Here is a 103,671-nt window from a genome sequence, read left to right on the forward strand (position 1 = left end):
GAACCACATACTACGTAAGCATTGGCGTGCATCACATGTATATCCACACTTTTTTTGGTGAAATCACATGTATATCCACACACTACGATACTCTAACCACCTTTGGGTACTCTTCTATAATATTGGATTTTAAAAGCTCTATTTTGCCCAACCCTGATTCATACTCTCAGGATCAGTATTAGCCGAGGCCGATCCCAAATATTGACCGATCCAATACCAATCCACTGATACGACCAAAAGGTTAAAAAAAAAAAATTAATAATAATAAAACCAATTTTTATTTGAAAGCAGGGCAATTCCATCCAATTTCGGGCAATCTGAATCGATATCGGCCAAGACCAATCCTGATCCAATTTCCAATACCTTAAACCATGTACCCAACTGGAAAAGTCTACTTGGGCTGAAAAAAAAAATTAATGAGACAGACTAATGGGTTAGTTCCATTCAGACATGCCATATAACAGTTTTGAGCCAACAAGATGCCAGATACTTCCCTCATTTTAAACTTGGCATTTCATCGGTCTAACAAGGAAAGCATCCAATGGTCTGAAATTGCCAAAAAGAATGATGACGTCAGTTGCTTTAAGTTAAAGGTAAAAAGTTTTTAATTATTTTAGAGGATAAAATTAGAAAGAAAATCAACCCAGAAGAGATTCTTGATGATTTGGAAACGAGAAGTACAAATAGAACAAAATACAAGTGACATCAAATAATGAAATCCAGGTCCATGGCCACTATCCACCTCTAAGTACAAGCTGTTGCAGACTAAAAATAGAAGCAATACAGAAAATGTTAAAATGGCAACTAAAACCACAGAAGGCTAAACACAAAACAATAGGAACTTGAATGGACAACTTTTAATAAATAACCCGCTTTGACTAATCAGTGGATTACATATTAAAAGCTATCCACTGACATGGTATAAACATCAACTATGACTGGAAAACAATGAAACAACTGGACTCAGATATATGATCTCATTAATACAAACAACTGAACTAGACCAAATACATATCTTCAGAAGCACTTTTAAAGCCACACATTTGATCTTTGTACCCGCTTCGCCAGTCTGTTCAATTCAGCTTCTTCTGTTTCCTGCATTTATTAAATAAATGCTGTTTCGACGAGGCCAGTCTTCAGCTTCAGACTTGCTCGAGGACCTTGGGTTCAAATTTCATCTTTACTCCAAAACTGTAGCACTCTCCTCAAATATTTTGCCCTAACCTATCATTGGATCAAGAGCTCCATCCCAAGATGCAGAAAAGATAACATCAAAGAAAATAGGTGTAGAGATCTGAAGAAGCAGCCTGGAAACTATCACTAGCAGAAAAATATGCCATTCTCCGACTGATTACCATTATACAAGATACTTTGACAACCGATCCTTCACCGGAGGCTCCAAAGCAGACATGCACTGTTCCCACCCTCCATTGCCAAGCATCTGTTAAATATTGGTAAAAATAATGTTGCATCACTTACTATAATCACCACTCAGATTTTTTGCAGCAAGTTGGAAGAGGGGGGGGGGGGGATTAAAATCAAATAATAACTAGCAACAAATTTTCTGAGATCTTTGAGAAGGACAGCAAGGTAGATAATAAGAAGAGGGTGAGGATAAGTCTCCAGCCCAGGCAGCCCATGCTTACCAATTCAGCAAGCATCCTCTAGCTGAGTACTCTTCCCCCTAGGTGATCCCTGACTAGTGTTTGCCCATTTTCGACAGGCTGCCACAAACCATGAATTCTGGCCAAATATTTTGGCCTCGGTTTAGGCTAACCTTGGCCCAGACTAGAAGGTTTGCTATCTGATAAGCATTCTCCATCACCCACATCATGCCTCTACACAATTGATGGATTTACTTATTACATCAACAAAAATCTTAATTAATTTTTAATATAATTTCCTTGCTGACGCAATGTCAACCACCCATACACATACTGTTTATCAAAGTCCTCACTCATTACAATCAGCTGAAATTTCCAACCTCATACACAATCCAAGACAAAACAGTTCAATCTGGCCTAGCCCACTTGATGTCAGTTACACATAGATGAGGGTAGGTTTGAGTTCAAAGGCTTAGGCAGAGATCAAGGTAAGCCTCCAGGGTAGTTGGGCTGAGCCCATGATCATCTTAGCCCAGCCAAACCGAACTAAGAAATCAAGTCGATTTTGATTTTTCGGTCCTAAAATTGAAATATTTTTTTTATGATTTGTGCAGACTTTATCAAATTATGATTCTGTTGGATCTAGCCCAGTTACAACCTATTCAAGAAGAAGCAAAAATGAGTGGCAGCCACACAAGCAGGATGGCAGTCAGCACACAACATTTGTTTTTTTGGGAATTTGCAAGTTTCTCATTCATAGCTCTCAATATCTGCCAATGTCACTGGTTTGCTGGTCAACAAAATTTATGGAAATGTTGCCCACACCAGCCTAGAAGGAATGCTGATCAACAAAAATTTTAGGTCAATTTAGATTGGACCAAAAGAGTAATAAATCAGTCTTGTAATATGGGTATAAGGGTAGAATTGTCCTTAGGGTTTCTTTGGTGTTGCTCTAGGGGCATTATTGTCTTGTACCTCATACCTCATTTATTATAAATAAAGGTGGGCTCGTGTCTCAGAGACACAAGTCACATTTCCCCAAAACTCTTCATGGTATCAGAGCGAGGATCCACCTTGGGATCCAAACCCTAATGCCAAAGTGGAGTCGAAATAACCCTAGGGCCACCACCATCACAACCGATCTACCCTTTCATCTCACTGCCACTCGCCTAGCAGCACCATCGTCGCCATCATTCACCACCAGCCTTCACCGTCGCCCTGCACCGCCACTCGCCATCATCAACCTTCACCGCCTCCTTTTCTCTCAACCCTTCTCCTATTGGGTCGCCACCACTTACCGCCCTCGGGGATGACTCTCTTCCCACCGAGGGTTCCCTCCTTTACCTGGCTGCTTCATCTGGCCTTGAGTTTATGGTCGGAGTGTGACTTATGGTTCATTGCTACCACATATTCTAAAGAGTTCCTTTTTTCTCGTGATTTTCTCTGGGATCAGCAGCCATGTTTGACAAATCTACTACATCAACTAGAACTGATGGAGTGAGTCATGGGACTCATAGTGATTTCCCTTCGTTCCCTATTAGCTCCATCAAGTTGGATGGTGATGTGGTCTCGTTCATGTTTCATGTCTATCAATTCCAATTCCCAAGGATTTGCAGGGTACCTTACAGGTGAAACAGAGAAACCTACTGTTGTTGGTCTGCCTTAGAGGAAATGGAGTTCAGAAAACTCCCTGGTAATGTCTTTCCTTCTCAACGCTTTGCAACCCAATTTTGCAAGAGGGTACTTGTAGATGGACACTGCTGCCAAGATCTGGAAGCGCCAAAGATACATATTCCCAGATGGGGAATGATGCTCAAGTGTATGAGTTGAAGAAGAGAGTCCATGAGACTAAATAGAAAGAAATATCTCATCAAAAAAAAGAAAGAAAGAAAGAAATATCTCTCTCTCAATATTATTCAGAGTTGCGTGGGTTATGGCAGGAGTTGGACTTCTATGAGGATTTTCAGGCCACTTGCTCTACGGATGCCACCAACTTCAAGAAGAGAGAAGATAAACTTAGAGTTTATAATTCCTTCGCAGGCCTAAATGTGAAGTTTGATCAGATACACGCCCATGTACTCAGCCGTGATCTTTTTTCCACCTTGGAGTAGTCATATTCCATGGTTCAGCTGGAAGATAGCCGTCGTTCTGCGATGTTACAGCCCATATCTCAGGAGAGGCTGCTCTCAAGATAGGTCCCGAACCGTCGTTTTGCGATGTTAGAGCCCATATCTCACTCAAAATAGTCGTGGTTCCCAAACCCAAGCTCTTACTCATTTTGGTAACCGTCCTACTACTGATAGGGAACTGGTCAAGTTTGATTATTGTGGGAAGGAACGTCACCCCAGGGAGACATTTGGAAACTCCATGGTCGTCCCACTGCATCTAGAAGTTGTGGTCGTGGTCGTGGTCGTGGTCGTGATCGCTTCAACACTACCCGTTCTGGTTCTGCCCATCACACTGAGACAACTGATCCTACACCTACGGAGTCTTCTTTATCCAAGGATGAGCTTCTACTTCTCCGACGACTTATGACAAAACTGGAGCCCTCTACATCTTCACCATCTGCTGCCTCTGCTACCACAGGTTCCTGCATCTACCCCTGAGGTATCCCATTTGGTGGCCACTGTGCTTCCGTTGCTTCTATTTTTTGGATAATAGACACAGGGACCATCGATCACATGATAGGGTCTCCTAACCTTTTTTTTCAATATTCTTCAGGTTCAGATAAAGATAGAGTTAGAATTATGGATGGTTCCCTCTCCACAGTTTCAGGGAAGGGTTCTATCCAATGCTCTCCTCTATTATCCCTTTCCTCTGTCTTACATGTTCCCACCTTCATTGCTAATCTTCTTTCAATTAGTAGTATTACCACAGATTTGAACTGTAAAGTTAACTTTTTCCCTCTCACTGTGTTTTTTCGGACTTGGTAACGAGGAAGATGATTGGCAGTGGTAGAGTGCATGGTGGTCTATATTTGCTTGATCATGGACAGTCCCCTTCAGCTCCAATCTCATCTCAAGCTCATCACATGGGTTCTCCTCCCTTCGCTTTACCTGACTTGCATTGTTGGCATAGACGTTTGGGTCATCCACCCCTTAGTACTTTATCTAGAGTTTTTCCTATTTTTCAGCATTGTAATTCCATATTTCCAGTGACTTTTTTTGTGATGCTTGTGTTTTAGCCAAGCAAACCCGCACTGTTTACCCTATTTCTAATCATATTAGTAAAACTCTTTTTCATTTGATACATTATGATGTCTAGGGCCCTACCCGTTGCATTCCTATTATGGGGTTTTGCTGATTTGTTACCTTCATTGACTGTCATTATCGTACCACTTGGGTATATTTATTAAGACAAAAAAAAAAATGAGGTCTTTCAATGTTTCCAATGGTTTCATAAAATGGTCAAAACTCAATTTGATGTCAAAATAAAAATTCTTCGCACCGATAGTGGGACTGAATACACGGAGGGTGACTTCCAATCTTATTTGGCTGATCAAGGTATCCTACACCAGACTAGCTGTGTTGACACTTCTGCTCAAAATGGTGTGGCAGAATGAAAGAACCGTCACCTTCTGGAAGTTGCTCGTTCCCTCATGATTGAGATGCATGTTCCCGCTTGTTTTTGGAGTGAAGCCATTTTAATTGTTGCGTACCTCATTGACCACATTGCCACTCGTGTCTTGGATTTTTGGTCTCCTCTTTCTATCCTCATGCTCTTCTTCTTTTACTGTTTCTCCAAAAATATTTAAATGTATTTGCTTTGCTCGAAAGCACTATCTTCATGGTAAATTTGATCCCCGGGGTCTTAAATGAATATTTATTGGCCATTTTGCTACCCAGAAGGGATACAAATGTTACCATCCTCCTTCCTGCCGTGTCTTTGTTCCCATGGATGTGATCTTTCATGACTCTGAAGCTTATTGATGCAGGTTCAGCATAGAAATTGGCTTATTTCTTTAGAAATTGGCCTAGGGTTGGGTTATATACATGTTGGGCCTTTGTTCCCAAGGGTTTTCTATGTATTAGGCCACTTTAATGAGCCTAAACTAGGGGTGCATAGGTTGCATACGGGATTAGCCCAATACTTAGTGTATTTTTATGTTTTTTAATTGAACCAGTTCAAATTGGTTGCATCCAATTGATTCAATTTAAGTAATCATGTGACTTGGTTAAGTGGTCATGTGATGTAAGTTGGGCTGGATTAGGACTCTAAGTCCAGCCATGTTTTGAGTCTATTTCCTTTAGTATTCCAGTTTCCTAGTCAGTTTAAGTTACCTAATAGGTTAGGGATAGGGTAAGGCTTTTCCTTTTTTTAGTGTCTAAGTCTATTTTTGAGCCTTCTATATAAATTTGTAAGGGAGGCCAGCATTGAATACGAATTTGATTAATAAAAAATATTGTTTTGCTGCTGTCTTTGCTGCTACTGCTTCTCTCTTCAGAGACTGTCTTGTGTGTCATATCAAGACCCCCCCTTGTGAGTAATATCAAGGTTGAAGGACTGGAATCCCTGACTCTGCATCTTGTGATCGAGGTCCTCTCTAGCTTTTCTTCAACTGCATGTTGGAGATCTGTTAATTAAGTAAGTAGTTTTATAATTCTGCAATTTCATTCTCTTCTTAATCCTCCACTTAACCCTAATTGATTCCCAAAACCCTAGCCTCACTCTAAAATCTGTCCAGCCTTATCCCTCAGATCCTGCAGCCAATCTGTCCATCAAAACCCTAAATCCATTGCAGAATAACTCATCAAACCTAACTTCTTTATACCAAAATAACCCCTAGACCTGCCCATTTACCCTATAAACCCCTTTCCAAAATCCACCCCTAAACCCTAGATCCTGAAAACACTCCATTTTTACAAGGCCTCTAACTCGAAACCCTAGATTTCCAACTTCATCCAAATCAATCCAAACCTACACCAATAGACTCCTAAAAACCTGCACATCATTACCAAATAAAACCCTAGCTCGAAACCCTAATCCTAACCCTAATTCTGCCCTAATTAGCCTAAGCTGTCCCAATCGGCCAGCGTTGTTAGGTGATCCTATTACCCTGGTTCCTAGTGGGACTACTCCTACCTAGGACTACATTAAATTGGTATCAGAGCTATAGCGGAGGAAAGCTCCAACCAAGCCTCGTAAGACCCACCTCCATTCGTTTTTAAGACTCGAGTTCGTCTACCCAATGGGAGCACAGCCATATTAATTGTTGATGAGAGGCGACGTAACAACATTATTTCACAATCCGTTAGATTGAACCCGAAAACAACTCGTGTGTCCTACCTGATTGACACCGTCTATACCATTTGTTTACTCTAAAAGGGTTACAACCAAAGGTGACACATCAACTGTACAGCCACAGGGACTGCCGAACATGTCAACTCAAACGCAAGTGGCATCGATTGTGTTTGAAGTTTCACTAATGGCGGATGTACCAACAGAAGATTCTACTAAGGCAGTTTGTGTTGAAGAGATTCAATAACCGATAGCTAAACAAATTCAAGTAGACCAAGCTGCACCAGTAGTTGAGATCATAATTGAGAAGCTCGGCCATCAAATTGATGTGGAGGGCCAATACACAATTGTAGAAGATTCTACTGAAGAGGTATACATTAAAGAGAACAAAGTAGACACAGCTGAAACAGTAGAAGATGAAAAGTTGATTGAGAGCATTCCAAAGGAAAACAATGACCTTCAAGATGCTGTTCTTGAACAGGTGGAGTTTGTGTCTCATGCATTAGATGAGCATGTTGCTAACACTGAAGGCTCTACGGACGAGACATTGATAGTTGCTGTTGATTCAAAGAAAGAACACATAGAGTTTGTTATGCCACCATGGTTCTTCGAAGAGCAAGCTCCACGCATTGAAGACTTTATCCCCAATGTTCCTGCCTCATCGGAATTTTGTTTGGGGATGGTCAAAGGTGCTGATCACATGTTGATTCCCCCCCATCACTACAAAATTCGAGGACAAATTTTTTCAAGTTGGGGAAAGTTGATGCAGGTTCATCATAGAAATTGGCTTATTTCTTTAGAAATAGGCCTAGGGTTGGGTTATATACATGTTGGGCCTTTGTTCTCAAGGGTTTTCTATGTATTAGACCATTTTAATGAGCCTAAACTAAGGGTGCATAGGTTGCATACGGGATTAGCCCAATACTTAGTTTATTTTTATGTTTTTTAATTGAATCGGTTCAAATTGGTTGCATCCAATTGGTTCAATTTAAGTGATCATGTGACTTGGTTAAGTGGTCATATGATGTAAGTTGGGCTGGATTAGGACTCTATAAGTCCAGCTATATTTTGAGTCTATTTCCTTTAGTATTCTAGTTTCCTAGTTAGTTTAAATTACCTAATAGGTTAGGGATAGGGTTAGGCCTTTCCTTTTTAGTGTCTAAGTCTATTTTTGAGTCTTCTATATAAGTTTGTAAAGGAGGCTAGCATTGAATACGAATTTGATTAATAAAAAATATTATTTTGCTGCTGTCTTTGCTGCTGCTGCTTCTCTCTTCAGAGACTGTCTTGTGTGTCATATCAAGACCCCCCTTGTGAGTAATATCAAGGTTGAAGGACTAGAATCCCCAGTGACTCCTTGCATCTTGTAGATCGGGAGGTCCTCTCTTAGCTTTTCTTCAATCTGCTACTATTGGAGATCAGTGTTAATTCAAGTAAGTAGTTTTATAATTCTGCAATTTCATTCCTCTTCTTAATCCTCCACTTAACCCTAATCGATTCCCATAACCCTAGCCTCACTCTAAAATCTGTCCAGCCTTATCCCTCTACTCGATCTCAGTTGCAGCCCAATCTGTCCATCAAAACCCTAAATCCAATTCTGCCCTAAATTGCAGAATTTCGTAACTCATCCAAACCCCAACTTCTTTATACTAAAACAACCCCCTAGACCTGCCCATTAATACCCTATAAACCCGTTTCCCAAAATCCACCCCTAAACCCTAGATCCTGAAAACACTCAATTTTTACAAGGCCTCTAACCCAAAACCCTAGATTTCCAACTTCATCCAAATCAATCCAAACCTACACCAATAGACTCCTATAAACCTACACATCATTACCAAATAAAACCCTAGCTCGAAACCCAAACCCTAACCCTAACCCTAATTCTGCCCTAATTAGCCTAAGCTGTCCCAATCGGCCAGCGTTGTTAGGTGATCCTATTACCCTGGTTCCTAGTGGGACTACTCCTACCTAGGACTACATTACTTATTATCCTTCCCCATCGACACCTTTTAAGGGGGAGAGTAATAGTAGGGAAGATGTGTCGATAGTTTCCCCTCTTGATGGCCCAATGTTTCAAGGAGAAAAACAAGAAAATGTACCTATTCAAGGGGATCCTACACACTCACAAAGTCAACTTCAGGGGGAGTCTATGTCATCTCCTAAACCTCTACATGTTTATGGGCGTGCTCGGAACAAGCAAGTTGAGACCACCATTACAACTGTGCCCAACCAGCCACCATCTTCAGATCTAGGATCCATGGTCCCAATCATCCCATCAGGTGAGTCTTTCTTCCTCAATGATCATGTTGATCCGTCCCTTAATTTGCCTATAGTTGTTAGAAAGGGTAAAAGAACCTACACTCAGCATCCCATTTCTCATGTTGTGTCTTATGACTCACTTTCCCCATCCTATCGTACTTTTGTTTCTTCTCTATCCTTTGTTTCTCTTCCTTAGAATTGGCAGGAGCTTTGGCAGACTCACGATGGAAAGAAGCCATGAATGAAGAAATGAGGGCTCTTGGGAAAAAAGACACATGAGAACTAGTTTCTCTTCCTCGGGATAAGAAAGTTGTAGGTTGCAAGTGGGTTTTCACAGTGAAACAGAAAATATATGGTATGTGGATCATTACAAGGCCAGGCTTGTTGCAAAGGGCTTTACCCAGACATATGGGCTAGATTGTCAGGAAACCTTCGCTCTAGTAGCCAAGATGAACAGAATTCGAGTTATCTTGTCATGTGTTATTAACCAAGGTTTGGAAACTACAACAACGCGATGTTAAGAATGCATTTCTGCATGGTGAGATTGAGGAGGATGTGTATATGGAAATTCCTCCAGGGTTCTTTGACCATAACACTCAAGGTAAAGTCTGCAAATTGAAATGGGCGCTCTATGGATTGAAGCAATCATCCAGGGCTTGGTTTGGTCGGTTTCATAAGGCAATGGTTTCAGTTGGGTAAAAACAGAGCAATGCAGATCACACATTATTCATCAAGAAGTCAGGTGATCACATCACTGTGCTTATTGTTTATGTGGATGACATTGTCATCACTGGGAGTGACCCTATAGAAATAGCAAACCATAAATCCTACTTGGGAAAAAAGTTCGAAATTAAAGATTTGGATCTCTTATGGTATTTCCTTAGAATTGAGGTTGCCTGCTCATCAAGAGGTCTATTTCTCTCTCAAAGAAAATATATTCTTGGTTAATTATCTGAGACAGGGGTGCTTGGGTGCAAGCCTGTAGACACTCCACTTGAGGCTAATGGTCATCTCAAGAGTAAAGAGGGAGAACCAGTTGACAAAGGAAGATACCAAAGAATGGTAGGCAAGCTAATTTATCTCTCCCATACTCGCCCTGACATAACCTATGTTGGTAGTTTGGTTACTCTGCTCTCCTCATGATCACATGCGTATTGAAGGATTTATAGATGCAGATTGGGTTGGATCCCCTGATGATAGAAGATCAACTTCAGGCTATTGTACTGGTGTTGGTAGGAATCTGGTTACTTGCCGTAGCAAGAAACATGCTATGGTTGCCAGATCAAATGCTGAAGTAGAATTCCATTGTATGGCCCAGGGTATATGTGAGTAGTTATGACTTCAGGGTCTACTTCAAGATTGCAGTGTCTCTGTCCAACTTCCCATGATCCTTTATTGTGACAGTAATCGGCTATTAGTATTGCCCATAATCCTGTCCACCATGATAGGACAAAGCAAGTGGAGATTGATTGCCACTTCATCAAAGAGAAACTTGAACAGGGTCTCATCTGTATTCCGTTTGTTAAGTCCAATGATCAGTTAGCTGATGTGTTTCCTAAGGGCTTAGTAGTGAAGTTTTTCATCCTATTGTATGCAAGTTGGGCATGTATGATATTTAAGCACCAACTTGAGGGGGAGTGTTATAATATGGGTATAAGGGTAGAATTGCCCTAGGGGCATTATTGTCTTGTACCTCCATATCTCACTTATTATAAATAAAGGTGTGTTGGTGTCTCAAGTCACGTTTCCCCAAAACTCTTTGATCAGATTTTTTACACAAATTCTCCCTCCTCGCAAAAAACACTTTTTTAATTTCTAAATCCAAATTATTGTTGTTATTGCATCCCATGTCTTATGAAGAAACTGCAATAACCTACATGTTAAAGGAAACTTTCTATCAGTGATCTTAATAGTTTACATGCCCATCGAATTTCTGACAGGATGTATTGGAAATTTCAAAATACGATATCATTACTTATCCAATTGAAAGGAGTCGGTTCCTGCCATTTTCTATAAACTACTTGAAGCTATGCGGCACCTCTAACTGCTTTAAATTTGTAAATTGATAACAGAGAGGCCTACAATAAGAACCCCAACTTTTTCAGCATTTGCAATTTCACCACTCATTCAGGAATTTCCAGGTAGCCAGTAAAGAAGTTTCCATAAATGAAACATAAAGGTATTTTATAAAAAGCACAAGTAATACAATTAAAAACATGTAAAAAATTCAGGAGCTAAACTATAAAAATGTTTACTTCTATGATCATATGTATGAGTAAGTCTTTTCAAAGTTCCTTGTGAAAATAAAATATAAGAACGGCAATTCACAAACTCTCACTAAAACAAAAGTAATAATAACGATTAAGTTTCAGAGAATTAAGAGTTCCCTACTGGAGAATATTCTTATTGAGGTTGTAATATAGGAAGAACTTTCAAAATTTCCTAATGCAGAAAAGAAAACCACATCCACATGCTGCACAAAGAACACAGCTAACCTGTTTATACCCATTTAGCACCTGGCAAACTCCATTGTGTAGATCCTCACTCCTTATTTCCTGAAATATAAAACATAAAAATAAAAAGGGGAAAGGAAGAGGGAAGAGAATCATTTTATAAAGAGAGAAGGTTTTTGTTATTCATACATGCCAACTGGCGATAGCTTTGCACATACAAACAAGTGAATTCAAAGCCCCAGATGGATTTGCTCTAACCTGTGAAAGTGTGAAATAAACATGTAAGAGATATGCAGATATTGACTGTCATCTACCTAACAAGCAAGGCACATGCATACCATCGCACATAGACCTCTGAAAGCATCCTCTTTCTCAATATCATCACGTATCCTGCGACATTTGATTCTTTATGAGAAGATGTTTAGAGCATTTAGCCCTTCATTTCCAATATCAAACCCACATGTGGAATAAAAAAAGCAAACCAAAGGAGAAACAGAGCAAAAAGGAGCACATATATAGACACATTAGCATATGCCCAAAAGACACAAGAAGGTGTAAGCATTACTGCACTGGTGCTAAGCACAAGGTTATGAGGCAAATGAGGTAAGCTCCATGAGTTAGAATATAGGTTTAGGAAATAAGAAGAGAGAAGGAAGAGGTTGGAGGAAGAAGAAGATAGCAAGAGAGAAGAGAGAAGAGAGAAGAGAGAAGAGTGTATTGGGCTGTAACGATTGTGAATGGAGAGACTTCTCCATTCACCATATATTCATTTAATCATCACTAATAGGAATTACATCCACCTCCCTAGGGAGGTATAAGGGAAATAAAGAAGAAATAGAAGAATTACATAATAAGGCAACTAGTGATAGACTAGTTCCTAAACTACCCCTAGTACATGACTTCTAACACTCCCCCTCAAGCTGGAGAATATATAACATGCATTCCCAGCTTGCTTAGGAAGGAACTAAACTGAGGAGAGCCAAGAGCTTTGGTGAAGATATTTGCCAACTGATCCCCAGTCTTCACAAAAGGAGTACAAATACAGCCAGAGTCTATCTTCTCCTTGATGAAATGCTTATCAACCTCAATGTGCTTAGTCCGGTCATGTTGCACAGGGTTGTGGGCAATACTAATGGCAGCCTTGTTGTCACAGTACAGTCTCATGGGCCCTTCAGTGTCAAATCCCGGTTCTTGAACAAGTCTTTTCAGCCAGATGAGCTCACACACTCCATGTGTCATAGCTCTAAATTCTGCCTCGGCACTAGATCTGGCCACAACATGCTGTTTCTTGCTCCTCCATGTGACTAAGTTACCTCCCACAAAGGTACAATAGCTGGAGGTAGATCTCCTGTCTGTAATGGAACCAGCCCAATCGGCATCTGTGAAGCCTTCCACTCTCAAGTGGTTGTGCCTTGCATACAACAATCCTTTCCCTGGAGAGGACTTCAAATACCTTAGAATGCGATACACAGCATCCAAATGGCCACTCTTGGGAGCATGCATGAATTGACTGACAACTCCCACTGCATAAGAGATATCTGGCCGAGTCATAGAGAGATAGATAAGTTTCCCCACTAGCCTTTGATACTTCCCTGCATCAACAAGAGAGGGACCACAATCCTCTCCTAGTTTGTGATTCTGCTCAATAGGAGAGCTAGCTGGTTTGCAGCCTAACATCCCTGTCTCTGTCAACAGGTCAAGAATAAACATCCTCTAACATATGTTGATCCCTTTCTTGGTCCTTGATACTTCTATGCCTAAGAAGTACTTCAAGGGACCCAGATCTTTGATCTCAAATTGCTGTGCCAGGTAGCTCTTCAATTTACTTATCTCAGCTGTATCATCTCCTGTGACCACGATATCATCAACATAGACAATGAGAGCTGTGATAGTACCATTACTCCGCTTGGTAAAGAGAGTATGATCAGCTTGGCTCTGGGAATATCCATTCTTCAGAATGGCCTGTCGGAAGCGCTCAAACCATGCCTTTGGTGACTATTTGAGACCATATAGAGCCTTCTTAATGAGACACACTTTCCCTTCAGCTGAGGGCATCTTGAAGCCTGGTGGAGTTTGCATGTACACTTCCTCTTCCAAATTACCATGAAGGAAGGCATTCTTCACATCCAACTGATATAAGGGCCAATCTTTGTTGGCAGCTAAGGATAAAAGAACTCTTATTGAATTATGCTTGCCATAGGGGCAAATGTCTCCTGGTAGTCAATTCCATAGACTTGACTATACTCCTTGGCCACCAACCTTGCTTTGTATCTCTCAATACTGCCATCAGATTTATACTTGATTGTGTAGACCCATCTGCATCCAACTGGGACACGCCCCTTGGGAAGGTCAACAAGTTGCCAAGTACCATTCTTCTCAAGTGCCATCATCTCCTCAGACATGGCTTGTCTCCACTTTGGGTCAGACATAGCATCAATGACATTCTTGGGAATGGAAGCAGTAGAAAGAGCATAAATAAAGGCAAGTCCTGTAAGAGAAATTGCATCATAGGAAACAAACTGGGATATAGGATTAGTACAAGTTCTTTTCCCTTTCCTAATAGCAATAGGAAGGTCCAAATCAGATGGAGGAGAAGAAATGTCACCGATTGAGGAGGATGAATCTCAGTCGTGGATCCGGATCTCAAGAGGACTCTTGGTAGATCATCTTTCTCGTATTATGCAAGCTTTCACCTTTTTTGTATGTAAGGTGGTAATCCTTCTCCTTACGTAACCACTTTCAACAACCAAATCTGTACTCCCCTGGTTGATCATTAATCTCAACCACATCTAGATCTGTGTTTTCCAATGTCAAGCAGAAAAGGAGATGTAGGTAGAGGAGAAAGGAAGAAATCATCAGTAGTCTGTTCACTCCCACAATTCTCCCCCTGAAGAGGATGCTGAGAAGGAACAAAGAAAGGGACAAATTCAAGGAAGGTAACATCCTTGGAAATGAAACTTCGGCGGGAAGAAGGATGATAACACCTGTACCCCTTGGTAGTAGAAGAGTACCCAAGAAAGAGACACTTAAGAGCTTTGGGATCAAGTTTAGTGCGAGCAGATTTGTTAACATGCACATAACAAACACAACCAAAGACTCTAGGAGGAAGAGAAAACATAGAGGCCTTGGGAGATAAGATGTCCAAGGGAGATTTGTAGTTAAGAAGCTTGGTAGGCATACGATTGATGAGAAAGGAGGAGGTTAGAAGAGCCGCAGACCAGAAGGTCTTGGGGACATGCATGCCCAGCAAGAGACTACGGGTGACCTCTAGGAGATGGCGATTTTTCCTCTCAGCAACCCCATTTTGTTGGGGCGTGTCAACACACGTAGCTGATGGATAATGCCATGAGTAGTAAAGAAGGCTTGAAGGCCACCAAACATATACTCTCCTCCTTTATCAGAATGCACAATTTTGATGCGGGTCTCAAATTGGGTAAGAATCATTTAGTAAAAATTCTGAAAGGCATCACAAACATCACTCTTATGCTTCAGAAGAACAGTCCATGTGGCACGTGAAAAATCATCAACAAATGACACAAAGTAACGATAGCCAAATAAAGAAGTAGTAGGGGGAGGACCCCACACATCAGTATGCATAATATGAAAAGGAGCAATAGTTCTATTACCATGATAAGGATATGAAGACCTACAATGTTTGGCAAACATACAGGTTTCACATTGAAAAACATTAGAAGAGGCAATAGATGAAAATAAGTGAGGCAACTGTTTCCTCATTACAACAAAAGATGGATGGCCAAGACGGCGATGCCATAACATAACAGAATCCACAGAACTATTATCGTTTCGGCCACACACATAGGAATGAGCTGTGGGTAAAAACGGATCAAAAAAGTAGAGGCCTTTCTCCTCACGTCCACTACCAATAATCCTCTTCGTCACCAAATCCTGAAAAAGACAGTGAGAAAGAAAAAATGTGACACAGCAGTTGAGAGATTTAGTCAGATGACTCTTCAAGATTCAGAGTAAGGTTAGGGACATGAAGAACAGAAGAAAGTGAAATAGATGATGTCATAGGGATATTACCCTTACTAGATATGGACGAAAGGGAGCCGTCAGCTACCCTAACCTTGTCCTTATCAGAGCAAATGGTATAGGAATCATAATAATGAAACGTACTAGTCATGTGGTCCGTGGCATCCGAGTCAATGACCCAAGACTGGGCGGCAGTAGAAGCTGAGGTGGAGACCTGCAAAGCTGAGGATAATGAGGATCCAGCCATACTAGATGTGCTCAACTGTGACACAACCCTGCGAACCACTACATCCATAAAGGTGGAGTCATCCTGTGGGGCATCAGCATCAGTCGCCGCTGCGGAATGAGCCCGAGCTCCCCCTCGACGGCTACCACGACCACGCATACCAGGAGGACGACCATAGAGAGACCAACACCTATCCTTGGTGTGTCCAATGCGACCACAATGATCACATTTAAATCTGTCTCGCCCAACTCCACTGGCACCAACTGTCTCCACAGTACTAGCTTCCTCACGGTTAGGCCTTGGGCCTCTACCACCTCCACGGGTGTCTCGAACAGAACTAGAATTGAGGGCTGACCTCTCAGATGGTGCTGGTGGTGATGCCATAGTAAGTCGCCTGGTCTCTTCACTCTGTAAATAACTATAGACTTCACTAAGAGAGGGAAGGGGAGACCGGCCAAATAGCTGGAGTCTAACTGGCTCATAGTCAGAGTTCAAACCACCAAGCAAAGAGAAGGCATGCTCTTTTTCAAGAGTCAGATACACCTTGGCTTCATCCTCTGGGTTGGTCAAATGAAGGTCTCTGTAATGATCATACTCTTCCACAAGATTAAGGAGCACACTGTAGTACTCAAAAATAGTGCTATCACCCTATTTCAATGAGTGGATTCGTTGATGGAGCTGATAGACCTTGGCAGTGCCACCTCCTCTGTCAAAGGCCACAGAGACACTGTCCCAAATAGCTTTGGCAGTTTCCTTGCTTATAAATCTTCTCCCAATCTCGGGCTTCATGGAGAAAATCAACCAGGTCATAACAATAGAATTTTCGGTCTCCCATTTATCAAAGGCCGGTGAACCAACCGTGGGGGCCTTGATAGCACTTGTTATATATCCAAGCTTTCCCTTACTCCTGAGGGGAAGTCTCACAGAGTGTGACCAATCCAGGTAATTAGTACCATCAAGCTTCACAAAAGAAATCGCCTGATGAGTACTCTCATAAGCCAACCGAGGGACAAAGTGGGAGGCCGAGAATCAGCATAGCCAAGCACGATGTATCCGAACCAGCCATGATGGATACCAACAATAAACAATATCACCAAAGGCAAGTGGGGAGTACACACTCAACCCAAACAAGCAAGAAGTCCTATAAGCAGCCTAGGATAGCACACTGCCGAAGCAGTCCTAGCAGTAAATGTCTAAGAGGACTTAAATCAAACACTTCACGGGCAATATAATAGCAGCCCAGCAGGTCAGTCCCTAAAAAGGCCTCACAAAGGCTTGCAAGTAGTAATAAAAGCTTCAAACAAGTGATAAAACTGCTCAAAGTCTATGCATATCCAATCCTCAACTAAGAGAGCATCAACCTTCAACTCGAAGCACGAAAAAAAGGAAGAAAATTACTCTCGGCGTTACCTGGGCAGAACAGAGGAACCATGAGATTGAGTTTTATCAAAGAGAAGCACTCATCCAGCCATAAGGAGCACAAAAGACAGGAAAAAGGATCCTTCTACGATCCTAATAAGCTGCTCCACCATCAAATCCATGCCGAAATGAGAAAGACATAAGGGAATGAAGTCTGCAACATCAGAAATCTAGGCAGAAACTGGTGCCCACGAAAAAGAGTTGTGCTCAGATGTAGTCTTCAATCAGCAAGAAGCAGTACATGGCCCTTGAACACCATCCTTCCACTTCTAATGACCCATTCCAATCCACAAAACCAGGCCAATCGAAGGAGATATAGGAACTGCAGTGGAGGGCGGGCAGTAACTCCAAACAGTAGCTATTTGAACTTTAAATCACAAAATGAGCTGCATCCAAGCTCGAATAGCAGTAGGAATCACTAGAATAGGTTATTCCAACCCTATTTCATAGTTTTCTCACAGATTTGTTTACATAGGAGGCTTCTCCTTGAAATAAATGATTTCAAAGAGAAGCAAAAAATGAGAACAGGAAGCTGGATTCGACTCTCAAACCCTAGGTCTCTGATACCAAGTTAGAATATAGGTTTAGGAAATAAGAAGAGAGAAGGAAGAGGTTGGAGGAAGAAGAAGATAGCAAGAGAGAAGAGTGTATTGGGCTGTAACGATTGTGAATGGAGAGACTTCTCCATTCACCATATATTCATTTAATCATCACTAATAGGAATTACATCCACCTCCCTAGGGAGGTATAAGGGCAATAAAGAAGAAATAGAAGAATTACATAATAAGGCAACTAGTGATAGACTAGTTCCTAAACTACCCCTAGTACATGACTTCTAACACCATGACCCCCCCCCCCCCCAAAAAAAAGGCAAAAGCCACATACCTAAGCAGAGAACATTCATGGAGTTTCTGCTAAGGTACTCCCAGCAGTTGACATTTATATATTTCTTAGGAGCAGATTCGGCCAAAATCAGTGTCACGACCCAAACCGGATAAAGGTACGGGTTTAGCCCTCACGGGCGCTGATCAAACAATCGCTAAAATCTTGTGGAATCATTCAAAACAAATCATCAAATTCAAGTCTCAAACATAAAATATTCAAACAATAGCCTTAAATCTCATAAAAACTTCTACTGGTGGCAGTCTAATGTTTGTCCAAACTAAAATCTCAAATTCCAATCTATCAGAGTTTAGCTATCAAACTACTCCCTATTACATCCATCTAATGAAGTAAAATAATGTGTAATGAAAACAAATCTTTGAGTCACCCTCGAACTCTCCACCAAAAGCATACCTCCATCTCAATCCTCTGTGATGTAAAAAAATGGGGTTTATGGGATCTAACTCCTATGTGACTGTAGATTGAATATTAATCCATTTTGGGATCATCAGATCTCGTTCCATGTAAGTTTCTTTAACCTGCTGTTTCTGTGACTTGCCCATATCTGAAGATTTATACATCAGATCATGCTATAGTTTTACAGAGCCATTCTACATGGTTATTCTGACCTTCGACCATAGTTTCAGCAAGATCAAAAGTTGGTTTAAGTCTGATCTTAATTTTCTCTTGAAATATAGTTTACTTTCTTCTCTGCGGCTGGAATTTTTTGAAGTCCTCTTCTTGCGGTATGAAATCTGTATTTGCCAGTGATAAATATGCTGCTGATGGTGCAGCTTTGCCTATAACATTTGTTGCTGCTTCGTGAGGCTTGGTTTGATGAATTCTCCTACTTCTTCTCGGTTTTGTGGATTTAGTAAATAAATGAGCATCTAGCCTAGTGGCAGAGACACTAATTTATTAAGAGGTCCTAGGTTCAAGTCTTATAAGCATTAAAAAGGGGGAGTATTTTATTTCTATTCTTTTATTATTGGGTCCAAGTCAATGGTGGGCCCCACCCTATCCAATACAGAGACAGAGAGAGAGAGAGTGGAATGAAGACAAGCAGTATTTTCCCATTCCTTTGGCTTATTTGGTTGGACTTTACCCTTGGGACAGGATAAAATTTAATAGGACAAAGATACCCCAACTTTTTTCTTCAACTTTCCAAATGTGCCCTTAATTTGCTTTAAAATTTTTTAAAAAATGCCATAGTCTTCTCCACAAAGAACAGAACAAAAGGGGGCTCTACAGTTACAAAAGCCATACTCTCTCTCTCTCTCTCGCTCGTGCTTTTAGCCGCATGCTTTTCCGAGTTTCAGGGGAGCCCGAGTTGCAACACTCTGATTTTGAATAGAAATTATTTTCCGGGGTCTGATTTGCAGCAGCAGCTTCACTTTCTTAAGATTTTTTTATTATTATCTTTTTGTTTTAGCCTTTCCCTCCCAAGGCATCCAAATAGCCCAACTTTTCAAATCCCCAGGAATGTTGTTGGACTTTCCTTCACTGTTCATTCCCACCCTGCTAACTCTCAGCCAACCAAACGAGACCTAAAAGAAATAAAACAGTAGATCATTGGCCAAAAGATCTCAAAGGTAGGATAAATCATATTGTAAGGACAATCTTTCAACCAAGCACCTCTTGTACCACTAGCTGCTGGTAAAGTGATAAATTTTCTGCATCTGTGGTAATTTATAACATCGAACTGAACTCCTTCAGATCTCAACATTGAAGACATTAGAAACCCATTTTTTGGTGATGGAAAGAGGAAAAAGGAAATCTTACATGGATAAAGCAATACACCATGATTGCATAAAATGCTCCATATGGGGTGACACAAGCTCTGGACAAACCCAGGCAAGTCTTCCAAGAGTGATAGCACTATTTTCAATGAGTGACTTGTTGAGCCCCTAAGCAGAATCAAGAATAAATGATAAAAATTAAAATTAAAAATAAAAAATAAAAAAAAAAAAAACCAGAAAAGAAAGGAACAAGAATTAGATTAACTAATGCAGGAGGTTACCTCTGCATGTTGGAGAATTGGGACCAAGCATGAAACGACAGTCATCACAATGGGAGATACTTCTTTCTGAACCTGAGATGAGGCCAACCACAGTCGCATGTTTCAATCATGAAATTAAAAAACTACCATTTCTATGCGTAGACAAAAAGGACGTGAGAAGATCTACAAATGATTACAGCTACAGACACTATGCTAAAATTGCAAATACATTTTGAGAATTACATAATCCAAGGTCTTTAGTCCATTGATATGAAGCCAGATGACTATTCCGTCTTTCCAGTAGTTACTCGAATCATCCAATTCACTAGGTCTGTTATCGCACACCTTTTTCATTTTTTATTTCTTAGATGAGCAACATTTTATTACCAAAAGTGAAAGGGATGATATACAAACAAGGAAAACACCAAAAACAAAAGAAATAAAAAAAAAAAACTCAGGGACGGGAAAATCCCAAATGTACACAGAAACGTTTCTAGCCCCAGCCTCAGAAGGCTTTCAACATGTGTGTTGCAAGACATTGGAGCCACATGATCGAGACACTCAACGTGTTGGCTGAGTATCTAGCACAACTGATTGAACACTGATGACACACAGCCTATAGCATTAGATGAATCATGCAGATAAAAACTCTTTGTTACCTTAAATAACCAATGTATCATTCTAAACAACAGTAGAAAAAGTGGAGGCAGCAAGAAAGGAGAAGAGAGAATGGTTCAGGAGAACAGGCTTCATTGAGTAATTGATCTCACTTCAGCTAGCACATGTTTCCCAAAGTAATACATACAGTGCCAATTATATAAGTATTCCCCATAGGACAGCAATACACATATTTTCAAAAGTACTCTTATTCCAATACTCCCCATCAGGCTAGGGAATAGATATCATACAGTCCTAGCTTGCTTAAAAAGGGTTATGAAATAGTGATGAATTGATTTCTTTTGTTAACACATCAGCTAATTGATTTTTTGTCTTCAAAAAAGTGTGCACATACTCCCAGAGTCAATCTTCTACTTTATGAAGTGTCGGTCAATCTCAATGAGCTTCATGCAATCATGATGCACAAGATTATGGGCTATGCTAATAGCAGACTTGCTGTCACAATATAATCTTATGGATCCATCAATGTCAAATCCCAATTCCTGAACCAACAATTTTAACCATGAAGTTCACAAACTCCGTGTACCATTGCTCTAATCTCTGCTCTGCAGTCTGCACTAGACCTGGCAATAATAGACTATTTCTTTCTCCTAAAAGTAACCAAGTCACCACCTACAAAGTTGTAGTAACCTGATCTAGATCTCCTGTCTATTACAGACTCCGCCCTGTCTGCGTCAGTGCAGGCCTCAATCCTTAAGTGATTATGTTTAGTATAAAATAATCCCTTTCCCGGGCTTGATTTCAAATACTTAAGGATATGATATACAGCTTTCAAAAGATCAGACCTTTAAGCATACATGAACGAGATCACCACTCCAACAACATATGCAATGTCTGGACAAGTGAGGGAAAGATAGATCAACCTTCCCACCAGTTTATGATACCTCCATGCATCTATTAACAGATGACCACTGTGATCACCTAGTTTGTGATTTTGGACAATGGGAGGCTGAATAGGTTTCCCACCAGTTTATGACACCTCCATGCATCGATTAACGGATGTCCCAATGCTGATGCCTAAGCATCACACTCCCCATTAAACTTCTACTCTAACTACTATTATTAAAACATAATACAGTGTATATTTATTGTCAGATGGCTTGAGGTTGTGCAGGCACAGTCCTTTCTCTTCCCATCCACTACCAATAATCTTCCTCGTCACCAACTCTTGAAACAAGCAATAAGAAGATAAAAGAATTCAAGGATTTGGTTATATAACTAACGGAAAGAAGGTTAGTTGCAAACTGTGGGATATGAACAGAATCAAGTGATCTAGAGGGTGTAATATGAACACTACCATTTCCAGAAATAGAGAGGGAGCCATCAGCAATCATAACTTTATCTCTACCTGGACAACTGAGCAGGAGACAAAACAATGGAACATACCAGTCATGCGGTCTGTAGCACCAGAATCAATGACCCAAGGAGAGGTACGAGAAGTAGATGCATGGAGGGCGGAAGCACCTGACTGAACAAATGAAGATGTAATGGTGGATGTAGAGATGATGAAAAGGAGGTGATCCGACAACACCTTCCAGTATGGCTTAGTTGCAAACTATGTGACATGAAAAGAATCAAGAAAAATAGAGGGTGTAATATGAACACTACCCTTTCCAGAAATAAATAAGAGGGAGCCATCAGCAATCCTAACCTTAACTCTACCTGAACAAACTGAGTAGGAATCAAAACAATGGGGCATACCAGTCATGCGGTCTGTAGCACCAGAATCGATGACCCATGAAGGAGAGGTACGAGAAGTAGATGCATGGAGGGCAGAAGAACCTGACTGAGCAAATGAAGATGTAGTGGTGGATGAAGAGCTTTCTAACTAAGCCATAAAAAGATGAAACTCTATAGGCTTCAAACACAAGATCTGGCAAAAACTAGAGAAGGCTCTTAACAGCTGCCATGTTGGCACCTTCCACCACCTGGTTGTTTCAGAAGTTTAAAGAAGTTGATAACCAGTTGGTATGAAAATCTAGGGTAAAGATGCAGTTAGTTCAGTGAATCTGTCATATATCTATGGGTTTAGTGTTCTGGTAAATTTGGTCAATAATTAATGTAAGACTAGAACCAAAACAAGTCTTATCCCGGACAGTATCAAATAGAAAACCTCCAGTGAACAAGAAAGAGAACAATGGGGTCTCAAATTGGTAACCACAAGTGAACAAGAGAAGTAAATAATAGAATACTTCAAATCAATGACCTGTTGAAGCTGCAAATAGGGTTGAATGAACCTTGTAGATGTAGGATGAAAACCCAAATAGAAGAACATGATCAGAACAGAGAGAAAAGGAGATCAATCAGCCTGTTAGGGTTTTGAAACCCTAGATTTCTCTGAAACTCGACGGTGGGGTTGTTCCTGATGGATTGGCTGATGATGATGGACCTTGGCAGCAATGATATGATGATGTAATTCCAAGAAATCAATGAGAGCAAATTTGCAGAAGAAAAATCCCAGCAACTTGAAGAACTCTTGAGATAGATTGGGCAGCTTTAGGGTTTGTAATGTAGAACCTATGGAAGGGAATGGGCATCTCACCCTAGGTCTCTCACCTATACTATCTCAGGATTTTCACAAAGGCTCAAGCCAATATTTCATTAATCAAATTCGTGTACATTGTACAATGCTGACCTCCCTTACAAACTTATATAGAAGATTCAAAAATAAACTTAGATACTAAAAAGGAAAGGCCTAACCAGATCCTTAACTAACATGGTTCAAGATCTCAGTGAGATATCGCCGAGATCTCACTGAAATCTCGGTTTCGTAGCATCTCGAGACGAGATTGCTTGCAATACAGAAATAATGCATGATCTCGACCGAGATCTCGACCTTATGTCTCGTTTCGGTTCGACACGGTCGAACCAGACTTTATTTAAGCCTCAAAAAACACATAACTCGACGAAATTGCTTCTAGCTCTCGCCTGTCTCGCCTCTGTGAAGGGGAAAACTCTATCTTTGGGGGGTTTTTTTCATTTCTTTTGACAAATCTCATCTCCAACACCTCATCAAAGCTTGGTGCATTGAAGATTGAAGATGCTAATCTCCTCCAAGCTGCATCTTAAGAACCTAAGGTAATTATTCATCCCAAAAACTATATTCTTCATAGAAACATGATCTAAACTTGTTTGTTTACTATGAGTTTTTTATATGTTATACATTGTCCACCGATCTATGGAATGATCAAGGCGAATTTTTTTTCCTATTTCTAAATTATGTATGAGTAAATTACTCCCCCTTCCCTCGATTATGCTCGAATGACAAACCCCACCCTTGGGTATTGAGTAATAACTCTCCCCTCCCCTACATTCACAAGATTCTATCAACCATACCCATTTTGTTAAAAATGGCTGTTAAGTGATGACATCACCCAAAATATATTCATTTAAACCCCAAACTGTCCTTTTTTTTTTTTTGGGTGAATAAAAAATTATATTACCAAAGCCCAAGTGATGCAGGTTCATCATAGATATTAGCTTATTTCTTTAGAAATAGGCCTAGGGTTGGGTTATATACATGTTGGGCCTCTGTTCCCAAGGGTTTTCTATGTATTAGGCCACTTTAATGAGCCTAAACTAGGGGTACATAGGTTGCATACGGGATTAGCCCAATACTTAGTTTTATTTTGTGTTTTTAATTGAACCGGTTTAAATTGGTTGCATCCAATTGGTTCAATTGGTCTAATTTAAGTGAAGTGATCTTATTGGCTAAGAGGTTCTTATATCCTATTGGCTAGTAGGGAATCTTCTTTATTTTAAGTAGTTTGAGTTGTTTTTAAGTCATTAGGACTCTATTTTGAATCTATTTCAGTTTCCTAGTCAGTTTAAGTTAGCTAATAGGTTAAGGATTGGGTTAGGCCATTCTTTTTTAGTGTCTGAGTCTAATTTTGAGTCTTTTATATAAGGTTCTAAAGGGGCCATGTATGGAACACGAATTTGATTAATAAAAACTCAGCTTTATGCTTGCTGCCTTTGTTGCTGCCTTTGCTCCATCGTGAGTGTGCCTTGTGAGTAATATCAAGGTTGCCTTGTGAGTAATATCAAGGTAAAGGGATTGGTGGATCTCCAATCGACTCCTTGCATCTTGTAGATCGGGAGGTCCTTCTTCTTCGTCAATCAAGCTTCCTCAACTTGCTGCAACTGCAGATTTGCAGATCCGGTGAGTTGTTTGTTAATTTAGTTATTCCCTTCTTCCTCTAACCTAATCCACACACCCCTCCTTCCATCAAACCCTAATTCTCCATTAAACCTGCAACTCCTTCCTCAACTAGGACTCCCTTATAATTCCAGATTTAGCCTTCACCCTCAAACCCTACTTCCAGCCCACATTCCCACTCCCCACACTCGACCTTAACCCTAGCCTTTAGTATTCACTCTAACCCCTCCATTCCCTCACTCCATTAAACCCTAAAACCTACAACTCAATTCTGCCCCCAACTGCAGAATTTTAAAACCCCTTCAAACCCTAACGTTTTTACGTTATTAAGGTCCCCTAAACCTGCATAGTAAAACCCTATAAACCCCTTTCCCAAAATCTATCCCTAAACCCTAGATCTTGCAAACAGTCCATTTTCACAAGGCCTCTAACCCGAAACCCTAGATTTCCAACCTTATCCAAATCCATCCAAACCTACACCACTAGACTCCGAAAAACCTGCACATCTTTACCAAATAAAACCCTAGCTCCAAACCCTAACCCTAACCCTAAATTTTGACCTAATTAGCCAAATCTGTCCCATTCGGCCAATCCTATTACTTAACCCTATTCCCCTGGTTCCTAGTGGGACTTGTCCTACCTAGGACTACATTACCAAGGGGGGCGAAAAGGAGAAGAGGACCGAAAAAATTGGGGGGGGGGGGGGGGAAGTACAAAAAGGGGAACACGAGGGGGGGGGGGAGAGCAGATCCCAGGCCCAACTAAGTGGAGGAGAGGGATCTTAAAAGAGCACTATCTAAACCCCAGGACACAACAATATGCCTGTTCCTTGGGGAGTCCAAAACAGCCTTGGTAGGAAGAAAAGTAAGCTTAGTGGAGACATCCCAGAAGATGGCTTTCCAAATCAAGTCAAAAGTGCGAGATTTGGAGGTCCATCTCCATCCAAATGTGGTAAAGAGAAGCGCAAAACACAAGCTTGCCAATAGTGTCACAGATCGAGCATCCAGGGTAAGTCATGACCAGCCAAAGCCACTCTCGAGCGAAAGGGAGATGTCTCCTACCGCGAGGCCAGATAAACAAAAGGGCTTTTTTCCAAATGGTAGAAGTAAAGGGGCAAGCAAAAAAAAGGTGGGCAATGTCTTCTAAACCATTCCAACAGAAGATGCAAGATGTGGAGACGTGGATTCTGCGGTGGGAGAGGAAGGCTTGGGTAGGGAGGCAAAGGTTAAGGGTTCTCCAAGCAAGGAAGCTATGTCGAGGGATGTGGCCTTTGAACCAAACTAACTTATGCCATAGGACAGTAGGGGCTTGGGTTCTGACTAGATTCCAGGCGGATCTAAAGCTGAAAAGGCCATTAGTAGAGGGGAGCCAAATAACCTTGTCCGCGTGAGCATGGGGGGAGGGAGGGAGGGTGGGGAGGGAATTCCAGATCAAGGAGAGGGCGAGGGGGGTAGGGGAGGGGGGGGACCAGGAACCCTGAAAAATGATGGAGGAGAGGGGAGCAAACTTTGGAATGCCGGAGGAATAAATTGTTCTGGCTCCAAAGAAGCTGTAGAGGACACCAAAAGGATGCCAGGGGTCAAGCCAGAGGGAGGTGGAGGATCCATCCAAGATGGAAGAGGAAATGGCTCTAAGGGCCAGGGGGCGAAGAAGAAGGATCTTGCGCCAGATCCAAGAAGAATCCGCAGGGACGGATACAGTCCAAATGGAGTCATTCCTGAGGAAGTGGGAGTAGACCCAATGGACCCAAATGGAGTCATGCTTAGAGGAGATTTTCCAAATAAGCTTCAAAATACCCGCGGTATTGGAATCACGGATACGGCGGATGCCCAGACCTCCTTCGGATTTTGGGAGGCAGATGGATTTCCAGCTGAGAGGGTAGAGGAATCTGTGGGATTCTTTTCCTTTCCAGAGCAAAGCACAGAAAAGGGCTTCCATAGCTTTGATGGTGGCTTTGGGAAGGGCAAAGATGCCGCACTAATAGATATAAGAAGATTGAAGCACCGATTTAATGCATTCAAGATGCCGCACCAAACTGTCCTTATATTTGTGATATTCCAATAATACCCACCCTAATAACAAGAGATAAAATGAAGAAGAAAACTTCTCTCTTCTTCTTCCTATCGTTCGAACCCTCGGCACCTATCTGGACTCCGTAATGGGGAAAGAAGCTTCTAGGCTACTGCTTCCACCAGGTGTGGGACGATTCAGCTTATGCTTCTGGTTGTTCTGGCTCATCCTTTCTTGTTCTTCATCGTCGACCACGATCTCCAGGTCGAGGCAGCCTTGTATGGTGGCCACAATCGCCGCCTTCCCCGTCTGGGCATTATTAGCTGTAATGGAACTGTTCAGCTGGTGTGCTGATGGTGAACAGTCCCAAGATAGAAATCGGCTTTCGAAGGGAGAAACACATAATATGGAACGCTCTGATTTTGATTTTACTTCTTTTAACACACAAGTCACCTCCCCCATTTCCCCTTAACAGTCAGAATCTCTCTCTCTCTCTCTCTCTCTCTCTCTCTCTCTCTCTCTCTCTCTCTCTCTCTCTCTGTGGCAAACAGAGGAGCTTTAATATATACTGGTTTGGACCTAATCTTCTGTTCTGTTTATCTTTGGTCCAGTCCGGTTTTTTAAATTCTCCATCTGCCGCAAACAAAGACCACTCCTTAATTTCCTTAACAAATGACATCTGAAGAAGGAAACAAATGGACTCGAGATGGACATCCATGACGACATTGCATGGCTAAGACTACCAAATTAACCCAATTCCCAAAAAAATGGAGACTAAACCCACCATTAACCCATTAAGATGACAACATATTTTCCAGTTTCCACTTCATCTCCTTCATTTTCTGTAGTAGCTGTTGCCATTCACAAATCTCTGTCAAAAGCCCAAAACTGGGGCAAAACTGGTAAGCTGGTTTCAATCAAAGGAATCCTATTTGCTAGTAATTTGAACTGTGTGTAATCTTACCACTGTAACTCACACCCTTTGCCAGCACCTGACGTCTTTCTCCCTCTCTATATATAAAAAAAATCCCCCTTCACAGTTTAAACTCTCTTCAGCTCTTCTCTTGTTGTATAATCAGGTTCTATATATCACTTTACTAACCAAGTGAAGATGCACGTCCAAGCAGTTGCAGAGAGAGATGAGTTGCAGGTTCTTGAAGCGGCAATGGCTGTTTCAGCTCCTCATCTTCACTTTCTCTTTTCCAAAGGTTGGAGACGATAGAGCAAGGAGAGAGAAGTTTAATGTTTTAAGACAAATTGTGAAAGGGTAATAGAGTCTTTTCCCATCACTTAACAGCCATATTTAACGCAATGGGTACGGTTGATAGAATCTTGTGAATGCAGGGGAGGGGAGAGTTATTACTCAATACCCAGGGGTGTGATTTGTCATTCGAGCATAATCAAGGGGAGGGGGGAGTAATTTACTCATTATTTATTTATTTTTCTGTAAAAACAAATGATTTTCTTGTAAAAAAATTGAAAAAAAATATGATTTATACTCATTGTTTGGAACTTAATCAAATATATGTTGGACACCGTGGGTAAGGGATCGAGGAGAGCCAGTTATGGATCAGGTTGGGGGTAGGCCCAACCCGGAGTTAGCTTCTCGGATGAATACTGACATGGACGAGTATATGTTATCTCGCGAGGGTCGTGTGCATTCACAGCCACCCATACCTTTCGAGTCTCAGGCTGGTGGGGTTGACGATGATGGTGGTGATGGTAATGGGGATGGTGGTGATGGTGATGATACTGATGACGGTGATGGGGATGATGGGGATGATGGGGTGATGCGGATGATGCGGGTGATGCAGGTATGCACAAGAGGTATCACTACCAGGAGTTAGAGCCGGAGCGTGAGCCTGAGCCAGTGCGCTTCACAGGAGAAACTCAATTCACTCATGCCACACAGGATGAGGACCATAGTGGAATTGTCTACAGGAGAGGGCCGAGAGGCTCACATCACCGATTCAAACAACCAGTTGGGGAGCAGCAAGATAGCATGGATGACACGATCAGGAGCTTGACTGACAGTATTGGAGGCATGAGTATGGAGAGTGGTATTCATCATGGGGAGCATTGGCATACACCATCATCCATATATGGCACGGGGAGCACTGGTTCCAAGTATAGTCACTATACTGGGTATGGTTAGTTTGGGGGCTTTGGATAGGCTGGCTCTTCATCATCGTTACCCTCTGCCTATGAGTATGAGGGTCAGTCATACTCACACACTGAGTCAGGTTTTGTGGAAAGCATCTTTGGGGTCCCAGTTCCCCAACCATAAATGTCTGTGCCGGTTCTGGTTCCACAGGCACCATCTAGTAGCGGTGGCTCTCCATCGAGTTCCTTACGTTTCGGAGATATATACCCTAGGTTAGGGTACCTCCAGTACGCTGATGACTCGGTTTATAGGGTTGTTGTGCACGACTTTGAGCGTTACTTCCAACAACATATGTCATGGCCAGCCTTTGTGATGCAATCAGAGCAGAGCTTGATTCGACAACACCAACAACTACGTGGTCATTATGATGATCCGGCCCGACACTCGTTTCAGTACTACCATGTACTTAGTTAATCTATGTGACTATGTCTCTTTCCAAGTTTCTAACAATTATGAACAAACAGTCGAACAATCAGTCCATCACTATGTAGTATGTAATGGTTTAAATGGTTTATGGTTTGATGTATTTTAGTTCCAAATGCTTATTTAAGTTGTTTTGCACTTCTAGTCTTCTACTTTAGTCATATGAGTCTAAATATTGTGTGGAATAGCCTAAGGTAGACCTCACGCACGTTGTAGACTACCAACTTATGGTTTGTAATTAAAGTACCATTTTGGGTTTGAATTTGTAAAAACTAATGGTTCCACTGTGTTTAGAAGGCCTAAAATAGGGAGAATGTCAAGTTTCAGCCCCTATCTTGGCCATATGGCTACCGAATCCTACCATTGAGTTCAGAAAAAAAAAATACATGATCACGCCGAGATCTCGGTTTCGTGGCCTGGTGAAGCCACTAGCGAAACCGAGACCTAAAACCTTGTTAACAAATAAGGTAACCTAAATTGACTAGGAAAATGAAATAATAAAGGAAACATACTCAAAATAGGACTTTAACTAAACTACTGAAGTAAATACCGTTTTTCCTACTTTCTACCCATATTTTAGGATTATTAAATTGGCCAATTACAAATTAAACCCATGGGATCAAAAGCCCAACACCTACACAACCCAACCCAAAGCTTAGTTTTAATAAAAAGAGCCCTTTAGGTGACTTATCTGCATCAATAATTCTTCCTCAGAAAGTGTGATGGGTCTAGGAATATACGCCTATAAAAACATCTTCTAGGAAATAAATCTTATGTTGAAGAATCTGTTCTGGAATCTGGACATAAAGTTTTTCCTAGGAAAGTGTTACTTCTCTAGTACTTTGCTTAAGAATATTAATACAAAGTTGTCTTCTGCTTAAAAAATTTGGAAAGAATAAGTGGATACATTTAACAGCTTATTTAATATACTTTTGGACCAATATTGCCAATATATACAAGTGAGCCTACTTTTGAGGAAGAAATGGGAGCCTGAAATATTTCCTGCAGCCTCATAGTGTGACTAATTCTGTTTCTTAACATGAAGAACGAAATTTCATTTCATTTATTGTAATATCCTTTACACAAGTTTCGGTCATAACTTTTAGCTCCTTTTTATTTCTATTGTCAACTTGCTATACAGCAGTCACAGCACTGAGAAACAGTTAACTATAGCTTTGTTTGATGGCAGCATCGAAGCATGAACCTACCTTAACTGCTAATTCTCCAATTGCCCAGCATGCATTATTTGCCACTGAAACTGTCTCTTTCAGCTCAGGAGTATTCTGCACAAAGCACATATTATGTCAGGCAACCAACAATAAGGTTTGGAAACATCATAATAAATTCTGCATACCAGTTGCTTCACTGCAACGTTGAGAAATTCTGACAATCGAGGTTGCAAATGTACAGGACAAACCTGGAATAAATCATCAAAAAGCACAGATCATGTTCAACATTAATAAGAATATAAAACTTCTTAAATCGAAAAAACTTTATAAGCCTCAAATAATAAATGTTACAACTAACTCTTGCAAGGTCCCCTAGAAGAGCAAGGGCACTCTGTCGGACATCAAGAACATCATCCATGCAACATTGTAGAAGTAGATCCCTCAAATTGCTGTTTGCAACCTACAAAACAATTTCCATAAGAAGGGAAACACTTTTGTTGAGAGAGAATAAAGTGCGAAAAGAACAATTAACAAAAATGATCATAGATCTCAATCAATCCCAGCCACCCCCCACCCCCAAAAAAAAAAACCAACAAAAAAAGGAAAAAATGAAGTGAAGAATTCAAAGATATATGAGCAAATTATAGAAAGTAAACTTCCTAATTGTTTCCTTTCCAAAACTTTCCTAACCATCATCAACTGAAGAAATCAAACAATGACAAAGCAACTCAGAAAATTGGATCAGTTTCAATAGTTCACAATTCAAAGTGGGGAAAATCAGAGATTACAATACAAGAAAGTAAAATATAACTACAAAAGGAGAATCTGTGCAATATATTTGCATTTATATTTCCACTCCCATCATTTACTTACTTCACCAAAATAAAGCTTCAACAAAATAAACCCCCAGGTTCACAAAGGTATTCACAACAGTATACATGACCAACAAAAGATACAAGTTAATAAAAAACAGATACATATGAACAATCCAGATTAATAAAATAATGAAAAAAGGGAGTACCAAACTCTCAATCCCACTACCAAGAGCCTCAGAAAGTCCTGCGAGCAGGTCCAAAGAGCAGACAATGAACTCCTTGTCATATTGACCACCAGCTGACACGGGATCAACCTGCACAGAATCAATTATTAGAGTCAAAGGAATAAAAAATTATTTTCTCACCCCCTCAAGTTATCACATATAGGAGGTAAACATTCTAAACCAACATAACCTGTGTAGCACAACCAGAAAAATATATCCTAAGATGTAATGAGATTCTAAGTAAATTTAACAAAGCCAACAGCAACCACAATGCCAGTTACCAATACGATAGGGACAATAAAGGCCTCAAACAACTTAAATTTTATACTATTTATTTTATATTATTTTTTTCTAGCAAATGAAAAGGAATTATTTACAAGCCAAATAAGGGGAAATGAGGAGAAACAAATATGAAGGCCTAAACCAAAGGGACACCCAACAAGAAGGAAGGCAAACAGGAACGACCACCCAAACAAAACTACCCACCTGAAATGGGAAAAGGCCACTAACCTCCTCCTTCACTAGGACAATCTAGGACCTACTCTACCCCCTATATGGCAAGAACCAAAGGAGAAACATAGTACCGCATTAGGATCTCCAACCAGCAGTGGGAAACAATCTTTTCTCTGAGCCAACCTAAAATTTTACTTTTCAAGCCTCCCCACCAATTGTGAAGGTTGATATCCCCAACAACACGAGAGACAATATCTCCATTAGCTAAACCCTTTCTGACCCTGCCTATGGACTCGTATTTTGAAGCATGACTAATCCCACAAAAGAATCATCATATACAAAAATTAAACCCCTATACTTTTCTGTTCCCACAATAAGTCTCTTGATTTTTTTTCCCATTCTGTTTGCAATGGATGCCATAGTCTTCATAGTGCACAAGATATAAAGTTGAAGATCTAGACAACAAGCTCTTTCTTTTATTAGGTGGACAATGTCACTTTATAGGTGAACAAGAACGTCAGTGAGGCCATGACTAGTCCCAAGTGGAAGGAAGCAATGTGTGAGGAGATGGCCCTTGAGAAGAATTGTACTTGGGATCTTGTTGATCTTCCAGAAGGAAGAGTGCCAGTAGGTTGCAGATGGATCTACTCAATCAAGTATCGATCAAATGGAACCATTGAAAGATATAAGACTAAGTTGGTAGCCAAGGGATATAGTCAAATGTATGCAATTGATTATCAGGAGACATTTGCTCCAATGGCTAAGCACAATTCGATAAAAGTCCTTTTATCAATGGCTGACAACCGAGATTAGCCACTGTATCAGTTGGATGTGAAAAGTGCATTTCTCTATGGGGAATTGGTGAAGGAAGTGCATATGCAAGTTCCTCCTAGCCTCAAGTGTCCTACAGCTGAAGGTAAAGAATGTCGCCTTAAGAAAGCTCTTTACGGTCTTCAACAGTCTCCAAAATCTTGGTTTGAGTTGTTTAGACAAGCTATTCTGAAGAATGGATACACCCAGAGTCAGGCTGATCATGCATTGTTTATCTGTCAAAGTGACGGTAATATTACAGCCTTAATTCTCTATGTGGGTGATATTATAGTAACACGGAATGTCTGAGAGGAAATAAGGAGGCTAAAATCCTACTTAGCTCAACAATTTGAGATTATAGACCTTGGTCCCTTGAAATATTTCTTGGGAATTGAAGTGCCAAGGTCAAAAAAGGGCATAAGCATATGCAAAGAAAGTTTGTGTTGAACCTTAAGAAGGAGACAGGGATGCTGGGTTGTAAGCCTGCCAAGACCTACTGATCAGAATTATAAACTGGGTGATGGTGGTGGACATCTCCTAATTGATGTCGGGAAGTATCAAGGATTAGTGGGGAAGTTGATCTATCCCTCCCTTAATACGTCCAAACATCGCTTATGCTGTTGGGTTAGTGGTCAGTTCATGCATGCGCCTAATAGTGGGAATTTAGATGTTATGTATCATATTCTCAAGTATGAGAAGTCCAATCTAGGAAAAGGACTGTTGTTAATCTAAACATGACCATATGAAAATTGCGGGGTACATGATGCCGATTGGGGATGCTCTATTACAAATAGAAGGTCTACATCAATAAATTGCACCTTCATAGGTGGGAACTTGGTTACCTGAAGAAGTAAGAAGCAAACTGTTGTGGGTATATCAAGTGCAGAGGCAGAATTTAAAGCCATGGCACATGGAGTCTGTGAACTCCTATGGTTGAAGAAACTAGTCCAAGAGATGGAGTTTGAGGCTGATGGCCCCATGCGGTCGTACTAAGACAACAAGGCTGCCATTAGCATAGCTCATAACCTGGTGCAACATAATCATACAAAGGATGTCAAAGTTGATCTACACTTCATCAAAGAAAAGATTGACTCCGCTTACATTCGTACTCCCTTTGTGAAAACAGGAAATCAATTAGCTGATGTGTTCACCAAAGGAATTTAATTCATTGCAGATCCATTCCCTCTTGAGCAAGCTAGGCATGTATGACATTTATTCCCCAGCTTGAGGGGGAATGCTAGAGTGCATAATGTAAGGGTAGAATAGGAAATAGAATATGAAATAAGCACATATTTGTATTGGGTATTAATGAAGGGTAGTGATGTAATTTTACTTCTCTTTTTATCTAACGTGAATATAGGCAAGAGGCAATCAATTATTGCCCAATCATCCTTTCGTGAACAACCTTTCTTCTTCCTCTTCTTCTCTTTCTTCTTCTTCCTCTCTTCTCTTCCTGGTTTGCTGAAACATCTAGCAAGTGCGAACTTCTTTTTGAGGTGGGGGTAAAAAGAAACTGTAAAACATGCAACTTTTATGATAACTCCAAATGTAAAGCAAGTGACTTGAGGTCTCTTTCTCCTTCATGTCAAATATATAATAATCAATTTGAATTACCATGTAAATGTTCAACATTCAAGACTATCTGCAATTTAAAGGCCTCCATTCTAGGTGGACCCGATCAGCCCAGTATCTTGCCCAAAGAGCCACTTCTACACACTTTTACATTTTCCATTTGAAGTCCCACCACCAAATCCAAGAATCATCTTCACCTCCTTATAATTACCATTCTTTTAGATGGTTTAAAACATGGATACCTGGATACATTAATAAAATTCTCTCACGAAGTATTAATATGCCATTTACTATTTACTATTTACTATTTACTAATTCTTTCTGTACTACATTGGAAAACATCAGTCACAGTCCAGCAAACTAAAATATATATCCAACCAACACCAGAATGGGCAGGGTCAGTGCAAGACCATAAAAGGGGCAAATAAAAACATTATGCTGAAATTACAGAAGCCCCTCATCCTTGCTTGGGTGAGGCCTTAATTCCCACCTTCCTTGCATACAACTCCTCCGCCTAGAGTCAAAACTCTAGAAGCACCCTTGTAAAACTAGGCGTTTCTTTTTCAAAATCATAGCCCATACATCCCAAAACCAGCCATTCAAAACCAACTTCACTACTTCAAATAATGGTAAAACAGAGAATCTGACCGACCCAAAACTCCCTGCTGCAACTATAATAACACTATCTATGCATTATGAAAGACTAACTGGAATGATGTGAAATTTTAGTAATAAAATTAATGCACAAGAGGCTATCATCCCTGGTGCGAACAGTGGTTTTAGGATCAGCATTGGATTAGGCTATCCCCTCTATCATATATACATCATAAACTTCTTTTGTTTGGACCATCCAATTCATACTTATCTAGATCAATATTGTCTGGAACAATCCGGGTTCCAATTCCAATCTTTGGATAGTTGGAACTAACTGTAATAGACCTTTACAAATATGATAACCATCACAATTTGCTCAGACAGATTGGATGAAATGCTATAGCTTCCCTACAGGTATAATAAGTTCTAGCGGCTGAGCAAACAAACATGACAATTCATACGCAGAATTTGCGCTTAAAGAATCAAAAATGAAACCTGACAAAGGAAGCTCACACTATTTCTGAGCAGGTAGTTAAGTAATCACAAAGTTTAAAATACAAATCTCATGTTGCTAGGGTCAAATATTTAGTTCGCAAAGTTAATTACGGTATCATGAGCTGCATATTCTTACCTGAGATTAAGAAACTTGTTAGACAACTAAATGTTTAGGTTTAAACCAATAAGAATGCATAGATATAGATCAACATTGACATTTGATAGGTAAAGGAAACATAATTGTGAGTAGAAGTACAAACTACCAAATTGTCAAGGCAATTATAATTCAATGCAAAGCACAAGCTTAAATCCTAAAACAATCATCCAGAGATGATGATAAACTATCAAGGAAGCCAAAAATGAAATCAAAATCATGAAAATATCATATAAGTAGCAACCTTAGCCAATTGTTGGGTCTGGATGAGGTTTATGCACCTCTGAAATACAGGTTCAGCAAATTGAGAAAATCCAGGACCTAATGCCTGAAATGGGAAATACAACAATCATTCATCTGGTAAAATCAATCTCCTTAGATGTAAAGTTCATCTAAGAAGCAACAGTCTACAGATAAACTGAAAGGGAAACAATAGAAATTAAAAAAACAAAATGAACAGACAAGTAGCAGTAGGATGGAAGAATCAAATTGTGGCTAGTAATCCAGAGTATTAAATTGTGTGCTGCCATGAATTTCATTAAAATAGGATTATATTTTCTTTTCTTTTCAGTTCCTGCGGCAATAAAATCTGGCACTCTTATAGGTCATAAACCCTTGCCAAAAGCCCGACACCACTATTTTGGAATTTTGTTTTTGGACCTCACCAATCTCCTTTCAAATATCAGCCAGGATCAGGCCAGATCAGCCAATCCAGAATGTACCCAGGGTATCCAAACCAACCTGAGATACCAAGTTCTAAATTCTTGACCTTACATGAACATAAAAGGCTCTGATACAACAATCTAAGCACAGAAATGTGATCTATGATCAGGATCAACAGCCTTGGCTCCTGACACTAGGTCTAATAACCACAATTTATCAAGGTTTCCAGAAAATTTTCTGGGATTCCCTTTTTTTCATCCGAGAAGTTTAAGACTTTCCACAATTCCTGTCCTTGCGGGCTTACTGTCCGTGGTGTTGTGAGATTTAAGATTCAGATCATCTGTATAATATTATGCATGAAAAGAAAAAAAAGATGAACCAAATCAATAGATTATATCTACCTTCAAAAGGAAACCGTTTGTCAGTGAGATGTAGTGAATCATATCATGAGATGTACTGGATCATTTAACTGCCAAGTATGCCTCTACTTAACACTTGTATGATCCAGTACATCTCATTATATGATTCAGTACATCTGACTAACATAGTCTAAATAAAGAAAATAATCAGCTGCATTAAAGTGTATAGCTGCAAAGTGGATGCTGATAAAAAATAAGCATAGAAGTTTGATAAATATCAGTTAATTACCATGGTTTTAATCCTAGATACTGTTCATGCTAAAGAGTTCTCTCTTCAGTGATCTTCTAGTTTCAATCATTCAGGTTCTGCTCACAGTTACTTACTTTCTGTGCTCTTTTCATATCAACCGATAGTTCAGTTTTCAGCATTTATTTCAATTTTCTGCTCTGCAAACTATACGCTCAAGATACTCTACAACTGGGGAAAATAATCCTCTCCAATTCCCTAAAACTGTGCAGTGCAGCAGTTCAGGGTGGAGATGCCGACACGTGGCAGCTCGGACATCCAATGGTGCCGAGCGCAACAGAGAAAAAAAATGGAAGTCAATGAACTCGGACCGTTGGATGTCCGAGCTGCCATGTGTCGAAATCTCCACCCCGAACTGCCACACTGCACAGTTTAGGGAATTGGAGAGGATTAAAATCCCTACAACTGTGCCTTTTTTTTGGTTGGCTGCAGAATTTCTGCACATTGGCTAGATTCATTAACCACACATTTTCCAGTCTGCCCGCAGAAAAAGTAGCACGCCCCCCCCCCTTTTCTCCAGCTCTCTCCTCTTTGTTCTACCTATAGATGTATAAACATTACCACACATTCCCTTGGTTACTCCATTTTTAGCAAGATCAAACAAGAACTAGGCCAATTGATGGTTCAGTTCCCATCTGATTTAATAAACTATGAAGCTGATGGTTTGGCCCATAGAGGAATGACTAGGCCTATAGTATACTTGAAGCCTTTTTCCCCCTTTTAACCCACAGTGTGTTTGGGCCCAGAGCCTCTCAATGTCTGTCATTTGCTTTCTTCTATTAGTAAAGCTTGTCCATGTTACTGACCTAAATAAAAACAGAAAAGAATTGTTGTGGTCCCATGAGTAAGATAACCTAGGCCAAACAAAGACCAAATAAAACATATACCTGTGCTATGGATGTGAAACACTCGAGCAATGGAAAAAGGTCCTTGTCTGAATTTAAAAGTTGCTGCCACTTCGAGATTAATGGAGGCATCAAGATATCAAGATATCTGGGCTGTCATTGATTAAGATAGAGAATCAGAATGCAAGTATCAAGTTTCAATTGAATGCAAAAATCAAATCATCAAGCCATTGGCTCAAGTCCAGCATCCACATTAAACGAATCAATAAGCCTTTTTGTGTACATAACAGAAACTGCACCTGATTTAGTTCCCCTCCAACTGCGTCTGCTAGAGTACCAATAGCATCATAAACAATCCGCAGGTTCTTTTTCTGAAAACAATTAAATGGCATACAAAAACAGATATAACTCAAGGACATATTTCTCCATATAAGAAATAAAATATACTAGGGTTCAACGAAAGTAGTTACTGCTGTATTTTGAACATCAATAAATAAAAACATACAGATATCAATAGATCAAAAAAGCAAAGAAAGAACCTGGTATTTCCCAAAAGCACACAAGAGGTGTTGCAGAATAATCTCCAAGAGTGGCGACAACTCTTCCGCAGCCTCCTGTGATTTAAGAAACAATAGGATTAAAACATTGAAGTACTTAGAAGAAATGCAATAATAGAACCATTATTAGAGAAGGAACCTCTTCAAGTGTTGCAAAGGCTGAACAAGCAGCCTCTTGCACCCGTTTGTTAGTGTCTAATACTCTTTGTAGAAGACCCAAAAGAACTTTTTCAAATTGTTCACGACCTTTTGGTGACCAATGCTCTGAACAAGGACAACAAAAGAGTTACACAAAAGCGTTAGATTCCGGAAATGAGTACAAAATGTTTAAAGATCATCCACAAACTGCAACAAAATGCATTCAAATGGAAAATAAACAGTATATGTTTTCCTGGTCCAGACAATATCATTCTTAATGGTGAAGCGGCATTATTTCACTAGATAACATAGCACACCTGAACACAAGAAGCACTTGCGATAAAAATCAAGAGAGACTAACAAGCTTATCAATAGTGATGTTTTGGAAGTAGCAATTAAAGATAGGATAAAAGAATCACAGACAAAAGGAAAGGGAACACCAAATTTCTAAAGCTTTGTTTTGTTTCCCTAATATGAAATAACAATAAAGATTTCATCAAGATGCAAGACCTATTAATGAGGTTGAAGAAAAGAGGAGCAGTTGCCAAGAAGTACACATGGAGAAGAGGGTTATGATATAACAGTACAAAGGTTCTCAAAAGGTATGACATAGGAATGGCCTAGGACAATAGACATGAGAGCCACCAGAAATATTTCACTAAGGGGTTTGGAAAGAGGGGAATATTAGGTGCAAAAGACCCTCCAAGGAGGAGGATGGGTCGAAAATTAGACCAGGAGAAAACAAGGATGAGCTGGGGGAAAAAAGCTCTTTCCTTCGGTGAAGTGAAATTGGTTTTTCGGTGAAACTGTCCACTTCTCCACTCGGTGGATCAAATGTTTATTTTCAGACAGGCAGCTAATGTCAGTATAACGTTTTGGGGCTTGAGTGTTAGCATCAGTTTTGTCTGGAAGTGTAACATTTACCGGCCCTTTCTTTCGTCAGTACACCTCCTAACCCTGTTTGGAACCAACCACCTCTTAATTATATCTTCTAAATTTTTTATGAATAAAATATTTTCTAACTAGCAAACAAAATGTAGAAATGAGAAAGCATCAGCTTTGAAAACACTAAAGCAAAAACCATTTTTTGCTGTGAAGTATGCATCACGTACTGATTCTGTCATTTCAAATCATAAATTGTGATAACATTGACAAAGCACCTCTTGAGTCTTGAGGACTATATATTGCCCAGTTTTCAACGAGAAATACTCCACCACCTCTTGCAACAATCAATGAGTTTGACCACAGAAATTTTGACCAATCTTGATAGTGCACAGAAAGCCATGCATAGCCAATTGCCCTCTACGTATCACTATGTACCACTATGTAGGTAATGATGTGTTACAAACAAATTTGTTATTTGTTTGTTAAAAAATAACCCTTTCATGCCATTATTAGTTCTTTTTATTTGAAGTCAAACTGAATGTTGGATTAATTATATTCAAATCATTACTTCTGTCAACTGAAATCAAATATGCAATCAGGAATCAGGACAGAATACTAAATTCACAAGTCCATTTTAACCAGCACACACATTATATTAGCATATGAATACATCTAAATCATGAATACGAACACGAAAAGAAACAGAAATTTGTGCCACTAGGCGTAGTAGCCTATAAAAAATTACTCGAACATACCTGAACAACAAATCTGCTATAACGAGAAAGTGTCCAACAAGTGATACTGCGTATGAGAGGAAATTTGTCATCTAAAAGAGGGATGAGGAATGCCACCATCTGCACATAAAAATATTCACTTACCTTCCATTAGTCCAACATTCTGAATCAGCATGATGATCAGTGGTAGAAACAATGCCTCTTGACACACTTTACAACATAACTATCTGCTAAAACTGGCAGGAGGAGGGAAAAGTGAAGGGAAAGAACATAAGAGTAGACCCTATGCTTTCCAACCACAGATTTCCTCTAAAGAAGTAAAATATGGAAAGGGAAAAATACAAGACAACCAAACTTTAATTAAGGTATAATCCTTTGCAGGCACCAGGTATAGTATAACTTCAGGCGAAAAAACATGATCATTCAAATAAGCATATCGGGATATCAAAAATTTTCCCAATGGCAAGCATTTGTGATGAATATTTGCTATTTTATTTATAAAAAAAAAACGAAATATCAAGAAGATTAGATTACAGGAATGCCAAATGCATGATTTTCTTCTCCCCCCCCCCCCCCAGCACCACCAAGTAAAAACTAAGAAGCTGCCTATCTGATCCAATTATGGGAACAAACTAAAAAGAACCACAAATAAACATAATGAGAGCACCAACTTCCATAATGTTTATTCACCCGCTTTAGAACTCATTTATTCTAATCAGGTGTGGCTGAATTTTATTTTATTTCTTTTGCCCCTCAGGAATTTTCTTCACAAATCGCAGGTTTATTATGAGGAGATACATGTTTTCTTTTAGTACTAAGCACCTTTCCCTTTTCCTTCACTTTATATACAAGTATTCACTATTCAGTAGCCCTTTCACTTAAAAAATAAAGTAACAAAAAAATGAGGACAGGTGGAGGGAGGACACTATGGTATTACCTCAGGCAAATGAGGGTACAGACCAGTAATACAGCCCTCAGCTATTGCACCAAGAGCTAAAACGGCAGCTTCCCTTTCTTTCCATGTTGAATCATCAGTGGTTGTTAGCTTAGCCTGAGAACATTTGGAAACATAATTTTAGTAAGTCCAGCAAAAGGTTCATACACTGTAAAATCTGTAATAACTTTGTAACAGATGGGTACTCCGTATTTTGTAAAATAAAACTCTCTCCTGCCGAGGGAGGAAATTTTCATGAGGTAGCTGAGATGACACAATCAAAGAAGCCCAACCTGTCTAACCACCTCAACCTGTCCAACCGAACATTTATGCCCGATGCCTATCCTCAACATAGGAGACAGGTTTTCATGTTTCTTACTTGACTCTTTTATTCTCCAAAACATGAAATATCAAATGGCAGCTATTCATTAGATATAATAGCAATAAAATAGACACAGATGTGAGCTCAACAAGCTGACCATACACAGTCATGTAGGGTCTCATTTCAGAGAATGGTCAGGATTTGCCACATCAGCCACCATGCCTACCCAAAAGAAACAAAATCTATCGTGCCACACAAAATAACCTTTTACCAGAACCCCACTGACTCCACATCAGGTAATTACATAGGATGCAGAAAAACATGGTAAATGTTTAAATGAAATTTTTTTTTTAAAAAAACACCAGTATATGAAAAAAAGCACACAATGGGTACCTTCCCCAACTAAAAAAATAAAACTACTACTTTCAACAACAATAGCCTGCTTGAAATTTAATTATTGTACTATGAACATCTGATCAACTATCAGGAATCAATCATATAGATCTTTTGTCGTGTTAGGAGGGAAAGGGAGCACAGAGTTGTTATGGCTCGCGGAAGAAAGTCAAACTGAGAGGATAAGAGAGATATTCAACCCATACACAATGCTGATTTTTTTAAGCATTTCAATTCAAATGAAGACATGCACAATCAAAAATTTCTTCCCTAACAGAAGACCACTCTAGAGGGTGTAGCTACCTGCACAAAAGGCATCAATGTTGGAAGAATCTCATCGCCAAATACATTTGACAGGATATCAAGGCCAGCGGCACTGCACTTCCTTAAATTCCAAACATTGACAATGTCATCATCCTGTAAATGACAAAATTCCAAAACATTCAACCAAAAACAACTCCAAATAATCTCAGCCTTCTACGGTCGTTGTTGCACAGCTGCAATCAGGATATTGATCACCAAAGTTCAACAATTAATAGCACAAAAACATAACAAAAAGAAAAGCTGACATAACTCTTAGGATTAAAAGATATTAGTTGAATACAAAGAAAATGATATCAAGCAAGATTGAGATAGTAGAGAATAACAATACTTCGTCTTCCAAGTTATCAGCTCCATGAAATCGTGATGCATGAAAATGAGGCTTCAGATCCTGCAGTCCAAAGCTATTTGCTAAATAATTTCCTAATTTCCATACTGTGGCAGAGGTGTAGCCATTAAAGAGACGAAATAAACTGAGCACGAAGAAATTTGGGTATCAAAACATTGACCTGATCTCTATCTGGGAAAGACTCGTCTTCCTGCAAGCATATTGAAACATGAGGTCATTGAAATGACCTTTATGTATACTCCATTCCAGATATCAGGAATTAAAAGTACAGAAAGTTCACCTCAGCATCGACGAGTGACTCGTCATCATCAGCATAAAACATGTTTGACAACAATACCTACCAAAGATGTGATAGCAGCATGAAGAATCAGATGAGTAACTGAAGAAAATCTAGCCCAAAAAAGATCAATGCCACATGATTTTTTAGGGAAATTAATGAACCATACTGGAATCAAACGTGGCAAATACTCCCTCAAGTTCTCTGGGGGTAACTGAGCTTCACAATATGCTGACCTGACAATCAAAATCAACAGTAAACAATTAATATTGAAAACCACCATTGAAGGCAACATAAAGCCAATTTATGATAAAGAAACTAATTATAATGCTAATTCGATCAAATTAAAATGGAAAATGTAAAAGGAGGAGGGGAAAGAGCTAAGAAACGCTACACGCCATGTTTTTGAAACAGACCAGAGCTCACACCGAGTAAGCAGTCAGCAGTTCAAACAGTCTAAACTCTAAAGAAGAAACTATAAAAACCTAAATAACAAAATACAAGAAGAAAAATAGAAATTATTTAACTTATATGTGAGCACTAAGCACAACACAAGAACATGTTTAGAATAATAATAAAGATGTTCAGTCCAGCCACATGCCAATTTATGCCAATATTTTAGCTGCCATTATTCAATAAAAATTGTGCATAACTTGATACTCTTAAGCGTTGGGTTTGGAAGGCTGAAATAACGCAACTATTTTGTACCAGATAAACCATTTACTAATGAGGAATCAAATTGTTCTTTAACTACTAGTCAACCTAGGACCAGGCCATTTAGAGCCACAGTCAAAAGTCCAACCAGCTGGACCAATGTTACCCAAAAACTTTTTCTTAACATCTTAATTAACAAGATAAGAAAACATTATTTTAAGATGACACTTGGCAGATCGCAAAGCCCTAATCTGTGGGGCTGAAGTAAACTACAAGCTAGATGCTTCACTAACCACAAAGTTCTTTTTTTTTTTTTACACAGTGAAATAATTGCTCGATAACAGTAGATATTATCCCCCGAGAAAATAAATAGCATTCAAATTTTGAAGGATATTGTGAGAGATGTACTAGGATACTCTGTAATTTTCATTTTTCCATATTCTACTGTGGTTGCCATGAAGCATACTGAAAAAAGCAACCCACGCATAGGTGCATATAAACATCCATTAAGAAGATTTATCCTGCCCTCTCACAGTAAAGCTACAAGGGTAAAAAACAACCAAACTATCACAGAGGATACATGATCCTTAGTGACCAAAATCAACCTCATGCAAGATCTAACATAATATCTCAGACCAACTGCAAATCCGAATCAACAGTGTCACACGAAGGCACCACACTTATACAACAAGTAAAAGATGGACCGAATAGTGCAGGGAAAAGAAACAACAAAAGGTGGTTCCTGGGACAGATTTTTCTAAAGAAAGTCACAACTGGTCCCGTTTGACTACCCTACACAGAAATTTATAGATTGAACTCTGGCCTGATTCTGATAGCTATAAATATAAAAATATCATTTGGGAGGGAGAAGTAAATTCCTCATCAAAAGATAATCTTTCCAACCAACTCAAATGAAAATGCAACGGAAGGAAAAATAACTTTTTTCTTTTGTCAATTATTGCCTATAAAAGCATTAGTTAGGTAATTTGCTATAAGTCCGTATAGGACATCCATGCAATCAAAATAATGCTTGTGGAATTGTTCCATCAGCCATTTATCTTTTAAGGCCATCAGCCAGAACACCAGTTGTTGAATGAAACAAGAAGGTTACAGAGGAATACCAAAATTCACAAGCTTCAAGAGCAACTTCATCTTCAGTGTCTTTATTGGCTTGCAACATGTATTCAACGACATTTCTCAAATGTGGCTGCAATATAATGTTGAATAAATATAGAGACCAGCAACAGAAAACATCAAAAGTACAAATAATACATGCAATAAATAAAAAAACAACAATTTGCATGGAAAAACAGGAAATAGAATCCTGATTAATCCCCATATTATGAACAAAAAAAATCTACAGCAGTGCACCCAGGGCTAGGTTGAGTGACATTTTGGGCTATGCTTTGGCATTTATGTTTTGCCTATTAGGACCTCTTAAGATTTCAGTTCTAAAAAAAAAAAAAATTGACAACATTGGCAGATGCAACGTTAGTGAGTTAATTAGGATATCCCTACCCAAGTCATTGAGCCACTTAACATTAGGGGTTTCTATAAACTATTATCAAAAAACCTGGGAAGGATGATTCATTTGCATTTCATGGGTGCATTGTTTCTTCTGCAATAATTTATTTTCATTTTCCACTCACAAGAATGGAATATTAAACTATGAATATTGAACCAAAAAGCAATCCATAGAGGTACAAGTCCATCCAGGTAAACCGTATACACAGCAAAATTACAAAACATTTCACAAAAAAATGCCATTCCTAAAAAGAGGCTAAGAAGAGGAACCATAAAATTTGCAAAGATTCTACATTCAACACCAAAAATTAGTGTTGCAATTGTATCCATTTGATTCTTCCTTTTCTTTTCTTTTCTTTTCTTTTTTTTCTTTAAATAATTGGATCTCTTATTTTGTATTGGTTCTCCATCCAGAAGGTGATTAAGGATGTGGGTCAGCTACTCTGGTAGGTTCCAAGGCTCATTCCAGGTCTGTCATATCAAATGATGAATATCATATACAAATCAAAACTATTTCCAGTACATTGGCAATGCATTCCTATTCTATGTAATATTGCCTTTTACCTTCTCCATTAATACCTTTTTCTTATTGATATCAGTTGCTTTCACCAAAACAATGGGGGAACTTTCCCATAGAATACCAAAAAATAAACAGGGGGAAAAATGTGCCAAGCCCTTTCATAACATTTTTTTCTGATGTACTCCTTATGTCCAAAGCAGTCTATGCCAACAAATTCTTTCAAGGTGCTTTACATAGTGAAGATTAGCAAATCTATACAACATTTAGGCATGTGTGTTGATTTTCCCTTGATTAATCCCCTGTTCTGTTATTTTCACATAGTCCCCAGCAAAAGAAAATGTGAGAAGCTGCCACAAGATCCAGACTTTATCAACAATTCAACAAAGGAAATTTTGGACATAATAGGAATAGTACACCAATATCTCTTGGCAGCACCCAGCTAGGAGCAAATAAACAAGAAAAAAGAGAAGAACAAAGGCAAATGGATTTAGGATTGTACAGGCATACTCAGATGAAGGACAAACATTAACAGAAATTATTAATCTATGCATCAGAAAGGAGACATACAACAAGAAAGAATAAGAATCAACTTTTATATATGAAACAGAACAACGATTCCTACCTCCAAGAATGACGGATGGACTTCAATTAGTTGAACAAATGATGCACAAACCTATAAATACAAACAAAAGTGGGGGAATAAGTATATATAATGAAATGCTATTAGGAATTTATTCCTACATAAACAAGATTGAGTAGACAATGAACATCAATCCCAATGAAAAAGCACCATCTATATTCACCCAAAAACCAGAAAGAAAGAAAGATAAAGGTAAAAGCTCCATTATAACCCAAAAGCACACTCAATCCATATGGATATCTGACAAAGAAATTGAAAAAGAACAGAAAAAATTAAATTATAACATAAGCCTGGAGACAGCTCAAGCACCATCTTTCATGCTTTTTTGGGATTGGCAGGTCTTAAGGTTAAAACCTTGACTCGTAAATGGTGACTGCTCCACAATGACTGCATTTCCCAAAGCTAGGAATTGTCAATGAAAGAAATTGGATCATTAGAGAAGCTCAATCACATAATCATCCATGAACACCTTTGACTCGAATAGTTGCCCGATCAATCAATTCTATAACAATGGCAGATGACCTAGCTAGACAGCTGTCTATACATAATGCATTTGGTTCATTCCTATAGTGCAAGACTTTGTATTTGTAGTATTTTATTCCATGGGTAATTACTGGACCTTAGTCTCTCACAGCTTTCTCAAGATGTGCACGCTCCACTATTTAATAGATTATTGTTATCATCAATCTCTTTGATTAAGGAGCCCTCACTTGGTGTGAAGGTTAAAGCCCAGGCTGCCAGTGTAACATCACAGGTTTACGCCTGAGGGCAGCCACTTTGTGCAACAAATGCCAAGGTTAGAACAACCCAATTCACCCCTTCCAAGACCCACAAAAAGAGGCACCTGCAACTTGTTACAACCCTTCTAGTTACCTCTTAGGTTGGATTTTCTTCTTTCCCTTTTAAAAATAGGTAACTATGAAGCATTCATTGAAAAAGAACTGGAAGTACAGTTCCCTCAGAAAAAGTAAACAGAAGTAAAGCCAAAAAAAAGAGACCAAACAGTCACTAAAAACAGAAATAACAAAAAAACAATCAAACATTCCCAGCTCAAGAGTGACCCAGAACGCCTAAAACTGGACCTCTTGAATTAGATTAAGATAGTGTCCTTACTATATTTCTTTCTCACAAACATTTGATTTCAATGCAAGCAATAAAAGCATAAAGTCTATAGTTATTTCATAATTCAAGTTAAAACAACATAGACGTAGAGCAACGCTAACAACATAATCAATAGATTCAATACACCATTTCACATTCACTTCTTCAGTTAAACAATATACAAGCTTCCAATGGATGTCAATTTTGAGCTGATTTCACGTGTCATATTGCCTTGATACTTTTTTTAGATTACAAGTACTGAATTATAACATATTATAAAGAATAATTAATAGATTCAAAACCATAGCATAAAGGCTTATAATCTTAACAAACGATTGAAGGTGCTTATTTATCTCAAGGGAAATGCATCTACAAGGCCCCTGTTTTTGAAGGGCTTCCTAAATGTCCCACCACTCTAAGCCACATAAACAGATGATGCCGCAATTCCTATTGGATAGAGAGGACATGATCCAGATTAGCCATGTGGCAAATTTCAAAGCCTAATTTAATCAAATACCCTCACATGTATTAGCATGCATTACCATGTAATGTATGTACATGCCTACAATACTCTGACCAACATGTGCACTCTCCCATAGTCCTGGATTTTCAAAGCTCTATTTTGCCACTTGGCAAACTCCAATTGGGCTGAAACATGACATGAGCAGAGGACCTATGGATCTACCTGTCCACAAATTTTGAGCCCCTTCTAATCTGCCACATGGCAAATTTTTGGGGCCATTTAGGAAACCTTTACCCTTAATACTATTATAAAACAAATTCTGAAAAAGTAAACTTGATTTAATCAAACTCCAAGTTCTAGCCCCAATTCTGTTTTTGCCATAACAATGTAACTTTCCTCTCCACAAAGCAGGGGGTAAGGCTGCGTACATAACCCCCTCGTCAGACCCTGCAGTAGTGGGAGCCTCATGCACTGGTTATGCCCTTTATGTCACTTACCATTGAAACTAGATGACCACATATTTGTGAAATAGCAATTCAGAAAATCTTAATCAGGTTTGCAAAATTGAAGCATAACTCAGAGGATCAAATTTTGAACGAGATAGCAGAAGGTGACAAATGAAGAAACAATCAATTATACAACTAATTTCCTACATATTCGTCAACTGACACCTGTCCTATCAAAATCATTGGCTGATGATCACAAACTCACATGTCATAACAAAACAAAACCATTAAAAACAAACATTCAGCAAAAGAGTGTCACCCCATGCATCTAAAGATTTGAATACTTATGCTTGCAGGAATAGCCCAGTTGATTCAAGCCTGTTGTTGTTGTTGTTGTTTGTTAACCATAGTTAAAGTTAAAACGGTTTTTATTTTAATAAAACTTTGTGCAATACCAATACATGAAAAAAAGCTATGATGGAACCACCCTTCTTGAGTCAGTTTTTCTTCTCTGACCTGTTGTTCATCCCTAGACCCTAATGACATCTTGCGGTCTAACCATTTTTCCACATACAACATAGATTCCAACAAAATGATTTGGAGAAAAAAGAAAATTGTATTTTGAAACTCAAAGAGTGTTAGATAATTTAATTTTCTAAAGCTTTGATCCTCGTTTGAAGAGTTGTTAGCTTATAAACAGTAGAATTTGTTCAGTATTCAGGAAACAATATTAGTTTTTAGGGGTTCAAGATTTAGGCTGAAAAAACACTCATTATAAACCTGATCACATTTCTTTGGATTTAAAACCTCAGAAGATTCCAACAAATCAAACTAACAGTACTAAGACAAAAAGGATGCAGAGCACATTAAAAATGTGAGGAGGTTTGATTTTGGACCTCATAAACCTATATATTTTCCTTTTTCTTTTTCTCTTGGTCAATTTATGATTGTAATCACTAAGTCAACTTGAATATTAGCCCTCATTAAGTTCCTCAAATTATGCAATTCAACAGTTAGGAATTTGAGTCATGCTTGGCACGTTGGTCAAGTGCTTACTTGCTGAACGCTTGGTCACGGGTTCAAGTCCTGGAAACAGGGGTAAGGCTGCGTACATTTGACCCTCCCCAGACCCTGCTAAACGCGGGAGCCTTGTGCACTGGGTACGGCCTTTTGTTTTTTTTTGTTTTTAATTTGAGTCATGTGATTCAACCGTGGTCAATCCAGAATAAGATTTTTTGTGATATCTGAATGGTTGGCCAGTTGTGTAAAGGCATAGTTGAGTTGAGTTGAGTTGTATCAGAATTGTTGGCCATGGGGTTCAAATCCTATAATTGGATTAAAATCACTAAATGTAAAGATTAATAAACATAATTTTCAACATGGTAGAAATGAAACGGAACATGAAACATGGTAACCATCTAATGTATTTATTAAGTGCATTATCTAATATTGAAGCATGCACTCAGTTTTAGTTCATACCATTACTAACAAAGTCACAAGAACTACGTACCAATTTTCGCACATCTGCAGAAGGATCATGAGCAAGAGCAAACAAACCTTGGAGGTATTGATCCATGGATAGAAGTAGACCCTGTGAAACAATAACAACCCATGGTGAGTATTGGCAGCTGTAACAACAGAGTAATAGGTCCAGTACATAAGTTTTAAAAAAAATACGTAGGCAAATATTTAAGAATCAAAAAATTGTCAAAAAAACACTTACAGAAGGCATCAGCATAATGAACTGATTGATAGAACCCAATGAAAGCTTTCGGAGGGAGGCATGCGGCGACTGGAAAAGCTGGTCAAAACAGATCGAAGGGATTTAAGATGAAATTTTTAGTGCAAGACACCAACTATCCAACTTCTAAATGAACGCAAATATCATGAAGAAAGACTTAAAAACTGTAAAATACCCAGAAATAAAGATATTTAAAGAGAAACATTCAGTCACCTGGAACAATCTGGGTAGAAATACATTGATCGGACGTTCTGCTAGGCCAGGCACATCTAAATCAAGCTCTTGGGGTATATCCTCACAGATCTGAGGTGCATCACGTGAACCAAATGTTACTAAATAATCGAAAGTTCCACATATAGGTTTGTTTCCCAGTATCTTTATAATTAAGAGCTTCATCAAATGATTTACTACCAGTGGCAAATAGATGATTCAAAGCAAACTGTGAAAAGGAATAAAGAAGCCATCAGGTTTCGGTTCCAAAAGTTGAGACCAGAGGTACCTTCATCAATTCCACTATGCTTTACAGAACAAATGAATGTCCAATCACCACCACATTTACCAGCCTCATTTCAATCCTAAGGCCTTGGGGGGGTCCTACCAGTAAAAAACACTATCAAATCTAGCTACAATAATGTTCTATAGACCTCTAGCACTGGGGAGAGCTTTTAGGAGATCAAGAGCACAGCAGCCAGCCATTTTTCGAGCCCAACCAGAGTAAGTCTCGTTTAAAGCCAAAAGAAAAACTCTTCCTTTGGTCCCAAGTTGGCTGCTGCATATCTATCAATCGAAAGAATAATCCATGGAGGAGATTCCACTGCAGTGACTAGTTAATTTTCTTCATGTATAGGAGGTTTAACTCTTCACACTAAAAGGGTAACTCTCTAAGCAACCCCACGTGAATATATCATTTATGGGCTGCTACAAGGCCATTTCATTCACAGATCAGCTAGCAAAAAAAGCAGCAGTAAGGAACAATATGTTTAAAATTGACAGATTGATATTTTTCTACTCTTTCCCAGGACTATATGGCCCTGGTTTCTTTAATATCTTAGTAATTCTCCACCATCTTTGTGACAACATTCATGTATAACAAATTTATGAGGAATATGCTATGAACATCTATTAAATAAGAGCAGTCACTAAAGGCATGATGGAATGACACTCTAATCTATCGATGAAGAAAAAGAGAATTGAGAGAACTTCGACAAAAGAGGTTAAATAAAGCATGACACCCAAATAACCCATAAACCGAGTAAAATGTCCAAACTGCAAACATCCAGAATGACTTTCGACATATTATTGTCAAACAGGAAGAGAAAGCAGATAATGATTATTAACAGATGGTTCACAAAAACTGTAAGCTGAAGTTTAGCCACCAAAAGTACATTTTGATTTGTTTTCAACATCATGTGTATCACCTTGTAGTTTGTATATAACTTCTGAACATCATAGGGTGGCTCCAGTACAACAGAAGCCACATTAGACACTAAACACCGTCTACCCAGATGTGACATTCTAAGCATTTCTCAGAGTCTGATGCTCAGACTCAAATCTTATGCATGAGACCAAATGATAATTCTATGCAAGGTTTGGCATAAGCAGTTGGTGCATATTAATTACAAATTTCGATAGAAATGAGTGGAAATTTGCGAAATATTTTGGTTTTCGCAAAGGACATACCATATCCCGACAAATTTCCGGAAACATTTTGGTCAAAATGTTGCATCGTTTTGGTCATATATATACAAATATTTGAGCCATTTCAAGTCAAAACAATGACGAAATAGGTGAAATATGTGAAATGTGTCAAATTTCTTGGATACCTTATTTTTTGCCAACTTTTAAAAGAATCTAGTAGAAAAGTGTCAATCACACTGCATTCTACTTTCATGCATCATCAACAAAGGCATTTAAAGAGTGCTTGAAGAGAAATGAAGTATTAACTATTTACCCAAAAACCACTGTTATTTATTTAGTAAATACACAAACTACCAAAAAAAAACTGTTTTTTACACAAACATGCATGCAATTAAATGTGGAAAATATGGAATGGCAGTATGCAAAATTTTATTGTTTTTTCTTAGCAAAACATTATTTTCTCATACAATTGTTGAAAAATATTAAAATACGTAATACTTATTTCAACGCCAATAGATTAGAACTGATTGGTCTGCAAGCACTGGGTCCACTAATGGAATGGAAGAGATCCCAGTCTGACAACTAGATGTGACCACAAACCTAACGGTCAGCTGATATGGCTGGATCTGAATCTAGATCTAATGGTTTGAAATAAAGGAATGAAAATAATCAGATCTAAGACCTAACCATTAGACCAAGCTTTATTTTTTATATAATATTCTCTCATCTAATTAGAGACTTTTTTTTTTTTGGCGAATAAAAATATATTACCAAACCCCAGGAGGGGGTGGGAAAAGAGGGGGGGATTGCATCTTCTGTTGGTCTGGTTCCGAGGACATCACTCACCTCTTCTTTGCTTAACCCTTTACCTCCACCATCTGGAAAAAAGCCCTTTCAACCATTTGGCCTCGCTTCAGGAGACCCTTGCCCTTTGATAGAGAATGGCTCTGGTTGGACCTGACCTTCCCTGGCTGCACCAACTGTGACACTGTCGGAAAGCTTGTGTTTGGCTTTGCTATTTACCACATCTGGATGGAGAGGAATATTAGGAGATGGACACCTCCAACTCTCGGTCTTTCGACTTGATTTGGAAAGCCATCTCCTTCGATGTTTCCTCCAAGCTCGTCTTTATCCCTCGTCGGCCCATTTTGATACCCCAAGGAACAGGCATATTGTTGTATCCTGGGGTTTAGATATTTCTTCCTTGCAGCCTCCTCTCCTTAGTTAAGCTTGAGGCTCGATTTTGTTTCTCTCCCCGCCCCCCTCCTCCCCGTAATTAGAGACTTTGACTACAGTTTTGGCTGAATGTGATCCCTTGATTCTCTGTTATTAAAATTCTTTGGAAATCTAGTATTACTTACCTGCAATTCTGTCACAAGCTGAATTCCCACTGGTTCAAGATTAGCCTGCATTATTTCGTATCAGATCCTAACCTTACCATGGATATCTTTGTTTTCAAGACTTGAGTTTGCTTATGCAATAGAAAAAACTGCTATTTTATTCATAGATGAAGGGTGAAGCGAGAATTTCGTTTCACAAGTTACGGTGGATATGTGTGCTGACACTGATGAATTTCTCAATGGAGGCAATTGTACTTTTTTATTACTTTTTTGTCTTTTTTCTTTTTATTATGATGGTGCTTGGTGCCGGGCGTATCCATCTTCAAAGAGCATCATCAAAGTAGGTAGATGATGGTTGGAAGAACATGAAGGCAGACTTGATCGTGAAGAGCACTTATACTTTCTAACGTCCCCTTACACATCACATCAAATTTGTCTTCATGGGTTGCCTAAGGAAGAAATAAAGCGTAATGAAGAAGTTGCTGTACATGAAAAAGATCCTAAGCTTTCTATTGAAGTACAGCCAGAGAAAGAGTGAAGGTATAACCAAAGAAACCAAGGAAGCTAAACAAGACCCACTGGCTGATTTTATTAGCCTATCAAGTTCATCTTACTGCAGCACTACATTGTTAAGAAAGGATCACATGTTGCTGATTTTGTATGCGTGCAACAAATTTGCTTCTTCAGGCTGCACAAAAAAGATTGGTGTTGATCATGACATGAGTGCCACTTCAACAATTTAAAACTCGAGGAAGAGAGTTTTCCAACCACGGGGGAAATTATGTAGTTAAATTAGACATTGATCCTGTATGGAGGCCTAAACGGAAGCTTGAGAGGCCCATAACTTGCTGGTGGCAGTCTAATGGGCTGAAATTAAGCTTTGGATAGTTATTTATAGCTTGTGCCTTTTATTTTTCTTGGGTTTCATTGTAGTGGGTCCGTTTTATAAGGCCATAAAATGGGGATAAAGTTAGTACACAAACTTAGTAATGCTATTGAGCTGTGCAAATGGGATTGAAGTTCCAAATCTGTGACCTCCTTTCTCCTCTTTCTAGTTCTATTCATCTCTGAGATCAGGTGTGATCTTTCCTATCTCTTCCTCTCTATTCTTCATTTTCTCTCTAATTTCATTTCTGACTTCTTCTAATTCTCTTCTCTATTCATATCAATTTACTAGTTCTAATTCTGTTCTTAGCAAAAAAAAAAATCCTATCTTTTTTGTGTTTCTTGAATTCCTACTCTAACTAGGAATTCTCAAAAACTTCAAATTCAACCATTGGATTTCAATTTTGTTTACCTACTTAGCAATTGGTTTCTGTTCTGAACCTTCTTACAATTTCAAAATTCAAACTTGAAACTGATTTCTTGTTTTTTCTACTACAAGTCTAATTTCAATTTCTGTTTTCTAAGTCTGATCTCAGAATTTTTTGACTATCAGAGTATCAGTAGGCTTGTTATTTGGTACTGAAATCAATCTCTAATCTGATTTGTCTGAACCTTCCATTGATTCTCAGATTTGGGAATTCCTTCTTCAAGTAGGAGTCTTCATAGCCTAAGAATCTGACCAGTGGATCAAGCCTGGTTTCTGATATTATATTCTCCCATCCAATTAGAGCCTTTGCCAAAATTTTCGCTGAATATGATCCCTTGATTCTCTGTTATTAAAATTCTTTGGAAATCTTGTTTCATTCCTACCTGTGATCCTGTCGCAAGGGGATCTCCCATTGGATCTCACTGGTTCAAGATTAGCACTGCTGATAAATTGCAGTACATTATGTTATAACATGGTTGATGGTTCTATTATTTAACACTATGTAATAACATGGTTGATGGTTTTATTAATTTAAGTATATACTGTGTAGGGCACTAGGGCTTAGGTTTAGGGTTTACTGGTTTAGAGTTCTAATCTACATGGATTTTTCTTTTTATTTTTTTGCTTAAACATGAATCCCATAAAGTTTCACAGCAAAAATTCTGAGAATTTAACACAATTCCTTTCGTTTTCCAAAATTTTACTGGATCTTTTACATGATTTTGGTCATATTAAAAAAATTCAGATTTGACAGTGGGAAATGGAATATCCTCAAAAAAGAATTAGAACCCTGTATTAGGGAACATAATATGTTAAAAAAGATAAACTAATAAAATAGTACTTTATTAATGTCTTCATGAAGAAAATTCCTTCTTTCAAAAAGCTACAGAACAGCACCTGTGATGTTGACACGTAGCACTATACCTTGGATAAAGCATCCATAGCACCTTCCATATGATTTAAGTCATTGCTGTCTAAGCACTGAACAAGGGCTTGCAACAGCTCAGGCCAACCAAACACCCGTCCCTGTTGAACAACAACACTAATAATTGTTCCAACTGTGGATCTTATATGTCTATCTACTGCTCCTAAACAAGGCAACAACTCTGATTTGATATATTGCTGGTGTGCAGGTGCCATGGATTTGAAAGCAGTCCTCAGATTATTCTTTAAAAGTAAACCAGACGCCTGCCGAACTTCTACCGATTTACCCTGTTTGAGAAGCAAATAGAAAATCTTCAAAATCAGAAGGGAAAATACTACAAAGTAAACAAGATGCAAGGAAGCTCAAAATATCTTCAAAAGCAAGCAAATATTGACACTCTAGCCCACAAGAAGAAACATCTGCGTAAATGACAATATCAAAAGGCCCAAAGATCAACAAAAAGGTAGTACAGCGGATCAAGTAAACACCAACACCATTTAGAAAAATCACAAGCCAAAACTTTTCAGAGCCCAGTACGATTAAAGCGGATACTTAATACCAATACTCAAAAACTTATTTAAGTATATCACAAATGAAGTTGCAGGTAAGCTACTGCGCAAAGATATCACTTAATCTCAAGACACAATTGTGTGAGACTATTCCATTACTATCTTCATGAAAGTCCTTCCAAATTTAAGGCTTAAATAACATCATAATTTAAGAACTCATTCCGAAAGATATCAAATGAACATCTAATCAAGAGAAAGCATAACATAAAGCATCCGTCTATACATTGGGCTTTTTTTTTCACTTCTGATTCTGCAATGTAGCAATGTAATCAAATAAGTAGCAACATTCTCGGCAAATGTACTCAAACACCCTATATCATTGTTAGATGTGAGGAAGGAAACAAGCAAAAGGCTGATATAACTGAAGAACACAATCATCCAATTGAAGCACCTCATCATCAACACCAACCCAAATATTGAACCTCCCTCATTAAAGTATAGTTTGCCAGTGAGAAGAGGATCCACCCTCCAAGAAAGAATAATCCTTCCTGTCCACAATTTTGACCTTCTCCCCCAGTAGCCAAAGCTCTTCTTCTTTCTCCCCTAACCAACACTACTCCGTCATTACGAAGGGGTCAACTATATATGAAGTCAACCAATCTAGTCCAACAGAATTCATTCAACCAGTGAATAAGAACCACCCAATTCTCAATTCATCAGCACAGTCCCACTATTCTCACACACCGAATCCAAACTTAAACAAAACAACAAATTCCCGAATCAAATCAACCAGACGCACAATCCACTCAAAAAACACAAAGTCCTATTTTCGACGTCCTTTCAGATAATCGGAATACCTCGGCGTGGGCGAAGATAAAAGTGAGATAGTTATTGAAATCTGGGAACTGACTGTAGTGCTGGAGCTGCTGCCAAATCCGAGGTTTATCGGAGGTTGGAGAGATATGCTGTTCAAGTAACCCACAGATCTCTCTCAGACCTTCCTCTTGAGGCTTCCACAAATCAGCCGCCGCCATGTCTCGCGAAAACAACGAATCTTGCGTTTTATTGTCAGAAAACTGTGGAGAAGAGACAGAAAACAGGCGAGTTTGGCGATAATCTATAAAGGAAATGAAAATAGACAAAGACTGAGAGAGAAATGATTATGTGTTGAAACGGAAGCAATTGGAGGTTTTGCTCTTTCGGCGGCGCACTTTGCGAATGCCTCTGTGCGTTTTCTCTGATATCTACGGTGGTATACTGGAAAACGCATTTGCGCGTGTTGGACTTTTTTAAATATATATTGTGGGGTCACATGTTTGGTCGAACATTTCTCATGCGTTGGATCCGAATCTACTTAACACTTAGGTTGACGATTTTTGGAGGGTCAGAGTGAGACTTGAGAGTGTTAGTCTTTGATTTTTATTTTTTTTTAAATAAAATATTTTTTAACCTAGCAATTCTAGCTATACTAGAGAATTTTGGCATCCTGTTTTTTTTTTTAATGAAAATAACGATTAATTATGGCATCCATTTTGTCACGTAAAAAAAAATAATGTGAAATAATTTGGGGAAGTGTTTCCTATAGGGGAGCGTGTCATCCATGCACAGGCATGGACCAATGAGAATGCAGGCAAAGGCATCAATATGGGCAGCATTTCCATTTTCATGGGGACGGGCAATCATTTCGCCTGAGCACAGACATCACGCTCGGCGCTCCCCACAAAGTTCTTTTTTCCAAAATAATTTAAAGGGAAAAAAAAACTTTGTCCGAGAGTGTGGTCTATGCCAACACTCCCATTAGTCTATCTCTCTCCTCCCCGTGTGAAAAGATACTTATGCTCCCTTGTTTTGAGGAGTAGAGAGATTAGTTTAAATTACTTCCCCGGTTTAAATTGACCACATGCCCAAATTTTAATTCAAAATTCTCACAAATATTCTCTCATATATTGATATATCTATTGTATTTTCAACTACTTAAATTATTCTTTTTTATAAAAAATTTTGCTAGATTTTTAGAGTTTTTATTTTGACATTTGATCTACTCTATGTTGGCTAAACACGCGAAAAGGAGCCTATGAAGCCTACTTATCTACAGAATTATAGCGATATCTAATCTAGCACATAGCATATATTAGTATGGGATTAGAGGAGCTCTTATATAATTTCTCTTTTCATTTTTCTTTAAGTAATCTTCTTTTGAGAAATGCAATTCACCAAAGTTATTAAATTTTGGAGTATGTCCATCAAACCATAATTATTTTGGAATAAATAAATTTAAATTTTATTATTATATGAATTTATTTACAGGCTCATAAGATTGTTCCATCGGTTTTCACCCAAAATAGTTCTCGACTAAGGATAAGATCAAACATCTTGTTCATATGATAGTTATATTGTATGTTGTTAGAAATGATAATTTCAAAGCATTAATGTAATTACGCATCGTGTATGTGTACAAAAAATCATGTGATACAAATCTTGCATGTGTTAGTGCCTATTGTGTAAAGTTAAGAAGTGTATCCATCGTCGCCAATTGACCTATTGACATGAGAGATCCTTATCGTTATGGTGTTATGATACGGGTTTTGGTACACCAATGGTTGATGTCATATGTACTATATATCGTTGTGTTGGATTCATGATTGCACATTGTGAATGAAGAGATGCTCAACACGGAATTCACTACCCTTGATTGGAGAATATCATGTAGAAAAAATTTTTGTAATCGGATTGGAAGTAGGATCCAGTGACATTTTTTGTAAATTATTTTCTTATTTTCAAATATGTTTGATTGTGTTTTTTACGTCCGATAATGATCATAGAATCTCTGATTAAGGACATGTACAATGAATTGGGGTTTGACAATATTTAATTACAGACCCTATGATTCATCATGAGGCATTGTTTAATGGAGGATCTTATATGCAAATCAAAGAGTTTAATCATACATGATATTTATTACAACAGCAACAACAACAATTCAGCCTTATCCCAACTAAATGGGGTCGGTCACATGCATCCTTAACAAAGCAAAGTAGGGAAAACTAAGAGCCACACAAAGGGAAATGAAAGTAAGGGGGATAAAGAATAAAAATGAGGAGATGAGATATGAAAAGTGATAAATGGGAAATGGAAAATGAAAAAATTGAAGTGCTGTGTCAAGAAACCTCTGGTGGGTCCTCTTGAGGGCGGGACCTGCATAGGGTAGCAAACAGATAAGGGAGATGAGTGTCGGTGAGGTGTCGGCGGGGGACTCTCCAATGCCTAAGTTAGGTCTCTTTACACACAGATAAAACAATAAGAGTTTCAAGAGTTCGATCCCCTGCTTGGGGAGTTACCTTCTCTTTTTATTGGGTTGTCGTGACGATGTAGAGGTCCTGATATGATCAATGTTGGAGCCCTCCTCGAGGGAGGAAATGTAGTATTTCTCTGTCGTAGATATTTGTCTTTAGGTCTGGAGAGTCCCATCTGAAGAATACTTTATCGGGGAAGGCATCCTACGTGTGTAGGGGCTCCTTTCACTGGGCATCAATAAATGCTCATAAATGCCATGGAGATGTGGAGATATGGGGAGTGGCTCCCTTCACTGGATCGCCACCTTCGTAAGAGTTCTTGATGTGCCAAGGTCCCTCATGGTGCACCCACACCTATCTGGGAGGCGATGTGCTAGGGTGTGTAGCGTTACCTTTGATATGCTTCTTGACCTGATGGATGTACCAGCTTCTTTGAGGGGACCCTTGGATCTTTTAGCCACGGGCCTTCAGGTGGATAGTTCTTACCTGGCAAACCCATTATGGGTCTCTAGGCGGATAGTTATTACCTGATGAGCCCCATTAGCTGTCTCTCTTGGTGTCACGTATCGTGGAGTTATTGGGTGGCTATTATATTGTATAACAAAAAGTATGAGGAAAGAGGATAGCCCAAGAAAATCTCAACTACATGGTATCGACAAAGTGGATCCTTGCTCTCCAAAAGGCTCTATTTGAGGTCATACTTGCATGTCATTCTTCACAACCTCACCTATGGTCATTTTAGGCTTGCCCCTAGCTCTTTTAGCTCCTTCAATCGGAATCAGATTACTCCTCCTTACTGGGAAGTCCCCGGGCCTCCGTTGCACGTGGCCAAACCACTTCAGACGGCATGCTCAAAGCATGTCATTGATCGGGGCAACTCCCACATCAGCTCTAATACGTTTGTTCCTCACTTTATCATTCCTAGTTTTGTCACACATCCATCTTAACATCCTCATCTCTGCAACACGTAGTTTCGTTATATGGCACTTCTTAACTACCCAACACTCCGCCCTATACAGCATAGCAAGTCAGACAACAGTCCTGTAGAACTTTCCTTTACACCTTAAAGGATTGTGTCGATCACACAATATTCCAGTCACCCCTTTCCATTTCATTCATCCCACTTTAATTCTTTGTGAGACATTATCGTCTATGTCACCTTCTTTGTGTATGATAGACCCCAGATATCTGGAATAGTCACTTGGCAGTTTCTCTCACTCTCTCTCCAATTTTCACCATGTCATCATCCATCATAGTGTGACTAGAGTTACACATCAGATACTCCGTCTTTGATCTACTAATCTCAAAGCCTCTTGTTTTCAAGGTCGATCTACACAACTTTAATTTAGCATTAATCTCTATTTTTGTCTCATCCACCAAAACAATATCATCAGCGAAGAGCATACACCACATTACCTCGTCTTGGATGTTATTGGTTAACTCATCTATGATAAGCGTAAACAAATAAGGGCTTAGGACTGACCCTTGATGTAACCCAACTATAATTGGGAATTCCTTGCCTTGGCCTTCCACAAATCTCACACTGGTCACCACATCCTCCTACATGTTATTTATTGGGAAAATAAAATAGGTTGATAATCTTTTTAGGGTGCGTCTGTTTGTAACCAAGCAGGTTACAAACAGACTTTGTAACCAAACTTTTTTTTATTCTCCATAAAATAATATCAGTGTAGTAGATAGTCTAATTGTGTAATTTTGCAATGAGAGAAAAATAAAGACAGAGATGGGGAGAAATGCTCCGTGGAGTTGCAGAGGGATAGGGGCTGGGAGGGGAGGGAGGATGGGGGTGGAAACGTCACCGAAGCTGCTATTTCAATCAAAGAGGCAGAGGTCCAAGGCTCTTATTGCTGGGGTGCGAGAAGGCTTTCCGACCAGGGGTGCTAAATTGTTTTAGCCCTCGAATCCCTCAACACCGTTGAAATTCAAATAAGAGCTTGTCATTGGATCCATTTCTTAGGAATCTGAATCTCAAAATTAAATTTTGATTTACATGATAGGATATGGACGTGAAATCAACTATACCTAAACGTTTAGTGAGTTGCGAACACCAATTTGAAGGTGTTGAGTAAATCCCCATATTTGGGTTCTCAAAGTCTATCGATCCCAAATGCTAGAACAAGAGCTTTGGAGCCAGGATTGAACAAATCATGGAACTCAATCTCTAAATTCTCAACCAAATTCAGCCGAATCATGTGCTCTTCTAGGCTTTGATCAAAATGGGGAAGCTACTCTAGCTTTGCCATATCTTTATCCTCTCCACCGTTGAGAGTGTGCTCCACTCCTCTAGTTTGTCCGATGCCTTAGGCAGTTCAAATGTAAAAAATAATTTATGAATTGGGGAAACAAGTTGGGTTTAACTTCAATGGTATCGAGGAAAAGGGATTAGAGTTGATCCAAGCCATTGAGGGCAATCAGAAAAGGGCTGTGAAAAAAGGCTAGAACAACTCCTTTCGAAGGTGTAGCTCACAAAAAGGCTTCAATGGTCTCAACAACGAGAAGAAGAGATTGATTTTCTACCAAGTGGGACGACCAAGAAAGGCAAGAAATTTTGGGAGGCATTTGAAGGTATTATCAAGCAAAATCCAGAAGGGAGAGGAGACGACGAGCCAGAGATGGGAGTGGAAGAGCAGAGAGAGGAGATAAAGAGAAAGGGGAGGCTGAAATTACAAAAATATCCTCAAATTTAAAAGAGAATATGGGATATACTTAAGGATAAAAAGGAAATAAAATATGGTTACTGTAATCAGTTGTAACCACATTGGTTACAAATAGATTAACTCATCTTTTTAACTGTAGTAATTTTATTTGATAAAATCTTCCACCATAATTAAAGAGGTATCAAAATCCCTTTTAAATTCTACCTCTTCCCACTTTGAAAGCAAGATGGATTACATGCCCTCCTAAAAGTCAGTTAACCTTTTGGGAATGGTGTGTGGTTTGTGTGATTACACTTTCATTAAAAAAAAAAAATAGAAAAGATGGATTTCATGCCAAGTAACTTCACCAACAAGACTCACATCCAATTTAGGAAACTAAGTGTAATCCTAATAGGGTTGGGGACTATAAAAGCACACCAGGGGAGGGGCAGCAGGCTTAGCCAATTTTTTTTTCTGGTGCTGCCCCCTCCCTTAGAAAAGATGGATTACATGCCAAGTAACTTCACCAACAAGACTACATCCAATTTAGGAAACTAAGAGTGCGTTTGGTAACGTTCAGAACAGTGTTTTGAACAGTTCTTTTGTTCAAAAAGAACGAAAAAACATGAAAAGTGTTTGGCTTTGCGGTTCATTTTTTTGTTCTTTTAAAACGAACCGGAGGTCTTGAGCACCAAAAGAACATTCTTTACAGACCGTCTCCGAGATGGTCTACAAAGAACATTCTTTACAGACCGTCTCCGAGACGGTCTACAAAGAACAAAGAACGAGACGCAAGGGACAAAAATCACAAAACCCGTGATTTTTTGGAGAGAAATCACGAAACTCACACCTCTCGCTCTGCTAGCACCAATCTGGGAGACGACGAAGGAGGGACTCGCTCTGCAACCTCTGCAACCCTAGGTGAGATCTCTCACTCTGTCTCGCTCTCTTTCCCTCTCTACCTCTCGCACTCTCTGCACCTCTCTCTCACTCTTTCCCTTTCTCTGTCTCTCTCTCTCCTTCTCATACTCTCTGTGTCATTTTTTTGGTTCTTTTCCTCTCTTTGTCTCTCTCTCTCTCCCTCTCATACTCTCCCTCTCACCGTCTCTGTGTGGAGATTATGGAAGACTGTTTGTTCGAGACTGGGCTTCAGGTAGGAACCTCATCTGGGTTTATGGGAGCCTCCTCTCAGGGTACTATATCCTTCATTGATGTCTCTCATCTCTCTCTCGCTATCTCTTTTTATCTGTCTCTCTCTGTCTTGCTCTCTTCCTCTCTCTTTGGAGTTGTTGTTAGGGCTTGTCCCTCAGTCTCTGCAATTCTCTCTCTCTCGCTCTCTATCTCTCTGTGTCTCTCTCTCTCTCTCTCTCCCGGATGCTCTGTTGTGTGAATTTTTGTTTTTGTCTTTGAATAGCCAAGATCTGACATAATCATTCCATTTACTCCCAATTTTTCTCATGAATTGGATCACCATCACTAAAATTCAAAGGAATCAGCCCAAAAGGTAAGGATTTTAACCATTCTCTTGACCAAAATTGATTTTTAGGTTTTTGGTTCTATCTCTCTCTCTCTCTGTTTTTCCCAATTTAACTCTTCATTTGAACTTCTATGAATTATGCTCTTCAGGGGATATTGGAGATAAACTCCCTTTCCACTTTTGCAGTTTTTTCTTGTTTGGTGATGTTGGTGGTGATTATTTCAATTGCTAATATCTTGCTGTAACTTTTCTTTGTTATCCCTGAGATTGCCTCGTTACCCAGTTGACCTTTTGTGATGAACTTCTTTGATTATCCTCTCTTGGGGATATTGGAGATAACCCATTTTGCAAATTCAGAGTGACTCGAAGTCAAATTCAGAGATTTATTGAAAACAGAACGTTGAAAAGCGCAATGTGTGATCCTGAGAGAGGGAGAGAGGGGGAGTGGCTTTGATCTTGCTTCTTCTGTCATCAGTTGAAATAATCACCAGGTGATGAATAGCAAATTCTGAATTTTTGTGATGTAATTCTTCATTTTAGTGTTAATCAAGCTGGGTTTTAATGTGAATCACAGGAAGCTCTTATAGTTGCTTTCAAGTACATGTACCTCATTCGTTATCTATCTTGTCCGATAGGCTAAATAGTCAGCGGATATGGTTTTTGTGTTTGAATTTGATTATTTCCTTGAACTTCACCATATGTAATATGTTAATATTCTCAAATGTGTTATTTAAATTTTGTCCTGTAAACCTTTACAAGTGCTCAGGCATGGGGCAAGTGATAGTTGATCGACCATATTGCTCTCATAGCTAGAAGAGAAAAAGAGAGAGAAAGATTAAATATGAATGCATCAACAAAAGAGGTACTGGAGATGCACCTGTTTTGAATTCAACATCATTCAATTAAAAGCAAGATGTAAGCAGTAAGAAACCACTTTTGGAGAAAGTTGCTGGGAATATATATGACACCAAGCGAGCAGAGAGGGAATCCTTGAGGTCTGTATTCTTCTGGGTTTTGGTATGGTGAGTGCATTCAAATAATGGGGATAGATCAGCAGAAATTTTCTTGTTTTGACTTCTCTGATTTGCTGCTTTATCTTTTTTTAAACTTCCAACTTTTCAATAATTCAGTATAAAGTGTAAGATTGTAAGATTTTAAAATCTCCTGAGCTGTAAAAGCACTAAAGTAACTCATCTTGTACTGTAATTTTGTATCTTTCTTCTCAACATTAAAGATCTTTTTGGCTTATACTTGAAGGGTCTTTAGCTCAAATTGGTAGAGCACTTGGAACATTAGCATGTTTTAAGGGGATGGTGGTTCGAATCCACCAAGGCCCTTTTTATTCAAATGTTCATAGCATAGTCAAATATGTCACTAATCCACACAAGAACCCAATTTTAATTGCATCTTTGAAATTTGACATAATCGCGGATGTGGATTTTTTCAATGGATAGAAGAAGGCATGACCTCATATTTTAGCCAACAGACTAATGTATCAATGGTTCGTCCCTCAGGCTCAACAGCTGTATCCGCTCCGTCTTCTTCGGAATTTCTGAAAGGTTATTGCAAGAGTGCAATTATATCATCGGAGAATCATGCCAAGATGTTCAAAGACATCCTTAAAGGTTTTACCAAGTTAGACTTGAAGAAAGAAGAAAATTAAATCATGAGAGGGGTTGTCAAAGTTGTAATTTAATAATTTTAATTAACTATAAGTTGACATATTTTAATTTATGTTAAGTTTAGTAAATTGTTCTGAGGTAAGAATGGCATTATTGTAATTAACATCAAAATTGTTCTGAACCGATTTTACCAAACACCATTTCTGTTATGAACAATGTTCTTGAGAACATTACCAAACGGTCATTTTCAGTCTCAGAACGCCGTTCCAGACGAAGAACGCAAAAGAACGTTCTTAGTCAAGAACGGGCGTTCTTTGTTCAGACCGTTACCAAACGCAGCCTAAGTGTAATCCTAATAGGGCTGGGGACTATAAAAGCACACACGGGGAGGGGCATCAGGCTTAGCCAAATTTTTTTTCCGGTGCTGCCCCCTCCCCTAGTTGATCCATCCTCTCTCTGAGGTGTGTGGTAGTGTTTAGGGTTTTGGGAAACCCTAGATTGTTGGTGATAGTTTATTTGATTGCTTGCTGAAGAACCAAGTCTTGATTGTCGTCAAATTCTCATCGTTGCATGTGCAAGGGTAAGAGTAACCTATAAGACCGAGATTATGACCCATGCATCGAAGAGTTGGAATCGTTATGCTCATGGTATGAGGTATCGGTATTGGATCTCCCAATACGGTCGATATTGCATGATTTTTTATGTAGAGGAGATATCAGATGAGTTCTTAAGCCGGTTGGACCAGCAAAAGTCCATCAGGACTAGTCGAAGGTATTAAGCAATATAGGGCGATTTATATATCAAATCGAAGATATCGTCGAGCTCTTTTGGAGTCAATGTGGCGGTGATGTATGCATTTTTTAGCCATTTTCGTGTGTTTTGAAGGCCAAACAGTCCGTCGAGGTTTTGAAAATTGAATCTTAGTATTCTTCTGTAAACAAGCCTCTATATAAGGGCTTTGAATTTTCCTTCATAACAAATTTTACATTCTAAATAGAAGAAGTTTTCCACTTTTCTCTACGTGTTGATTCAAGGTTCATTTGTGCTAAAACGATATATAGCCCACCTATCTTCTACTACGTCAGTTTTGAAGGAATGGTAAGGACAAGGGGTAATATAGTCAAAAGTCCATTTTTTAAGGAAAATCAAGGGTAAACTTGTCCGATATGGCCGATCCATGTCAATACTGTATCGATATCGTATTGGTTTTGAAGATGACCGATACCCGATCCGTTACCCTGACCGAGATTATGACCCATGCATCGAAGAGTTGGAATCGTTATGCTCATGGTATGAGGTATCGGTATTGGATCTCCCAATACGGTCGATATTGCATGATTTTTTATGTAGAGGAGATATCAGATGAGTTCTTAAGCCGGTTGGACCAGCAAAAGTCCATCAGGACTAGTCGGAGGTATTAAGCAATATAGGGCGATTTATATATCAAATCGAAGATCTCGTCGAGCTCTTTTGGAGTCAATGTGGCGGTGATGTATGCATTTTTTAGCCGTTTTCGTGTGTTTTGAAGGCCAAACAGTCCGTCGAGGTTTTGAAAATTGAATCTTAGTATTCTTCTGTAAACAAGCCTCTATATAAGGGCTTTGAATTTTCCTTCATAACAAATTTTACATTCTAAATAGAAGAAGTTTTCCACTTTTCTCTACGTGTTGATTCAAGGTTCATTTGTGCTAAAACGATATATAGTCCACCTATCTTCTACTACGTTAGTTTTGAAGGAATGGTAAGGACAAGGGGTAATATAGTCAAAAGTCCATTTTTTAAGGAAAATCAAGGGTAAACTTGTCCGATACGGCCGATCCATGTCAATACTGTATCGATATCGTATTGGTTTTGAAGATGACCGATACCCGATCCGTTACCCTGCACTAAAACCATGGTTATACTCATATAAGAAAATTCAATAGGTATTCCATATCTTCACACCATCCATGGGGGGTGGGGACCACAACCCATGGATGGTGGGAGATCAACTTTTGTGGTTGTCATTGGAGAGGATTCGAGCACAGATATGAATGGTAAACTTACCTATGGCTGTCTTTGGAATAGTTTAATTTACTTTTATTTGACACATAAATATCAATAGATGTGTTTGGTATGATTTATGACCCCTATTTCTCATTAAAATAAATCAATATAAGCATAAATTCATAAACAGTTCTCGAGCTGTATATGATTTATCACCATAAACTGTTAATATTTGTTTATGCGGGTACCATTAATGAACATGTGTAGAATTGTTACTTAAGTAGGGTTAAATTAGTAAAACTAACGAAAATTAGAACAAAACCTCTTTTTCTCTGTCTCTCTCTCTCCAACCCCCACACCCACCTCCTCTCCAACATATATTAGGGATGTCAAAACCTAGAGGGAACCGACAAAACCACGGTGAACCTACTGAACTGATATGAGCTTATTGGATCATGTTTCGGATTGGGGTTTTGTGAAACCAAAACCAAACCGGACCGTGTTAAAGCCAATAAGACATCGAACCAAACTTTAAAAACCGAATAACCCGGTAAGAAACCTATACTAGCTTGAAATTCATTAAAAATACACTTTTTTCTTAACACTATCAAATATATTTACAAGGCAACCTGAAACCAAACATATACACATCCGAAATCAAATCGAAATCGGTCCATCCTTGACCCTTATTGGATCATGTTTTGGACTTACTCATTCTCACATTGAAACCGAATCGAAACTAGTCTAAACCGACCAATTAACACCCCTAACATATATCATATATCGTATTATATAAATATATATATATATATATATATATAAAAGGAGGGCTTTTGTTATATATATAATACATAATATATTCTTGACTTAAACTTATTTTTCATTATATAATCTATTATGTCTAGCAGTAACTAAATGATTATTGTTTATACCCATAACCTATTATCATAATTCTTTACAAAAAAACAAAAAAAAAAAAGCCCTATTATCATAATTCTTTATTAAAATAAAAAAAAAACCCTATTATCATAATTGATTATTCATAAATAGATCATAAATATAAGGGAAAATTATTTGGATGCTCGCAATTGCCATTTTTTTCTTGAAATACCCACCTTTTCAAACAATTACTTGACACCCCTGAACCCTAATGGTGTTAGTCTACTATTAGTGGTTGAATGGAAAAGTCCATTTTTTTTCTTATCACCTATTCAATAGATAACAGTAGATTAAAATTACCTATTTACCCTTCTTCTTCTTAACCACCTCCTGCTAAAATCGATTCCTACTGCAACCACACCTCCGGCTGAGATCGATTAGGAAAAAATATTTTGGGCGAATCAAAGAAATAAGGGTAATTTTGGATCTTAACCCCAGAAAGAATTAAAAAGTCTTTTGGTTTTCGTGGCGAGCAGAAGAATCCTGTACGAAGTCCCACTCCCTCCACCTACCTTCAATTTGGAGAATTTGAAGGGGAAATTTCTTCTTTATTTGAATTCCATTCCCATAAATCCCTCATCTTGGGTCTCTATTCACTCCATTATCAATGTTCTACTGTAGACAAATCCATCTCTGATCCATTCATCCATGAATATGATTTTTATGCTTTGCAATTTAACTCAAAGGGCTTGGGAAGCTGAAGAAGTTATAAAGAAGGAGGGTGAAGGGAACATCTCTTAACCCCTTTTTTCAAAAAACCATTTTGTACATAGGAATACCAAGCCAATTTCTTTAAAAAAACCATTTTATGTTTATTGGTTACCAAACCATTTTTATGTTTTGATAAAAAATGGTTTTCATTAATGATTTATATTAAATTGGCAAAAATCAAAAAGAAAAATGATACCAAAGATAGCCTTAATGCCTTCTTGATTCTTGATACCTTGATCTCTGATAGTGTGATGGTTGAGGGTAAAAGGGTCACTTCATTACCCTCTGTCTTCTTGATTCTTGATACCTTGATCTTTGATTATTGCTCAAATTAATGTAATTCAGCTTCTCATAAACCCCGAAATCCTTCGATAAGTTTGCGGCAAGTTGGTTATTTGCAAGTTGAACTCTAACTAAACTTGTGCAGTTTTTGAAACCTTTTGGAATATGACCTATGAAATGGTTGTTACGACCACTGAATTTTTCAAGTGATCCACTCCTGCATAGCCCTTGTGGGAGATTACCTGAGAATTGGTTATCTGTCAATTGTAAGTTTACCAAATTCTTGAGATTTCCAATTTCTGGAGGGGAGTGATCCAGAGATTTGATTTTTCAGCAGTTTCAAATTGGTGAGCTTCCAAGGGTTTCCCAAAGTGGAAGGGAGGCTTCCGGTTAGACGATTGAATGAAATTTCTAAGTCGGTTAGACTCGTTAAATTTCCAATTTCTATAGGAATCATACTAGAAAATTGATTCTCAGAGGTGTAAAATGGTTAGGTTTCTCAAATTACCTAAAGAAACAGGGATTGAACCATTGAGATTGTTGAGAGGTAAGTATAGATCACTTAATGATTTCAAATTTCCTATTTCTCTGGGAATGGAATCTACAAGATTATTACTTTCAAGGCTTAAAGAATTGAGTTTTGTCAAATTTCCTAGTTCTTGAGGAATGGAACCTGAAAGTTGATTTTCATATAGGTATAGACAGTGCAGAATTATCAACTTACCTATAGATACAGGGATTGAACCATTGAGACTGTTTTGGTACAAAGAGAGCTGCCTTAGATTGCTCAAATTACCTATAGATGCAGGTATGGAACCATAGAGGTTGTTGGAGAACAAGGTCAGAATAATAAGATTTTTCAATCTTCCAATTCCGTAAGGTATCGATCCACTGAAATTATTCTGATCAAGATACAAGATTTTAAGATTGGTAAGTAAGCAGATTTCCAATGGAATTACTCCAGAGAGTTGATTTATGGACAGATCAAATACCTGAAAGGTTAGCAATGTTGGATTGAACAGAGCCAAGAAGTGTATTATTAGTGAGAACTAGACGTTTAAGAGCAGGAAACGAGGGAAAGGGTAAGTTCTTAACCATACCTTGCAAGCCCATACTTGGTAAGTTAATTTCAGTGATGCTTCCCCTTTAATTGCCCTTTAAGGATAGTTTAGGCATTATAAAAAATTTAGGACAAATTTCACGGACGGATCTTTATTGCCCCCAGTGTGTGCATGCGTGCACACATGGATCATGCTGCGCCGCACGATGCGCATTGGACCACCCCTAGCACTGGGGGCGATAATTTTCCTTCACGGACATCCTTTGTAAGTATTCAATATGTTATGGACTTACTAAACTTGGTCAAAATGGCTAATTTCCCCCTGGCAAAGCACAATTAATACCCAAAGGTGAAATATCTATTTTACCCCTTAGTTATTTAAATAAAAAACTGTCATTTCATCTTCTTCTCTCTCCGGCTCCGGCGACCATTACCAGCGGCAAGGAGAAAAAAATCTAAAACTGGGATGGATTTCCCTAAGCTAGGGAAAAACCAAGAGCCGATCCTCTTTATTTTTTTTTTTTTTCTATTTTTTCTCTCCATCACACAAAGCCTGTACATGCTCCATCACACAAAACCTGTACATGCTTCTCTCTCTACCCTCTTCATTCCCATTTCTTTCCTTCCTGATGACCTAGCCATGCCATATCAACCGAAAACCCATTTTCTTCCTTCCACCAACTGAAACCACCATTTCACCATCCAAAACCGTCATTTTCTCTCAGATTTCTAGGCCTATGAAGCTATACATGGCCAAGAAAAGCTTGAAGCATGTGGAATTGTAGAAATAGATGACTCCTCTTTCGATTCAGGTAAGCTCCTGGGCGCTTGGTGTTCTTCACTGATTTAGCATTTAATAGGGTTAGGGTTTTTGATTTTGCTAGAAGATGAGTGGTATGCTGAGAGGCCAATCGGGTCCCCTCATTTAATTTGTAGAGTAGGGTTTTTATGGGGTTGGATTTTTGGGAGCATGGTCGGGCGGGGGAGACTGGAGAGGGTGGTGGCGGGGTTGCAGGGGAGCAAGAGAAGGAGGGCTGGAGGGGGTGGTGGTGGTGGCGGAAGAAACAACAAGGAGAAGGAGAAGAAGGAAAGAAAAAAGGAATAAAAAAAATGTATTGTATAAAAACAAGGGCAAAATTGTCTTTTACAAAAAACTAATTTGCTAACATCGTTAAGGGATAGGGAGTTGACAGTGGTAAGAATAATTTTGCCATTATAAAAAAATTAACAGCATTTTAACTGTGAAAACCTAACCGAGTGGACTAAGTTGAAATAAAAACATAAAGTAAAGGTAGTTTGATATTTTTCCAAAGCTTGGTACATCCGTAACATATTGAATACTCACAGGGGTGTCCGTAAAATTTATCCTAAATATAAAATATGCCGAGCAGGCGAGGACAAACTGGACGATAACGACTAAACGAGAGCCATACAAAAAATATCTTAAGTATATTAGGGCTAAAAATATATATACAATTAGTATACCCACAGCCTTCATCATCCAGTCGACGTTCGTTCCTCGCCCGCTCGATCCGTGATGAATTTTTATCCTCTATGGCTGTCGGTGTTCTTTCTTTACAGGGATCTTTCAACGAACACATCGCAGGTCTCTCTCTCTCGCTCTCATGTCTGTATCTTTGGTTGCTGAGATATTCTTACGAGCTGAATCAATATTTTCTCTCTTTAGATTGTTCTGAGTCGATTCCTTTTGTTATGCAGCGCTCAGAAGGCTTGGAGTGAAGGGGATGGAGATAAGGAAGCCTGAACAGCTCCAGAATGTTACTGCACTTATTATCCCTGGAGGGTAGAGCACCACCATGGCCAAGCTCGCTGAATACCATAACCTGGTCTCTCTCTCTCTCTCTCTCTCTCTCTCTCTCTCACACTCTCACACACACATCACGCATGTGACACAACTTGATGAATTGACGAATAACGAAAAATGATCCAAGAGAAATTTCATGCGTCTATTTTGAGCGAATCATATAAAACAATGAGAAAGAGTAGTAGTTTCCTGACATGTCCTTGCTCTTTTTTAAATGTTGCTTCTCTGCTAAAACAATGAAACAACCAATCCTCTCATTGTAGTAGTTTCCTGCCCTGCGTGACTTCGTTAAAATGGGGAAGCCTGTGTGGGGGACTTGTGCGGGCCTTATCTTCTTGGCAAATAAACTGTTGGTGCGTATTCTTTTAGTTGTTTATTTTAGTTTTTCCCCACTAACACTGAAGGCTAATTAGAGCGGCATAAACTTCCAAGTGGGTCTCTAACAAGAGCTAAAATCTTCTCTTCAGGACAGAAAGCCGGAGGACAACAGCTCGTCGGGGGACTAGATTGCACCGTCAGCCGAAATTTCTTCGGCAATCAGGTAATACTTTTTTGAGTTCTAGTAATAAAAGCTTTCTCTTAGAACAGAGTTTGGAGCGAATTAATTGACAAAATGTTATACATGATTTTTTTTTATTAAATGGAAGTAAGGACTGAATTTCTTGCCAGGTTTTCTTATTTTCTCGTAGCAATATTCCTTTGAGCAATTTTTATTCATATATCAACCATAGAAAAACCAACTCATTTGAAATTTATTTCCCGGTGATGCAATTTCATTCGGCTCTCTCCACTAGCGATTAGTGCGTTATTCAAACTCGTATCTAAGAAAAATAAATTGCTTATATTTGCAGCTTCAAAGCTTTGAGACAGAGCTTTTAGTACCAGAGATTGCAGCAAAGGAGGGCGGTCCTAACACTTTTTGTGGTGTTTTTATCCGGGCTCCTGCAATCCTGGAAGTAGGACCAGAAGTTGAGGTCCTGGCTGATTACTTTGTTCCATCCAAAAACTCAAGGGACTCAAAATCTAATTCTGAAACTCAGGAGGTTTGGCACTCTCAGTTCCATTCACTTTCCTCACTGGTTTTAGCATGTTATATTTTTTGATGTCCAATGAAAAGCTGAAGTTGGTTTATTCTATTAATTATGATTTTACCATTGCTGCTCTGTTATTTATCATCGCAACTGAATATTCTTGGGATAATTTTGGGCTTCAATAACGTGTAACTGTTGTTATGATAATGCATTTACGAAGTACAATTCGGCTTGTTATATTATGATGATATATGAGGAGATGAACTTTTGCAGCGGTTTATATGAGTATCTATTTAATCCTTTGTCATGCTTTTGATTTATCTCATAAGGTGATGATGGAAAGGTTTAATTTGCATACTCTTATCAGTTTGGGTTATGCAACCCAATAAATGATCAATTTGAAGCCCACCACCGATATCTCCATCTACTAGATCTGCATTAATTGCTCTGATACCAAATAATGCAACCCCAGGTTCCAAAACCCTTTTTTTAGGTCACTGCAGGCTCACTAAATCAATGAAATTCTCAATTAGAAGGATTAGTGTTAATATCCTAATTTCTTGAACAATTTGGCACCTTAAGAGTGCATTAGGCAAGTGAAAGGATCAAATTGTAAAAGGAATTTGGAAAGAAGGGGTTTTGTGGTATTTAAATTGAAGTGGGGGATGAAATAGAATTAAAGTTCAAGAAGCAAAGTTTTCAAAGTGGGAAACAGCCTCTCCGCGAAGCTGGGGTAAGGCTGCATACATTTGAGCGAAGTTGTCGGGGCGTCGCCTGAGCATCCAGGCTCCCTTTACGAGACGGATTCCTTGGTTGCCCAGGCGCCTTGATATCTAGGGCTCCTACAACGCCTTGGATTGCCTAGATGCCATGACAACTATGTCAAGAAGAGAGGCCCTTTTCTAATATTAAAAATCAGGGCTTTAAGTGCAATTATGTAGAAATGCTGTCTTCAACCTCTCGGTAGATTACTCGTCATGGGGCATTTAACCTATAGATTCATTCTTTTGAAATATGATATTATCGACAGTTCATTGAAAGAAAGTGGAATGATAGACTTTCTGTTCTCTCTTTTGTTTAAAAATTAAATGGTTGGCAGGTGTATCTATAAACTGAATGACTTGTTTTACCTGTTTGGTCAAATTCGTAGGAAGAAATCTAATTCTCTGATGGGTCATAGTATCCGAATCAATAGAAAAAAACATGAACCCAAAGAAAAATGTAGCTAGATTTGTGGAGATATATGGATTTGTTTACATAATACATGAAGAGTAGTGAAAGATATTGACAAGAATAAAGGAATAATCTCTAATAAGACATATCATTCTTATTCATGAATGATTTGTAGAATAATTTCTGACCTGGATTTATAATTGGGTCTAGCACATGGATGAAGAGACTGACTTGAAGATGAGGACAGTGGTCATAAGTGAAGAAAGATTCTTTCTGCTTTCTCTTTTTGGGTAATATATTCCCTTTTTAGGCATCTTAGCAAATTGAAATGCACGTCTCTGGATTCACTTGTTGAATGATTCAAGTTTATGTTTTCAGGTATATATTAAACAAAGGAAATAGGAACTTAAGTAATTGTAATCCTAGACTAGGAGAGGATGATTGTACTATTCTTGTTTGTGTCCGTAACCATGCCTGCAAATAGTTTTCTTTTAGTGAACCGTTTGTGCCGTATTGTTGTGCATTTTTCTTTATATTACTAAACACGATAATAGCACTTGAAATAAATTGAAAATAATATGTTTCTTAGAACTAAATTCCTGAGGCTTTGTTTGGTTGCACTTTTGAGTTACAAAAAAATCCATAATACTAGTCTTGTGATTGCACCCTCTGTGTTTCCTAATCATTGGTAGTGAGGTTAGGCGTCTATAATTATTATTCAGAGGACATTTTGACTTGGATACCATCCAATATTTCAGTTACAATTTTATCTGTCTTTCAGGAAAAAACTGCATCAGAAGAGAGGGTGATTGTAGCTGTTAGGCAATGGAACTTACTTGGGACTGCTTTCCATCCTGAATTGACCGCAGACACTAGATGGTCTTATTTTGCACACTTCATTATTTTATTGGACTAATGAGTGGTAAGTGCTGCCTTAATATCTCACCTGAGTTCCAAACATTTTCTTGTCCAGGCATAGCTATTTCTTGAAGATGGCGGGTGAGGTTGCTGAGCAAAGTAGCACCTCTATCGTCAAAGAAGAATGTTCGAGTGACAATCAACAACAAAGGAGTGATCTCCCTATATTTCAATAGTAGTTGTAACTGATGGAGATGTCTATCCTGTTTTAGATTCCTAGTTGGTGTTATCTCTGAAAGTAATTTATTTGTATATACAACCAAAAAAATCTTAGAAAATTTATTTACCAAAAAAAATATACTCTTTCCGGTTGTTTAATTTGCTTTTAAGTGGATGGAATCAATATAAATACGCAAGTTGGCATTTTACATAATCTTGAAATAGAATTTGTTTTTCCTCCTAAGTACTTGAATTACCATCTGATTGGCAGTAGTATATGAATCTAGACTCTAGCTGATACTAAAATATGTAGTGGCTTAATGAATCTTTTTCTTTTACCCATTGTGAGCCTACTCTGTAATCATATGTTGGACAAGTGTCCTATTTATTTGAACAATTATCCAGATAGTCAAATATTTTATACCAGTTTGGATATCAATGCATATGTCCCATTTGCTCCAACATGATATGCTTCAACATCCCTTTAATCTGAAAGATGTAGATATATTTTTTTGGTGGGGGGGGGGGGGGGGGGGAGGGTTGAAAAATGTTTCTGTTGCACTTGTACTTGGAAAACTTTCTATCAGCTATATGTATTGATGATATGGTTGGCTGACTATTGGATATAAGATCCCAACTGCTAGGCCACCTGTTAAATTTAGTTGTTGGCCTATCTCAACTGTATGACTCATCATGGGTGGGTAGCACTGAAGCAGGAAGGGCAGGAGAGAGGGCTGAGATGATGTGTAATGGCCCGTTGGGTCCTGGAATGTATAGTTGATAAACACATCTTTCTTTCCAAACTTTCACTTTTTAACACTGTTGGAGTAAACCTCATGATAAGCATTGCTATAAACCTCATTGATGAACTTTATTATCTTGTTAATTGCCGTCCTCACATCCAAGCACCCATGTGTTAGAGATGATGTTTTCTCCAACCTTTTCTTTTGATCGATAATGGATGGATTAAAAAGCAAAATGCCAAAATCTTCATGGAGAGGGAGCAGGGTCAATGAAGATGCAAGCAGAGGCAAATGGGGTCGGTTTACAACAAGCAGAATGAGGCTACTGATTCAAGTCAGCTAGTCACCTCTTGCAGGTTGAATCCGTAGCTGACTTGGCCATGAGACATTTCCCTTTGCTGCTGGATATAAAGGATTATGGTTAAATTTCATGGCCACCCCTTGTAGGTTAGTCGAATGGCACAGACACCACAAAAACTATCAAAATATCAACCTTCCCCTTGACGTTAAGCACTGTTAGCTTAAAAGTTGAAATGTCCATTTTAACCCCCTTAGTTATTTAAATAAAAACCTCTAATTCCATCTTCTTCCCTCTTCATACCGTTGGAGAACTGCGGCATTGCGATCTTGGGTGACCATCACCTGTGCGAACTCCAGCTCTAGCGACAATCAACTGTGGCAACTCATTATCATCCACTTGCAGAAAGTGAAACAAAGAAAATGACTTGAAACAATTTCTTCTAGCCTTTCCAACTTGCTCAAACCAGGTAAATCTTTTAATTATTTTCACTACTACTGTGAATCTGTTATTGTCTTCATAGCACTTTCTCTCTCTCTGTGGGGGTTTGGTGGTGGAGGGATGGAGAAGACCTATCTTTCTATTCAGAATTAAAGTGATGGAAGCGGGAAAAACCCAGTTTCTAATTTTCAGGTTTCTTCTACTCTTCCTTCTCTCTTTTCTCTGTTCCTTAATGAATGTATCTGTTTTAAGTAAACACAAGATGGAGGAGAGGAACCTGTTTGCTTTAAAAAGGTCCTTTTGGTGTTCACAAGTATATGTAAGCTATACAAAACTTTAGGTTGAAGAAGGGGAAGAACAGATTATCTGAAACTTGAAGTTCATACGAGTCTGACCTCTCTTGAAAGCAGATAAAGGAATTCATCTGGTGGAAAGAACCCACTTCCACATTCTTTTGTTTTTGTGATTTCACTGCTGCCCTTCCTTTCAGATCCTTGAAAAAATAAAGTCCTTTTCTGTAGCAGTCTGGTGGTAGACATGATGAGGGGGACAAAACTCTGTTACCACGTGTGGTTCATTCTTTGCAGCCAACTACTTGTCAGTATGGCCTTGGGCAACTAAACTATGGTACTTATTTAGCTCATAAATTCTACTTATTTGAACTGCATTAAGGTTTTGTCTTTTTTGCTTCTCTATGATTTCTGTGTCTTGGAGATCCTTTTATTCTAGTTAGATTTCAACAGCTTCTTTGTATTTCTATGATAATTAAAGCTGTAGTCACTTCATCTTGGAGTTCCTAAACTTCGTCATTGTGTTTTTCTAATTGGACACTTGGTTTGCCACTTGTTAATCCTATTAGATCTTTCTCTCTAATTGGAGCTTTAATTTTTTGTTCTCCCACTCGCTCCCTGTATGTGGCGTTAAGTCCAAATTTGATGGCATATAGGCTTCACTTAAAGTGGAAATGTAGAAGAGTACATATCTGTACTGTTCTCTTGAGAACAGAACCCATCTTAGCAATGTTGGCTTCAGATACAGGGTAATGCCTCTTGTAACACCGTGAAGAAATTTTCTGTGTTACCAACCAAACAATATAATTCATTCCATGCTTTCCAAACTAATCATGGCAATCTGATGAATCTATATATTGTGTTATTCTAGGAAAGACATAAATTGTAGATGATAAAGATTGAGAGACACAGGTTGATCAGAAGAACAAAACCCAACGTCTGCTTTGTAAACCCAATATCTCGTGGTTGAACAGGTTAAACAACAGTTGGGGAATGAATTATTATGGCAGAACTGTGTTGGACTTCTCTCTCTTATTACTACGAGTTGGTGATGACTGATGAGCAGGGATTAAATAAAGGGAAAATTGTCTAGATCTACTAGATATGAAAATAAATTATGGGTTGATTTTGTTTTACACCTACTTGTGTTGTAATTAATTTCACCTTACTTCATTCCACCTGCAACCACGACAGAGCCCAAGAGAGAAATTGAGAAGCCGTCAATTTCCATAGAATTCCTTTACGGTTTGCACCTGTACAAACACTTTGTTCTACCATGAAAGCTTTGAAGAGAGCTGCAGTGCTTTACCACTACCCTTGCCCAGACGGTGCATTTGCAGCTGTCGCAGCTCATCTCTTCTCTGCTACATCCCGTCCTGCAGTTTTCTTCCCCAACAGCATCTATGATCCCATCAGGTCACTAAATCCTTATCTGGGTTTTTCTTTCTTATCTCTGCTGTTGTTGCAATTGGTTATGTTTCATAAATTTTCAGCTCTGATTGAGTTGATCCGTAGGGTTTTGACATTGATTGTTTGATCGAATATTGTAGAGAAACTAATTTTTTGATATGGGTTTGAGTTTGTTGTGGTTAATCTTGTATGATGTGATTAATTGGTTTAATCTTACTAGGTTTGAAATTTCTTGCTTCTTCCGCCTTCAGAGCATGGGAATCAAAGAAAAAATGGCATCGATTGCAGAAGCACTCTTCCCTGTTCTTGCTTCTTCCGCCTTCAGACCATCGAAGACGACGTTGAGAATGGTGTTTGTATTTGGGGTTTTAACCTTAAGGGCATTATGGGAAGTTCATTTGTGGTTAGGATACTTTTGCCATTAAAAATGAGTTAACAGTGACTTAACTGCACAGACTTAACAGAGTGGACTAAATAGAAATAAAGTCAGGTGTTTGGGCCATTCGACTAACCTACAAGATGTGTTCATGAAATTTATCCAAGGATTATTTATGTTTTGTATGGCAATGTTTATGTTGTTTTTTGAAATACATTTGGAACAGAAGATGCATGTGACGTTTGGTTTGTTTGTGTGTTTATTGAAATAAATCAAGTAGAAAAAAAAAACACATTTGGAACAGTTTTGAGAAATAGTTTTGGAACAGAAACAAAAATGGGTAACAAAATGAACCCAACATAATAATTAAGAAAAATTTCACGTACACCCCTGTAAGTATATCAAATATCACAGACACTTTAAACATTGCCAAAATATCAACCTTCCCCCTGATGTTAACTAAATAAATAAAATAAGGATGGAATCCTATACTCCCATCTTCTTCAATTTTCTTAAAGCACGCAACGTAAAACTTTCTCTCTTCCATGATTTCAAGCTTTTGTAGTAGCCATTCACTCTACTGTCAAAATCTACTCACCTCTTAGGCTAATTTGACTTGTTCCTCTCTTCCCCCTCCGACCTCCATTTTCTCCGGCGAACCTTCAATCCCAACAGAGCGTTGATCAGCTCACAATATTGAGAAAGAAAAAATCCGAAAAACTCATTAAAACAGAGAAGATCTACTGTGGTGGAACAAATGGGTATCTCGAATCTTCTATCTGGTTTACTGTTAACCGGTTGGGATTGATGCTTATTCATGGCTTTACAAAGGAAGTACAGTCTTGCGCTTTTTTTGGGGGGGGTGGTATGCATTGGTTTTTTCTTCTGTTTCTTTATCTTTTTTCCTTCATGAATCTAATTGAGTAGGGTTTAGTTTTTCAGCTTATTCATGCAGCATGGAGCTGTATCTCGATTCTGAGGGCAATGCGAAATTTCGTTATTTGCAGTACTTTATGCATTGAATCAATCTACTTCGTCACAACAAGGTCACACCAATTGTTGTTTTTGATGGCGGGAACATCCCATGTAAGTCAGCCACTAAGAATGAACGGCAAAGGCAAGAAATCTACTCAATTTCCTTCGCCAGCCGCCGCTGCACTCAATCAGGTTGTTCAAACGGAGAAGAAGAAAATGGGGCAGGGGCTGCTGTTCTAAAACCAGAAAAAAACAGAAAATCTGAGATGCTCTTAGGTTTCTACAGTCAATAGACTCAATATTTGGGAACTTGCCGGCCACCGTTGCACTCGATTGGGAGTTTGGGACGCCCAGAGTCATCAGACTTCGTAATTCAAATGGAGAAGAAGGGAGGAGAGGGGCGAGGGTTTCACAGCCAGAGAAAGTGAAAGTTGGCGGGAGAGAAGGGGGAAAGGGTAATTTTTCCGCTATAAAAGAATTAGAGTAAACATCTAGTAGACCCCCTAAGGTTTGTTCACTTATCTTGTAACCCTCCATTAATTAAAACCTTACTTACAGACCCCTAGGACCTATTCCGTTAGAGTGAACAGGTTAAGTGATGATGTTAGCTGGACATAACTTTGGAAATAACCAAACTACCCTTATGGATTGGTTGTCCTAAAGAATACTCTTCTTTCCTCTTTCATTCTACTGCTACGGTAGCCATTGTCGTGGATCAAAGATCTGTTTTTTTTCCCCCCCTTCATTTTCTTGGTTCACTCACCCAACTTCGAATCCACATCTCTGCAATTCAAAGAAATGAAAAAAAAATTATGCCTTTCCGCAGAAACAATTGAAGCTCACAGTAATATCAAGCAAAAGCTCTAAAATCTTAATAGCTAAATTTGCTTCTTTCTGCAAACCCTAAACTCTGCCATGTTTCCAATCTGAAGCCCTATGGCTTGCTTCAAGTCTTCATTCTCAAGGACGCCAACGTTTTGATCATATTGGAATCGATAATTCCTTCAATTTGATGTCATACAAAAAGATCAAATCAATTCAGTTTACACCCTTCCCTTTGTTCATTCTAGCCTTGGGCGAGTCGAAGCTTGTTCCTAATTTGGGTTACTCCACAATCTCGCTCAATTCATTTGAGGTCGACCCTGAAGATGATGACTAAGGCGATGATAACGAAGAAGAAGAAGATGGAGCATCAAATTTGTCCATGGTAGCTGCAGTTTGAATAAAATAAAATAATCTACCCGAAATTTCTCTGTTTCACATCCTTCATGCAATTCAGTGTTTTCCTTTCTCTAAAAGGGGAGAAGTTTTTTCTTCCAAAAATCTTTTAGCCATCATATACCCTACTCTTCAACAACTTGAAGGTGAATTAACTGAATTGGTGGACAAGAATGAGAAAGGTGAATGTCTTGAAATTTCAGGAAGGAAGAGGGCGGAAGAGAGGTGGAAGCTTTCCAACAAGGATCCAGAACGAGAGGATGAATGTGGGATTTGTATGGAAGCTTGCACCAAGATGGTCTTGCCCAACTGTGGTCACTCCATGTGCATCACTGCTTTCGGATCGGTAATCGCTAAATCCATATTCAGATTTACTCTCTTACACCAAACACCAACTACCTTTTATGCTCAACGCCCCACGCCGTGGCCTCTGGCAGCCATTTCTGGGGTGGGAATGTGCCCAACCAGATTCTTGATTTCTTGCGAGGCTCCCTGATTTTAGAAACCCATTTGCCCCAATTGCACATTCGAACTCCTCTGTAAACTGGGTGTTTGCTGCAATCTCTCATCCTCTTGGTTTTCTTCACTTCTGTGTCTTGTAATTTGATCTGTTGCGTTGATAGGTCTCAGACAAGCTTAAGAAGGGACTGAGATGAACCAGGTGAAGCAGGAGAAGATGGAAATGATGAAAAATAGTGGCCATTGCTATCAGTTTCTAAGTTCTGCATTTCTGCCATTGCGATACCCCAATGGAAGGTTCCTCCAAAGGTCTTTGATATGCCAGCGCTGGCCATCGCACGATTTGCCAATAGAAGAAATTCCAGCGTCGGCCTGCACGATGACGCAGCTTCTCTCTAAATTGAGCCCTAAATTGTTATTTCAAGGTTGGAGATGAAATAAGGGTACAAAGATAATTTCCATTTTGGTTTTTTACATCAAAGATGTACAAGGGTATTTTTAACATTTAATATGCTGACATCATCACTTAACCTGTTCACTCTAACGGAATAGATATTCCGTTAGTCCCAGGGGTCTGTAAGTAAGGTTTTAATTAATAGGGGGACTACAAGATAGGTGAACAAACCTTAGGATCTACTACATGTTTACTCAAAGAACAAATAGTGACTTAACTGCACAGATCTAACCAAGAGGATTAAATTAAAGGGAAATTTTCATCAACACCCCCTCTATTGGACCGTGGAATTAATGCCACCCCACTAAGGGCCAATATATCAATTTGAGCCAAAAAACTAACGGAAATATCTGAGTAACAGTTTAGTAGTGATGTCACCATGTTAGTAATTTTGTAAAGTCAATTTTGCCCTTCCCATTACAAGAACTAAACCTTACCTATCTTCATCTTCCCCAGTCTAACTTCTCATCTCTGTAACTCTGCCATCTCCGCCTTTGAACTCTTGCACCCCACCCCGTCTTCTTTTTCCTCAGTCGAACAAAGAACATTGCAGGTTGTATCACCTACTGCAATTGGCCAAACTCACCTCTCCAACCTCTGCAACGGCCCACATTATTAAACTGTGAATATCTTCTCTTGATTATAATCTTGTCCTCAAGGGACCTTATATACAGAACTAATTACCTAATGGGGTGTATCTAAATATGGAACATACAATCAATGCGATACATACAATCAAGGGAAATACAACAGCTATGGATAAGGTCGACACCAAGGCATGAAGAATCATGCTAACATATCATCCCTGCCCTGCAACCCCAAACCAGTGCCGCCCCTGCAACCCCAAACCACCACCCCTCCCCCTCCCTGGCCAACGACATCAATTTTGAGTTCTAGCCTAGCTGCTCTGGTCACCACTCTTTGCAAAGCAGTCCAAGCTTTCGGTCGTCGCTTCAATAAATACAACTCTGTATTGCAAGGGAGCTTCCTGGGTCTCATCTCGTTCACATAGATGAGCAAAACACAAGAGAAATTAATCCATCAAAACCCAGCTTCAGCTTCATACACACACACTCTGTTCTGATCGATTTGGATGTTAGGTTCTTGGTTTGCTGACCTGGGTCTGCTTGCTTGACTACTTAAATTATCAATTTGGGTCTGCTTTATTTGTTGAATAGAAATCTGTGAGAACACTAGTGCTGCCCATCGCTGCATGCTCCACCACCGCGATCGGTGTGCCCAGCCGCTGCAACCCGCCATCGCACCCACATCTCCATCTGTTCTTGACGCATCAGAGCCACCAACATCTTGGCCTAAAACCAAATCTGGCCCAGTTCAGGAATTCATATTCTAGAATGACAATTCGAAAACACAAATTATATTCATTCGAGGCTAAAACCCACAAGAACATACAATGAAATGAAAAACCAAAAAATTGGGGGAAAATCAGTACTTTTGGGTGCCCAAAAAAAATGAATTGAAGAAATCTTCCACTACCTCAACAATATTGACCCTTGATTAGTGATAACCCTGGAAATCTTATTTCTGAGAGAGAGAGAGAGAGAGAGAGAGGATCTCGCCTTCCCAACTTCCGCCATGGATCTCTCTCTCTCTCTCCTCCTTTCTCGCCTCCAGGTCCTTACTGCCACCAGATCGAGGGATGGAATGCAACGGATGCTGGCTCCGACGAGGATGAAAGGCCGCCATCATCTTCTTCCCCGCTATACACCTTTCTCCTCCGACCTCTGTAACTCACACTCTCTGGAACTTTCTCAATAACCAAACGGTTTAGTGGAATGATAAACGTCACTTTCCTTCGAATTTCCTCCACATACAGCAAGGGGCTGAGCAAGGGTTGTGTGGGTGGGTGTTCAAAGGTACAACAAAGGGTTCTAGGGTAGCGCAGGAGAAATTAGGTTGGAGATGAGTTTTTTAAGTTTTTAGAATAAAGGGTAGTTTGGACTTTTACTCCCACTCAGTTAACTATTAAGTTATATCCGTTAGTTTTTGGGCCCAAATTGATATATTGGGCCTTAGTGGGGTGGCATTAATTCCACGACCCAACAGAGGGGGTGTCGATGAAAATTTCCCTAAATTAAAATAAAATCATAAAATAAAGGTGTCTGTGATATTTTGACAATGCTTGGGGTGTCTCTGATATTTGAAATACTTACAAGGGGTGCTTGTGAAAATTTTCCTAATAATTAATAACGACTCTCATTTTGGACTACTACTATCACCACCACCACCACTCCCTCTAATGCATCTTCAACCACCTACTACCACCACCGCTATCATCACCTCCATCATCACCACTACTAGAAGATATACTTATGTTAATATGCATTTTATACGTGTTTCTGATTTTTTAATGATAAAACATAGGGAAAAGTTTTCATACACGGCTGTGTAAACCGTGTATGTGACAAATCTCTCACAAAGAGTTGGAAAAATCATAAATTGCCACCCATTAATTAATGTCTTGAAACTCTCACCCTCTCACATACATGGTTTATGAATCGATTGAAAATTGAATCGTATCAGATTGATCGAAAACCACACTGAACATGAAAAACTGGATCAAAACTTTATCAAAACCGGTATGAAACCAATACCAACACAAAAATCATAAAAAACATGGTTTCTCTCATAATTATGTATATTCATGTCAAACCAAACTTGATATAAAAACGATAACAAACTGATAAGAGAGAACAAAATCCAAACCAAACCGAAAACGACTAAAACTGAATCTTTCCTTATTTGTTTAGTTTCACTTTCAGAATTACTCATTTTCAAATCTCATCCCGAAACTGATTAAGTCCAACCAATAGCCGACCGAATCGACTAGTTGACACCCCTAGGTATAAGGTTTATTATGTAATGTCCATGATGTAATTATTTTGTCACTAAGAAATAAGGGTGTCAATTTTAAGCCTGCACCGGTAGGTCCGATCTATCCTAACCAATGAAAGATGAAACCAATCTGACACGATGGCTAAACATGTGGTTACAGTGTGAGGGGATGGACCGACGGACACCCGACAGAACATAACACGTGTAAGCCCGTTTATGGACTATTTATTTTTCCCCAATTATCCCATAAATTTCCTATTTTATTCTAAATCTAATTTTTTTTTAATCTCTTTGATTAATTAATCATCTTAGATTAAGATAAAATGATAACCAAAACAGCTCCAAAGAGGAAGAACCATCTCCTTTACCAAAAAATATAAAAGGAAAAATCATCTCCCGTACATGGCTCCTCTAGGACCAAAGAGCCGCTTTGGTCCAATTAGGTCCCGTATGAGAGAAAAATCGAAAGTGACTTGTAATTTTAGGCATGTCCATGACTTTGACGTACGCTGTGAGCGATCTGTGAGACGGTTGCATCAGACTAGAAAAACCCGAAACAAAAACAAACAAGGATCGTGAAAGTAAAAAAAATCAAAGTCAGTAGAATTCAGAGAATTCAGATCCTCTGATTTTCTTCTCCACGCAGGTCGTGTTCTTCACACACGCACTTTCGTTTGTTTCTTTATAATAACAGAGTTCCACACACGCACAGAGAGAGACAGAGAGAGAAATGCAATCGGTGACGCTTAACCCATCATACAGCAGGACAGGTCAAGTCCTTGAAGTTTCTTGTTCATGCTCCTTGACAAACTTGCATCCTAGCTCCTTTAAGGTCTATATTCTTATTCTTCTTAAGAAAACTCTGTCTCTCTCTTCCCTCCCTCCCCCCTTTCCCTAAGTTTTCTTTCCTATTCGATTTTAGACCTAGTTGATGGTTTCGTAACAGAAGATTAATTTATTATTTTCTTCAAATTTTATTTCTATGACAGGGTTGGAATCTCTGTAGTAATCGAATTTCTCTTATAGGGAGAAATTTGTTGGAGCTTAAGGGAGCGTCTCGTTGCCTACGCGTTCGCACTTCTAGGCGCACCGATGGACAAGGTGAGCTTTCTATTTTTTCCGCTTGTCCCCGTTGTTTTCGTTGGTGGGTACTGATCAATTTGTTGTTTTGTTTTGCTTTTATGTTTGTTTTTGGATTTGGTGGTTGTTTTGATCATGTTTTCGGATTCTTTTTCCCCCCTGGTGGAACGATAGGATTGCAGAAACATGTTTGTTTTGAAATAATTATGGTTTTCTATTATTATATCCCATATAGAGACATTTTGATAGAATTCGTCCTTGGTGTTAAATTGTAGAACTTTATCTATAGTTTATGGTATTAAATTGTAGAATTTTATCGAAAGTTTATGCTGTTTATTTGTTTGATTGTTCGTAAAATTCTTTCTCCACATTTTTCTTCTCCGTCATTTTCTACACAATTAAATTATGCTGGCTGGAGACGGAATTTTATAATCTCTTCTTACTGCGATGCTTTTTTCCCCATTCTGCCTAGTAGGGTTAGACTCACTAAAACAGTAAGTACCTAAACCCAACTAACAGTAACTGACAAACCAGAGTTCTGATAACCTTGAGACTAAGGTCAAACAATATCCTAGTATAGGTGAACAACCCCTCAAATTATGGCTGTGATCCAATGGTCAGATTAGGACATGTAGGCTGTGTAAGGAGCTTCACAAATTAGCAAAACAAACTATCCAGAAGATGACCCTCAATCCTTGGTCGAAGGTAGGGTACTAACAATGGAGTAACACTTCCAAACGCTATGGATTATTGATGGTCAGATGTAGGGATAACACCACAGTTCTGAAATTAGAAACTAGGACAAAATAGACAACTTACAGACTTGAAAAGATCTAACCATTAAAAGAAGCTGAAGTTCAGGTCGATGGGAGGTCTCAAGGGGAGGATTACAACCTCAAAGCACTGAACCTGATGGCCAGAATAGAAGTTGTTGAGGTCTGAAGATCTGCCATAAAATAACTTTATAGAAAAACGCATGTCAGGGATGATGTAACAGTAGCTTCACCTTGTGCTGGCTTGATGAGATCAACACTTCACTTCATGAACAGAAAGTAATAATACTATTTTAGCGGGTATCGATCACTCCACAATGCAAAGTTTACAACAACAATAAATAGAAAGAAAGAAGAAGAAAGGAGAAGAATAACCAATGGGGCATTTCACCATACAACTACATCTCATAGCAAACAAATTCAAAAGCCAATACTCTTTCATTATCAAAATCGTCGGTGAGGCTCTATGGCTCTTACAATATAAAGAGGAGCCTACTATCTCCAAAAAAGAAAGTACTTGATGGAAACTACTAAACATAAGCCCACACATGCAGTGGTGCCTTGTACATCAAGGAATTAAAATTAAAAACTAAAGATGAAGATAGAAACCAACTACTTAATCCCGTATAGGACTTAAATCCATAATATTTGGGCTTATAGAAGTGGCTCATTAAAATAGAGAACTCAAAAATACTAAGTCCACGACACATATGACTCATTGGACATTCAAAATTAAGCCTGACTTGACTCAAGAAAGTGAACCAAACCCAAAACAACAGGCTCCTCTTCTCTTTTTGCTGAAATTCTGCATCATTGCCTTAAGGGTTGTGATGTAGCTTTAGTTGCACAATAGATTGTTATAGATTTCCTGGTTCATATCTCTCTAATTTCTAATATTTCCTTTTAAGTCTGTGATATAGTATGGATGGGATATTTTTGGATGTTTTAGTACTTATACTGAAGTTCCAACCTTTGTTGTCTCTGCAGCCATCAAAGCTGTTGCTACACCAGATTCAGCAGTGGGATTGCCACTCACCGCTGAAAATGTTGACAGTGTATTAGACGAAGTGCGACCATATCTCATGGCAGATGGTGGCAATGTAGTATTGCATGAGATCGATGGCAATGTTGTCAAATTGAAGCTACAAGGAGCATGTGGGTCCTGTCCCAGTTCTGTGATGACAATGAAGATGGGTATAGAACGCCGTCTGATGGAAAAGATTCCTGAGATAGTTGCAGTTGAACCAGTTACAGATGAGGAAACGGGCCTTGAGCTAAATGAAGAAAACATAGAAAAGGTTAGAGATCTTCTTGATAACCATTTCTCAGTTCCATTAAGTGGCTCAATTTGCTCGCGTCTCTAGAACATTTAGAACTTGAGTTACACACTCAGAACTTCCAATGAAATGGTTTATTGAGCTATGTGTGGATGTAGTCATAACAATGCACATTGGGACTTTTTAATCATCGCCTATTTCTTTTGTCCAACAAATATTGGTAGTTTATTATTTAACAAAATGGTGGAGAGAAGAGAGGGAGGGTTGAAGGGAGTGTTCTGTTAGGATGTGGCATGGGTGCCAAGTGTTCATGTGTTTTGCATTCCAACCTCTAGAAATTACCATGGGGGCAAAACTTATAACAAACTAGAGGACCTTTTAGAATAGAAGAATAATTTGGGAAATGTTTTATTTATTCTGTTCGATTGGAGGTTTTCTTATGGAAATTTTCGAATTAGTTTACTGGATTACAAAGATCCAGCTTTTGCAGTGATTGGCCAAATCTGGTTTGGAAAAACTGACCCAAATTTGTTTGTATGGGTTTCCTTTTGTTAGTTATTAATAAATCTTTCATCATTTCCAATAAAGAAGTTATTTAAAATAGGATAAAATGTTTATTTGATGGCCTGTCTAGATAAAATCTCTCAACCATTCGCCTTTTTTAAGCCACATGAATGGATCCTCTAGTTAAACGATCATTGGATGGGAAGCCCTCCCCTTATGTTAGCCGCATGTTAAGTTTCGAGAACCATCTGCACTATATGGTCCATTATAATAAGACTTCTACTCTTGTATTTTCAAAGGTTAAAACGAAGTTGCCAAAGGTAAATTTTCAACCATTTTCGAAGCTATATCTGCATATAGGGAAAATCGGATTGGTCTAAAATTTACTGGACTGTTAGATGATGATGTGGGTAGCCTGTCCTCAAAATTTGGAACCAACAGAATTTCTAGGCTGTCGAGATAAGCTTAATTTCGTGGGGCAGTGAAGTGGCTCTTTTCCCTTAAAAATATTTTAAAAATGAGAAACCTGAAGTGTTGAGAGCCTGATTATGATTAGGTAAATAAATTTTGTGTGTAATCATAATATTGTATTTGAAGGTTTTTTTTTGGCTCAAACTATATATCTGTTAAGAGCCTCCAAAAGGTGTTTTTTCCCGTTTCTTTTGTATTTTTAATGTTGGTAGGATTCTTCTTAATGAATGTTCCCATTTGACTGCATGCTTTTCTGTATCTAAGCTGTTTTCACTGGTGAAAGTAATCTACAAGGTTTGTTTTTCTTTTTCCTGGTGTTGGATATTGTTGGCAATCTGCTGTGTACTTTGTTCCTTTTTTTCTATCCTTCATTAATGAATTTCCTTGTTCTTTTATTGCCGCCGCCCCTACCCCCACCCCCACCCCCACCCCCACCCCCTCCCAAAACAAAAAAGAAAAGAGAATTAATTTGTATGATTTTGGACACAAATACAGTTGAAGAATGAAAATCAATCTTTTGCGTCTGTAAATTTTATTTCTTGCTATTTTTGTGAACAATGTGCAGGATTCCTTCATTCAAGATTTTTTCTGTTCTTGTTTTCCCAGTAAGTGTTGTTGAGGCAGCGAGGGAAGATGTGATGACTTTGCTTTGGGACAAGATATGACTCAAAATAGGACGAAGTGGTGTAGCATAATCAATGCGGTCAGTTACTTCGCAATTCATAGTTGTCACGGCATCTAGGCAACCCAAGGCATTGGAGGGGGTCTGGAAGCAAGGCAACACCAACAAGGCCTCTGGTGCCTGCCTAGGTGACGCCTAGACAACTATCCTTTGCATAAAGGTCCATTGATAGCTTATGAGGGAGGCAATGTATCTTAGGGTCTTGGCAGGCCGAAAACTCTAGGAGACATTTTGAAACTACTGGGAACCTGAGACATTAGTTCGCATGTAAACCATCCTACAATTTATTGACCTAAATATAATTTGTTTAGTTAGGTTACTTGGGTTCTTGATTCGATTCCATTAGTCCAACTTTTGATTAAGGCAATCTTCAGTGAAAACCTAAGATTGAGGTTGTTGCTCCCCCCTCAACCAACCCTCCTCCCACCCCACCCCACCCCACCCCCAACCAAGATTCAGGAAGTCACCACATGGAAGTGGAAGCAGATCCTAATTGTTTGAAGCTAAAGAAGGCCTCAAAAGCAGTCTCCAGGAAAGGACAAGAGATGAACTTGAAGTCCAAAAATGAATGGATGCAGTTAGCGTCAGGAATTTGATAGCAAATAGGTATGAACCAGAAAATGCTTGTAATGGATGAAACAAAGACGGAACCATCTAAGAGGAGCGCAGTTTATCTCGTACCGGGGGTCGAAAGGCATGATTTCAAACAAGGACAAAACAATGAGCAAGATGGACCTTAAGATTGGGTATTCATAGAGCATGTAGAGATTGGAAGATTGGAACTATACACCATTAAAGTCTTTTGTTGTTTATTTGAAGAGGAGTTTATCGTAGGAGCATCCTGATGGCCCAATTGAGTGGTTTGGATATGCTCTACAGTATATTGGGTTTATTTTGGTGATTGGAAACATTGCATGACACGAGATTGGGTTAATTCTTTCCACTTTTCTTTGGGTCTTATACTTGGATGGGTAAAACTTCTTTATTTTATGTGATATTGGTTTTTGATTTGAAAGTTTATTAAGTTATATCCAACGAGACCGATATCTTTCCATTCCGAACCATTTTGGGATAGTTGTGAGTTGTGACCACGTCATTCCTGCCCCCCCCCCCTCTTTTTCTGGTATAATTAATAATTTTATTGAAAAGAGAGAGCAATATAAGCTAGTATTACAACAACAACAACAACAACTTCTTCCGATACCTAACAAGATTAAGTGAATACTTGTCATTTTCTTTCTATCTTTCTATACATAACCAATGAATGGAAAGGATTTTTCTTCAGTCTCAGGTCCGAGAAGTCCATGATAAATACCACCAAAGCCTAAGACTGCAGCCGCAGGTGAGCCCTGGCAAAGCGAGATTCTTCTGTCCAGCGGGACCACCCCGGTTTCATTTTTGTCAGCTGCACGCTTTGCTTTACATTACGAAACTAGAGATCGAGTGGTTGCACGTAACAGATATAGAATAAATAGAAATATTTCCCAAGCAACTGCGGCAACCCATTGATCCACCGGAATAAAAGCGAGCAGCATTAAAACCAAAAAAGCGTTTCACTTGGTTCCAACAGCAGATCCAAATCGGGAGCAAGGATCGGAACAGGTGGATCCCAGGTCGAATTCTGTGAATGGAAAGGGGAAGCCTTAGAGGATTTAGCTTATTTAGAGCACTGCACTGTGAATGAATGGCGGATTTCAGTGATGAAGAGAAAAGTCTAGTTCTCTTTTCATTTGGAAGAGGGATGTATGTCTTATTGAGAGTGATTACGGAAGAACCTTTTCTTAGAGGAGAGCAATAGGCCGATTTGAAGAGCAAGCTTGAAAATGGAGAGATCATTCATTCATAGCTGCAATGCCAGAGAAATAAAAGAAGAGAGAGTTTGTTCGTAGGACTCAAACCTTAGCCTATGTGAAAGATCAAAGGAGTATCCTCCCAAAAACTAGTCCTGGACGAATGATCCCTTGTTTATCACTCTATCCAAATCATCAGCCACCTCATCAAACATTCCTTGGGATCCATTGAAAATGAACTTGCAAGTGCAATATTTTGGGCTTATTGATTCAATATAGCAATAACATAGTTGTCAAGGCGTCGCCTAGGCGTCCAGGTGGTTCTTGAACGCCCAGGTGCCTAGTAGGGATCGCCTTGGCACCTGCTTAGGGCCTAGGCCAAGTTGGCTGGCTACCGCCTAGGTTCGCCTTGGCAGCATGACAGTTTTGTGATGGTATATTGATCTGTGAAGGATTTTATTTTTAGGAAGTCTAATCAGATTAGGAGTTCTATTTCAAGTCTATTTCTTTAATTAGTAGTTTTTTATTTAATTAGGAAAGAGGTTCAGCACTCATGGGAGTTGCTATATTGTGGTTAGTACATTAGGAGCCCCATATTAAAGAGTCTATTTCCTAGTTGTTTTAGGTTTTCATCCTTGAGTCAAAATCCAAACTTGTTTTTGGGATGACTAGTCTATATATATGGCTGTAAACAACTTATTTGGCTTCTTGAGTTAAATAACTTGAGCCTTAGGGTTTTTCTATTGGTATGGAGTAGGAATCATGGGCAATTTCTCCTTCTTTATTGTTGTATTCCCAGAGTAGTAGTGGCCTGGTGACTTGCTGGTTTGGTTTTTCTTTTTGCTCTTTACTGTTCTGCTATTCTCTTTCAGAATTTTGTTGTTATCTTCTTTAAGTTCTATTTTGGAATTTTCTTCTCAAACCCCTTAGGCCCATTACCTGTAGGCATAGGGGATTTTCATTCCCTTGCCTGCATCAAGATTGATAACATTTTTGTTCTAAGACACCGTTATTCCATTTTATAGAGCCATGAACCCCTGTTTTAGATTTTGATGCTCCAGAGTAGGCTTGTACTTTGTCTTTCTTTGAAATTATTATCAAGAATATGCCTTTTTTTTCCCCTGAATTTAGGAAAAGCTGCTGTCTGCCCTTCTTTGGTGTTGAGTGAAGATACTGAAATATTTGTTGACATCATAGTCTTTGTTAAAAGGTTGCAAAGACAATCTAATAAATCAATAATTTGTTAGCTTTCTTGGTTGACGAGTTTTGGGGTGCTAGAATGGAATATTTTCAGTTATATCATCTATGTTTACACTTTTATTCAATAAAGAAATGAAAAAATAAAAAAAGGGAAATACCCCTGCTAGAGTCAAATATAGTTTTTGCTTTTTCTATTTCCTTATTAACCTAGGTTTCTTGGTGCAGATTATTGTCCATTATGATTGTAATGTTGATAATGATTTATAGAATCAATAACATAATAATACCAACAAATTCTTTTTTATTTGGTGTGTAGTGATTGACGCCAACTGCCTTCTAATGTAGACCAGTTCACAAGAGGATCGCAAACTTTAGGTCCAACAACAATAAATACTTCAATCGGTTCTCAGATTTGCAGGAAATTTCAAACAATAAAAAAAAAAAAAAAGAAATCGAAGAAGGGAAGAAGAAGATAGGGTAGTATCTCTGAGACTTGTGTCTCTCACCCACGGCTTCTCACCAATGGCAGCTTGCCATACTCTTTTATAGAGCAAAGCACAAAGCTATTTTTTTTTTTCTCAATATCATTAATCAAATTCGTGTACAAGGCTCTTGCCTCTTACAAATTTATATAAAAGACTCAAAAACATACTCAAACACTAAAAAGTAAAGGCCTAACCCAATCCTTAACTAATAAGGTAACATAAACTGACTAGGAAACTAAAATAATGAAAGAAACTGACTCAAAACAGTACTCTAGCTAAACTAATGAAGTAAATCCCATTTTCCTACTTTCTACCCATATTTTAGGCCCATTAAAGTAGCCCATTACAAAGAAAACCCATGGGATCAAAGGCCCAATACGTACATAACCCAAACCCAAAGCTTATTTCCAATAAAATAATCCCTTTAGGCAACTTATCTGCATCACCTTCAGACCGTGAAAGTTGTTAAAGTGCGGTCCTATAGGAGTTGTGGACCCTTATTGGACACACTAGTGTTAGCGGTTGTTTGTGTAGTATGTTACTCACGATAGTGAGAGTCCTGTTTTGTGTTGGTTAGTTGTGTTAGTTGCTATTTAGGATACTTTCCTATTTTGGTTGGTCGGTTGTAATGTTTTGGATTATTATAAATAAAGGCTAACTTTGGATGTATCCCTGATTCAGAATCTTCTCTCTCCATCGTCTTCTCTTCGCTGTCCTCTCTTTATGCTGCTCTTTTTCTTCCTTTGGTTTGCTGGTTCTTTGTTCTTTACCAAGTTACAGAAGTCATGCCATTGCTTGCTGTCTGACTTTTTGGAAGTGAATTGACTACTAGTTTGTGGAATATGATCATGTGTGGTTGTATCTTCTTTTCATCCTTCATTTTTGGAGTGCCGTCTCCTTTGCTGTATTTTTTTATATAATTTATACCTATATAGGCTTTACATGCTTTTTCCTGACCATGGCTGATTTATCTTTTTGAGATAGAAAAAAAAGAGGAGGAAAAAGCAGCATTAATACAGAAAAAATTGAATTCCACAAATGCATGAAAGAAATCTTGTAGGGTACCTCTTTAAACCATCTATTCTCCCTTATAGGTTCTCTTTCGAACAGAAGTGACCTATTTCATGTTTTTTATCCCTGTATGAAATTTGTTGCTTGTAAGTTGCTGCAATGATGCGCTTAAGTTCTTGTCAATTATATTATATGCTTCTAAAAAGAGATATGCAAAGGGGACTGGCGCTCAAGTTCTTTTCAATTATATTATATTCATGTTCTTCACCTCCCTGGTCAAATAAGGTATAGGTATTCAAATTGCATTGTTTACTGATCTGTTTCAACTGTTACTGCATATCTTCTGAATTCTGATTGAACTAAATGATTTGGATTTTGAGCTTGTTTATCTTGGTTTAGTCATTTCTAGTTTTGGTCAGCTTTTGTTAGGTTTCGTGGTTGCATGACTGTAAATTTATTTAATCCATTTGTATCCCCCCACCCCCCAGGGGGGGGGGGTGGAAGGTGATTAAAAGAGACAATCCCTTTCTTTATTGGTAAGCAAAGAATATAACTACTATAAAGCTTTGAGGGTTGGGGTGGAGGAGTTGATTATTAGAAGGGGAGGCATACTCTAGTGGGATTACAGATGAAGATTTGGTCAATGCTATACATTTGATGCAAAAGTTAGATGACAAACCTTGGTCTTATGCCCTGTGTACCAGACCTATTCGGATCTTCATTTCCCAAATGCAGTTTAATTTCCAATGGAGACAGAGATCAGCAAATGAAATGGCAGATGATTTAGCCAAACAAGGGGTTGTTTGGCCAGGCTTGTGTTTTGGGGATGACATCCCTTTATGATGGATGGTTTTCTATTTGATTTCAGTTTAGGGGCTGGGGTACTTCATTGGGGGAGGTCAATATGCGAGTTTATAGCGCTGTTGTTTATATCACTATGTTATACTCATTATCTCAATTTCTGTTAATAAAATTGTTGCTTATCCAAAAAATAAACCTTATAACTTAAATCCCTTTCAGGTCCTTGAAGAAATAAGGCCATTCCTTGCAGGAACAGGGGGTGGAGGTCTTGAGCTAGTTGCAATTGAAGAGCCCATTGTGAAAATTCGAATCATGGGGCCAGCAGCAGGTGTCATGACCGTTCGTGTGGCAGTAACACAAAAATTGCGGGAAAAAATCCCTGCCATTGCAGCAGTTCAGCTTCTGTAATATTAGCACTTCCTGCTAAGTATCTCTGGCACGGCTTTAATTGAATACCCATATGAGTAGTGCATACTGAAATCTTGTACAAATCGCTTCTCATATTTGGTTACATTGTATCAATTATTTTCTTAATGCTCTCAACAATCCGAGGAAAATTCCTATAGTGAAAAGAATCTTGGAGATATTGACATTCATGAAGTTCTTTCAACTGTGATGGTGGGGCTCATGGCCATTGTATCAATTATGTAAGTTTTGAGCTAGACTAGTGCTTTAAATTGCAATAATCGAATGCTTTGAGTCAAATGGATATGTTTAAACAAGGCTTACTTGAGTTTTGGTATGGTATGACACACTTCATCCTACTTGTGTTGCGCCATCCTGAGTCATAGGTTGTTTTGCTTTCAGGTTGTACAACAGGTGGTTATTTCTATTCTGGGTTGTAGATTAGTTGAAATATGAATGGGTTAGCAGTATCTGCCTTATCCTGGTCTGTGTTCAGATTTTCCTTTGTTTGACATTGTTTAGCAAATGTCAAATTAACATACTGGAAAACCCGAGTTCAAAATGGTTCTAGCTCCCTTATTGAAGAAACTTCCTACCCACTGGGCCACTCCCCATCCTAAGTGGAGAAAGAAAGGGAGGAACAGTGGAGGAAAGAGAGAACTAGTGTTGCATGATATAGCACAAAAAAAAACTAGTCTATTAATAAGTTAACAATCTTAACATATAATATCACCTTAAGCTTATCCACTAGCATTTGTGTGAGTTTGAGGGGTGATGGGCTAGCTCTGGAGTCCATAATATATATAGGATTTAGGTTTCTAGGTCTGCATACCATGTTACCTTGCAAAAATATCCACCATGTGGCAGATTGGGTGTGGTTGTAACTGTGGAAAAATATACTTAAAGACCCCTTAATACATGACGTTTCAACCTAACAGAGTTCAAGTGACAAAACAAACCATTGAAAACTCTGATTTATTGAATCATTAAAAAAGGGTATTCCCAGTTCACGAGACTCCCTCCACTGTGGGTTCTGAAAGAGTCATAATGTATGCCGCCTTGTCATCTGCCTTACTCCTGCTTCGTGGAGAGCATATTGTATCCATTTCATGGCCACCGGGTGTTTGCTTCCTTCCATTGCCAAGGCAATGATACATCATCATCAGTATCTCAATTGTGTTTGTGTATGTGTGTACGCAGACATTAGTATCAGGGCTGCATAATTTGTGTATGCACACAGACATTAGTATCATGGTTGCATAATTAATTAGCTTGGGAGGCTTATGTGTTAACACAGATTTCAGGCATCAGATATTGCTCATATCTCTGCGTAGGTGGGATTGAGAAGAAATACCAAGGTCCTGTTTGTCAAGTTATAAAAAAAATTTTGCAAATTATATTTAATATTTTACGATGTCAATTTTAAAATTTTTTTTTTTTTGGTAATAGTCAATTTTTTAAATTGGGAGCATATGAAAGACACCTCTATAGGTGTACTTAAAATTTGGCACGTTCTTTTAATTGTCTATTGTCTTATTTCTAAAGTTCTTTAAGATAAGGGTATAAAGGGTTTTCAAAAATAAGTTAAAAATAAAATATTATGAAAATGTGTCATTGTCATTCACATTTTTTGAGTACACATGAAATGACATTATTATCTTTGTTAGAAAACAAATGTGTTATACTAGAAAGGTAAAAAAGTAAAGTTACAAATTTGTCACCTTGATGGGGTCAGACTGTCAATAAGAAAATCCCTTTGAAATTTTACATCAAAATTAACAATGAAAATCATATTTCATAGAAAATATTATTTTTCTACTTTTATATATATATATTTTCCTTTTCATTAAAAAAAAAAGAATGACGAACATCTAGGGAAAAAGCAAAGGAAAATTTTCCAAAAACTATTTCTTTGTACATGGTTTCTACTTGAAAACAAACAAAACCAAGGTATGTTTCCTTGTAAAAGAGACGGGAAAAAGAAAATTTTCCCATGAAAGAAGAGTAAAGAGATTATGTATTTGAAGGGACCAGGATCCTCTACAAAACACCCCCCCCCCCCAAAAAAAAAAAACCAAAGATAAAAAGGAGCATCCACTTTGTCACCCTAAAAACTATTCAATCAAGTCAAAAACCCCAAGAGTTAAGGAGTATCTGAATAGGTGTTTGGCCAGCGCTTCTCGGTCGGGTGTCTTTGTGACATCATAACTCTCTTTCTTTTTTGACTTCGTTTGCTTTGAACCACTGCCCCATTTTTTTAAACAATTTACCTAATGTTTCTTCTATTTCATTTTCTTACTGCTTGAATTAAACATCCTAAATTCTTTAGCTTTTTTTGAAATAAATGAAATATGAAGTCTTCAATCAAAATAACCAAAAAAAAAAAAAAAAAAAAAGATTTCTCACTTTCTACAACTTTTAATGAAGACCTTGATATCAACAAACAATTTTGGCATCTGCATTTGAAACTAAAAAAGGATTTTAGACAAAAGCATCGTTCCTTTCAGTGTTTCTTTTATCCTTGGATCATAGTTTGGAGTGAGTAGCAGAAAACAAATGAAAAAGATTAATGGAGTACTGTTCTCCTCACCCCGAAAGCCCACATCTGCAGGAGACAGCATGCGCTCACTGGTCTTACTTATATTACATAAAAAGAAGTTCAGTTTTTTACAAGGAACCGAAGTAACTGCTGTTACTTGGTCTTCTGTCGGACTTTGGCTACATAGATCCTCTTTCGAGACAAAAGCTTCATCAAATCTGAAAATCCAACACAGTATATGCTTGATAAACTCCAATTTAAGTACAAGATTCAGGTGTATACCGTCCTCAACATTAAAACACAGCGAGTACATAACGCTAATAGTGTTGTTCATAAGACTACACTCAGAGCAACAAAATCCAATACACCCCATGGTTGGTTGTAGTGTGCAGATTCCTTCTTACACTGTCCTTTTAGGAAACCCTCTCCTATATAAATAACAGAAAACTTTATTGATAAGACTTAAGGAGTGTTACTATTGAGGGTCATAATTTCCAAACCCCAACCCCCCCCCACCCCCAATACAAATTTGTACAAAGTCCGACACTGCCCTTAGAATCCCGTTCAACTGCAATAAGGACAGGGCATCTCTTCACCGTGGCTGAAGAAAAACTCTGTCCTAAACAAAACAACAATACAGGAAATATGACAACAGCAGCAATGACACCAACACCAAGAAGGCCAAAGCCAAAATACAACATAAATACATTAATCACCTACAATACTTGACATGGCACAAGACTCCCTGGAAGATGCTAATAGTGACTCAAGCTGATGAGAGCAACAAATACCTTACAGAAAAATTTATTGAAACAACCATCGGATTGAGAAAATAAATCGAAAGCATCATGAAACAACAATTAATCTATATTCATACAAAAACAACCTTGGGGGAGGGGGGGGGGGGGGAGACAGCAAAAAACTCACATTGCCTATGCAATAATCATTGACATGCGAATACGTAGGGGAAAAGATGATCACTTAAGTGCCAACAGACTTCTCCCTATATGCGAAACTTGTTTTGTTACAGATCTGAACACTAAATAAAACAGAGAAAAAGAAGAAGGAAAAGAGAAGAGAAAGAAGTGAGAAGAAAAGTGATCAATCAGAGAAAAAACCGTCCCCATAATTAACCTGATATGGATATCTACAAAATCTTCTAATTCTGCTCTGTTTTAGTTCTAGATCTGAAGTTTATTTAATTACCCTCAAGCCAACCATTAATTCAGTGTTATATTTTGGGGATTATTTGAGTCTGCTAAGAGGGAAAGCCAACTTGAGTTTTACTCTGATCTGACCTTCTGAAGTTGTTTAATTTACAATCTCCTACTTGCTGGAATTTGATCTCAGATTTAAATTTTCTTTAATTACTTTCAATCTGACTGTTGGATCACTCCTATATTTTGAAGGAACCTTATTCTACTTATTTGTGATTGATTGTTAAAGTTTGACTTTCATCTGAGAAGGTTGACTTTTTTTACTTTTGGGCGATTGGACTGTCATATTGGGATCCTGTTGTGAGACTGGATCTAGTAGGGTATTGTGTTTTGCATTATCAACAGCCGGAAAATATCAAGTAACAGAATTGGAAAATCAACTTCTTGGATGGGGCTGGTCTTCCTACAGAAGGTAGGTCTTTAGAATTTGATTAAACCTTCAAAACTAGAGCCCTATCAGATACATATACGCTTCCATAAAGCATAACATGAAACTTCAAATCCTTAACCATAAGAAGGAAAAATATACAAATATATAACCAAAAGAAAAAAATGCAAATTCATAACCACAGTGGCAAAAGGAAATCAATCTATATGAGCAAAGAGAGTGAGAGAACCAGAACACCTACCAAGAGCAATCTCAACTCCTAGTTCCTACAATTAGACTCATGCCAATGGTAGCACGCCTGAATAATTTCATACAAAAAATCATAATAAGAAGAATGAAAAGACCATGCAAATCTATAACCACAAGAACAAAAGGAAATAAACCTACATTACCATAGAGTAAACACCTACTTACTCTGAATCCCAGGCTCCCATCCTTTGAATCTTGCTTTTGGAGTCTCTAAAATTGGGAACACATGGCAGTAACTACTGAATAAATTCATCAACATAGCATATTGACTTCACCAGTTGACTCAAACAATTCTGGTTAACCAAAAATTTTAATACTTGACTTGCATCCCCTCCACCATTAAGCACAAGTGAAGACAGATTTGGATTCTTAACAGCTTCATCAACCCTAAGTATAAAATTTCTCCTGGTACAGCAGACTCTCCTGTCTCACTTCAAACCAGTTAAGACTCACATCAGTTGCCTCAAACCAAATCTGAAATCAGAGCAGTATTCTATTAATGGTCGTACAGTACTTTAAACTAATTCCACTACCATAAACTCATACATTTATAGTGTCTAAATCTCTCACCAAGCACAGTGACTTCCACATGAAGTCATCAGATGCCAAATAAATTTGACTGAAGGCTTATTTCTCAACACCTTTCGGCTTATCTCAAGGAGTTTCAAACATCTCGAGTCTTGATACACAATCCAAAGGTTACAGGTGAAATCTCAACATTTAGCCGATCACTGGTGGTGTTCCAACCTCACTTTTTAAGCCTTCAACAAAAGCCATTTGATTCAGTAGAGCGAACGTGGTATAGTATGTGTTCAGTGTACTCTGTTTTGATAAAATGTTGAGAGATTAGTTTAGGGATTAGCTTTCTAAGAATGATAAAGTTTCAACAACATATTGTGAAATAAAAAGTTCATGGGTTATACGATGAGCAGTTACCGGAGAATAAATAGAGAATTCAATTGCAGCAAAATATGATTGGTGATGCAGTTACACCATGCCATGCTTTGTGAAGTACGCTCAAGGCTGAATTAATACTGCACAAGGGAAAGTATCCCTTCAGTCACTACCTCACTGTCCAAGTTTCCCTTTCTCCCTCTCTAACAAAATTGTTAACCAGTATATTCCATGTCCTGGCGTCAGGTATGATTCCACTGTCAATTCCCCTACCTAGAATTAATATAGCTTCATCAAGCATGCCCTCCTTGCAGTGCCAACTGATTAGAATGTTATATGTAATAGTGTCAGGAGCAATCCCTTCAACTTGTAACTTGTCCAAGAGGTTCAAAGCCTCCCGAATATGTCCTGCCTTGCAAAGACCATTCATGAGGCTATTATAGGTGACAATATCTGGTGTCAATCCACGGTGAATCATGTCCCTTAAAAGCTCAAGAGCAGTTTGTACCCTCCCTGTTTTGCAAAGGCCATTGATCAAAATGTTGCATGAAATATTATTTGGGGTAACACCCTTTCTCACCATTTCTTCAAACAACGCCAAACCCTTCTCAACAGCTCCTGCTTTGCAGAGCCCCTTTATTAGACCATTATATGTAATGACATCAAGACGGCAACCTCGAAACACCATTTCGTTGACTAGCTTCAGTGCTTCTTGCAATGCACCTTTCCTTAAAAAGGCATGAATCAATGTATTATAAGTTACATTGTTGGCAATTACACCCTCCAATAACATATCCTGATGAACTCCTAATGCCTCTTCAATGCGGTCAGCATTGCATAAACCATGTATTAGAGAATTGAACGTGAATATATCAGGTTTGCATCCTTCACTTGACATCCTACCAAAAATTTCTACCGCCTCACCAATCTTTCCTTTCTTGCAAAGCGCACACATAAGACAATTGTATCCAACAGTGTTTAGGCCAAGTCCCTTGGCTGATATCTCCTCTAAAACGTCATTGACTTCTTTGAGTCGACCTTGCCTGCAGAACCCATCAATCAAAATTGTGTACGTGATCACATTGGGCTCACAGCCTTTGATTTCCATCTCATGCACTAGTTCTTGAGCTGAAACCATACAACCCACCTTACATAGACCATGGATTAGGATGTTATAAGTGAACACATCAGGACTGCACCCAAAAGGTAACATATTTTCAAAAAGAACAGCTTTGGCTTCATGAAAACGTCCAACTATCACATACCCATTGATCAAGGTATTAAACAACACTACATTAGGCGCAGGTACTTTGTCCAACAGAGCTCTTGCTTCATCAACCCGGCCACTTCTACATAATGCATTCATCAAGACCCCATAAGTTATAGAATCAGGGCTGAAACCACGAAGAAGCATCCTATCAACCAACTTCGCTGCCTCATGTATCCGACCAAGCCTACAAAGACCATGGATAACATCATTGAAGGTATTCACATCAGGTGTGCAGCCCATCAGAAACATTTCTTCCAAGAGCTTCAATGCCTCCTTCACTCTATCATCCTTGCTGAGGGCATGTATCAGAGTCTGATAAATTACTGAATTGGGTACACAGCCATGCTTTGTCATTTCCCTTAGGAGTGAGCAGGCATAATCCACCTCATTCACTGAACAGAGGGCTTTAATTACCACTCCAAAAGTGAAGACACTAGGGGAAACATCCTTAACCAACATTTCCTTGAACAGAACATGGACAGTTTTGTGACAATTTCCAGCAACCAGTAGCTCCAAAGCAACATTATACGATCTGAAAGTAGGCTCGCAGCCAAAGACATCCTTCATCTCCATTAGCACTTCCGTTGCTTGCCCAGGGAAACCAGCTCTCCCATACCATTTCATAATCACTATAAAAAGGGCTTCTCTGAAAACCAACCCTTCGTCCTTCATCTGCAGCAATAATCTATCAATGGTCTTGAATTCCTCTGCAGCTCCAAGCTTATCAATTAGCAAATAATAAACACTAAAAGTATGTGAATAACCCTTCTGGGTGCCAGCCCAATCAAATATGGCCATCGATGTGGGTACATCGAGAGGGAGCTCTAGTAACTTACACAGCCGCTCTGGTGTGATCCAATTGAGTGATCTCCTAAGCTCTTGAAGGTCAAAAGGCCTCAATAATCTTTCCCATTCGTTCTTACTCTCTGATTCATCCAAGCAAGTACGATCACCACCACTATCACTACTATTTCCAGAAGAGCACATGCATAAACATGGGCATTTGTGAAAAGCTGATAGATTTTTCCTGACGTACTTGGTAAAATTTGATCTCCTCAACATAATTCGACATCGGAAGGTTAGAATTTCATAAACTACCAGAAAGAGGAATGCTTTGCAAAACCTGAGAAGTAGAATAGCATGACCATAGTTAGTTAAAATGAGAACAGCGACATCACTTTTAAAACAGCTTAGAAATTAAACGGGACGAAAAAAAACAAAGTGTCAACCATTTCGAGAACAGAAAGGAAAAAAATAAAATTGAAACCAGATGGTACGTGTTTCAAACGTTTAGATTTTCAAGTATGGGACCAAAAAAAGGGCAATAAAGACCCAAAAATTGAGGAATTATTAACTAAATTAATGTATCCAAAGTTCAAAGCAACTATATTATCAAACACCCATTCCAAACCCCATATGTCATTCCAAATTTCAAAATCCAAACACCATATATCAAAGGTGTAGCTGCAGTAAATCTTCACTAAATAGGGTGCAACTGCAGGTAATCTTTACAATTTCAAGCTCTCAATTCTCGAACTACCTTCTACCTGTTACATTACTAGAGCACTGTGGTTTTCAATAATGCTTTTAAGCATTCCTGTAACCATTCAGGAAGGCCAGACAATATTAGGAAGAATCATCTGAGACTGTTCAAGTGTCTCAAACACTTAAAACAATACCATTCAGCCATTTGAAGATTCTATTGAACAGTCTCAGATGATTAGCCAAACCAAAATAATTATGAACCAAATGCTCTCAAACCATAAGTGAATCAGTTTTCGATTCACACCATAATTGCGATTAAAATCGCTAAATGTTATAGGTTTAGCTTTTATCACACAAAACAGTAAGATAATCACAATATTTTCAGGCTTTCAGCAAGTACATCTGAGGAAACGAATATGGGAAGCAGAGAGGAAGTTTACCTTCTCCGGCCTCGTCACCACTGTCCGATATTGAGCACCTATTCTCTTTATTTCCGCCCGGCCACCAGCGTACTCTCTACCAGATCGCTTACCCATAGGCAAAGAACCTGCAATCTCCAGACAAAGCATTCCTGCTCTTTTATGGAAGCCCAAGGTTCCATTGCGAACCGCCGTCTGCAAACCTGCTTATCGAACCGTCGTCGGAAGGGAAAGGTGATCGGTGATCCTTCCGTTTGGTCGAAAGGCTCGAAGTCGAGCTGCTTGAGCAGTGGGTCGAAAGATTAGAAGAAGACTAAAGAGAAAACGACCATGGTCTTTCGGATCAAATGCCCGATTCTAAGGATCTTGGGACCGGCCTAAATCT

At 38.7% G+C, this 103,671-nt stretch overlaps 3 protein-coding genes and 1 pseudogene across 4 annotated transcripts; 2 read left to right on the forward strand and 2 right to left on the reverse strand.

The window, feature by feature from the left end:
• Positions 1-676: 676 nt before the first annotated feature.
• LOC122655925 (transportin-1-like) lies at positions 677-56,813 on the reverse strand. Its single transcript, XM_043850315.1, is given in 30 exon segments — positions 677-1,441; positions 11,600-11,659; positions 11,747-11,815; positions 11,896-11,947; positions 19,860-19,984; positions 20,098-20,169; positions 30,719-30,793; positions 30,865-30,927; positions 31,038-31,139; positions 31,701-31,808; positions 36,041-36,124; positions 38,013-38,123; positions 38,270-38,341; positions 38,510-38,584; positions 38,667-38,779; positions 38,782-38,791; positions 40,306-40,404; positions 41,222-41,335; positions 42,237-42,350; positions 42,586-42,645; positions 42,764-42,793; positions 42,884-42,940; positions 43,050-43,116; positions 44,656-44,741; positions 46,201-46,251; positions 49,739-49,819; positions 49,952-50,029; positions 50,183-50,272; positions 55,184-55,471; positions 56,551-56,813. Coding segments are annotated over 30 exon segments (2,667 nt in total). The 5' UTR covers positions 56,728-56,813; the 3' UTR covers positions 677-1,357.
• Positions 56,814-63,548: 6,735 nt separating this feature from the next.
• On the forward strand, positions 63,549-94,931 carry LOC122655928 (nifU-like protein 2, chloroplastic). 2 transcript variants are annotated; one of them, XM_043850318.1, is made up of 5 exons: positions 63,549-63,564; positions 85,063-85,178; positions 85,336-85,447; positions 87,187-87,497; positions 94,640-94,931. In XM_043850318.1, exons 2-5 carry the CDS (start codon positions 85,077-85,079, stop codon positions 94,826-94,828), a joined length of 714 nt encoding a protein of 237 aa, XP_043706253.1. In that variant the 5' UTR covers positions 63,549-63,564; positions 85,063-85,076; the 3' UTR covers positions 94,829-94,931. The 2 variants fall into 2 exon arrangements, with proteins under 2 accessions (XP_043706253.1, XP_043706252.1); XM_043850317.1 differs by lacking the exon at positions 63,549-63,564 and having other exon boundaries at positions 84,963-85,178; positions 94,640-94,851; positions 94,887-94,931.
• Positions 71,271-74,923, forward strand: LOC122655929 (annotated as a pseudogene).
• A 4,185-nt stretch (positions 94,932-99,116) lies between the features above and the next one.
• Positions 99,117-102,529, reverse strand: LOC122655927 (pentatricopeptide repeat-containing protein At5g64320, mitochondrial). Its single transcript, XM_043850316.1, has one exon. It carries the CDS (start codon positions 102,442-102,444, stop codon positions 100,282-100,284), a length of 2,163 nt encoding a protein of 720 aa, XP_043706251.1. The 5' UTR covers positions 102,445-102,529; the 3' UTR covers positions 99,117-100,281.
• Between the last annotated feature and the right edge of the window lie 1,142 nt (positions 102,530-103,671).

Source organism: Telopea speciosissima, chromosome 3, assembly GCF_018873765.1.
Source record: "Telopea speciosissima isolate NSW1024214 ecotype Mountain lineage chromosome 3, Tspe_v1, whole genome shotgun sequence".
Lineage (NCBI taxonomy): Eukaryota > Viridiplantae > Streptophyta > Magnoliopsida > Proteales > Proteaceae > Telopea > Telopea speciosissima.

Excerpts from the sequence above, each read along its gene's own strand:
- LOC122655928 (XM_043850318.1), top strand. The coding sequence starts at position 85,077 with ATGCAATCGGTGACGCTTAACCCATCATACAGCAGGACAGGTCAAGTC. Across the intron at positions 85,448-87,186 it reads TAGGCGCACCGATGGACAAG|CCATCAAAGCTGTTGCTACA; the intron begins GTGAGCTTTCTA and ends TTGTCTCTGCAG. Across the intron at positions 87,498-94,639 it reads ATGAAGAAAACATAGAAAAG|GTCCTTGAAGAAATAAGGCC; the intron begins GTTAGAGATCTT and ends AATCCCTTTCAG.
- LOC122655927 (XM_043850316.1), bottom strand. The coding sequence starts at position 102,444 with ATGTTGAGGAGATCAAATTTTACCAAGTACGTCAGGAAAAATCTATCA.